Source organism: Pelobates fuscus, chromosome 7, assembly GCF_036172605.1.
Source record: "Pelobates fuscus isolate aPelFus1 chromosome 7, aPelFus1.pri, whole genome shotgun sequence".
NCBI classification, from domain to species: domain Eukaryota; kingdom Metazoa; phylum Chordata; class Amphibia; order Anura; family Pelobatidae; genus Pelobates; species Pelobates fuscus.
In genome coordinates, this window is record NC_086323.1 from 140,540,552 (window position 1) to 140,664,996 (window position 124,445).

Consider the following 124,445-nt stretch of genomic DNA (forward strand, 5'->3'; position numbering starts at 1 on the left):
CCATCCATGCCCACCTTTTTCTGGTTTTATAACGGATATTGATGTTATGCTAATCAGTAGCTCTATGCCATACCCGCTCCTTCACGGCTCTGACTTTCAATGTTGTCAGAGCACAGGCTGAGAATCTCTGAGCCTGTGCTCTGACTCACTAACTGAGCGCCGGAACCACGAGGGAGAGGATATGATCTGACTGCACCTACTGCTGGTGCGCACCAGTGGACCACCAGCGAATCGTTTAAATTAAATATGCTGGTGTACCCAACTTGTGAGCTGTGTTGGCCGCCGGGCGCCTCTGTTGTCATGGCACCCTGCGTGACCGCACAGCTTGCCCACCCCAACGGCTGGCCCTGCTGACACACACTGTGTTAATACTTAGACATCCCTCAATATTAATACAGAGATGAGAGTAAACACCAATAAACTGTGGAAACAGAGCTGATCCCCCCCAAATTTATAAAGGTTTGCTTAGAGGATTTATTCAAGATTAAATCATGCCTCCTCCTCTCTCCCCCATGCGCTGCTCTGTAGGCTGGGAGGAAGTGAAGAGTAATCACAGTCTCCCAGCACAACGCCACCTGTGGCTGCATGGGGAACAGCTGTTTAATGTAATGCTTGCAGGACGGTCAGCTGCCGCAGAACCTCTTTGTTTCCGTCTCTGCAAAGGGCTCCAGGCACTGCTTGTTGTGAGTGTGAGCCACTGCAAATTAGGGGCAGAGGGCACTTGCACTGCGGTCAAGACGGGTCTGGGCAGGAGGAGAGTGCAGTGCAATCAGTGCACTACCCTCCTGTGGGTCACCAGTAGACTGGTGCACCTGCCCAGGATCAGAGCCGGTGCAAGGATTTTTGCCGCCCTAGACAAAATATAAATTTGCCGCCCCCCCCCCATGTGACATCACAATGCCCCTGCCATATGAACTAACGCCAGTGCTGCACACAGTGTGTGTTTACATTAAAAAGCCTGCAGGGACCAGCTATAGACACCAGAACCACTTCATTAAGCTATAGTGTCCCTTTAATGTGAGGTAAATTATAGATTAGTGTCACTAATAATATACTAGATTGCCTACTTACAATTAGATGAGGATGATGATGGGCTGCAGTTTGGCTCCACTGGTCTGGTGTAGAACAGGACCTCTGGAGGCTGTTTGCAACTGTGGTCACAAAATTCAACGTTCTGGGAGAATTGGAAGCAGCTCCATTTTTTGGGGGCCTCTTACACAGCTCAAGGTCTGGGCCCCAGTGCCTGACGGTGAGTATGCCCATAAGGCCCACTCATAAGTCCACTTATATGTTCCACCCACCCATGAGCTCGCTCACAGGGAGTGGAGTGTGTAGGGGATGTGTTATGTGTTATCTAATATGTGTGCTTATGGTATGTAGTGTATAGGGATACCAGTTTGTGCAGGTGATGCAGTGTGTTTGTGTGTAGCTGAAGCAGTGTGTATTTGTGTATAAGGGATATATTATGTGTTTCTGGTTGTGTGTGAGGGATGCATTGTGTGAATCTGTGTTTGTATGCATAAGGGATGCAAGGTGTGTGTCTGTATGTGTGTGCATTGAGTGTAAGAGATGCATTGTGTTTCTGTGTGTATGTAAGAAAAACAGTGTGTGTGTTTGCATGTGTGTGTAAGGGTTTGCATTGTATTTTTCTGTGTATGTGTGCAAATGATGCATTGTCTTTGTGTGTAAGGGTTGCATTGTGTGTGTGTGTGATGGATGCATTGTGTGTTTCTCTGTGTGTAAGGGAAGCATGTTCTGTTTCTGTGTATGTATAGGGATTCATTGTGTGTTTCTGTGTATGTATAGGGATGCATTGTGTGTGTGTGTGTGTGCACGTAGTGTTAAAGAGCTCCCTGTCTTGCCCCCTGTCCTATAGAGCTGTCCCTTCTGTCCCTTAGAGCTCTCCCCTGCCCCTTAGTGGTCTCTCCTCTCCCCCACCCTCCCCTAGCGGTCTCTTCTCACACTCACCCACCCTCCCTGTGCTCTTCTCATCCCCCCTCCACCCTCCCTGTGTTCTTCTCACTCCTCCCTCTGTGTGTTCTTACCCCCCTGTGTTCTTCTTACCCCCCCTCCTCCCTGTGTTCTTCTTACTCCCCCCTTGTTCTTCTTACCCCCTTCTTCGTATTACTCCCCCTTCTTCTTACCCCCTTCTTCTTCTTAACCCTCCTACTTCTTCTTACCCCCTCTTCTTCTTCTTACCCCTCCTTCTTCTTCTTGCCCCTTCCTTCTTCTTCTTACCCCATTCTTCTTCTTACCCCCCTTCTTCTTCTTACCCCCCTTCTTCTTCTTACCCCCCCTTCTTCTTCTTACCCCCTTCTTCTTCTTACTCCCCCCTCTTCTTCTTACCCCCCTCTTCTAATTACTCCCCACTCTTGTTCTTACTCCCCCCTTCTTCTTCTTAACCCCTCTTATTATCCCCCTCCCCTCTTCTTACTCCCTCTCTTCCCTCTTCTTACTCCCTCTCTTCCCTCTTCTTACTCCCCCCTCCCCTCTTACTCCCCCCTCTTCTTACTCCCCCCTCCCCTCTTCTTACTCCCCCCTCCCCTCTTCTTACTCCCCCCTCCTTCTTACTCTCCCCCTCCCCTCTTCTTACTCTCCCCCCTTCCCTCTTCTTACTCTCCCCCCTCCCCTCTTCTTACTCTCCCCCCTCCCCTCTTCTTACTCTCTCCCCCCTCCCCTCTTCTTACTCTCTCCCCCCTCCCCTCTTCTTACTCTCTCCCCCCTCCCCTCTTCTTACTCTCCCCCCTCCCCTCTTCTTACTCTACCCTTCCCCTCTTCTTACTCTACCCCCTCCCCGCTTCTTACTCTACCCCCTCCCCTCTTCTTACTCTCCCCCCTCCCCTCTTCTTACTCTCCCCCTCCCCCCTCCCCTCTTCTTACTCTCCCCCCCTCCCCTCTTCTTACTCTCCCCCCTCCCCTCTTCTTACTCTCCCCCCTCTTCTTACTCTCTCCCCCTCCCCTCTTCTTACTCTCCCCCCTCTTCTTACTCTCCCCCCCTCTTCTTACTCTCTCCCCCCTCCCCTCTTCTTACTCTCCCCCCTCCCCTCTTCTTACTCTCTCCCCCCTCCCCTCTTCTTACTCTCCCCCCTCCCCTCTTCTTACTCTCTCCCCCCTCCCCTCTTCTTACTCTCCCCCTCCCCTCTTCTTACTCTCTCCCCCCTCCCCTCTTCTTACTCTCTCCCCCCTCTCCTCTTCTTACTCTCTTCCCCCTCCCCTCTTCTTACTCTCTCCCCCCTCCCCTCTTCTTACTCTCCCCCCCTTCCCTCTTCTTACTCTACCCCCTTCCCCTCTTCTTACTCTACCCCCCTTCCCTCTTCTTACTCTACCCCCTTCCCCTCTTCTTACTCTACCCCCTCCCCGCTTCTTACTCTCCCCCCTCCCCGCTTCTTACTCTACCCCCTTCCCCTCTTCTTACTCTACCCCCTCCCCGCTTCTTACTCTACCCCCTCCCCTCTTCTTACTCTCCCCCCTCCCCTCTTCTTACTCTCCCCCCTCCCCTCTTCTTACTCTCCCCCCCTCCCCTCTTCTTACTCTCCCCCCTCTTCTTACTCTCCCCCCTCTTCTTACTCTCTCCCCCCTCCCCTCTTCTTACTCTCCCCCCTCTTCTTACTCTCCCCCCCTCTTCTTACTCTCTCCCCTCTCCTCTCTTCTTACTCTCCCCCCTCCCCTCTTCTTACTCTCTCCCCCCTCCCCTCTTCTTACTCTCCCCCCCTCCCCTCTTCTTACTCTCTCCCCCTCCCCTCTTCTTACTCTCCCCCCTCCCCTCTTCTTACTCTCCCCTCTTCTTACTCTCCCCCTCCCCTCTTCTTACTCTCTCCCCCCTCCCCTCTTCTTACTCTCCCCCCTCCCCTCTTCTTACTCTCCCCCCCTCCACTCTTCTTACTCTCTCCCCCCTCCCCTCTTCTTACTCTCTTCCCCCTCCCCTCTTCTTACTCTCTCCCCCCTCCCCTCTTCTTACTCTCCCCCCTCCCCTCTTCTTACTCTACCCCCTTCCCCTCTTCTTACTCTCCCCCCTCCCCTCTTCTTACTCTCCCCCCTCCCCTCTTCTTACTCTCTCCCCCCTCCCCTCTTCTTACTCTCTTCCCCCTCCCCTCTTCTTACTCTCTCCCCCCTCCCCTCTTCTTACTCTCCCCCCTCCCCTCTTCTTACTCTACCCCCTTCCCCTCTTCTTACTCTCCCCCCTCCCCTCTTCTTACTCTCCCCCCTCCCCTCTTCTTACTCTCTCCCCCCTCCCCTCTTCTTACTCTCTCCCCCCTCCCCTCTTCTTACTCTCTCCCCCTCCCCTCTTCTTACTCTCCCCCCTCCCCTCTTCTTACTCTCCCCTCTTCTTACTCTCCCCCCTCCCCTCTTCTTACTCTCTCCCCCCTCCCCTCTTCTTACTCTCCCCCCTCCCCTCTTCTTACTCTCCCCCCTCCCCTCTTCTTACTCTCTCCCCCTCCCCTCTTCTTACTCCCCCCTCCCCTCTTCTTACTCTACCCCCTCCCCGCTTCTTACTCTCCCCCCTCCCCGCTTCTTACTCTACCCCCTTCCCCTCTTCTTACTCTACCCCCTCCCCGCTTCTTACTCTACCCCCTCCCCTCTTCTTACTCTCCCCCCTCCCATCTTCTTACTCTCCCCCCTCCCCTCTTCTTACTCTCCCCCCTCCCCTCTTCTTACTCTCCCCCCTCTTCTTACTCTCCCCCCCTCTTCTTACTCTCTCCCCCCTCCCCTCTTCTTACTCTCCCCCCTCTTCTTACTCTCCCCCCTCTTCTTACTCTCTCCCCCTCCCCTCTTCTTACTCTCCCCCCCTCTTCTTACTCTCTCCCCCCTCCCCTCTTCTTACTCTCCCCCCCTCCCCTCTTCTTACTCTCTCCCCCTCCCCTCTTCTTACTCTCCCCCCTCCCCTCTTCTTACTCTCCCCTCTTCTTACTCTCCCCCCTCCCCTCTTCTTACTCTCTCCCCCCTCCCCTCTTCTTACTCTCCCCCCTCCCCTCTTCTTACTCTCCCCCCTCCCCTCTTCTTACTCTCTCCCCCCTCCCCTCTTCTTACTCTCTTCCCCTCTTCTTACTCTCTCCCCCCTCCCCTCTTCTTACTCTCCCCCCTCCCCTCTTCTTACTCTCTCCCCCCTCCCCTCTTCTTACTCTCCCCCCTCCCCTCTTCTTACTCTCTCCCCCTCCCCTCTTCTTACTCTCCCCCCTCCCCTCTTCTTACTCTCTCCCCCCTCCCCTCTTCTTACTCTCCCCCCCTCCCCTCTTCTTACTTACTCTCCCCCCTCCCCTCTTCTTACTCTCTCCCCCCTCCCCTCTTCTTACTCCCCCCCTCCCCTCTTCTTACTCACCCCCCCTCCCCTCTTCTTACTCACCCCCCCTCCCCTCTTCTTACTCACCCCCCCCCTCTTCTTACTCACCCCCCCCTCCCCTCTTCTTACTCACCCCCCCTTCTTACCCCCTCCCCTGTAGGTGGCCGAGCTGCACTCCATCCGCGGTGCCCGGCCGGAGTGATAGGAAGGTGCTCAGTGTGCACCTTCCTGTCAGTCCGGCCGGGTACAGGAAACAGAAACTCCTGTTCCGCGTGGAACAGGAGTTTCTGTTTCCTGTACCCGGCCGGACTGACAGGAAGTGCACACTCAGTGTGCACCTTCCTATCACTCCGGCCGGGCACCGCGGACGGAGTGCAGCTCGGCCACCTACAGGGGAGGGGAGGGAGGGAAAAGCTGCTGCAGCCGTCTGAGCGCTCTTTACAGAGCGCTCGGCGGCTGCAGCATTTAAAGGGCCGGCCCGCCGCGGCCGGTCCTAAAGGAATTTCGGGCGGCCTTGGGGGCAATTGCCTCCCTGCCCCCCGGCCCAGCCCGCCCCTGATAGGAGCCATATCCATGGGTCGTGTCGTATGTTAGTGTGGAGGATCTGTGAAACCATTGTTTCTATTTGGTTCCATATTGTGTGGTGTGGGTACATTCCCACCACATGTGTATGTAAGTGCCTCTGTGTCCACAGCCTTTCCAGCATAGGTCATTATCTGACCTGCCCATCTGTTTAAGTTTTAGAGAGGTGACGTACCATCTCATTAGCGTCTTGTATGCTTGTTCCTTGTGATTCACGCATATGGATATGGAGGCCGTGGCTTCCCATATATCGGCCCAGTCTGATGGGTCCTCGGCCGGCCCTATATCCCTCTCCCAAGCCGACACGTATGTAAGTGCACCATCCTTAACATTTTGAATTATGTGGGTGTATAGCTTTGAGATTTGTCCTTTGTGTGTCGGGTTTTGTAAGCAGTGTTTTTCGAAGGGTGTGAGTGTTTTTGTGCCGGCCTGTTTAATTGTTGGTGTTTCGAGGAAGCTTCTAAGTTGTAGGTGGCGAAACATGTCAAAGGTGTGGTTTGCGGAAGATCTGCGAATGGTATCGGTTGTTGGTTTCTGTAGAAGTGGTGTAGTCGTGTGAGGTCGTTTTCCTCGAAGCGGGCGAAGTCTTTTGGTGTCATGCCAGGTGGGAAGTGTGTGTTGCGGAGTATTGGTGTTAGTGGTGAGGGTTGCGATGTCAAGCCGCTTTTTTGGGTTATTTTGTCCCATATGTTGATTGTGTTGAGGATTGCAGGGGATGTTCGGGGTAGGGGGGGTCTCGCTGCTCTGGGGAGCCATATGTACAGTGAGGGAAAGTCTCTACCAAAGATATCATGCTCTAGGTCTACCCATCGCTTGGTACCGCAGGGGGTGTGCCAGTTTTGTGCTTGCGTTAGCTGAGCTGCCTGGTAATAATGGGTGAGATGTGGGAGGCCTAGACCCCCTGCTTTATTGGAAACATATAGGGTCTGTCTTTTGATCCTGGTGCGTCTGTTAGCCCAGATGAATTTATCGATGGTAGTTTGTAGTAGTTTGAAATCTGCGTTTTTGATCGGGATTGGTAGGGTTTGGAATAAGTATAAAAGTCTGGGTAGGACATTCATCTTAATTGATGTTAGTCTGCCCAGCCATGATATCGGCATGTTTTGCCATTTGTCTATATCTTGTTTGATTTTTTGGATCGTGGGGGTGTAGTTTAGTTCATAGCTGCGAGAGAGGTCTGCTGGTATGGCTATACCTAGGTATTTGATATATGTGGGTGTGAAGTCAAAGGGGTAAATTTGGCGTGTGGCTGTTTTAGTGGGGGTGTCTATGTGGATGGCGAGGACTTCAGTCTTGTCGATGTTTAGTTTGTATCCGGATACTTTGGCGTAGGTTTCTAGGGCTTGGAGGAGTGGCGGGAGGGATGTTATTGGTTCTGTTATTGTGATGAGCAAGTCATCCGCGTATGCAGCCGTTTTATATTCCTCTTCGCGGATTCTCAGGCCTTGTATGTTTTCATTTGTTCTGAGTGTTTGCAGGAGCGGCTCTAGGGAGAGCGCAAAGAGGAGTGGGGACAAAGGACATCCCTGGCGTGTGCCGTTATATATTGTGAAGGAGGGGGGGTGTGTTAAAGGTAGTAGGAGATGGGCTTGAGGGGTGGCGTATAGTACTTGTAGAGCGGTTATGAATGTTTGTGGGAATCCGAATTTGAGTAGGGTGGAGAATAGGAAGGGCCATAACAGTCTGTCAAAGGCTTTTTCTGCGTCAAGTGATAGGAAAAGGGTTGGTATGCGTCTAGTTTGTGCCGTCCAGATGAGGTCGTATGTCCGTCTTGTGTTGTCGCTGGCCTGTCGCGCCGGTATGAAGCCTACTTGGTCTGGATGTATTAATTTGGGTATGAGGGGATTTAGTCGATCAGCGAGGATTTTGGTGAACAGTTTTATGTCTACGTTGAGGAGGGAGATCGGTCGGTAATGTCCTGGTTCTAGATGAGATTTATTAGGTTTTGGGAGGAGGCATATGTTTGCTTGTAGCATGTCTTTCGGTAGAGGGTCGCCTTGTAGTATGGCGTTGTACAGGTTGCATAGGTGTGGGATCAAGGTGGGGGCGTACGTTTTGTAGTAGAACCCGGTGAATCCGTCTGGGCCCGGGCTCTTGTTGGGTTTCAGGGCTTTTATGGCCCCTGCAATTTCTACTGTCGATATGGGGTTAGCCAATGATTGTGCTGTTTCTCCATTAAGGGTAGGTAATGTTACGTGGTTGAGATAGTGTTCTGTGAGTGTTTTGATAGGTGTTGGGTTGTGGCGTGCTTCTGGTGTGTGGTCGTATAAAGCCTCGTAGTATTTTTGAAAGACGCTAGCAATTTCGTTTGGGGCCTCTGTGACTGATCCGTCCGGGGTGCGTATCTTGTGTATCTGTTTGTTTTCGGTTCTCTGTTTGAGTTTTCGTGCGAGTAACGTATCGGCTTTGTTGGCTTTATCGTAAAAGAGTTGCTTTGACCAGAGTAGGGCTTTTGTTGAGTCTTTTGCCATATGTGTTTTGATATCTGTTTGGCATTTTTTAATTTGTTCGGTTAGCTCCTGCGTTGGGTCAGTTTTGTGCTTTGCTTCGAGGGTTCGGAGGGTTTTGAGTGTGTGTTCTAGGTGTGCTACCTGTTGTTTTTTGTGGATTGTTGCCTGGTTTATTAGGACTCCCCGGATTACTGCCTTGTGGGCTGCCCATAGGGTCCCTTCCGAAGTGTCCGCGTCTTTGTTCAATTGTAAGTATTCTCTGAGGGCTCTATCTACCTCTTGTCTGATTCGTGGGTTATGAAGCAGGTGGGGGTTTAGTCTCCAAGACCATGGTCTGACGGTGCACGGCAGGTTGATTGTGAGCGTTATTTCTGCGTGGTCGGACCATGTAATGGGGCCTATGGATGTGGCATTGACCATCGGTGCCAGTGCTGGGGAGATGAGAAAAAGGTTGATGCGGGAGTATGAGTGGTGTGGGTGCGAGAAGAAGGTGTAGTCCAGAGATGTTGGGTGTTGTGATCTCCATGCGTCTAGTAGGTGGGTGCGTGAGATGAATGAGGAGAGCAGTTTGTCGGCTTTGGCCGTTGGTTGTCTATGTTGGGTGTGTGTGCGTGTGCGGAGTCTGTCGACTAAGGGCGATGGGGTGGCGTTGAAATCTCCGCCGAGTATGGAGTGGTGGGAAGGAAAAAGGGCTAGGTGTGCTTGTAACGTTTGCCAGAACGTACTAGAGGGTATATTTGGGGCGTATATGGAGGTGAAGGCGTACGAGTGCGTGCCTATTTTGCCTGTGACTGTGAGGTATCGGCCTTGTGGGTCTGCTATTGTACGCTGGATGGCGAGTGGGCACGATTTTCATATGATGATAGCTACTCCGTTGTGTTTGTCGTGAGGGGAGCTGGCGAAATTATTGATTCGGTAGTGTTGGCTCAGGAGAGGGAATTGTTTAGCTTCGGTGTAGTGTGTCTCCTGGAGGAGAAGGACATCCGCCTTAGATCTGTTTGCCCATCTCATTAGTTGATGTCGTTTGGCCGGATTGTTTAGTCCTTTGCAGTTTATTGATAGGCAGGTCAGTATGGCTGGCATGCTGGGAGTCGCTGTGTTGTGTCTGTTGTGTGTGTTGTCTTGTTTCTTTTGTTTGTGTTATGGGGACGTGCGGGGTTGTCGGTTAGCGGGGGGGGTGAGAATTATTGTAGCTAAACGGTCGAGTGGTTCTGGTGTTATACGGTTGGTTGGAGTTTCGAGGATGGAGGTGGGTCGGTGCTTTGCCTCTCCCTCTCTGTCCCCGGGTTTTTTTGTGTTGGTTCCGAGGGTGCATCTCGGGTAAGATGGTATAAGTGAAGGTTTCAATTGTGTTATTGTTTTGCCTCGCGTCGTGCGAGTGTGGGTGTGTTGGGGGTTCAGTTGTTTGGTTATTGTGTTGGGAGGTAGCGAGTTGTGGATGCGAGTCTTGTGAGTTGTAGAGTTATGAGGGTGTTGTTCGCAGCTATGGTGTGCGTGGTTCTTTTCCTAGCTGGGTGTGTGAGTGGTTCCTAGGTTGCGCATGCTTTTCGCGGTGTCTTTGGTGGGTGATGCAGGTGTTGGTGTTGGTTTGGTGGTGTTGTGACTGTGGTTCATGGGTCTGTATTGCTGGCCTGTATATGTGTAAATTTCAGTGGGTGCAGGGTAGGTGTCTGTTTGCTTGTCGTTGAGTAGGTAGTCGTGGCTGCCCAGGTGAGGCATGCAGTCTGTCCTCCATGGTCCAAGTGTCGGGGTTAGTTTTGCTGGAGGGCAAAGGTGTGTGTGGAGGCAGAGCGGTCGGTTTTAGTTATATGTCTCTAGTCGTTTGCTTGTCTGGGTGAGGTGTAGCTTCTTGGGAGTTATGTCCGGGGCCTAGTGGGTCTTATTATAGGTTGTGGGTCCGTATGGGTTTGTTGGGTTGTCTGTTGACCTCAGGGGGTTTCTGTTCTCTCGGGGTCGTGTGGACTCAGTGGGGTGGTTATGTAGGTTAATGGTCCCTTGAGGGAATCAGATCCGGTGTGTCAGATTGCGTCCTGTTCTCAGGGCACTAGGGGGTGGTGGTCGGTGTCCTTCCCCATTCACCCTATGTCATTCTTTGGTGGGTTTTGCAGTTGTGCGTCGTTGTTGTAGTGTTATTGTGCGGAGGTGGTACTAATAAAGTTAGTGAATTTTTTATGTCGGGTGTTGGGGCACATTCTAGGAGATGTATAAACATAAGCAGAGCGGCGCTATGTTGTCTAAGGGATAATGGGTAGTTTACCATCCAGTGGGACGCTATATATAGCCATTTAGCTGCGCCTCCAGGTGAGAAATAACTCAAAACATTCCTATAGATGCAATACAAAAAAGAAAAAGTAAGATGCGTTGTACTTTTGCAAACATAAATATATACATAAGTAGTGCTTCAGGGTGAGACATATTCTGCAATACAGTCATAGCACTTTTTAGTGTGGATTCCGAGTGTGAAATCCTGCAATCCCCCCTAGGTGCACTTTGGCTGTGTCGGGCCGATTCGATCCGATTGTGGAGCCCTGTGAATTCTGTGGACCTCTACGGTGTATACCTTCCCTCCCCCGTCCCCCCTCCCTCCCCCCCAACCATTTAGGGCAAGAGGGAGATAAAGGAAGAAGGGTAGTAAGTCATTAGTAATAGGGGTGGGGGAGAGAGACTGTCCACTGGCTCCGGTTTTTGGCCTTAGTGTGACTCGTCTCTCAATGTACTGGGTTGAATTGCGCAGGTATTGGGCTGAGGTAATTGGTCTTATGGGGACCGGGGAGGCCCTCTGCTTTGCCTCGCAGCCTGTTATGACCCGGGGTGGTCGATTTGTGTGGTTGAGAAGCGGTTATACCGCTTCCTGGCCCGGTTGGGGTCCAGGGTTTGGGGGATTTGTGTGTTGCCCCCCGCGCTCGTAAGTTATTGCTATATGCTTGGGGCTGGGGCTTAGCGGGCCTAGGCCTTATGTGGAGCGGGTATGGTGCCCTGAGGTGCCAAGGTCTGGCGATTAACTATAACATTTGTGAGGAACCATCATAATAACCATAAACATTAACTGGGGTGTAACATGTTGTAGTTCATACTACCAGAGTAACAGTGTCCTTGGACCATGTTCGCGGAGTGGATCTTTCCGCTTTGAGTGGGTCCGCCAGGGTAGTACTGGCAGCTGCTTGTGGTGCCGTTCAAGTGTCCGTTTGGGTTGATTCCTGTGAGGCTGATGTCGGATTCCTCTTGGACTGCGTGCGGGTCGCGTTGACGCGGGATCTGTCTTTTCGGCTGTTGTCTCCGGGAGTGGAGCGGTTGGAGTCTGCCGGTGGATATCGCAGAGGGATTCCCAAATGTGCTGCGAAGTCTTGCATGTCCGTGACCTGATGGAGGGTGAAGGTTTGTTCTCCCTTTTTCACTGTCAGTTTGAAGGGGTGCCCCCACATGTAGCGCCACCCGGTTTCAAGTAGTGCGGTGGTGAGGGGTTTTAGCTCACGGCATTTCCTCAATGTAGTGGGCGCCAGGTGATAGAAGTGTAGCTGTTGCCCTTGGTATAGTGGCGGATGATTTCTGGCCGCATTCATTAATCTTTCTTTTATCGGGAAGTGTAGGAGCTTCACGATTATATCCCTAGGGGTGTTGGGGCTGAACGTCGGCGGCCTCAGCGCCCGGTGTGCTCTCTCTATGTATATGTCTTGCTCTGGGGTGTCCGGTAAGAGGGAGTGGAACACTGCAGTAATGGTTGGCAGTATTGCGTCCGGTAAGACTGTTTCCGGTAGGCCCCGTATGCGGATATTTTGCCTGCGGGATCTATTGTTTAAATCCTCTAGGCCATCTTCCAGAAAGTGTACCCTGTCTGTCAGATTCTCTATTTCTTTGCCTTGGGAAGCTGTTTGCGTTTGGGTTTCTTTTATGAGGCGTTCCGTGGCGCCCGTGCGAGAGGCCAGAGCCTCCATGTCTTCTTTGAGGCCTGATATTTGTTTTTCAAGCGCTGCGCTGATGTTTCTCGGAGCATTCTCCGGAGGTCATCTTTGGTAAGTGGAGATGTGTCGGTGGTTTCCTGGCCGCTCTCATCGGAGTCTGAGCCTGTGTCTGCCTGACTCTGGGCCCAAGATGGCGGTTTGTCTTCTTTGGCGCGGAACATTGTGGCCACTGACGGCGTGGATTCTTTTCTTTTTTTAGTTCCCCCCATCTGATTGTGTAGTGGTGGGGTTGCTGTGCTTCTGCGGTCGGTTTTGGGGGTGAGATGCACCTTTGTGGAGGCTGATGGATGCAGATTGTATGCCCGGGGTAAGAGAGCTAGGAGAGCACACGTCTTACTCCATTGAAGGTTAGGCTCCTCCCCCCTTATAAGGTGTATTTTTAATAGTAATGTTTGCGAGGGGCTGGAATCAAGTATACCCCATCAAAAAATTGTTATTTTCTATATTTTGGATAAGCAGCATGATTAACAAGTACACTGCACATAGTCAGATAGATGATAACAGTCTGGCAATGTGCAGGTCATCAGCATATGATTGACTACAGAATGTTATGTCTCCTAGACTCATGGTTTGCCCCAACACATAGTGTCATTCAGAGGCGTAACTAGAAACCATGGGGCCCCAGTACGAAAAATTGCCCTGGGCCCCCCCTGTATGTCTAGCCCCCTGCCACCCTCCCCATACGTCTACCGTCCCCCTCCCATACGTTTCCTTCCCCCACACATGCAAACAGATACACATGCAGGCACACGTAGACACACACACATAGACAAACATACACATACATACAGACATACACACATACATACAGACAGACATACATACACACAGACAGACATACATACACACAGACAGACATTGACAGACATACACACTCACACATACAGACAGACGCACACACATACAGACAGACATACACACACATACAGACAGACATACACACAGACTGACATACATACACACACATACATACAGAGATTCATACAGACACATACATTTCCCTTTGGTCCAGTGGCTCACCCTGATGGGCGTCAGAGTTCCCACTCTGACTCCCTCCTCTCCTTCTTCCCGCGCGGCTCCTGGTGGTTGCTGGGAACAGTGACTGATGCAATCACTTCCTCCCAGCGCAGTCTGACATCATCAGAGAGGGCCCGGTCGTGCTGTTAAAGTGCTGACCAGGCCCCCTGAAAATACATGGCATTGGGTGGCCCTAACAGTATTGGCCACTCGATGGGCCCCTTCAATGCGGCTGGGGTCGCATTACTTAGCCGGCGGGACCCGAGGTCGTAGGGGTCCGCATGGTGGCCGGGCCCTCTAGACTGGTGGGCCCGGTAGCAGCTGCGACCCCTGCAACCGCGGTAGTTCCGCCACTGGTGTCATTTACCAGCCATTCTAAATAGTATCAGGACATACTGGATTGTAAATAAACCACAATGATTTTGAAACAAAATTCAATCTGACAACTTTTATTACGGTTTTATCAGACAAGCAGACGCAAACTGTTATACAAATATAATAATAAATGATTTTTTTTTTCTTTTTAGAATTAATACTGGACAAAATGACAGTGTAACATATTGACTTGTGATGGATAAAGAAAATATACTTTACTGAATACGACTAAGGCTTAGTTATCTTTTGCAAAAACAATTATAATAATCGTTATATTATTTGCAATCTGCCACTGCTATCCTTAGCACCGGTTGCATTTCAAAAATGTCTTTGAAAATACAAATTTGTTAAGTCTGCAGGCATCACAAAAATCGGTGAGGATCAAAACATTCCCTTTTTTGTACGAGTGAACAAATAAAGATATTTAAAAAAAGAAGTGGAGAATAGAGTCCTAATTTTGATATTTCATTGAGTGAAAGACATGTGCACCTACAAAAAGGTTACATTGAAACTATTGAATGAGCAGAAAGCAAAAAAATATTCTCTGGTGCATGAATGAAAACATAATTTTGCTTTGAATACATACCGTATTTCACCGTATAATAGTCACCACCGTATAATAGTCGCACCCTGGTTTTCAGACCAAAAATTGGTTCAAACCCAATTCATTACATAATAGTCGCATAATTGACCATTGAAAACTAATTGCGAACATCCTACTGATCTTATACTGAAGAAAGGGTTTATTACCTATCAGTTTATTGTATTTTAGTGCTTTTTATCAATGTAATGCATTAAAAAATGACAGGAGGAGAAAGATCACAGAGTTTATGTGATGCATTAGAAAATATGCTGTGTTATGTTATTAACAACTATAATGTTATCAGCAACTGTTACAAAAAAAACCCAAAGCTTTGTATATATAACATGGCAAAAAATAAACCTTCGCATAATGGTCGCACCCCCATTTTTAAGGATTTAAGAATTATGTGGTGAAATACAGTAATTTTAATGGTAGTAAGAAGGGTTTCTAAAATAAACCTGACTTTGCCTCTGACTATAAAATGGTACTCTCACCAAATGGTTCCCAACCCAGTTCTAGGATGGGGAACATTACCCTAGACCAGGGTGGGCAATCTGCAGCCCTCCAGATGTTTTGGACTACATCTCCCTTGATGATTTGCTAGCAATATGGCCCTAAGAGCATTATGGGAGATGTAGTCCAAAACATCCGAAGGGCCGCAGATTGCCCACCCCTGCCCTAGACTATACAACAGGTTCCCAAACCTTGGATACATATAGGTTCAGTGCTAACACATGCAAACAGATACACATGCAGACACATGTAGACACACACACACACATACAGACACACAGACAAACATACACATACATACAGACAGACATTCACACAGACATACACACACATACAGACACATACAGACACACAGACAAACATACACATACATACAGACATACATACACACAGACAGACACACTCACACAGACAGACAGACAGACATACACAAACAGACATACATACACACAGACAGACATACACACATACAGACACACACACACATAATCATTGAAATCTCATATTTACTGAACTGGTGATGTCAGAAAAAGCAGAACAGTGACCACGCGGAAAGTATTGCTAGGCAAATGTTGCTCACACTTCAAAATCCTTAATCAGTGAGTTAAATCATAATTTGCTTCAGATTTTTGTTTCTGCTGTCCCTAAGAAATAAAAAAAAACACCAACTATACAATATGTGTGTGTTTGTCGAGCACGTTGCTTGGTGCATAAAATAGCGTATTCAAGTGCCAATGCTTCTCCCTTACCCACTTTAACCAACTATGAATAGCTTGAGTGCATTATCTTGATTTTTTTTTTCTCCCCTCCATCATCGCTGCTGCTCTCTACTCTCCACCCACGGCTTATCTTTGTAAGGTTGTGAACATTTCAATGGTCCCTAGTATTAAAGAAACACTCCACTGTCAAAATACTAAATTTTATAAAACAAAATCTAAACTAAAAAAATCACTGCATATATTTCATTATACATATTTACATTGGGAGGTTATATAAAACAGCTTGCTAGTTACTGCAAGCCCTCCCAGACCTTCTGTGGCTGTCCAATCACAGACATTCCAGTGCAGCTTGATGAGAAGTCTTTGCAAGGCAGGTGCTCAAGTCAATTGTCTGTCTCTCGAGTTTTGATCCGCCAAGTTAAAAAAACAGGAAGTAACAGTACCTGTTGTCTGATTAACAGCCAGGAGGTGTAACAAGGTTAATTTATAAAAGTGCCAATTTCTATTTGTACTTTTTTGTAAAATAAAAAAAAAAAAGAGGTCACTCTTCACACACATGAAGTACTTCAGCAAACTGGAGTCTAAAGTCTTTAAGCGTGAGAACTGAGAAGCTCTCTCCTCCTTCCTGTTTTTACTTGCTCTATAGTCGTGTAAGGAAGGAGAAATATGTGACACCCTGCAGTGAAACTAGGGGTGGTTGTAGGTGCATGTGCCCCAGATGAAGTGGCATTGACAAGGGCCAGGTGGACTCCTGTCTGAGCCTGGAACTCTGGCACTGATAGCGCCCCCCTCCCATACTGAGTTGGCAGGGAGATCAAGAGAGCTTCCTGCATGGTCATTTAGAAATCTTTCTTTGATGGTCTGTGATTTCTCAAGGTCACGGCACTCTATGACGGAGTCAAAGTGCAGGTACTGCGTTTCCCAGGCCTGCTGCTGCACCGTGAGCCTACTGATCCACCAGTGAATCCACCGGACCACCAGGCAATGTATTTCCCCCCTTTCTACCCAGGAGGTAAGCAGGAGGAGGAAAATGATTTATTATATAAAGGTATTACTGTGTGTGAGACTGTGTTCAACACAGCCTCCCTACGTACTGTCACTTCCCTACACACACTCTATTTACCCCTCACTTACCCTGCTCAGTCACTCACCACCACTCACCCTGTTACAGTCACTCCCTCATACTTTGTCACACTCACCATCTCACTCTGTCACACCTATCCCCAAACCCTGTCACACTCACCCCTAATCCCTGTCACACTAACTCCCCCTCACCCTTCTAAACTCATGCCCCTTTACCCTGCCATGCTCAAGCTCCTCACCTTGTGACACTTAGACACACATACCCTGCCAGTCAGCCCCTACACTCCCTGAAAATATTCATTGTCATACATATAACTCCCACACACAAAACACAGCCTCACCATAAACACAGCACACAAAGACCACAAACAGCCAACCTTACACACAACACAATTAATTTAGAAGTAGTGGTGGCTGCAGAGAGAGACAGTGGGTGGGTGCATGCTGAATACACTGGCTGGCTGCACTTGATAGGAGAAATAAGGGGCGTCTAAATGAGTCTTTGCCTCCGGTGAAAGAATGTCTAGCTTCACCACTGGTGGCACCCAGTCATAGATTTTCTGCTCAACATTGAATACCAGGTTAGATGGATTACAAGAGTGCATAGCTCTCAACCACCTAAATCTCGGATTCCCACGGGCAGCTACACCCACTGTAACCCCTATTTACCAGTGCTTTACAACTAATGTAGACTTTACTGATCCATACCTATAGCAATCACTTGTTGGGAAAGGGATGGACATAATCTCCAATCCAGAGTTAACAGGATAATTCATCAAAGTACGACTTAAGTGACAATAAAGTGAATTTAACATTTTAGACCAAACTAGTGAATCTGGAAACATACCTGATCTAGAGCATTTTTCTAATCTGATATTCTTGCTTGAAATGTAAAATTAACTTTGAATTCTCACTATAGTGAATAACAATGTAAGTTTTACATTTGGAGCATACGGGAGGTCCAGTATTGGTGAAAGAACAGCAGGGATCTTTGCTACTCGTTCGTTATTATCCACATGGCTGAGAAGGAAATCAGTGAATCGATCACCAAAGGAATTAATTAAGTCACATATTGATTAATTAGTCATGTATTTCCTGCTATACACTTGCATTTGAGCTCCTCTTTATCCTAAACCGAGTACATTTCTGATACATTTTGAAGACTAATTTATTTGATGTTCTATAATATTATTCTTCATTTTTTGTTTATATTATTTTATTTGTTGTTCTTTCATTTTTTTCTTTCCTGTGAAAATACGTGTTAGAATGGCCATAGACCTGTATAAAACATTATCAATGCATAAGGCATGCAAATAGATTAAATAGAGAAGGATGCTAAAAGCAGAAAATATGTGGATATAGTGAAAATAATGGATTTACTTTAAAAATCTCGACTTTAAAAAAAATTCCTATTACCAATACTGTCTGGGTGATAGCAATGATAGTTACACTCTATAATACCTTAAAGGCAGGTTGTCTGTAATTGTAAGGTCCCTCTTGGCCCTAAGTCTCTCCTTAATCCTTTACCCTTGGAACAAAAAATAGACCCAAATCCTAACCCTATATCACACCATTTCCTACTCGAAAAAGAGTACCTTAACCCCAACCGTCTCCAACCCTAAACGGCTACCCTTACCCTAAATAGGCCAATTCTGAATATATAGCTGTCATTTTTAGTGGTGATATGAAAACAGCGTCATTACAATATCTCCCTATTTAACATAATCACGTTTTAAGTCCAAAACTTTGAAATGCATGCAAAAAAGCAATAGTAACTAAACAAAATTGAGAGTTAAATAAAAAATCCTTTGTTTTATTTTTTTTCAGGATTCACAGCTTTTGAGCAGGGTGGCTTCTCCCTGTATCATTTAGCAGATGGTGAAGTTCATAACTAGAAGAACCTTTGTTTTGTTACTCACTCTCTAACGTATGTACCTGTTCATAAAAAGAAATGTAAAAACAGCACCCTGGATTATTCCATAAAATTTGGTTAGTGAACACTAATTCATATAAGTTGTGCAACAAACGCAGTGCTTCTTATAGATAGATATTCTTTATTGGTATGTTTATTAAGATTAAAGGTCTATGAGCAGGTATTATAGATCTGAATTTGTTGGTTGATTGCACTGAGAATTTCTTTCATCTTGTCTTCGAGGCCATCAAGCTGTTTTGCTTTCTCTTGCAGAAGAATCTCGTTTTTCTCATATGCAACTTCGAGGTCTATAAATGAAAGATTTAGGTGACATGTCAAAAAAACAAGTTTGAACGTAAACTTAAAATTTGTAAACATGTGAATTATCAACAGTTATGAAGACTAACTAAGATGTGAATATATTGTAGCAATTTAAAGATCTCTGAATTATGCACTAAATTGTGAATTGTCAGATTTTGAATGTGAATTAAAGTGAATTTCAAATATTAAGCCAGAAAAGTCAAATTCTCCAACAGAGCTATGGTTTGATTTTGGCTGTTTTAATATAAAATTTCACACTCACTTAGAATTCTCAACAATTCACACTTTAATTAATTCACATTTTATTTGGTCGGCATCTTGAACCTTGCTTGTCACTAAATATTGAATTGAAAAAGAAGTGAATTGAAAATTGCAAAACGGGGGCCAAAAAGCTCTTATTTGGAAAAGCTCTGCAACAAAGGTAACGTCACGGCTTAGCTGTTTCTGCCTAGTTCTTGCAATTTAGTATTCAATGTCCTACAGGTCGGTCTGTGGATACAACCATTAGTTTATTTTGAGAAAGTGGCATTTTGTTAATCAAAAATAAACTACCGGTAACATTATAAACTTTTTAATCAAGGCAGCGATTGATTATGATGATTATGAAATATACATATTACAGAACTAAATAAAACTCCTGACACTCTTTATAATGTATTATCATTTTAAAAAGAATCAAAAGGACAAGAACAGACATATGCAGAGACCGACCGACACAGGCAAAAAGAGACAATGACAGAAAGGCATGCACGGGTAGGCACAGACACATAGATAGGAATTGTCCATCGTCCAAGATTGCTGCGTCTTTTGTGCATTTAGGATCTGGACTGCCTATGTTAGAATTAGTGTAGGACTCACCGATATTGGGGTACTGTGAAGTAGTGGTGGGCTTAACACAATATGACTGTATGGTGTAACTGAATCCCTATATTTGTTTGCTCAGATAGGTAATTTTGAGTAGCTGTATAAAATATATAACTATTTTTATGTGTGCCCTGTTCCTTAGTATGTATTATTTATAAATTGTGGTCTCTATGGTAGCAGCATTCCTGTAAAATGCATGTTCCAGGTGTGCCCTAATTTGTCTTTACATAGACAGGACTTGTCCATCGTATCTCTTGTGCATTTACGATCTGGACTGCCCTTGTGGGCAGGATCAGTCTGATGTGCAAATGGTATAGGTTCACTCTGTAATGGCAATGCAAAAACTAGTTTGATACCTGAACATGGATTTACCAAATTATTTTGTTTCTATACGTTTTTGCACGTTCTCATATTCTCTGTTTATGTTGCGATGCATTGACTTAGACTCTCCCTAAATGAAAAGGTCAATAGAGATGTGGACAACCTGCTCACTGTGCCTAGAGGGGTATCCGCTACAGCTCACTGACGGTCTGCAACTGAAGTCATCTCCAGTGCCTCCTCTCATCCCCTCACACAAAGCGTTGAGCCAGGAGGGGTGTAGAAGAGACCTGCTTTCAGGTCTCAACAACAGTGGGGGGGAATGTAGGTGTGGAATATATTTCTAAAAAAACAATGCCGGCTTGTTGGAGATATCCTGGCTGAACCACATGACTGATGTGTCCAAGTGCTCAGTCTGCCCCATAGAGAAGTAATTTGGTATAAAGGGCCCCACAATCGAGCCCCCGAGTGACACACCAGGTTTCTACCCCAAAATTTACACTTAAGACCACCATACATTATATTAAAGACCAACCATACATTTAAGGAAATGTTTTGATGGGTCTAAAGCAAATAGGTTCTAGATTTTAATACAATTCATTATAAATTAGTTGATGAACTTAATTATACCTTGCAATGTTCTCAGTTTGTTCTGAGCATTGTCTAATAATGTCTTGGCTTCATTTCTTAGCCGATCTGCTTTGTTTTTGGCGTCTTTTATGGTTTTTGCTTTCCTTTCAACAAGATTCTGCACTGTTGTATATTTGTCTTCAAGTTGCCCATCCAGTACCTTAAAAATAAATATGGGAAGATTCATATTAATGGTCAGAACAACATTATTTTAGTTTTTGCAAAAAAATAGGGCAGTAGGGGCTAACTTTGGGCACTCTATTTATTGTGACTACATTTCCATGGATGCACAACACCTAGAAAACACAATCACAACTGTATAGTACCAAAAGTTATCCATCAACAATTTAGGTCAATAGCCTCTTGGTTGGGATACAAAACTGGGTTTCCATGCCGTTATTAGTCAATTCTTCAGATGTTGGGAAAGTTGCACCATATTTAATAGGCCTAGGACTGTTGACCACTGTACATTTTCCAATGCAACGGACAATAAAAGTGTTCGGCAGAATTTATTTTGCTAAGATGATGTGTTTTTCATGTTTAGACTGTCCCATTAAATTGATATGATTTATCAATGTTCGTCTTATTAAACACGTATAGTGTGTGAAACAGAAAGACCAAAGCTTCATTTAAACCTGGCAATCACAATGACTATCAGTCTAACCTTTTTGGCATCATTGGCTTTATCAAGAGCTGCACTAGCGGCATCTTCTGCGCGAGTGGCTGCCAAACTATTGCTGGCCCGCTTCACTTTGAGTGCATCGATTTGTTTATCCAATTGTCCGACTCGATCCATGGCATCGTTGAGGCTATTCTCAGCATTTGATGTTGCTGACTGGATCTATGAAGAGTGAACACAAATGAGAGAGATTGGGGACACAAAATTTGTTATTTTTAGTGTAGTGTAAAATGTGTGATTAAGCCACTTTACTGATCACTGGAGAGATTTTATTAGGAAGTATGTCAAAAAGATGTCTATTACCTGTCTATTTTAGCAGAATCAAACACAGGGGAAACCTCTACATGTACATTAATTGATTAAGGAAAATATAGACAGTTATTCACAAGACATGTTCCATAGTCTTACTGCTGTTAACTTCACTTCTGTTTCTTTGATGTCATCAGTGGCACTACGGATGGCTCCTTCAGCAACACTCTGTGCTCTCTTGGCATTATCTAAGGCTTTTTTCACATTCTCAGCTGTGTTTTTTACATTCTCGGCTCGGCTCCTAGAAAATTAAAAGGACATTTTTTTAAAATATATTATATATTTTGAAAAATACATTTTAAAATTGTATTGAAAAAATTAAATCATTTGAAAAACCTATCCAAAAATATTAATTATTGGCGTAATTCCCTGGCTCCAACATTAAAAGCCACACTAGATCAGGTGTAGTCCACTCTGTACAGTGAAAATTGACACCTTGTTACATACTCTAAAACAAGAATTACACAATGATCTTAATAACAATAGGAACATTTATAAAACCGTTAAACCGTTTTAAAAAAGGCACCATGGAAACAAAAGAAAAAATAGGAAAATTCATCAGGTTCCATAAACATTACTACAGTTTTGCTCCCGTTTTCCTTCTGACAACCCTTTTGCAAATTACATGCAATGTACCAGCTTATTTAGAAGCAGAAAGTGAGAGAATTAAATGTCGACTTTTCATTAATTTTAAATATTACTCTACAGATTAAAAATCATCAACATTTTCAGTTTAACCTCTATGCTCTCACAAGCATGCTACTGAATGTATTTGCACTGTGCAAGGCCTTTGCAGGACACTGCATCACTGACCGGATTCATCTCTGACCCTGCCCCATCTTTTGGCAATTTCATACCTCCCACATTTGAGAGATATGGGATGTGATATATTAAGTACACTCACGTAAAAAGCAAGTGCATGTATCTTTGGGGAAGGTACCAGTGCAAACTATGCTTAAAAATAAAATTCGTAGCCAAGTTCTAAAAGAGAAGCTGTCACCACGAACATTAGTGCATTGTTCCTGTAGACTAATCCATGTTTAACACTTTCACTAGAACTCCTCTTTATACGTAACCGCCAATTTCACCCCTTGCTTCTGCCTCCAAACTATGCACTAGGCCACACAATTTTGGGACCTCTGTGGTTTTCCCTGGTATGACTGACATGAGCTTTAAGCTAATGACACTCACTTAGCTCTTTTCGCATCATTTAACAGCTGCTCAGCCTTCTGTACATCAGCAGCTGTCTGATCCAATATGGAGTCTACATTGGAAAGAGTTTTGACTCGATCTTTGATCTCTTCAGCTAGACGTTGTATCTCCTGTGGATTGGCAGGGATGGAGAGGTCCAGAACACTGTTGGCCACCATCTCTATGCTGTCTGGGTCTGCACCTTCCTCTATTATACACAAGGAACAACAATCCTTAGAAAACAAAATGGATACAGTGCTTTGACACAATAAGATTGGATGTGGCACAATGCCAGCTTCATTATAACTTAAAGGGACACTATAGTCACCAAAACATCTTTGGCTTAATGAAGCAGTTTTGGTGTATAGATCATGCACCTGCCAGCTCACTGCTCAATTCTCTTCCATTTATAAGTTTAATCACTTTTTTTATACAGCCCTATTCACACCTCCCTGCATGTGACTTATATAGCCTCCTCAAACACTCCTGTAATTATCTAATATTTAGACTGACAGCCACTAGAGGTGGAGTTAACTCTGCAAGGTAATTATTGCAGTGTATAAACAACTGCAATAATTACACTTGCAGGGTTAAGAGTAGTGGGAGTTGGCACCCAGACCACTCCAATGGGCAGAAGTGGTCTGGGTGCCTGGAGTGTCCCTTTAAAGTTTGTTTGATTTAGAATTTATTATCTCCTGCACTGATAATAGCCTGCTAAACCTTCCTAAGTATCCTGTGTGTGAATAAAGTTTAATTCACAGAACAGGAGATAAAAACTTCTAAATTTAACATTTGATTAAAAATGAAACCATTTTGTTTTCATGCAGGCTGTGTCAGTCACAACCAGACGAGGTGTGGCTAGGGCCGCATAAAAAGAAACAAAAGTGATTTAACTTGTAAATAGCAGAGAACTGCGCAGTGAAACTGCAGGGGCATGATCTATACACCAAAACAGGTTCATTAAGTTAAAGTTGTTTTGGTGACTATAGTGTCCCTTTAATCATTGGAATGTCACTGAAAGCATCACTAAAGTCTAAATAGATTTTGCTCTCAAATACATTTAGAGTTAAAAAAAAAAAGTTTTATTTTAAAATGCATACTTTATTGACTAGCCACTGAAATGTGATGAATTGAAAAAAAGAAATGCAAAATTTAGGTCAAAAGAGCAGAACAGGAAAAAATGAATGCCTTTTTCAATTTGGTTATTTCAGTCTGGATTAGCAATTTGCTTTCCAAATTACCTAAATTCACTCTGGCCATGATTTCATATTTTGGATAAGTGTTTCTAATGATCACAATCTGTAAGAAATACCTTTCAAATGACCCGTCTACAAAAATCTTATCTCAAGTCTATTGCATCCAACCTTTATCCCCAACTACTTAGCTCTAATCCATAACTATAATCACTATCGAAACCTCCAACTCTTACTTTGAAAATGTACCCTAATTTGCCACCAATGTTGGTGTTGTTGCAATTAATTGGAATTATCATGTAAGTTAAACATCATTTCTCTAACCCTCATGATTAATCGCCAAACCATTACCCTGCACCATTTTATTTTATTTCTTAATTCTTTATTTTCATAGTGCAAAGGATAACATACAGGCTTGTGATGCCACAATAGCATTGACAAGCATATTGGAAGCATACATGTAGATACAGCGCCATGGCATGAGAAAACAAGTTGCACATTTTTTATGGTTTTAAGAAACAGGCTGAACTATAGGTCTAATCAGATGATTAGAGAGAGTACAGGCTCAGAAAAATGAATACTAGCAGTAGATTAATTGAGTCAGTGTGTTAGAGTGTGTAGAAAATGTGTATGTAGGAGCCGAGCCATGTTAAGCATGTGAAGTATATCACTAGATAGATATGAGAGTTGCAACGGTAATACCCCATGGAGGCCCCCATGTCAGTGCCATTACAAGAGGGGGAAAAAATTTAAATAGTAAACATTAGAAAAGGCCGAACAGAGAGGAAAGGGACAATATACCACAAAATAGCACAGTGCCCCATTTTGAGTATGCTCAACTGGCTCAAATAAACCTTGCAGTTCCCCCACAAAATGTAGCAAAGCAAGAGTATGGGGAGCAGCAGGGTCTCTTGAGAACTCCCCTGTTCAACCTATGTCTTCCACAGGCACCGAACATTCTTGCGCTGGGGGGATATGCCATTTTTAATTCCTCTAACTCCTAACCTTAACAATTAACTCAAATGTTGTTGCCTTAATTCACAGCTCCCACCTATCGGATCAAGGAGTAGAAGTAATATGGATTACATTTACTTTTCTGTTATCGCTTTTTATTTGCTTCCTGTTGATCAGTAGATCATGTACTTACGGCTCAGGAAGTCTTTAATTTGCTGGATGAGTTCCCGAAGCTCTTTATTGGAGCGTTCCACTCGTGCCTTTGTTTCATCAGCTCTGTCTAGAGTCGCCTGGGCCCTCAGTTTCGCTCTGTCTGCTTTTGTCTTTGCTTCTGCCACCTGCAAAATTAACAGATTGTTGAAATAAAAATAAATGCCAGTAGTTTCTAATAAAATGGCTTTATATATGCTCAAAATCGACATAAATAATACCTGATTTATTTATTGTGCTATATCTGTAAGGTTTATGGTCTACCTTTTGGAATAAGACTTCAACATCTCCCAATGCTTTCTGAAGCTCTTCCTCTGCATGGCGTGCTCGATCAAGTGCATTGTCAGCAGTCGCCACAGCTCCATTGCAGTTTAAACCACCACAATGTCTTTTGCCCTCATCATCCCGACATCCAGCTCCTCCACAGGGACTGTCAGAGCAGGGGAGATCTCCAGGAGCCCCACACACCTAGGTACAAAGCACATTCTCTGTTTGATGACTTACAGGATAAGAGTTGAAGGGTCAGCAAGTAACTGTAACAGTCATGCAAATAAGAAAAACACGTGTTCTATATATTGTTCTAGCCAAATCGTTAACATATATAGCAAAAAAAAATTATTCATTTAAAATCTTTTTTGACCTTTCATTCATTAGATATGGTGCTGGAGACCGTATCTTCAGAAGGATATTGATACCTTAGAGAGGGTTCAGAGAAGGGCTACTAAACTGGATCATGGATTGCAGGATAAAACTTACCAGGAAAGATTAAAGTATCTTAACATGTATAGCTTGGAGGAAAGACGAGACAGGGGGGATATGATAGAAACATTTAAATACATAAAGGGAATCAACACAGTCAGGGCCGGACTGGGAACTAAAATCATCCCTGGAAAAAAATTCTATACCAGCCCAATAATGCGTCGCGCCAGCATAGTGTGCTGATATAGAGAGTGAAAAAATAACTTGAAATGGAAAACTCTTACTCCAACGAAGGAACGCATATAGGGCTTCAAAATAAACAAAAGAGCGCCTTTATTTTAAGTAGACGTACATTTGCATGTAATCAATGTTTCAGTACAACTACTTTGGCCTATTAAGGACTGCTAAATGTCTGCAGTTGCACAACTAAAAAAATAAAGTGATCTGGTTAATTTTGAAGTTCTATGGGTGCGCTCTTCACTTTGAATATGTTATTGTGCATGAGTATGCAACTAGCAACAAGACTGGGCCAATACATGCTCATTACATGCATATATATATATATATATATATATATTAATGACATTTATGTGTGTATTATGCATATATAAATGTATATTATTATATGTGTAAATATTATTGGCATAATTATATGTTACTAATACACGCATCAATATACATGCATATATATAAATGTGTGTATTACTGTCAGGATCACATCAATTTACGTCTATTACCTTTACCTCGTTTAGTGTATCTTGTCTCCAATTGTCTCCTTTTTTTTCTCTTACCCTTGTGCATCTTTTACTTCATCCCAGTCCCTGTGTGTTTCTTTTTACCGTTCTCCAGCCTCTGTATTTCTCTTTCCCCCAGCCCCTTTTGTGTTGTTCTTAGCCCCAGCCACTTTGTCTCTTTCTCCCCTTCCAAATCTCATCTGTGTGTCTCTTTCTAACTCCAGACTCTGTGTGCCTCTTTCTCTTCTCCCAGCCACTCTCTGTCTCTTTTTCCCCAGCCCAGCGTTGCCTCCCACAAATCTTATGTCACTTTGTTCCCCTTCCCTACTGTATGTCCCCCCAACAAACTTTCTGTGTGTCTCTCTTCCCCATCTCCTCCCTGTGTCTCTCTTCCCCATCTCCTCCCTGTGTCTCTCTCTTACCCCTCTGTCTCTTTGTACCCCATCCCCTGTGTCTCTCTATGACCCCATCTGTCTCTGTGTCCCCCTTCTCCTGTGTCTCTCTATTACCCCTCTCTTTGTTCCCCCAACCCCTATGTCTCTCTATTACCCAATCTGTCTATGTGTCCCCCCTTCCCCTATGTCTCTCTATTACCCCTCTGTCTCTTTGTGTCCTCCCCCAACCTGGTGTCTTTCTATTACCCCTCAGTCTCTGTGTCCCCCCTTCCCCTGTGTTTATATTACCCCTCTATTTGTCTCCCCCTTCCGCTCTATTTGCCCCCCCTTCCCCTCTATTTGTCTCCCCCCCTTCCCCTTCTGTGTCCCTTCTGACCTTTTTACAGGAGGACTGAGGGAGGGGGCGGACCTAACTACCATGCTCCCTCGCGGTTCCCATAATTCCCATCATGGACACATCATAGTATCAGTGAGCGTGCCACCGGATCGCTTAGGCGGCCGCAAGGTGAGTAAGGTGAGTAACCGGTGGCCGCAATATTATTAAGAAGATATAGGGAGCAGGGCTCCCTCTCTATCTCCAGACCCCCAGGTGCCGCGGCCCACCGGGAAATTTCCCGGTATCCCGGTGGGCCAGTCCGGCCCTGAACACAGTAAAGGAGGAGACTATATTTAAAAGAAGAAAAACTACCACAACAAGAGGACATAGTCTTAAATTAGAGGGACAAAGGTTTAAAAATAATATCAGGAAGTATTACTTTACTGAGAGGGTAGTGGATGCATGGAATAGCCTTCCAGCTGAAGTGGTAGAGGTTAACACAGTAAAGGAGTTTAAGCATGCATGGGATAGGCATAAGGCTATCCTAACTACAAGATAAGGCCATGGACTAATGAAAGTATCTAGAAAATTGGGCAGACTAGATGGGCCGAATGGTTCTTATCTGCCGTCACATTCTATGTTTCTATGTTTCTATGTAAAAACCAGTAGATAACTTCAGGCAGCTTATATATATATATATATATATATATATATATATATATATATATATATATATATATATATATATATATACATAATGTATCTTATATATACTATATATTTTGTGATTTTGGGAATGCAAACGTATACATTAAATAGATGCATATCTCAAGGTGGATTTATCATTAAAATGTTTTGTGGATGACAGGGTCACTTAAAATTAATTTAAGGAGCATACAGATGCTACTAATGTAACTTGCCCTTGGTCACACAAAAAAGACAAACATTATTTAATAGTTATTGACCAAATACAAAAAAAATTTTCATTGTGTTATGGGGTTTTGCAAAAGCTGCATATGTCCTTTCTAGAGACTTTGCAAGCCCTCCCATTCTAATCCCACCCAGACTTTCTGTAGCTGTCCAATCACAGACGTCCTGAAGCAGCTCTGAGCAATTGCTGCCTCTTGAGTTTAGCTCCACTGAGCTAAACAAAACAGGAAATAACAGGACAGGCTATCTGATTTAGAGCCACGGGGTGTACCGAGGTTGGGCAATTTGTATTGAAAGCTGCACTTATTGTAACATGAAAATAAGTAAAGCTTTAAATCCAGCTCAAATGGTCTGGAATGTCCCTTTAATGTTTCATAGATCTCACTTGATCTAGTCAATATGCCGACAGTTCTTTTGCCCAGAAATCTTCCCTGTGAGGAAATAGGTCCTAACATATCCAGTTGGGGTCATCAATATAGTGTATATCTTGTATTTTCAATTTGGGGATGGGTAGTGGGAGTTATAGCCTCTCTCCTGCCTGGAGCAAAGCCGTTAAAGATTGTATTATAATACAGAATGCCAGACATAATTTAAAAACAAACCTTTTCATTAATCTTTTTTACATCAAGAGTGTCTGTCTTAGCTGCCAGATCATTTAAAGCCCGTCGGTTAGCTGCATTCTTACGGTTGAAGTCATCTCGCTTTTGTGCTATTAATAGCTCGGTTTTCCCTCGAGCTTTGGCAGAATCACTTACAGGGCTGGGTACACTAATGGCAGATGCATTGGCTAAGCGATCTGCTTCCTTTGACTGGGTGTAGGACTGGTGGATGCTGTCATACGCACCTGCATCAAAATACATATACATACATGTGAATGCGTTTTTTTTTTTGGTCTGAAATAAGTATTGACATAAGGTTCCAACATGAGACATAACAAAAGCAGTAATAAAATTCAGCCACATAAGTCATTTTATGTAGCCTGACCAATAAAGTTGAGCACTGTGTAAGTGCAATCTGTGCAGGGGTTTTACTTACCCCACAAAATCGTAGTATGGTGTACGCCAAATATATAAACAATAAAAGAGATAACAAAATAGTGCAGATGGTACTAAAAAACACAATTCAAAATAAAATAAAACCAAATCACTCACATGTAATGGAGTGTATAAAAATTGGCTCCGTAGGATGGGCTTTTATGCTCTTAGGGCAGCATCACACCACTCCTTCTTTAAAACGTTTCTTCCAAAGGGAATATAGAAAGAGAGACAACCAATTTGTAGTAAAAATGCTTAAAACCTTTAAAAAGTCAAAAAGATATCAAGCTCACGGTCACCTTATACCTAATTCACGTTTTCAATTTTTAAGCATATATACTACACATTGGTTGTCTTTCTTTCTATATTCCCTTTGGAGGAAATGTTTTAAAGAGAAAGTGGTGTGATGCTGCCCTAAGAGCATAAAAGCCCATCCTATGGAGCCAATTTTTATAGGCTCTGTTACATGTGAGTGGTTTGGTTTTATTTTATTTTGAAATGTGTTTTTAATTACTATCTGCACCTCTTTTTTTTCTCCTTTATCTTTTATATATTTGCCGCACACCATACTACGATTTTGTGAGGTAGCTAAAACCCTGCACAGATTGCACTTATGCAGCGCTCCACTTAAAGTACTAAGTACATCTTATACCAGGATTTTGTTTGTTTGAGTTTATTGTGGGAGAGAGGGTATTCCACACATAGTGTAGAGCTTCTTTTTTTTACTTAGGCACTTTTTTAGGCACACTGCCTCCTAATTGAGGTAGACCAAAAAAAGTTAGATTATGATGAAAATGTCTAGTAAGAGACACTTAATTCCTTTTTCATTTAAGGGTTCTTGGGTTGTAGATCCCTGGTCTTATCCTGTTCTTTTACCACTTAGAGCATCATATTTAATTGTTAAAGCGCTTTACTTTTGCAGGAATATTATGATGGTGTTTCAGAAAAGATAAACAATTATAATCCAATTCTTTACCGAGGAAGTTTGAATTCTTTAGGACATCCAGCTGGTGAGAACGCTCCTTGGCAGTCGCGTTCAGACTTCTAGCATCCCTTTCTAGTTCTGCAAGATCATGATTGGCATCAAAGTTTTCATCTTGTATGTTGGTCAGCTCTCCTTCGAGCTGCGTCAGGCTCTCCGTTGATTCATTGATTTGATTCCTGATTGAAAAATGTATGCAGCAGTAGGTGGTTAGATGTTAACTAAGTTCACAGAGCAAAGTAACTAAAGTAAACCTGTGGTTTATTATTAAACATGTAAGGATGAATGAGTGTTTTAGGTTAGTGGTGATTGTTGATTTTTTTTTTATTATAGGGTTACTTCAGCATGATGACCATTTTAGTGATTTGAGAAACACTGCACATACAGAGTTAAAGCACTTTGTCTGCCGGAGGTGTAAGTCCTCCTTCGCCAGTGTCATTAGTCAGCTAAGAGCAAGAGTTTCAGACTGGCTTATGTCAATTCTGTGCATATTGGATGTCTGTCCCAAGTTCTACTCTCAGATGGTCCATCAGGACGTCCCTCCCTCAAGCGAGTGGGAGTGACATCACTGGAGGAGGATCGGGCTGCAGGGATAACTTGTCTTTGGTGTGGATTTGCAGTTGTGTTTATTAATGACTTATTTACGTATTGCAGGAGGACCATACCGATAAAACACTCTTTTTGGTTGGAGTAACCCTTTAAAGTTTTTTTTGTGTGATTTTTTTTTATTTTTTTTATTAATATGATCAGAATTCTTTTTATTTTTTTATTTTTTTAATTCTTTGTTTTATTGAGGTAAGAGTAACAAGTTACATAGAATGCAGAGAATGGTTGAGCAGTACAATAGATACATCAACAGGTTTGTGATAAGACATTCATTTACGACATACCTAATTTTCATATATTTTTTTTTATATCTATATTTTTTAGTTTGCTCAGAGTCCAAAATATCTATATAGCAGCAAAAATTTACTTTTTGTGACACATTTTTTTTTAAATATTGGCACTGGTGGGAAAATCAACACCAATGAAGGTGGTCCACCATTTAAGATCTGTCTTGATTCAATGGGCTCATAAGGACCCATGTGATCTCTGCCCCACTGTTATCCTATAACAAATAACTCTAAAAATGTAAATCTGACTTATAATGACAGTAGAATGACTCTGCATTCAAAAGAGAGCAGCAACACCATTCTGTAAGTCTGTGTCTCTAGATCTTGGAAACTAGAATTCCTTTTGCTCTCAGCCAGCGTTTGCCTGGCATAGAATAATAGGAGTTGTCATCAAGATCTTGAATACAGGTATCACCTAAAATTCTCACCTAACTCTAAGACTCCATATCTTTAAAATGGCAGTGTTGGGGTGCTACACTCTTGTGAACACATACCACAATAAAGAAAGCGTTACAGAAGTTAATAAATGACAGTTAATTATATACACTGACCTCAGATCATCCATAATCTTAATTAGGTTTGTCACTGCCTCCACAGAGGTATTGCGGGCCTTCACAATCTTCCGAGCATTTGCAAGCTTGAATTCTATGTCATGGAAATTCTTCTTGTAGCTTCCTGCTACACCAGTTTGCTGGATGTCTTTTCCACGTTGAACTAGTCCTCGTGTGCGAGTCGCCAGGTCTTGAACAATGCGATCCCAGTCTCCAAAGCACTGGTGACAGGGCTGACAATCTGGGAATTGGCCAGAGAACCCACGGGCACACTGATCGCAGCGCACACCTGATACTCCCTGGCGACAAGTGCAGTGGCCCGTTCCTCTGTTACACTGTGGAGTCTCGATACCTCGATGGTCACAATCGCAAACTGCCAATCAAAAAGTTATAGGTGATCAGAATGAATACAGCAATGGAATGCAACTGAGATTAACAAGGTTTCTTTCTGGAAGAATGTACTTGTAATATTTTCAGTGTACACCGATCATAAATGTATATGTAAGTATAAAACTTTTTATCTCACTTTAATGGGCACTTGTCATTATCAACATGACTTTATGGCCCCACTTTAAAATTTAAAAGTATATTATTACATTATATTGATAACCTTAATTATTCATTATATTTATTAATTATTATTAATCATATGATTTAATATTTGTAAATGCATTTTTAAAATATTTTTTTCAAAATGTTAGAAATATATCATAAATTAATATATCAAAAATCTTAAAATATTTTTTAAAAAATATTAAATAATTTGAAAAGTGTATCCAAAAATATTAGGTCATTTGAAAAATGTATCCAAAAATATTAAATCAAGGTCTTTATAAGGAAAGACACTTTCTGAATGCATTGTGCTGACAAATGTGTGAAAAGTAGGTCTCTGCATACACATTTTTAAACATTGATTTTTTTTTTTGATTTTTTTTTATGAACATAAGCCAATTTGAATTTAGATACTTGACAAAAGAGGAGAATCATAACAATTTTTAAAAGTAAGGAAGCATTTTGACAATAGCTACCTCTGCATTGAACATTAGGGTTTCCCCAATAATTCTCCTGGCAGTCCGTACACATAGGTCCACCAAATCCAGGTCGGCACTGACATTTCCCTGTAAACTAAAAAAACAACAACAACAAAAAAGTGAAAACAGAACTGCAAACTTTTGTTTACATGCCCTGAACATGCATGTCTCCTAACTCCAGCAATCTGAGAAGTGGGACACCGGTTGGAGGGAGGTATAGGGGCGGGCCTTTGAAGGGATCACATTACTGTCTCTGCCAAAATGCCAGGTGTTAATAAATGCCAGCCTGCCTGTGAATCATCTAAAACCAGCACACTGAAGGCAGACCATGCAAGGAGCACAGTTTTAGGGCTCTTTGCAGGGTTCTTGTTCCCTGAACATTGCGCGAGTGCCTCTAACGATGCACTTGCTCTATCCTTATTGGGAATAGTTCCCTGGTAGTCAGGATAGGACCCACAAATTACGACTGTCTCATTGAAATCATGTCAGTTCAGGGGGCCTACAAATGGCCATATAAGGTTCCGTTAAAAATGTATTATTATTGTTGGCGTTTTTTATAGTACCAATATTTTCACAGTATTTTACAATTTTAATGTGGGGATATAACAGCAAATAAAAGAGAAACTATTAACAGGACTAGGAGGGCCCCTGCCCAATCTAGCATACAAATTCTATAGTTTTGTACCTAATAAACAAGTATCCTTTAGCTTTTTAAGATACAGACATGCATTGTGGGAGGTGGATGATATAGCATTTAAAGGGGGTATACCAGGCTTGTCCTGCCATACATGATAACAGCTAGCTCTGAATTCTGCATGCACAGTGCTGTACATTTGTGCATGTGAATGCTCTAGAGCAGGCATATCGCTCTCTGCCCCTACATGTTGGTGAACTACAACTACCCCATGATTCTTTGGACATCTGTTGCATTCAGAGAATTCTGAGAGTTGAAGGCCACTAATCTGAGAGGTCAGAGTTACATATCCCTACTCTAGGCCATACACACAATCAACCATTTAGACCATGTTGTCCAGGAGAAGGAGGACAGCCTTGGCCCAATATTGTGTATATCCAGCCAGGCACTGGCATGATAAGATGAATGCTATTGAGTAAACAAGGCAGAGGTATGTGGCTTACCTCATTACAAGCAAGACTGAAGGAGTTGTTGGGGTCACAGTTGCAGGGGGCACAACCTTTACCACTGGCCAAGTTCCAATAGTTAGGACTGCAGCGGTCACAGCTTTGACCCTTGACATTAGGTAAGCACTGGCACTGACCATTGTTCCTGTTACACACACAGTCATCTTGAGTCGGACACTGACTCTGATCTGTTCCCAAGGAGTTACAAGTACATTCTGAAATGCAAAGCAGTGATTGGGTGTGATTATTTCTATCTCAACAGCAGAATTATATAGCACACCTGAAAATAACTTGAAGTTGAAAGAATTGGGATATGTTGTGTAGGAATAAAGAATCCCTTGGTTATTTCAGAATTGTTTCCTTGCAGTTCGACCTTGTCTTGGATTGCCACCTGCCCTGAGATTTGAACTGGTTAGTTCAGAGCTAACTACTGGAAGCATGTTCTCTTTACGGAATTAAAAATAAATAAAAATGTATTTATTTATTTAAGCATGCCGGCAGTTAGCGACCAAAATACAAGGAGGGTCACAAAGAATACAGCACAGACACATAGTCATTTAGTGCAATTACAAGTGACCCCAACGTGTGCCAGAAGTTCTTCAACAAGGCAGTATGCACAATAAACCGACTGTCTGCAATTTCTGTTTTTGTATATTAAATAAAATAACAATAAAATAACAATTTAAACAAAAACGTGAGGGGTAAAAATAGCCAAATGTGATTCTCTTTCTCTTTACTGATTTTGATTCTGAACTGCACGTCCTTATCTCCCCCATGTGACCTCTAATGCTGTTTAATCCTTGTGTATTGTCTCACTTTGGACTCAAGAAATAATCTATATGCCCATTAGCTAAACAAGTGAAGAAATGTGGGTGTCAAAGTGAAAGCCATAATTCAACAGTGGGTATTACTTTGATGTCCACTGTGATACAGACATGTGGTGGATCTGCAACAGACAGCATCAGAGGCCGAGAAAGCTGTACACCGAATAGTATTTATATATGAAAGCTGGCAATCTCCAAAAAACTGTATTAAAAATTAAATCACGCTGTTAAAAAACTGTGAGCAGGGTAAATCAAATGTCTATAAAAATGTAAACGTTATTTTAACTATGAATTAGAGATGGCACATCATATCTTAGTAAAATACAGTCTGACTAGCTAAACACTAAAACAAATTTAAAAAAGAGATGATGAAATATATCTGTGCTGTGCCCATCCTTGGGAGCATTTTAGCCCAGCACTTTCAGTGTATCATTGCAGTCTATGCTGGATGGAATTGACTTTGGTAATATGCGAGTGTACATTTCACATTATCAAGTCTGCTGAACATGGACTACTTCTAGATGCCGGCCCGGTAATAATCCAGATTTATGTAAGCTTCTCCCATATGGGTTGGCAAAAACGTTGGAATGCTGCTAGTAGATTCTCAACTGCATAATAACTAAACTGAGCTGTAGTGGCTATAATGTGCACACAGCCCCTTTAAGAAAATATCATGTTAATCTAATATCTCAGGGGTTCCAGAATATTATTCTTTTGACCCCACAAACTAATAACAGTTATCATTATCATTAAAGGGATTCTATAGTGCCAGGAAAACAAACTCGTTTTCCTGGCACTATTGATTTCCCCTCTGTCAAGGCCCCCTCCAGCAGTCACTTACCTCGGTCAAGCGCCGATGTCCCTCTGCGCTGGCTCAGCTCCACCCACCCTCCTCCCCTGCTGACATCCGCCGGCGGGGGAGACCAAATGCGCTTGTGCGGCAATGCCCGCGCTCGCATTAGGATCTCTTCATAGGAAAGCATTATTCAATGCTCTCCTATGGGGGAAAATCTGACGCTGGAAGTCCTCATGCAGAGCGTGTCTAGCGTCAGATAATGGACCAAAAGTCTGTTTCAATTACATAAGTTTATAAAAAACTGCAATAATTACCACTGCAGGGTTTAGAGTGATGAAGTGGTCTGGGTGCAAACTCCCAACGAGCTGAAGTGGTCTGGGTGCCAACAGTGTCCCTTTAAAATATATATATATTTTTTTTTTGTTGATGTAATATTTGGGCTTTGTATAAGCTTTGAAAATTTGCTAATGGGAGACACTTCTAAGTATTCTTTTCATTTTTGTTTTGTGAAAAGAGAATGCAAATCCTCATATCTCTGGGTTCCCATTTGTTTTTTCTAATCTGTAATAATTTTTTTTTAAAAAATACTTTTTGCTTGTAAATTTTTAGTTGAGTGAATACACCAATTTGTGGTGGATCCTCCCCTATACATGTTTGCATATACAGGGGAAGTTGTACTGTGCGTACTGAGGTATGGTTGGTGGTTGTATGTAATCAATGCTCACTCAATCAAGCTTTTGATATACCTCAGATATCCTCCACAAGTTTGCCCAAGTAGTGAGGCAGATGTGCCACCACCATTCTTTTTATGCAAAGTCCTCGTCAGCTTCTGGCACTTCATCTGCCAGGAGGCAATATCAATGATGTACTCTCACGCATGCCTGAAAGTACAACACTGTTGTCCATGGAGGATCTAAGACAATGTGAGATCCTACATAGAAACAGCATTTTTACCTTTAGTCATCACTAGTGGTATTAGCAAGTAGCTCTGCTTTTTATGAAGCGAAGGAAAAATGCATTTAAAAAAATAGTCCCTTTGTGATAACAAAGCCGCGTTTCAGTCGTAAAAAGTATATAAATGTTGTGTTCCTGATTTTAACTGTGTTCGAGATATAGGGTTATGTCACTTACTTCTGCAATTGCGTTTTGATGCGTCTCCATAGTAGCCACTCCGGCAATGCTCACAAAATGTTCCTTCTGTGTGATACTTGCACTTGAGACATTTTCCAGAGCGGCGGTCACAAGAACTAGCATCCGTCATATCAATGTTGTTGTTACACTGGCAAGGAAGACATCGACCACCAATCTGGAATGGATTCCCATAGAACCCTGGAGCACACTCATCACAGCGAGATCCTGGAGAACAGAGTCTAGTGTTACTTGCTACTCATTCACAATGGTCTCCAGTGGCCAGGGACTACAACAATATGAGAAGAGAACATAGTTCTGTGTTCTTCCTTTAACCACTTAAGGACACATGACATGTGTGACATGTAATGATTCCCTTTTATTCCAGAAGTTTGGTCCTTAAGGGGTTAAGAATAGTAAGATGTTCTTGGGTTTTGCAGTTCTTTGCAAGCAGTGATTGCTATCAGGACCACTTCCTAAAATGGGGAGTAATGAGGACTGTATGGCTCTAACAGGAAAACTGCATCACAAATATGCATCCTAACTAATGGTTTCACACTGTCCCTTTATCAAAATCAATATATGAACCTAATTTGAAGAGCTGTCTTTAGAAACTGAGGATGTATGGGGGCTTTTTAAATATATATTTATAGATTTATTTAAAAAAAAAAATTACTTACAAAGGTATTTGGAATGATTACACCTTCCATGATCTTGGTGGTTTTTTTTCAAACTAGTTAACTATATTACTATGTTAAAGGGATACTCCAAGCTCCATAACCACTGAAGTGGTCATGGTGCTTGGAGTCTATATGTGCAGTGTTTCATTAAATGTGCAATGTTTCACTATGAAATGTGGCACATCCAGATATATTTAATCATGCTGCTGGAGGTGTAACCCGAGCAAGAATATAGGAATGACTAATATCAAGAGTCATTCATTGGTTAAGAGTGCCCCACTGACGCTCTCAGCCATTGAATTAAAGACAAGAAAGGATGTCATTCAGTAGACATGTTAGGAGGCTCGGCGTCTGGAGGGGACCCAGGTAAGAGTGCAAACATGTGCAAAACCTGGCTGTTGTGGTTACAATGTTTGAGTAACTTTATTAACTAAACCAGGAATTCTGTGCTATTGACATGGAATTTGCAAATTGTAACCCACAATATGCAAGTCAAAAGTCTCCAAACGTACCCATTTTTCCATCTCAGCTATTTGGCCCTAAAATTTGCAATTCTTTTGTAATGTGTTTACAATTTCTATTCTGAATAGACAATTGAAAATAAAGAATTGTGGAGTATTTCATGAGATGCTCTGACTCCTCACCAATCTAAACTAAAACCACACAAGGCAACAGGCCCACTGTCAGGGCCCCAGTGTTCTAACATCCCATGCAATATTCCAGTTTTTTACTGACTCAGAATATGCAGAATATATTTATTCTACTGCCTTCTGGTATTACTCACCCGTTATCTCTAAATACTCTGATTGACAGTCACTCCTACCTTGTGTTACACATCCACACAACATGACCTCTTCTTCCATTTACAAATTGGGTTACTCCCTTCCTGTCTTATCTCCAGGATGCTTAAACTCTCACATCAAAATTCAAACCTCCTCACAGAGCCTTCAAAAACTACTGAAAACCAATTTCTTCACAGAAATCTTTTTAACACTCCGTTTCTATCTCTTAAATGCCTTTCTAAAGCCAAGACCGAGTCTTCAATGTACACATTAAAGGAGCACTATAGTGCCAGGAAAATAAACCCATTTTCCTGGCACTATAGGGTCATTTGGTTGTCTTTAGGAAATGTATGAGTGCTGCCAGCATTGCTGCAGAGGTTGAAGGGGTGGGGGGTCAGCCTGTCAGTGCTCAGACCATACACCACACACTGCATCAAATTGGTCTGCATGGCTGAAATCCCAGAAGGAAGCCTCTTCTAAAGATGATGCACCAGAAAGCCCGCAAACAGTTTGCTGAAGACAAGCAGGCTAAGGACATGGATTACTAGAACCATGTCCTGTGGTACGATGAGACCAATATAAACTTATTTGGTTCAGATGGTGTCAAGTATGTGTGGCTGCAACCAGGTGAGGAGTACAAAGACAAGTGTGTCTTGCCTACAGTCAAGCATGGTGGTGGGAGTGTCATGGTCTGCATGAGTGCTGCCGGCACTGGAAAGCTACAGTTCATTGAGGGAGCCATGAATGCCAACATGTACTGTGACATATTGAAGCAGAGCATGATCCCCTCCCTTCGAAGACTGGGCCGCAGGGCAGTATTCCAACATGATAACGACCCCAAACACACCTCCAAGATGACCACTGCCTTGCTAAAGAAACTGAAGGTAAAGGTGATGGACTGGCCAAGCATGTCTCCAGACTTAAACCCTACTGAGCATCTGTGGGGCATCCTCATATCGTCATGGAGGAGAGGAAGAGGACTCCAGTGGACACCTGTGAAGCTCTAGTGAACTCCATGCCCATGAGGGTTAAGGAGGGCTGGAAAATAATGGTGACCATGCAAAATATTGACACTTTGGGCCCAATTCGGACATTTCCACTTAGGGTGTACTCACTTGTGTTGCCAACTGTTTAGACATTAATGGGTGTGTGTTGAGTTATTTTGAGGGGACTGAAAATTTAGAACTGTTATACAGGCCATACACTTACTACTTTACATTGTAGCAGAGTGTCATTTCTTCAGTGTTGTCACATGAAAAGATATAAAATAAAATTTACAAAAATGTGAGATACTGTATACACCATAGTTTGTCTCCTGCTAATATTTTATGTACCATGCATGAATTTCATAGCATGGCAGCCCACACTGGTCTAAATGTTTAAAAAAATTTGGTACCACCAGCACACATGCAATCACAAAATTTATTTTTTTGTTCAGATAAGTGGTTGTGACACATCAGAGCCCTTGCAAGAAGACTAGATAGATAGAATATCCTGTAGTAGCTGAAGATACCAGGGCAGTATATCCTGCATTGCCGGTGGATAAAGAGACTCAAAGCTCGAGTAATGCAAGTACGTACAGACAATATTAAGCCTGAACTGTTGCGCCTTCAGTAACAGAGACGCCAGGGCCGTATCGACACATTGGTCCTTTGTGTGAAATAAAATCAAGAACTGGCACAAATACATTTGAGTTTATTAACCCATTTCTCACTAACCAATGTACGTGTTATCGATTTTTTCGATGATACACTCCATCAACATCCATCGGATCAACTTCTTAATATCAGTACCAATAATTTGCTTTTCATGTGCTCGAATTCTCTTAAATGAAACACCCTTAGTATAATAATTAGCCCAGCATTACTGCACACCACACTGTGAGCTTCCGTGAGGAACACAATGATGCATAGTGAAGTGAGGAAATTACCAAGCTCTCAATTTACATTAGTAACAGTTGCATGAACATAAAATGCAGCCACAATTTTAAGTCAATGGTCTAATGGTCTTTCCGAGCTTTGATTCATGTTGCTAACCCTACATTTTTAAATATACCAACCTGTTACATTGCTGACCCATAAAAGTAAAAATAAGAGCAATATAAGTGTGTATGTAAATGGACAACTGAATTAGAACAAGAAGAATATTGAAGAGACAAGTCTGAAGATGTTAGACTCCAGGCCACTTTTCGGTTCTTATATACATCTGGCAGGGAGGCAAAATTTGAATCCAATCATAATTCTTTTGGCCAAACATACAACCACTTACTCAAGAACCTATTGGCTGCTTAGATACATGACATTTTAGGAGTGGGGTGAAGCCATGCATGGGGTGGTACAGAGGTCTAGAAACCATTTACTCACGCCGAACCCCTGGTGACCTCTTTACCAATCCTGAGAAAACAAATTATAAAAGAAACTGCACAGCACATCCAGAGCATTATCAAAAAAACATGTCAAACAGGTCCAACAATCTTCAGATGTTATGGGTTGTTACATTCAATCTGATAACATCATCAGTGGATAAAGTGTAATGGAACACAGTGTCGTGTATGATGATGCTGTGAGTATTTGTAAAGCAGGAGCAGCTGAAAGGTAGCCTTCATAAAACTGGGAATGAGATGGCCCGGTGCTGCAATGATGGCGCCATATAACTGGATATTTTGATTCATATATCTGATCCTAAATTTAAGGATACATCTTCATGGATGCTAATCTGTTTAGAGTAGGGTTCGAGTTACAGCATTAATGATGTAAAGGTTAGGTTGAGTGCTTAGCTGACACCTAATTGCTTTAAGGGATTTATTTTCAAGCTATATTTGTTTTTGACTGTACAGTTAGGGTTTAGGGTTATAGTTATAATTTTGGAACTAAGATTAAATGGGAGTTGTCACTTGCAAATTTTTTAATAGTAGTTAAATACAATTATACTCAGTGCACTATAACCACTTCGTGTCAAATAAGTGGTTATGGTGCCTAGAGTCCCCCGCAAAATTCTTACCTTTTGGTTAAATGTTTAACATTAAAGGGGAGTTCCCCAGGTTCCAATCCAACTTGCTCACTGGAACTGCCCTGCAAACATTTGTTCGAGCAGCAGTCAAAGTTTTTGAGCATAGGCTAACACTTTCAGCATATCACTGGCCATCCATCATGGGTTCTACTTCAAAATCAGATATACATTTTTGAAGCATTACTCTAGTAGGAGACAGTGTCAGCTTGCAATTAATGATTCTCAGTCCATCTCTGCTCAGTTCAGAAGGGAGAAGGGACAGGTGCTTGGGGAGCAACTTATTTGTTAAACCATTCAAAAAACAGTTCAACACCTTACTAAGAGAGTCCCTTTAAAGAATTTTGCAATGTCAATGCACTCTAACTGGTCACATGTCTTCTGCTGTACTACTTATATTATTTTGTACTGAAAACTCCTAAGTAAAGCAAATTAAAATATGAATGGAAACATTTAGACCAAGCTAGATTGTGCAGAAAGATTAATCCAACCAGCTATAGTTACAGCTCGACTATTTTAGTCTTAATTTTGCCATGCTGATTTTAAATTACTACAATTTGGAATTTAGTGAATAAAACCCCACGTGTCAAAACTTAGAAACGTGATAGATGGTTCACATTGGATTTCCTCTGGTACATCCAGAGATATATAATTCTGTAAAAGTCTGAAAATCTGCAAAATATGTGAACCCATTCTTCAATTCTAACGTAATGTATAACAAAATCATTTCTGTAAAATGCATTCATTAGACTCTTTTCTGTCATAATTAGCATTAATTTTCCGGAATATATGCATGTGGGAGTTATCTCTATTGCATTGATAGCATAATATCTTAAATGCCTAGCACAGCCTTACCTGTGTAGCCTTGGTTACAGTTGCAAATCACCTGTCTTGAACGAGGATCTTGGTGGCAGGAAACTGCAAAATGCCTTCCAGTGTTGGGTCCCTCAGGGCAAGGGCAAGGCCGACAGTGATCTCCAGAACCAAGGAGGGGATTTCCAAAAAACCCAGCAATACACCTAGACAAAGTGTGGAATGTTTAAACTTAAACCTTGATAAATCATCTGATGACATATGATGTGATAAGTCTTTTCTAGGCATTTAATATTGACTGCACTCTCCTAGAAAGAAGAATACATTTTGTTTAATAAATACAATTTATGTGATTTATCTTTAATATAGGGAATCAAATGTTACTATTTGTATACATGACTTACAGGTCAAATTAAAAGTGATATAAGCAATAAGTGTAAAATGTCTGCCCACCATTTTAAAGGGTATTTCTGGTGGAGGCGTGGACTCCTTCACCCTTTTGCACAATGATGCCCTGTTTCGGTCATTAGTGGACTGGTCTGAAACTGAGATGGGTAGATAGGAGGGAGGCTGAAGAAACACCCCTAGCGGAGAGGCGTGCTCAGCAATGCAATCTGACCAAGTTTTATAAGCACATTACTTTTCAAAGTTTTTATTGCTTTATTTTGGTTTGCATATTACTATTAAAGTGTTTGCTTGCTGGTGTAAGTTTGCTTGCTGGTTTAACCCCTTAAGGACACATGACATGTGCGACATGTCATGATTCCCTTTTATTCCAGAAGTTTGGTCCTTAAGGGGTTAAAAAAAAATGAAAAATGTCAAGTGATGCATGTCAATCACAATACCCTCACTTTTCCTTTACAATTTTATGGGGAACTAATCGTAGAAAACTAGCCAATTGAAGTTTGTGGCCTCTTACTAGAAACAATGATAACGTCATTGCTCAGAAATGTTTATCCGTGAACACTTTTGGTTGAGAAAGTAACAGTCCCCAAAAATACCTTTCACATCTATCTCCAGCGGAGTGATCACGACAGTTTAGACATGTCCCTGTCCTCTGATCGCACTCTTCAGAATGGCCGTTGCACTGACACTGACGGCAGTTTGGGAAGCCCCAGTGTCCAGGTTGACAGCGGTCACATCGGGGTCCAAAAGCTCCAGGGCGGCAAGGGCACTGTCCATTGTACTGATCACAGAAATTGTGTGTGGAGCCTTCTGCGCTGCATTCACAGGCTGAAGCAAGGTAATCAAGATCACATAAGTTCTCATTGATGGGTCAGTGGAAATTAATTGTATTTAAAAGTTCATTAGAGTGTCTTTGTAGAAAAACAAGGCATGAAAGGTGTAAAAGATAGGATGGGGGATGATAGGCAATAGAACTACCAGGAAGAAGCAATTTGGAGTAAGATGAAACTGAAACACCAGGCAGAAGAGACAGACAGAACCTTCTCTTGGTAGGGTGATAGAATAAAGAATTTTCAGGTCGGAGAAGTGGGGTATAAGAACATATATCTCAAACAGACCCAAGAGATGGGGATAGCAATGGAAAGAGACTGATCTGCCAGACAGGAGAAATATTGGAATACAAATTGATGACAACTTTTTTTTTTTTAATGAGTTCATGAAATAAATAAAACACTATGAATTTTTCCCCTGACCTCGTTACCACATTGACTACCTTTGCATCCAGCTGGCCCAAAGCCGTAGGTTCCAGGTGCACATTTGTCACAGTGTTGTCCAATAACATTAGCTTTACACTGACACTGTCCACCATTAGGGTCACATTCTGAGCTCAACGATCCTTGAGGGTCACAGCTACAAGCTAGAGACAAGTGGGATTAGTATATAAACTGCATTTTATATATATATTTATATAAATATAAAATATTATAAGTACATACATTTTCAATCAGTTTTAAGTGAGACATTTCATAAAAGACACAATTAATACACATACACATACATATTTTTAAGCATATCATCTGCAGCTTAAAAACATTTTACTTCTAATTGTATTTTTTTTTTGCACATGTGACAATTCCTGTTTTTTTCATACAATATGAACTAGTACTAACAGTGGTAGCTCGCCCATGTTAACACTAGATGGCACTGTATGCATTTTTGTACACTGTGCAGCCTTGGGAAAGAACAAAAAAGACCAATATCAACACATAAATATCATTCTTTCTTATCTGTCCGTAACTCGGAGCACTATTAGAATTGTTAACTTGATGGCACCAAACATTTAATTTATTCAATTAAGTAAACAAAAAGTGCAAAAATGTCAAAACCGCAGAAATAGTAGAATGGAACAATCAACCAACAGCGAAGTAGTACATTATGGAAGATGAGGTTTGCACCACATCAAATTCTTACTCGTCAGCAATGCTAGAACAGTGCTGTCTTAATTACGTAAAAGGAGATTCTACTATTAAGGATACTGCAGGCAGCTGAATAAGAGGAAGTGCAATAAAATATGTTTTTTTTTATTGGATCATGGCATTGTTTCAATTGACAATTTAGATACATTTGCTTAATTGATCAATTTATCTCGAAAATGGTTTTAAGTAACTAACTATGGTTTCTCATGTACCTAATTTATCTATTGCTATACTAACCAATGATCAACTTGGGAGTCGTATCTGCGGGGTTAAAGGGCTACTCCAACCTCCATGACCTCTTCTGCTTCTAGAAGTGGTAGTGAAGCAAGCAATCTCTATGTGCAGCTTTTTTAGCTTTATGCCTACAAAGAGAAATCTGCAGTTTTTTTGCTGGGGTCTAGTTGCACCTCCAGCACTTGTGACTGTGCAAAAAGTACACCCTTCGTAGGCACATGTTGTGCGATGGCGCTGGACGTAATCAGCTTCACATGCAGGCAGTGCTGTGAGTGTGCCTGAAAGTGTGTGTGTGAGTGAGTGTGCCTGAAAGTAGAAGCTTATAGGACTATGTGTGCTTGTGTCTATGTGTTACAAGTAAAAGCCTAAATTCTAATTTTTCCCCTCCCTCTCTAATGCCAGCCCTCAAAACCCTCATAGTACTTAATAAGTGTACCCACTACTGTTATCCCTCTCCTACTCCACACCCCTTTCTAGTCCCTTTGGTCAGCCCACATTCTCTCCCTTCTTCCCCTCCTCTGCACTTGCATCCATGGTTTATCAATGTATTCCTATGAGAAGCATTTGATTGGACTGTGACTTGGATGACGATGACATTGCATTGATGACAGAGAAGGAGTGGAAACTGTTGGAGAGAACTTGACCTGCCACTGGATTCCATGTAAATTTATGGCATTTTGAAAGGTTATTTGGGTACAAAATGAGGAGGTGGTACCTAGAGAAATATACACTAAGAGATTTACAGGTAGAATAGCGGAAGTAGAAAATCAAAGTGGAGTAACCTTTTAGGGTTCTACCTTACCATCTCTCTCCATCAGTTTAATACAATTGCAGACAGTCATTTAAATGTCCTTCTTATTCTTCACTTTATCCAGCTGCATGCAATCTCTGGGACTGTAGAACCTTGTCTACACAAACCAAGACAACATGATTCGAGCATTGCTTATGAGTAAGCACTAGGTGTGGCGTGAAATGCGTCAAGCAAAATGTAATGCTTTGCTGTTGGTTGCTTTCCTCATTTTACTGTAGTTGCAGTTTTGAGATTTTGCACTTTTTTACTCTTTTCTATTGATTGTATAAAGAATACAGAACCTTTTAATCCTTACCTGCCTTACCCGAGCATCCATCTGTTCATCTATCTTTGTGTATCAAGATGTTAAAAGGTCCTGCAGTATTGCCCATACATTGCATTTTATTTAATTTGAATATGGGGATCTGGTGTATTAAAGTGGGATACTTTGATGGAGAGAAATCTCTGTAGTTCCCATTTTATTCTGTCCAAAAATTTAATTTATTAAAATATAAGGAAATTAACATACAGGCTTAAAGGGACACTATAGTCACCAGAACAACTACATCTTAATGTAGTTGTTCTGCTGAGTATAATCATTGCCTTCAGGCATTTTCATGCAAACACTGCCTTTTCAGAGAAGAGGCAGTGTTTACATTGCCCCTAGGGACAGATCACTCCTCAGATGGCCACTGGAGGTGCTTCCTGGCTCATTGCTGAACAGTAGGCAGCACTGCCACTCAGTGTCTCTACGCTCTGCATGGGTACTCTGAATTTTCCTCATAGAGATGCATTGATTCAATGCATCTGTATGAGGAGGTGCTGATTGGCCAAAACTGTGTTTGGCCCCGCCCCCTTGCCGGTTTTTAGCAACTCCAATGCTTTCCCCATGGAAAGCATTGGATTGGCTACAAATCAGCAATTCTGATAATGTCACCAAGGGGGCGGAGCTAGCGCCAGCAGACCTGCGCGGCGCTGAAAATAAAGTGAGTTTTATTAACTTTTAAGGGGGCTGAGGGAGGGGGCAAGCCACCTAAATGGTGGGTTAAAGGACCACTATAGTCACCCAGACCACTTTAGCTCAATGAAGTGGTCTGGGTGGCAGGTCCCTCAGGTTTTAACCCTTTACATGTAAACAGAGCTGTTTCAGATAAACTGCTATGTTTACATTGCATGGTAATCCAGCCTTTAATGGCTGTCTTCCTGAACACCGCCAGAGGCGCTTCTGCGACGCTGAATGCGAAAGTCGCATTCAGCGTGCATAACGTCCATAGGAAAGCATTGAGAAATGTGCATTCGGCTCCACTCGGGAGCTGACGTCGGAGTGGAAGGAGAGGTCACCAGCGCAGAGGGAACCCTTGCGCTGGATTAAAGTAAGTAGCTGAAGGGGTTTTAAACCCTTCAGCCCAGCGGGAGGGGGCCCTGAGGATAGTGGGGACCTAAGGGTTATATAGTGTCAGGAAAACGAGTTTGTTTTCCTGACACTATAGTGATCCTTCAAACACTACACGGTCAGGAATACATGTTTGTGTTCCTGGCCCTGTAGTGTTCCTTTAATACTTTAGTCTAGTTAATACTCAGTGATAACCCATTTCCATGCGAATTAGTATACAAGACATACTTGGTCTAATATAAAAAACAAAAACAAAAAAAATTGAAATAGCATAAATACTTTTCATTTGCCCATGACTTACAAAGTGCTCCATCATGAATGATAGCTGACATGCTTGTGATCAAGCTTGAGCACACTTCAGTGGTAGGGGATTTCAAAACACTGACACTGTTGCTATGGCAATGATAGCGCTCAAAGGTTTCTTTGCGATGAATAGATGCAGGATCTCCCCCTATGAACATTTCCAAGGAGGAGTAGCGGGGAATCAACACTATCTGTGAGGAGACAAACCGAATATTACAGGAAATATACCATTTGGTCAATAATATGCGTTAAACTTTCCAACTCACCCACTCTCAGCTAAGTGCCCCAGAATGTTCTATTCAATGTAAGCATTCCACTTACTGAATAGCAATGTTTCCATAAATTCCTATCCAGTAAGCAGAGTAATTATTACCACAGGATCTGTTTTGATGGCTTCTCAGTGCTATCAGTGGCTGCTAAAAAGTTTGACTATGGTATGACCAACACAGAGATTCATATCAGTTACAGTCAATGTAAGGACCGGGGAAAATCCTTGTAAGGACTAAGAGCTTCCAGGACTGAGTGCCGTCCCTACTTGGGAGCACATAGAGCCAAGTCCCCTAACCATGTAAGAGTTCCTGATCGGCTGAAGGAAGGGAAGTAGCGGTCTGGTTACCTAGGGATCGTTCCTGTAAGTTTTCTTGTAATTGTCCTATTTATAGGAAAATCCCCCCTCTCATAATATTGTAAAGCGCTACGGAATCTGTTGGCACTATATAAATGGCAATAATAATAATAGTAATAAATATTAATAATAATATGTACATACACATTTTAGACTAGTACAATAGAAACTGATTTCTCACCGAATCAATAAGTATACTGGCTCCCAATATCTGCTCTCGAAAACTATATCTGGTGAAGTCCAAGCGGATGGTGTAACTGACTCCACGTTCCAAGCAGATTGGTTGAACCATGGCCACGTGCCTGTAAGAAATATACACACATGTGATGAAGCAAACCGTGATTGATTGCATTTTTTTTTCACATATTCATTACAATCTTTTTATAACAATACAGAATATCTAGGCACATCACAGACAGAAGACAATTTCCCACCTTGAACCAGGAGGCAGGGATGCAGTCATCAGATCATCAGATGGGATGGTGTTACCACAAGGACTACTGGATGGAATCGGCCCTGGTCTAATCACAGATATCTTCACCTGTTCCCACCTGTTGGGAAGCTGTCAAAACCAAAATAGCTGTTATGTTCCTGTTCCATTTCAGAAATGTACTAGTTATTTCTAATTTTCTTTTTTCCATAAATGTTCCCTCCCTTTGCTGCATGTAAAGGGTTACTCCAAGCATTATGACTACTTCAGTAACTTGAGGAAGTCATGGTGCCTGAAGTTTCACTATGAAACATTACACATACTGAGTTTAACCTCTCTGCTGCTGGACGTGTAACTCCATTTCCGGCAGCATGACTAACCAGCTGAGAACAATTCTGTGCATTTTGGAATCTGAGGTCACCACATGCAACATGCTGGTGACAGGCATACAATGGTGGCACAGCCCCCTCCCTCCCCCTACGTGCACCTCATGTTCTTCCATCAGCCTGTCCTCTCCTGACATCCATTTGAGGAGGATTAGGCTCATGGGAGAACTTCAGCTCAGCGCTGAAATTAAAGTAAGTTTTTTTTTGTTTTTTTTTTAAGTTTCCATTTTTGTTTGGAGTAACCCATCAATTTTCAATATGTCAACAGAACTGTGATCTCACATTCCTTGATTTGTTACCCTTTTTCTTGTATTCTCTTTATTTACCTTGGGTTCATAACGTATCAACAAGTCATATTCCATAGAATAGGGGACATTGCTGATTTGGAATTCTAGAACCCCTCCTTCAGGAACAAGAGCGAAACCAGGACCAGTCCAGGTGGCAGGACGGCCAAGAGGACGTTCCCTTTCTGATACAGAGCATCCCTGTGCAATAAAAACAATGGAAAGAGAATTTAAACTCGGACTTATAAGCAGGAAGGTGGAATCAAAAGTTACCCAAGTCATTCTTACATTGCAGAATTTTAGCTTGTTTTTCCAGTAGATGTGGAAGTCCTCCATCAAGGAGTGTAAAGTCAATTGTGATGACATGATATTACAACATAATTAATAACAATAACCATTTGAATATTTAGCATTAGTACAAAAGTCACTACATCCAGATAAACCTTCTTGACTGGTTTTGAATTTAATAAGCTTTCTATTTGACTGCTTCTAGCATCCTATGTGCAATAGTTTAATGAACGTTAATATTGTTCTCACCTGCCTGTGCAAAGCCAGCTCCGCTTCGTAGGTATAATGATCCAAGTTGATGCGGTAATAGCCAGATTTCACCAGATTACATTGTCTTCCGGCCATATGACTTCGGCAACGGCACTGCCCAGTCTCACTAGCACAGCTGATGGATGGACAAATGGTCATAGATAACGTAATTTTTTTTCTTTTTATTTGGCATTTTATCTGTCCTCTTTTGACCTCACTATATAATATCAAATGTGTATTTGTAACTCCGCTGCAATGTGTATTGGCTACTATTGTGGAAGCTCTTCCATTATGTGTCTTGAGTCTTGGATTCCTTGATGATGTTAATCAATCAGGTTATATAGTACAGTAGCGATATCCATTGAACATGTTCAGTGCTATCAGGAAGGGGAGTCAATAATTTTAACTAGCTATAAATTTAATCAACAATAACTTGAATAAAAGACATGTTAAGAAAAAATAACCACATGTAGACAAAATAATGAGAGAAATTTTATGATGCAATTACAACTAAGCGAGACGAATCCACTTTACATACACTGAACAAAATTTTAAACGCAACACTTCCCTCACCATTTTTTATGAGCTGAACTCAACGATCTAAGACTTTTTCTTTGTACACAAAAGGCCTATTTTTCTCAAATATTGTTCACAAATCTGTCTAAATCTGTGTTAGTGAGCACTTCTCCTTTGCCGAGATAATCCATCCACCTCACAGGTGTGGCAGATCAAGATGCTGATTAGACAGCATGATTATTACACAGCTGTGCCTTAGGCTGACCACAATAAAAGGCCACTCTAAGATGTGCAGTTTTACTGTATTGGAGGGATCCAGGGTGTACGAAAACCACACAATGCAACACATCTTCTTCGTATACAGTTGATCAGGCTGTTGATTGTGGCCTGTGGAACGTTGGTCCACTCCTCTTCAATGGCTGTGCGAAGTTGCTGGATATTGGCAGGACCTGGAACACGTTGTCATATCCATAGCCTCTCAAACATGCTCAATGGGTGACATGTCAGTTGAGTATGAACTGGGATGTTTTCAGTTTCCAGGAATTGTGTACAGATCCTTGCAACATTGGGCTGTGCATTATAATGCTGCAACATGAGGTGATGGTCGTGGATGAATGGCACAACAATGGGCCTCCAGATCTCATCACAGTATCTCTGTGCATTCAATATGCCATCAATAAAATGCACCCATGCTCGTTGTCCATAACATACGCCTGCCCTTACCATAACCCCACCATGGGCTACACGATCCACAACGTTGACATCAGCAAACTGCTCACCAACACAACGCCATACACGCTGTGTGCCATCTGCCCTGTACAGTAAAACCAGGATTCATCCGTGAAGAGAACACCTCTCCAAAGTGCCAGATGCCATAGAATGTTAACATTTGCCTGCTCAAGTCGGTTACGGCGACAAACTGCAGTCAGGTCAAGACTCTGATGAGGACGAAAGCATACAGATGAGCTTCCCTGAGACGGTTTCTGACAGTTTGTGCGGAAATTCTTTAGTTATGCAAACCGATTGTTGCAGCAGCTGTCTGGGTGGCTGGTCTCAGACGATCTTGGAGGTGAAAATGCTGGATGTGGAGGTCATGGGCTGGTGTAGTTACACGTGGTCTGCAGTTGTGAGGCCAGTTGGATGTACTGCCAAATTCTCTGAAACGCCTCTGGAGAAGGCTTATGGTAGAGAGATTAACATTCAATTTACAGGCAACAGCTCTGGTGGGCATTCCTCTAGTCAGCATGCCAATTGCATGTTCCCTCAAAACTTGCGACATCTGTGACATTGTGCTGTGTGATAAAACTGCACATTTTAAAGTGGCCTTTTATTGTGGCCAGCCTAAGGCACACCTGTGCAATAATGATGTTGTCTTATCAGCATCTTGATATGCCACACCTGTGAGGTGGATGGATTATCTCGGCAAAGGAGAAGTGCTCACTAACACAGATTTAGACAGATTTGTGACCAATATTTGAGAGAAATAGGCCTTTTGTGTACATAGAAAAAGTCTTAGACCTTTGAGTTCAGCTCATGAAAAATAGGGGGCAAAAGTGTTGCGTCTATAATTTTGTTCAGTGGAACTCACATTTATATTATGTTTCGTTTTCCTTTTTACACACTTGGTTCTGTTTGTTGGTGGTAATGTCTTTATCCATGGATACAGACCAAATTTTTTTTTTTGCATTACTTTTATACATGATATGTCTGATCCAATAGAAATAATCTGTTTTCTTACTTACTGGTTATCCCATGCTCCCCCAATATCACAGTCACAGGCCCGGCATCCATGGAGGTCATTGCTGAGAGCCCAGTATTCTGGCTAAAAAATAGAAAAGAATAGCTTATACGCAGGGGCAATGATAGAGTTAAAAATTGTCACAGTTTGCACCACAAACATAGATATACATGAATGCAGTTACAGACACATACACATGCACACAGACATAAACTAACAAATACACACAAAAATATTTACTAATTTATTATCCGCTACAAAGGCATTTGGTGTTTTGGCCAGTGGATGTGATCTACTTGGATTTGGCCAAGACATTTGATACTGTTACTCACAATAGGTTAGTCTTCAAACTAAAAGAAATCGGTCTAGATGAATATTCTTGTTTTTGGGTAGAACATTGGCTTAAGGATAGAGTAGAACATTTGTCATTAATAGTAAATTTTCAAGCTGGGCAAAAGTGATAAGTGGTGTCCCTCTGGGTTTTGTTTTGGGACCGCATCTATTTAACATATTAATGATCATATTAATGATCTTGAAATAGGCATTGAAAGCCACATTTTAGTGTTTGCAGTTGACACAAAACTTTGAAAAGTAATAAAATGTGAGCAGGATATTGCTTTGCTGCAGAGGGATTTAGATAGATTGGGGGGCTGGGCGCTAAAATGGCAGATGAAATTTAATGTTATGCACTTCTGGGTCAAGAATGCACAAGCAACGTACACCCTAGGTGGTAGTGAATTAGGGGTAACCAAACACACACATGAGAATGATTTGGAAATTGCTGTAGACAACAAATTAGGCAGCAATATGCAATGTCAATCTGCAGTTGCAAAGGCCAGTAAGGTTTTGTCATGTATAAATAGGGGCATAATTTCTCGGGATGAAAATATAATTTTGCCTCTTTATAAATCGCAGGTAAGACCACACCTTGATATGCTGTGCAATTTTGGGCACCTATTCTAAAGAAGGATATCATGGCACTAGAAAAAGTGCAGAGACGAGCTACAAAATTGATAAAAAAGAATGGAGCATTTTAGTTACGAAGAAAGGTTAAAAAAATTTAAATCTCTTTAGTTTGGAAAAACAGCGCCTCAGAGGGGATATGATAACATTATACAAATATATTCGGGGCCAGTATAGACCTTTATCTGGAAATCTATTCATAAACAGGGCTATACATAGGACAGGAGGTCACGCATTTAGGCTAGAAGAAAAGAGATTTCATCTAAGGCAAAGAAAAGTTTTTTTTTTACAGTAAGAACTATAGGGATATGGAAAAATATGTGCATGAAGAGGTGGTTTTATCAGAGTCCATACAGATGTTTAAACAGGGGCCAGTACAAACCTTTATCTGGAAATCTTCATAAACAGGGCTATACATAGGACACAAGGTCATGCATTTAGGCTGAAAGAGATTTCATTTAAGGCAAAGAAAGGGTTTTTTTTACAGTAAGAGCAATAAGGATATGGAATTCTCTGCCTGAAAAGGTGGTTTTGTCAGAGTCTATACAGATGTTTAAACAGCAATTGGATAAATACTTCCAAAAACATAACATACAGGGATATCATTTCTAATCAGTGTGGTTATTAGTAATAGCTGCTTGAGCCAAGGAGATATCTGACTGCCATTTTGGGGTCAAGAAGGATTTTTTTGCTAGTTTGTTGCAAACTTGGAAGTGCTTCAGACTGGGTTTTTTGCCTTCTTTTGGATCAACAGCAAAAATATATATGTGAGGAAGGCTGAACTTGATGGACGCAAGTCTCTTTTCAGCCTCTGTAACTATATGTAACCATTTTTCTCCTTCCCAAACAATGTGCATATGCTTAGAAGGTAATATTTCACAATAAACAAAGACACAGTATGGATGTTAAACTGCAGAAAATATTATCATAAGAAACATTCCGTACATTTCTAAACAGTCATACGTTTTCAAAAAAAATATATTGTTCAGTTGAGAAGAGAAATAAAAAAAAGGAAAAATAATTGTGGGGATAAAACACAGTGTTTTATCTCCTAAATGACAGTGAATTGAACAGTGAAACTTCAGAGGCATAGACAATGATCTATGATCCATACACAAAAACCGCCTAATTAAGCTAAAGTGGCTTTGCTGACTGTAGTGTCCCTACGCTGAATCTGTGCATGATAACATTTAGCGTTAATCCATCTGAGATTGGTGGGAGATACTCCTGAGTGTGTGGCTGCTGTCCTTAATTCATCCCATTTTAATTAAGTAATATGCTTGAAGATCTATCGGAGATCGAATACTGGTATCACAAGAGGGACTGAATTCTTGGTGACAGCTGTAAATAGCTGCCTGGATGTGTAACTCCCACTAATCTCAGGCAGTACAGGATTTGAAAGGGAAAGAGGAAGAAATAACCACCAGAGGACAATAGGAAGAATAAAAAGAAGGATAAATGCAAAGAGAAGAAGATGGAGCCATGGAGGTTAAAAGATGGAGAGCAACAATTATCTAAGTATTATCAGTGAACAATTAAATGTAGATTCCAAAATTAAATGGACTTCTATAAACAAAATCTGTTGTTCAGGGCACGTGTGAGAGAAATGTAAAGACTTATCATACATCTCTGTGCATGGTTATTTAGTTTCTTGCCGAATCAGATTGGTGATACATTTTCCTCTTTGGCACCAAACCCTATCATTTCAAAATTATTGTCCATCTATTTCTCAGTTTGCCTAGACCACACACTTAGCTTAATCTTGAAATTACAAGCACAGCAATCTGAAATTTGGGGAGGGGGGAATTTGCTTGATGTTAGCTGCTTGCCATCAGCAAAATTCCCTACATTTGCATAGCAAGTGCAGTTACAGTTACCAGCAGCTGCTGTCTGGAATGCACGGGAGGATATGCGCCTTAGACACTGGGAAATGGCATTTCCTGTGACAGCTCGCAAGGTGCATGTATACACAGAACGAAACCGGGCTGTTGGCTACAGGACTTGATAATTAAAGTAAACAGGGATCAATGGTTACACTGACCCTATCATGCCCTCTTTGAGGACATTTAATTTGGATAGGTGCCATTTTTCCACTCCCATAATGTTTATCAGATAGCAAGAAAAAGATTTCATAACACCACACACCTCTCTCTCCCTCTCCGTCTCTCTGTATAATAAAATATACTGTAGTGGAAAATTGGACGTCTGGTTGCACATTACACGTTCAGGGCTTCTCTATGCTCCATACTCACAAGGCATTGGTTGCAACTTCGTCCAGTTACAAAGCGTTTGCAGAAACAGTCTCCACTGATTGGATCACACTGGGAACCATCAGACACAGTCCCTCTGCGGTCACACAGACATCCTGGTTTAAATGGAATAATCAGAACCCAGTATCTTCATGGTCATGAATGTTATAAAACCAACACAAATAACTCAAATAACCGTAACGTTAAAAACGAATAGCACTGTTAGCAGCTATTACACCTGCTGCAACATCTTCCAAATTTACAGTAACAGTCCTTAGTTTTTACATTCCACCCAAAAATTATTTTGTCCCAATGTCAGTCCCTGATGTTAAATCTTGCTCTTCATAATGCAGGATATGTTTACTAATCTCCAGTATTGCTGGAGTATCTTACTGAATTCTTAAGCAGATTTTACATTTTACATTGTTCTTGATTTACATAGAATCACTTCTAGATTGTTTACATAGAATCAGCTTGGTAAAATTAGAGCAAAGTAAAAATATGGGGCTAGGTGACACAGCAGTATAAAAAACATCATGAGAAAAATCCCTTTTGCTTTTCAAATCCAGATGCAAATGCAGAGGATGGCTTTCTTCATTTTATTTTGATACATGTTATTACAAGAGACTTACTTTGACATCCTTGGAAGTTGTCTGCACTCAGTCCAAAGAATCCTGCCTTGCACCTGTCACACCTTGGCCCTTCCACAAAATCTTTGCACCGGCATTGGCCAGCAATAAGACCCAAAACTGGATCATCTTGGGTGTCACATAGACCTCCGTCTAGGGAACCATCTGGGTCACAGTCGCAGGCTGCAGGAAAAATATTTCACATAAGAGTCAGGTCTCTATATCACTATATTGATATCACTATATTTTAACTGGAAACACCTCAAAACTCTATCAAGAGTAAGAAAGATTTTAACCCTTGTAAAACATGTTGTTTATTCATGTACTAGATCATTTAAGATGAAGGGGGGGAAAAAAATACAACGGGGCTGTTGAAACTAGCCTTTAAAGAGCACCACTGATCTGGGACTAAGAAATTACCCAATTGTGTTTTAAAGAGGATATTACTATAACCTGGACCACTGATGGTTCCTGAAGACATGATGCAGAAATCTGTCCAATAGGTCTTGCAGGAATCCCTTAATATCCTTGGCAACCCTATGCATAGATACTATAGTAAAGGTGAAAAGTTAAAGTCCAAAGGATGAGGCAATGATAGTGAATGAAAGAAAAAGGAAGAAAGCATTAATGAAATGTGGTGGGACATGGGTGGTCACTTACAATGCAACCTTAGTATAAATGGTAACTGTTATAGTTGAACATATTTAGTAGTGAGTGAAAATGCCATCATGTGCATACAATGTATTTACTACGCACCTCTGCAAACAGTACTGTCTCGGATGTCCTTGGTTGGATCTTTATAAAAGAATGGTTTGCACTGCTCACAGTTCCGACCCATCGTATTGTGTTGGCAATCATCACATACTCCACCACTCACGTTTCTGGTGGACAGGTATACGGCCATGTCAAAGTGACATTTTCGGGAATGATTGTTACAGTTGCATTCTAAAAAACACAGGGTTGGTAACACTTAATAATTAGACACAAAAAGGCTGGGAGAAAAAAAAACGTGTGGGACACAATGCAATTCTAAATGGGAAACTCAGATTCATCCTTACAGTTTAAAAATGTCCATTTGCCATAGTTACACCAGTATCGTGTATGTGGGACCCTGCATTGAATTTTCCACTTTTTTAGTACAGTCATCACATAACAACTTAACATAACTAAAAAAATAAAGTGTTACTTACTAAATGCCAATAAGAGCAATCCAGTTCATTTAGTTCAGCTGAGATTTACCATATTTATCAAAAGTAGAAATGAAGATAAATAAAAAACATACTGGCCATAATAAATAATAAATGATAGTAGTGCGTCCTGATAGCCAAAAAGTATGTCTATCAAAGACTGAGTAAGAGGGAATAGGACAATGCGTGAATAGATAAAAGCTCAGAGACTGGAAAAAGTGGGGTTCCACCAAATCCCAAGGTAATAGACAAATATAGAGGCCTCTGATGAAAATAGGGCTGCACCCTATGACAACGCGTAAGGCTGTAACCTACACGAAGAGAACTGTTGGAGAAAGTAGGACTCGACATTCTACAACTGTTGCCTGACGTCACTCTGGTCATTCACCCCTCGATGTGAGGTCGGAGGTGATCTACCAAAGAACGCGGACGCCGTCCTCACCGGCTGCTGCAATACTGATTTGGAAGGAAAATACCATCATTCACAACCATCCAGAGGGACTGTACAGGTTATATGGTCCTTTTACTTTCTCCTACCTTGGAACAGTTCGATAGTATATTTTTGATGCATTATTTTGTTGATTTTATTATTAATACAGACTTTTCACAATAAAGCAATTTTTATTTTCAAAGCCATCATTATCTACAAGTCATCCTTTTGTTACACGGATTCAATTCTAAAGTATCTATATGATTCACAATTTTTATTTGTATATCAATTTTTATTTTTATTTTCGATACTACAGTTGCAGTTTTTTGACAGCCAGCTCAGATCTCTCAGACTGAAAGACTGTTTATTAGGCTGTCAGTTCTTCATACTAACCAGCCTAGATCTTTTATGTTACTCTGGTTGTATTTCTATTTTTCTTTTTATATGTATCTTTCCTCCCTTTTTATATGAAAGTAGAATAATTCATAAACACCTCAGTTGATTCTGCTGTTGATCTTCCAGCAGATCATAGGTGTTTTATGAGACATATCATTTACTCTCTGTGCAATATTTATCTGCTTATATGCCTGGACTGATTTATTTATTATCTGGACTTCACATCTAGATTTCCATACAGTGCTGCTACACAGGATTGAGGCTAGATAATTTTAGTATTCTAGTTATCTTGCAAGAATTTTTTCAGACGTTATTCTGTATTTTGTATTGATATTTTTATTGATCTATTTTACAGTATCTGTTCGATAATGTATTACTGTACTATTTATTTATTTTTAACATTCTACTTTTAAGCTCCTGGATTACCTTTATTTTTATATTATACTAAATAATAAAGCCTAGAATCTCAGAAACAAAAAATTGCAAAACTAAAGGGACATGCCAAGCCTGACCTAAAAGTCAAGAAGGACTAGATGGGTAATATGGACATACCGCAAGAAAAGCCACGATATAAAAAAAAAAAACTGATAACAAAAACGTGTGACTGTTATTTTTGTTATCACTATTATTTTTGGTTCACCGTGTGTTAATTGTCTGATGTTGTATATTAATAAAGAGTAAATACTCATGGCTTTAGTAATTATATTGAGTTTTAAACTCTCTATGTGGGTAATTCTTCTTGTTTTTGAGAGTTAACCCCTTAAGGACACATGACGGAAATATTCCGTCATGATTCCCTTTTATTCCAGAAGTTGTGTCCTTAAGGGTTAATATCCCATGTGGTTTTCGCCACTGGGCTGTTCTCTTTCAGAAACTGCTCTAGTTATTTCTATTACTGAATCTCAGAAACAGATAAGTAATTAATTCCCAAGCAATTTCCAAACCAACCTATGCTTTGTCTGGATGAGAAAGAATAATCAGAGTTACAGTTGTTTAGCTACCCCCTCACCGGAAACCTTAATACCCCATAACCCTTAGTCCTGTGTATCCTTTAACCCTATGCACTCCTAACACAACTCAGAAAGGAACCACTATGAATTGGAAACTTTAATGATCCAAGTGCAACATTAATATTCTGCTAAGTAACATTCTGATGTAAGGAGACAGTTAATCTCATAGTGTTCCAATATTCAGAGATTCAGCCTCTCTCCTATTTATTTGTTCAGTAACTTTTGAGTAGTAAACATGGATATCAACAATACTTCTACAGAAACACAAGAAATGCAGACTCCAGCCTTACTATGTTTGATCTATGGATGACTGAAAAACACCCACGGACTCTTTGAGGGAGACCTTGGATATTGCACATAGGAAACAATAGAACACATGTTGCTGGCTAATTGAGAATGATGGGAATTTCACAATACTATAGGCTTAAAAGAAAAAAAGCTCACGTGTGTCAAGTTCAACCCTTCACACGTTACTTTTGCTGAAGTTGATCCAAAAAGGAGGCGATAAACTCAATTTAAATTGGTTTCCAAAGGTGCAAAAAAAAAAGGGAAATATTCGTAACTCCAAAGTGGCAATCAGATTTCTCCTTGGATCAAGCGTTTATAGCCATGAATATCCGGCTCCCGCCCCAAACAAAGTTGCAAATCATTCAATTTCTTTATCGGCCTTACTGTACAGCGCTACAGAATTTGCTGCCGCTATATAAATAATAATATAATAAAAAATAATAACTGAAGTAAATCCTTTCCTGCAGTAAGTGAACTCCAGGCATCTGTACTTTTCTGTTAATAAACAGGTCACCAACGTTCTCTCATGGGACATTTGAAACACCCATTTGTAATATAATTTTGCAATATAAATGCTTCTTTTCAAGCCTTTCTTAATTTTTGCATTTATCTGTACTGAAATGTACCTGCAACATTTAGTTCAGCTATGAGCAAGAGATAAAGAGGCTTGTGGTCACCAACTGGAATCGGATAAGGTTGAAAGTGGTTAAAATGGGACATAGGATAAAGTATCAAGTGACGCCAAGATACCAGACAATTTTACTGGATTTTCCACAGTTTCTTTTTTTTTTTTTTAAACTCACTTTTACATGCGTTTGTGCTACGTCCTTCTGCCGGTCTCCAGGGAAGATCATTAAAGAAGTTGTCACACTTTTCACAGTTCAGTCCATTTGTGTTATGTTTGCAGACACATCTCCCATGTACCTATACAACGAGAACACATATATACGTTTATTATAACACAATGTATTTTATCTAGCAGTTGTTTAAATTGTGGCTCTCCACCCATAAATTGATAAACAACTGTGGAGAAGAAAAAAACTGTAAAGAAAAAAAATGAAAGTTGCTTTTGTAGATTACACTTGAATTCAAGTCATGTTCTACCCTCAGCACAATGGATCCACACGTAGATGGTACTTTTACACCAGTGACAGTGGATGTTGACAGTAATATTGCAAGACTCCAGGGCTGATGTCTAGTGGATTTACTAAACTAGTAAGAAAGTAGGACGGTAAGTGGTACTGCCATGGCTAGACTAGCCATAAGGTGGCTGCATGCGGTTTAGGGTTAGACCAGGGCCCAAAATCCATATATATATACATGTACACTTTTGGCCTCCTTTACCAACCCCAAAATACAAGTGAACAGTGACCATAAACTAGTAACCTACCTAGGATCCTTGTGATCTTAATCCTCTGATCTCTGCACTATAATCCTCATTTAATGGCTGCAAAACACTGTGCTGCACCAATCCCCTTTGCAAAATTCAGACCAACACTGGTCAATACAACAATATGGTGGAGATCAGACATAGAGAGTAATGCATTATGAGTTGATTACCATGCCCTCTGTATCTGTGGAGACTCCTTGAATGGGAGCACATTCGGATGCGTGACCGTAGCAGAAGCAGTTCCCGCGTATCACAAGCTCATACAGGGCATAGTAGTATTTCTCCTTAATCTCCACGCGGGAATCGAGCAGGTTGTCCCCCAGTGTGTGCAGTTTGGTAAAGTTAATCCTGAGGTTGGTAATTTTCAGGAGGTCTAAAAGACAATATCCAAATGAGAGGAACATAACATAGGATCAATGGGACCAAATGTATTGTATATGTCGAGTCAAAAGTCATAAATCATCAATAATCTATTAGATACTTAATGTTTTCATTATTAGCTAGCATTAAAAGGGAACTCAAGGAGCTAAAACATCTTCATCTCATTGAAGTGGTTATGGTGCCAGTGATCCCCTGACGCCATCATTCCATTCAGTATTAAACCATTTTTTTTTTTTTTTAACAATTTAACATGCCCACAGCCTGTACTGCTTGGGCTAACACAGGGAGGGCCTGTACTGCTTGGGCTAACACTTAGCTCAAGCAGCAAGAGCTGGCAGTGATTGGCAGAGATTGTCAGCTGATTGTCATTCTCAACCTATCAGAGCCACGCATCACTGGTATGAATTGTTTTATTAAGTCAAAGTGAAATACGCCCATAACCATACCTCCAGCGCGGGCCAGTTGTCGGATACTGTAGACTTTTGTTTAGTGTTAAATTGTTCAAAAACTGTTTAACGCTGAATGAAGGGATGATGCCAGGGGGCTCCAGGCACTATAACTACTTCAACGAGATGAAATGGTTTAGCGTGCCTAGAGCGTTCCTTTAAACATCTTATTTTTTTTTTAAACATCTTAATTTTTACTGACTTTTGACACACACAGAACATTATTGAGAAGTACAATATTAAGCAAATAAACCGGAAAGTTGCATTTCTCGTTATGTAAAACAACACTTCTATCACAATCTCTTTTTTTTTCTACAATATACATATTGCATCCTAAAATATACCAATCTCATACATTACTTACATTTTGTCACTTATATACTGCATTGCGGTTTTAAAAAAAGGCAGTAAAAACTCGTACAATAGAAAAAAAAACATTACTTCTAATAGTGAATGTTTTAAGTGCATTATTGAGATACAGTTTGATTGAACTATTTTTGTTTTTGTTTAATTTCCCTCATTCTATCAACTTTTTTTGATAGCAGGTAGATAACACCCCAGTATCCAGTAACCAGCTGAGACATGTCTAAAAGTTTGAAGCAATCTGCTTTTACAAACTCCATATAGAGCTGGTGTATTGACTGGATACAAGCCAAGAGTAACACTTACTATCATCATTTAAAAAGGGAGCTGCCCTTGTATGGCAATAAAGAACAGCGCTCAGTAAAAACACAGAGCTAAATCAGTAACAGGCAATGAGATCTTTATGATGCTGTCATTCTGCTCACAAATAACCGTCTCTTCATTTAGAAAGGAATCAGTCCTCTCTTAAGCTTCCAGGAGCCAAAGCAAGAATGGCAGAGACTAATGAAAAGGTCTACTTAGCTAATGGGTCAGACACGTCTTTGGTAAAGAGAGAATCTAGACTAAAAGTCCCCAACTTTGACAATAAATTGCAATTTCGTCAATCAGTAAAGTCACATTTAGCAATATATCATGAATGTCCTAAATCTCATTATAGGAATTTGATGTCTGCCAAAAATTGACATACAAGGTTTTGTAATCCCATGCAAAATAAGGGAAATTGGATATTTTTCAAGCACAACATTGTATTACAAAAATATGTAAATCTGGCTATTCTGTGGATCATTTTGGAGATTTCACTTTGCCTGCATTCTGTATGCAAATGTAAGAACAAGGCCCAGAGGAGGCGGGCTGAAAGCTAGCCGGATAGGAGGCATGTGTGGGTGTGGTGGGTGTGGGTGTAAAATGGGTGTGGCATTTAGGTTAAGGGTTTGGGTGGGGTTGTATAAATAACGGACATTTTGTCCCCTTCACCTCAGCCATCTTAAAATAACGGCAAGGTGACAATCTCTTTCCTATTATTGTGTTGCTTTGCTTACCCCACGGCCAGAAGCATGGATATTGACGGAATCCTTGCTGCTCTTCGGGCTGAGGCCCTCCAGGACGGTGGCCGGCACCTGCAGGCTCAGCTGGTAAGGCTGCAGGGTGCCTCCCTGGTAGCTGCTCCCTCGGTCGGCAGCCAGGGTACTCCGCGCCGCCGGGCGCGTCCTCCTACCCGTTATAGCCCCTCGCGGGAGGGTCGGGTGAGGGGTAGGAGCAGGAGCCCCGTTGCCGGCCCGCGCGCCAGGTCCCCCGCGGCCGCGGGCGGCAACGTGTCTGTGCAGCCTGTCGCCTCCTCCCCGAGGCGGTCTAGAGCTACCCGTGCGGCTGCCGCTTCTCGGGGAGGTGATGGCCATCCCGCGCCGGTTCCTGCTCCTGTGATCTCGCGGGCCTCCAGGAGGTCGTCCGCGAGATCACTCTCCAGCTCAACAATGGCGACAACCCGAGCACCTGACAGGCGCTCGGCTCATGGTGGATCCCAGGCGGAGCGCGAGCAAGTGAGGTCGGCGGCCGGCTCTTCTTCAGGAGTGGTGAGTAGGCCGCGAGGCGGCAGGGCAACCAGTAGGGGGTTGGGGGGTTCGGGGGGTCGGGGTATGGAGCCAGGTCCGGCTACTCGTGGGCACAGCCCCCCCCCTTATCATCCTCCCCGCTCTGTCTCCCCTGGCCCGGCCACTACCACACTCCCATCAGCCTCATCCATTCAACAGGCACTTCCATCAGCTTCATCCGGCCAGCATGCACTCCCATTATCCTCATCCGGCCAGCATGCACTCCCATCATCCTCATCCGGCCAGCATGCACTCCCATCATCCTCAGCCGGACAGCATGCACTCCCATCAACCTCATCCGTTCATCTTGCATTCTCATCATCCTCAGCCGCCCATCAAGCTCTTCCAACACTATCTCCTGCCCATCCTACCCCCCATGGCCCCCTCCCTATGGGTGTGATGCCCTCTGCATCTGCCCCGCCATTACCCATGGTCCATGCTGCCCCCTCTGGGGCTCCTTCTGCCATGCCAGTTTTACACACAGTCTTTGCCACTTCTGCGGGTCCCCAGTTACCTGGGTTGGGTGGGCAGGGTTCTTTTTCACCTGTCCTGATTTCACAGGTCACCCCTGGTCGGCTGACAAGTCGGTCCCCCGATGCTGTGACTGGTGCAGTGCTTCCTGCGGTCGCAGTTCCCTTGGGGCCGTTGCAGCCTGGTGGGCATGTTGAAGTCCCGCTACTACCTGCCAATTCAGCTCCTGCAGGTGAGTACTCTGGTATAACGGGGTCGGGTTTTGGGGGCGCTGGCGCAGGGGAGGTGCAAGAATTGGGTTCTGTACTCCAGGCGATGAAGCAGGTTTTGCTAACCCTTGAGCGGGGTTATCGCCCCGGGGCTTCCCCCCCGGTGTCGTTAGATAACCAACTTCGGGCGGGTTGGGCAGGTTCCGCAGGGTCTGATCCTTCTGCAGTCGCGGCGCCAATGCCCGCTAATATAACACAGGCCCCCATCCCCTCAACCTCGGCGTTACTGCCGGTGACGCCGGAATCTGCAGTGGGCACGGCCGGGGACGCCGCTGCTCTCTCGGGTTTGGGGGTTTCTCCGGCTGCGCACGGTGCGGCGTACATGTGCTGGTCAGGCCCTTTGGGCCTCCATCTCACGCCGGAATTGCGCGCCAAAATAGACAAGGGGGAATTTGTTGAAATTTTTTCTCTCCTCCCTATGGAAGATCTTCCCCGGGTTGACGCTGACGCTAAAGAGTCCGAAAAGGACAAAGAAAAGTTTCGGTACCGGAAGATTCCGAAAACTTTCGGAAACTGGATCCGAGCCTTTTCGATCTTAGCCAGCGTAATAGGTGAGAAGACTCCCGCCAAATGTTCTTCCCTATTCTGCTACCAGGACGTCATATGGACCGCTTGTCGGGTGTACGGCGGTTTAGGTTGGTGGCGGTATGATGAGCAGTTCCGCCAACGTTTAGCGGTTCGGCCTTCCATGGGCTGGGATCAAATGGACATTGGCTTGTGGTTAGCTATCATGACCCGCCCAGCCTCACATCAAGGGGGCCTGTCGTCCTTTCTCGGGGGGGCCGGCGCGGGTTCTTCAACCGCAGCGTCGGCCGGGCAACGAAAAACAGGCTGTTGTTGGCAATATAACGATGGCCAATGCAAATTTGGGTCTAGTTGCCGCTTCAAGCATGAGTGTTCGGGGTGCGGTGGGTCTCACCCCGCTTCAAAATGCTTCAAACGAGCCAAAACTGGCGACAAAGGGGACTCCGTGGGCGCTAAGGGCGAAGACGCCGGTGGACGTCGACGCGATGCGCCCATGGCTAAATCGTTATAGGAATAGGAAGGCGGCTGCCTTATTGCTAGAGGGATTTGGGCAGGGGTTTTGGATCCCTCACCGGCCTCGGCAGGTCTCCGGTTTTTGCAGAAACCTGAGATCTGTTTCTGAATATCCAGGGGTGGTCAGGGAAAAACTGGCGAAGGAAGTGGCGCTGGGCCGAATGGCGGGCCCATTTCGGGATTCGCCACTCCCCGATCTAAGGGTGTCACCGTTGGGCGTGGTGCCCAAACGGGAACCGGGAAAGTTCCGGCTGATTCATCACCTGTCGCACCCTCATGGGTGCTCGGTAAACGATGACATTGCAGCTGAATTATGCCGCGTTTCCTATGCGTCCTTTGATGCTGCTGTGGGCATAGTCAGGGCCGCTGGCCCCGGGGCTCTTATGGCAAAAACTGATATCGAGTCTGCCTTTCGCCTCCTACCAGTTCACCCAGAGTGTCATCATCTCTTGGGATGTGCATTTGAAGGTCATTATTATGTGGATATGTGTCTCCCCATGGGTTGTGCTATATCCTGTTTTTATTTTGAATGCTTCAGCTCTTTTCTAGAATGGGTAGTGAGAATGGAGTCCGGTTACGATTCCCTGCTTCACTACTTAGATGACTTTCTGTGTGTGGGCCCCGCGCATTCCCCGATATGCTCCCAGATCTTACAAGCAGTGTCGGATGTGGCCTGTATGTTCGGCGTGCCGCTGGCACCTGACAAGACAATTGGCCCTTCCACGTGCTTGAGCTTCCTCGGGATCGAGATTGATTCGGTCATCGGGGAATGTCGGCTTCCGTTGGACAAGTTGGCTGATCTACGTGGGGTGGTCCAGGAGGCGAGCTCCTTGCGGAAGATCACGCTGCAACGACTTCAGTCCTTGTTGGGCAAATTAAACTTTGCCTGCCGGATTATGCCCATGGGTAGAGTATTTAACCGACGCCTGGCGGCTGCCACGTCAGGGATACTGAAGCCGTTCCACTTCGTCCGCCTGACCAAACCGCTCAGGGAGGATTTAGCGGTTTGGGCGGTTTTTCTGGAAGAGTACAATGGTAGGTCTTACTGGCAGCAGCCCGAGGTAGCAAACTCAGTGCTGCACCTGTTTACGGATGCCGCGGGTTCGTCGGGTTTTGGGGCTATCATGGGAAAACAATGGTGCGCAGAACCTTGGCCAAGATCGTGGTTCGACTCGGGCCTGACCAGGAACATGGCGTTCTTGGAGCTTTTTCCCATTGTGGTGGCTCTCCATCTTTGGGGACCGGAGATCAAGAACAGGCGTGTCGTGTTCCACTGTGACAATTTGGGCGTTGTCCAGGCCATCAATCGGTTGACAGCCTCCTCTCCTCCGGTGGTCAGGCTCCTGCGGAGCTTGGTACTGCGTTGCCTGTCTTTGAACGTTACATGTCGCGCTGTGCATATTCCCGGTGTAGAGAATACCACGGCTGACGCCCTTTCTCGTTTCCAATGGCAGGTGTTTCGTCAGATCGCGCCCGAAGCAGATACGATGGGCCTTCCCTGTCCCAGAGAGCTATGGTCCCTTGGCCTGAGCGAATAAGGGAATGGATTCGGTCTTCAGTGTCGGATGCTACTTGGGCCCGGTACGGTAAGGCATGGGGTGACTGGGTCGCTCTAGAGCAGGACCAAGGTGGGTTTTCTTCATCTGCGGAGAGGGTTCAGGGGGTTTTACGGTTGCTCTGGTTTTGGGAGGCTAGTGGTTGTTCCCCAGCCACGGTATCAGGGAAGCTATCAGGTCTGAGCTTCTGGTTCAACCTGACTCGCGTGCCGGATGTGACCAAAGATTTCATGGTCCGGCTCGCTATGCGTGGCTGGCGTAGAGGTCCGCAGCCTCGGGATTCCAGGAGACCGGTTTCTGGCGCACTGCTACTTGGTATTGCGTCGGTCTTATCCAGGGTCTGTTTGTCCGATTTCGAAGCGCGGTTGTTTCGGGTGGCTTTCTCTTTCGCCTTCTTTGGTGCTCTGCGGATTGGGGAACTTGTGAGCCCTAGCAAGCGGATTCCAGGCGGCTTGTTGTTCCATGATGTGTCGGTCGTGGATGATACGGTGCGTTTTCTGGTGCGAAAGTCGAAAACTGACATTTTTGGTAGGGGGGCATGGGTGTCCCTTCGCGCCATTCCCGGCTCGGCTGTCTGTCCCGTCGCAGCTTTTCAATCTTACCTTCTGTGTCGCCCGGATGTTGTAGGCCCATTGTTAATCCATGGGGATGGGTCTTTTCTTTCCCGCTTCCAATTTCTCCGGGTTTTCCGTCTGGCACTCGAACATCTGGGTATTTCGAGCACAGACTTTGGGGGTCACTCTTTTCGGATTGGGGCCGCTACGGAAGCCTCTCGTTTAGGTTTCTCGGACCAGGCCATTCAAAGGATCGGTAGATGGGAATCGGGGAGGTTTCGGTCCTATGTTCGGCCCACTCGGCTGATCGGTATTCCCCTTGTGTTTTCTCCACAGGGCCCGGCCGACGGATCTGGATAATCGGTCATTCCTACATCTACTGGGCCCACCTGCGGGCTGGGGTTCGCCCGGGTGGGACAAGGCTCGGAATACCTCGGGAGCTGGCGGAGGTCCGGTGGTTCGGGTTCCGGGGCATGAAATGGGGTCAGCTGTTGCCTGAGGTCGTGCAGTTATCCACGTTATTAGGAATCCCGGATATCTTGGTGGTGCATCTGGGAGGGAACGATTTAGGTTCGCTGCCCGCGTGGGGCTTAGGGGAGCTGATCAGGCGAGACTTGGCGCGCTTGCGGGTACTTTTTCCAAAAATTTGCTTAATATGGTCAGGAATAGTTTCCAGGAACTATTGGAGGTGCGCACGCGATCAGGGTGCTATGGAGCGCTGTCGCATAAAGATTAATAAACGGGTTTCCAAGTTTGTGCTAGGTATCGGGGGCTTGGCAGTTCGACACCGTACTTTTGAGCGGGAGGCGGCTATCTTTTTCCGCCCGGATGGGGTCCATCTCACTGATGTCGGTTTGGACTTGTTTAACCTAGAGCTGCAGGATGCGTTGGAACAGGCCATGGCGTTGCTTGGGGGTCGCGCCCGCTGATTTAGGCGTAAATGCAGCGGGGCTAGTGGCGGGTATGGTCCTTGCCGAACCAATTGGGAAGAGGAGTACAAGAAAAAGAAGGATGCTGGGTCGGGTCCCCTCCCCTAACCTCGGGAAAGGTTTGGGTATTTGCGCGTGCCCTCTGTGCCAGGAATGGTGGCCAGGGGTTGGCATGTGGTATTGGAAGGCCAAGGTGAAGGCCAGGTATCATGGACGAGGGGGGAGGGCTGATGCCTCGGTAGGGCGTGTACCCTAGAGGGTTGGTGGTACGGTTGGCAAGGACTAGTTCAAGTTAAATAATGTTTATACCTTGTTTTATTTATGGTTGGTTTTATAAATATGTTTGATAAATTATAAACGAAATATAAATAAAAGCTGTGGCCTTTTTATACCACACATATATGTTTCCTGGTTTTGATTGGGTTAAGGGTTGAATGGGGGTGATGTATTGTGTCGCACCACACGTAACCGCTACCTACACACAAGGCCCAGAGGAGGCGGGCTGAAAGCTAGCCGGATAGGAGGCATGTGTGGGTGTGGTGGGTGTGGGTGTAAAATGGGTGTGGCATTTAGGTTAAGGGTTTGGGTGGGGTTGTATAAATAACGGACATTTTGTCCCCTTCACCTCAGCCATCTTAAAATAACGGCAAGGTGACAATCTCCCTCCCTCCCTCCCCTTTTTGCTGTTTTTGTTTCCTTCCTCTGTAGGTGTTCAATATCTTGTCACAGCTGGCGGGTATGGTCCTTGCCGAACCAATTGGGAAGAGGAGTACAAGAAAAAGAAGGATGCTGGGTCGGGTCCCCTCCCCTAACCTCGGGAAAGGTTTGGGTATTTGCGCGTGCCCTCTGTGCCAGGAATGGTGGCCAGGGGTTGGCATGTGGTATTGGAAGGCCAAGGTGAAGGCCAGGTATCATGGACGAGGGGGGAGGGCTGATGCCTCGGTAGGGCGTGTACCCTAGAGGGTTGGTGGTACGGTTGGCAAGGACTAGTTCAAGTTAAATAATGTTTATACCTTGTTTTATTTATGGTTGGTTTTATAAATATGTTTGATAAATTATAAACGAAATATAAATAAAAGCTGTGGCCTTTTTATACCACACATATATGTTTCCTGGTTTTGATTGGGTTAAGGGTTGAATGGGGGTGATGTATTGTGTCGCACCACACGTAACCGCTACCTACACACATGTGATAGTCTGCAGTGAACAAAGGCACAAAGTTAAAATAAGCCAATATATAAAAATAAACTAGTCACATGTTTTCCCTATTAACAAGGGTGTATTCAGCATAATGGCTCCATAATTACTCAAAGCATGGGCAATGAATGTATGAATAAATAAAGTATTTGCTGGGCACCAATTTAGAGGCAGTGTAAGCACCATAACCATAACATGTAATTGTAGAGGTTATAGTTCCAGTAGTGTCATCCCCCAGCTCTGAGTTAAACAGTTTTTGAGTGATTTGACCAAAATCAGGGATCCCAAGGCACCTGTGGTCCAACCCCCTCACTCCATATTCCTTGTGTGAAGTTTCACTTCCACATTAGCAATATCGATTTCATCCATATTTAGATGGTAGTAATAGACTGAGCCTATCAGCTGACATGCTTAACCTACCAATGCCATCCACATTATAGCAGCGTGGTCTACAATTCACACAGAGAAAAATAATTAAAAGCAATTTTAAATGGACACTATAGTCACCAGAACAACTACAATTTAATGTAGTTGTTCTGCTGAGTATAATATTTAAATGCAGGCATTTTTATGCAAACACTGCCTTTTCAGAAAAAAAAGGCAGTGTTTACATTGCCCCTAGGGACACCTCCAAGTGGCCACTGCTCAGATGGCCACTGGAGGCGCTTCCTGGGGCAGTGCTGCACATTAGGCAGCACAGCCGTTCAGCGTTTCCACGCACTACATGGGGAAGCTGATTTTTCCTCATAGAGATGTGTAGAATCAATGCATCTCTATGAGGAGGTGCTGATTGGCCAAAACTACGTTTGGCCCCGCCCCTTGTCGATTTTATCCAATCCAATGCTTTCCCCATGTGAATTATGATGATGTCACCTAGTAGGGGGCGGACCTAGCGCCAGCGGTGCTGGAAATAAGATGAGTTTTAATTCCTTTTATGGGGGTTAAGGGGGGGGGGGGGCAAGCCACCTAAATGGTAGGATTACCATTATTATAGTCTGATTACCAATGGTAGGATAACATGGTTGTGTTCCTGACCCTATAGTGTTCCTTTAAGGTTTCAGTTGGAATCCTTAGAACTTTATTATAAATCACTGTATACGACTGGAATGTAAAGTAAGTATCAACATTGTTTAGTGTGCATTAACACATGATTTAAAACTTTCTGACCATTGACATATATAAAGTTTGTGAGCTACTAATTTGCAGTCCAAAAAAAAAAAAAAATATGGCACAGAATATGTTCCAAGGCTAAGCAGAAAGAAAAATGAACTATCGTTTAATTTGTAGCTAATGTAAAACTCCAAATATCATTAGTGTTCTTCACTAAAGTGAGGATTACTGGTAATTTTAAGTGAATTCCAAACAAAGTTCAAATTTAAGGCCATAGTAGCTGAACTGCAAGTATAGCTGATTTGGAGATTGTTTTCCAGTTCCATTTTGGGCTTACATTTGAAATTCAATTAGAATTTGCATTAAATTCCTGACAAATCTCACTTAATGAATAACACTGCGAGATGCGATGCCAACCTGAAGCTTTGCAAAGCATCGCAGGAGTTAGAATTATACAACAGCTGGTGTCACATTGTCTATTTCCTGGTCATTCTGATAGTAAGCTCCCACTGACATTTTTGTGCGGTCACTGCCGAATATTCCATTCTAAATATATGGAATCAAATAGGATTTTCTCCATGTTCCTTTTCTCTATGGAATAGTACTTTTTAGATCTTTTTACTGGTTTGCCCTGTATATACATAGAACGTGTGAAGCCTATTGATGAGTTGATTCCTGGGCCTATAAATTTAATTGGCTTGGAGAAAAGCCAGTTTGCCTCTGGAGAACTTTTACAAATAACTGCTTTATTATAGTCTGAAAACGTACTTTGTATATTAGGGCTGTATGGGTCTCGGATGTGAATAGCTGGATCCAGAACTCTGTAAATAACCTTAAAAAACAAAAAACACACAGAAAAATATTGCTGTGGTTATTACAAAAAAATTCAAATAATTCACACAAAAAATCCACACAAATTTGGCTAGCTAAACAGTCTAATATCCATCTTGACTTGCACTATAAGTCATATTCGCCAGCATGCGGCAGAGAGTTATGATAGTTGTGCTCCACCAGCAGCACCTGTGGATCCACAGGTTTTGTCACTGTAAGGGTCATAGGATTCCACAAAGGAATATATATATATACATTGGATTAGCTATATTAGTCCAGTAGACAAGATGCCAAAATACTAGAGTATTGCAGTATGCAATGATACCTTTTTTATTGGACTAACATAATACTTAAAGGACAAGCTTTGAGAGTTTTCCTCCCGTTCTTAGATCTGAAGTAGGTGTCAAGTATCACTTCAGACCTGAGGTAGAGAGGAAAACGTTCTTAAGCTAAAAAAAGATATCTGTGGTATTTGGTATATTTTTATGTATTTAATTTCTACATGCAGTACTACAATAGAAAAGACACACAGACGATTAGAAAGACAGGTAGGTAGACAGACAGATTAATAAGCAGGCATGCATGCACATTAGATAAACAGATTAGACATACAGACAGGATAGATAGATAGACAGACAGGCTTAAAAATAGGTTGGCAAATAGACGGGCAGGCAAATTAGCCAGATTAGACAGACAGACAGGTTAGACATATTTAACAGATTTGATAAACAGACAGACGTATTTTACAGATTAGATGGACAGACAGAAAGATGGATGTTTGAAGGATAAACTTTGCATGTTTATCACAGGGCTAGTTTATGAGAAGTCAACCCCCATGTTTTCTCCCATTAGCTACCTGTTTCTGAATTGTCCATTTATGCTCAACCTCACCTCTCCTTCAGTAGACGGCTCAATGTCAGAGTAACGAGACTCACAAATAACGTCATCAACCTTCCTCTGGGTATTTCGAGACACGTTCGGAAAGGCAGTCGCGCAGTCTTGTGCAAAGTAACGGTAGACATTCCAGGTACGACCAAAGTCTGCTGAGCGCTCAACAAGCATGGATGCAGGTCTAAATGTCTGAAAAATGAAGAACAAATTCGTTATAAGTCAAATCTTTACACCCAAAGAAGAAAATAATAGACTTTTTGTTTATAATGTAGATTAGCTTTTTTTCTGAACAACCAATTCTATTATCCTAAGTCAGATATATGTAATAGAGAATCAAGATATGTAGCCTTCCAACACCCTAAAAGATAAAAATCTTTGTTATGAAACTAGTATGCATTAATCTTTTTAAATAACTTTTTTCTCCAAGAGACAAAAACAAACAAAACACTTTAAATGAGCACTCTGTTCAAATCAGCAGCTAATTAACTCATACTAGAAAGGACAAAATACTAAATTGACACTGCCAGGAATGGAACTTATGATGACCTTGCAGTTTGAACAGGTACTACAATTTCTGAGTAAGTGCCTGAGCTATCCTGCAAGCATGCTATAGTGATTGTTGGCAAGTATTTAAAAATAACTGCTTGTAAACAAATGTAAAGGATTTAGAAATTCCACAAATATTGCAATAATTACATAATTATAGAAGAGCAAAAATAGATTTTTAGGTTCAAAATTGTTTCCAGGTAAATATATATATATATATTGTATATATATATATTTATTGTTGTTTGAAACATATATGTTAATCTTTGCACTGCCAGAGGGCTCTTTAAAGAATGCCAAATGTAACATGGTGCCAGCAAGCAATTAAAATACTTAATACTGTGAACAGGCTATTATTTGAGACGTACCTATTTAAAGTAGGTTGCACATACCCCATGTAATACAGCTCCAAATGCTTTGCATGGTTCTCCCCTTAGTCACCTCTCCAAAAGAATCTTCATTCACAATTTGATCTTCCTCTCCCAAGCAGTTCTGTTACTTTCTGTCTCTATAACCCCAATCTATATATTTGTGTCTAGGTTACATAGTTACATAGCTGAAAAGAGACATGTGTCCATCTAGTTCAGCATTTCTCACACCTGTTTTTTGCTTTTGATCCATAAGAAAGAAAGAAAAAAATCCCAGTTTGAAGCACTTCCAATTTTGCAACAAACTAGGAAAAAAATCCTTCTTGACTCAAGAATGGCAGTCAAATATCTCCTTGGAACAAAAAGCTATTACCCGACAAATTTAAAATTATATCCATGAATATTGTGCTTTTGCAAGTATGCATCCAGTTGCTGTTTACACATCTGTACAGATATCTTCAGGCAGATAATTCCACATCCTTTTTGTTCTTACTGTAAAAAACTTTTCCTTTGCCTTAGACTAAATCTCTTTTCTTCCTGTCTAAATGCGTGAACTTGTGTCGTATGTATAGTCCTGTTTATGAATAGATTTCCAGACAATGGTCTGTATTGGCCTCAAATATATTTGTATAATGCTATCATATCCCCTCTGAGGCGCCGTTTTTCCAAACTAAATAGGTCTAAATGTCATATTCTATTGACCAGGAGTTGTGGAGTATTGCATATGTTTGGCTAACATAGCCAAATTGGGGGGGGGGGATGTTCTGCTCACTGCTTTTTCTTAATTACAAGAGCGGGCTTATTAATATTTTGCTCATTAGTCTGGACACATCTTTATAATCCTGATCTATGACTGGCACTTAGCAGTGAATAGAAGAATGTTTACATACATTGACGTTGCTTTATGTGTCATTTGGCATGAACAAACGTCTGTCTAAATAAGCCCCAATGCTAATTTTACCTTGAAGGTCATGATGAGATGCGTGAAATGAAATTCAGCCTCCAGATCCAACTGTATCGTGACTTCAGGAACACCTATACAATTGAAAGAAAATCAGTAATTGTTATACGTATACATACACACATACATATATGAGATTTCAGCTGACTTCTACTGATGTAAAATAGAGGAAATTAGTATCATGTGGTAACTTTTTTATTGGATAAACAGAATTTTGGAATGACAAGCTTTCGTGAGATTCCCTCTTTCTCAAGTCTGAGATCTCCCAAAAGGTCAGCTCCATAAAAAATCACCGCATTTAAAGGGACACTCTAACTGGGTTATTCACTCAGGTGAGGATTCAAAGTGAATTTTGAAATCTCAGAACAAAATAACTGAAAAGAATGACCTAATTCAGCTATGCTTCCAGTTTGGCTACTTTTCAATTCACTTTAAATGCTCGCCTTAGTGCATAACCCTGCAATCACTAATAGAAGTGGTTTTGTGTTATATATCATGCGCCCGCAGTCTCACTGTTCAATTCTCCGCCAGGGGAGATGTGTTTTAGCACTGCATAAACAAAGTGATTTAACTCCTGGATGGCTGAGAATTAAGCAGTGACACTTCACTGGAATGAACTATTCACCAACAAAAACGTGTTTTAATGCTTACAATATCCCTTTAACATAGGATATGAGAACTGGCTAAAAATTCTGGCACTAGACAAAAATGTTCTGCATTTTCCTTTAAAATGTCAGGTGCAACATGAACAAGTGTTTCTCCTAAATCCTAAATAAATCAGCTGTGGATACTGGTATGTCCAAACCAGCTAATGCCCTGGCAATCAACAATACTCAGTCTATGGAGAGATGACTGTAGATTTACTGGAGAGGCTGCACCTGCTTTCTCAACACATGAAATAACAAGATTCTTTATGGCTGAACTTTGTAGCTTGGGTTCAGGCCAAACAGAAGTGTTATCTCCACAAATACATACAATATGCATCTTCAAGTAGGCTCAGAACACCGAGTGCTCCTGGAATTTTATGGAAGAGTCTGATCATTAAAGTATTTAAGGAGGATAGAAATTACCCAGTTGGACACATTCCTCTGAATGTAGTAATCATTTAACATGTGTTTGTAGATTTGCAATACAATTTAAGTAATCCTGTCACTTGTTTATAGGCGTCCTGTATGGAGATGGCCTATATATATATATATATATTCATGGGCCCTAGACATACTGTACAACAAAATGCCACATATTATACAAGGACTAGTCAAGAGGGACTGAAAATGATTTAAGACTATTTTGATTATAACAATAGAATGTTTCTCACAGTTGGCGATAAGCAGGAAGTGAGTCAGTATTTCCTAGTTGGAAAATCTGGGCAATGTTTTGTTTTTACAATTATCGTTTTCCCTTCAATTTCACTCTGGGGAACTAAACTGTTCAGTGGGAGTGACATTAGAATTAATATGACTCAAGACACAATTATTTTGTGGATGTACTCCTTTTTTCTGTTTTTTTTTCATTTGCACTAGCAGCTCGAGATGGTAACATACATCTGTTTGTCATTTCTTAAAGTGGCACTGTCATCCCTCAGCCCCCCTTTCCAAAATGAATATTTCATAAAGATAGATTAGTTATGAAATACTCATATTAACTGTGTTGGAATTTCACAGAAAATTCCAACCCAGTCAAAAGATATACTACATTGTCTCAGTAATTTTTCTCTGTCTGACAAAGCTTGACATTATGGGGAGCTACTGTCCTCAAGCCTTTTCATTTGCCCCGGCCATCACACCTGTCAGCTGTAGGAAAATTAGCTCTTTCTATGGAGTATCCTGCAGTCTTGCAGGATCCCTCATGGATCAGAATGCAGTACTCTAGCACATGGTACAGCACTGAGGTGGGCTCCTGGTGCTTCAGTTGCAGAAGAGGAGTGCAAGAAGAAAATGGCCCGCTAGGGACAAGTTCAGGTAAGTTAGTCTCACTTCCCCCCCCCCCCTCCTCGGGCAAAATCTATACACCAAATCTTAATATAGGGGGAACACCCTATAAATAACGCTCCTTCAGCAAGTGTTTTTGAGTCCGGCCCTAGGCCTTGGTAGCCTAATAGGTAATCCTCTTCTAGGATACACCGGCTGCAACTACCAGAAGGTCAATATTTTGATATCCCTGACTTACACTGAACAAACTAGTGAAACCCCTCTGAGAACATGCATTGCCAATACATACCATTTTCAGACTGCCACCATGCTTTCTTGCGATGGGCAGTGAAGGCCGTAATGACATTCTCTATTCGGTGGCTGATAGGATTATACAAGCGGTTATAAGGTCGCCGGGAGTCACAAACAAAACATTTCTTTTCATCCTGTTGGATACAAGAGAACCCATGGTGATAATTTGTTACTTGGTGCTTACTAGTATGGAGTACTGGCATCTGTTTTCAATTCATGACTGTATGTTACTTACTGTAGGAGAGTACTGAAAACATATTGTCAATCTTAAAATAATACACTGAAAAATCATTATTGTTTCTAAATGTTATAAACTGAGCCACACAGTAGACATGTTCGATATGTGATACATACAATTTCTGTTTTTAGTGTTATGGGTATTTATTATATGACTTGTAAAGCATTTGAGGGCTCATTATCTTGCGCTTCAAAAAGATGGTGCCTCATGTTCAAATCCCACATAACAGGGATGCATACCTGCCACTATTTAAAATGGACAAAGAGCCACTTGAAATTCAGGGGTGTGAATGGCTTCAAGCCAAGGATGGGATTGTTCTGAGAAATTTAAAAGGAACCTTCCGGCACCGTTACAACTTGAATTTAAAGTTGCAACGTTGCAACAAAATGAAGTTGCTATGGTCCCAGGAAGTCCCTGGCACTGGCTCACCTTAAGGGGTTAAACCGTTTGAGAAAAATCTGTGTGTCAGCAATTAATCTCCCTGCCTCTTTGTCCTTACGTTTTCCAAAAATCTCTAAACTGGAAGGCTATTGCAGAATCAAAAAGCTGACACTCTCAGCCAATCAGTGAATCCCCATTCATAAAACTGGCTTTAAAAAATGTTTCTTATTGTAATGGGTGGCAATCTACTATGTTGTTTTTTTGTTTTGTTTACTACTACAGTGAGGGGGGGAAAGTATTAGATCCCCTGCTGATTTTGAATGTTTGCCCACTGACAAAGAAATGATCAGTTTGTAATTTTAATGGTAGGTGTATTTTAACAGTAAGAGACCAAAAAACAAACAAACAATGCAGAAAAAAAAAACCCAGAAAAAGCAAGTCAAAAAAGTTATAAATTGATTTGCATGACAATGAGTGAAATAAGTATTTGACCCCTTCGGCAAAACCCTTGCTGGCAATCACAGAGGTCAGACGTTTCTTGTAGTTGGCCACCAGGTTTGCACCCATCTTAGGAGGGATTTTGTCCCACTCCTCTTTGCAGATCCTCTTCAAGTCATTAGGTTTCGAGGCTGATGTTTGGCAACCTTCAGCTCCCTCCACAGATTTTCTATGGGATTAAGGTCTGGAGACTGGCTAGGTCACTCCAGGACCTTAATGTGCATCTTCTTGAGCCACTCCTTCCCTTAGCAGAAAAACACCCCCAAAGCAATGTTTCCACCTCCATGTTTGACAGTGGGATGGTGTTCTTGGGGTTATAGACAATATTCCTCCTCCTTCAAATACGGCGAGTTGAGTTCATGCCAAAGAGCTCGATTTTGGTCTCATCTGACCACAACACTTTAACGCAGTTATCCTCTATCATTAAGATGTTCATTTGCAAACTTCAGACGGGCCTGTTCATGTGCTTTCTTGAGCAGGGGTGATCTTGCGGGCGCTGCAGGATTTCAGTCCTTCACGGCGTAGTGTGTTACCAATTGTTTTCTTGGTGACTATGGTCCCAGCTGCCTTGAGATCATTAACAAGATTGTCCCGTGTAGTTCAGGGCTGATTCCTCACCGTTCTCATGATCATTGAAACTCCACGAGGTGAGATCTTGCTTGGAGCACCAGACCGACAGTTATTTTGTGTTTATTCCATTTGCGAATAATCGCACCAACGGTTGTCACCTTCTCACCAAGCTGCTTGGCGATGGTCTTGTAGCCCATTCCAGCCTTGTGTAGGTCTACCATCTTGTCCCTGACATCCTTGGACAGCTCTTTGGTCTTGGTCATGGTGGAGAGTTTGGAATCTGATTGATTGCTTCTGTGGACAGGTGTCTTTTAAACAGATAACAAGCTGAGATTAGGAGCACTCACTTTAAGAGAGTGCTCCTTATCTTAGTTTGTTACCTGTATAAAAGACACCTGGGTGCAAACGAGCTGGTCCCGCCTGGACCCAGCGACGATCCAGGAATTCACAACCGAACACCGAGACCCTCCCAACCAACCTAGAGGGGCCAGGAGACCTATGGGGATAACCAGCCACAGTCAGAGATTTACTCTCAAATTCCACCGAACAGTTTATCCATTGCTATAAATGTTATGGTTATTTTTTTTTCTTCTTTCTTTTCTTGTTTATCACTACGGCACCCTAACCTCTCGGTAGCTCACCCTGTTATACCTCTATACCTAACACAACCTGAGGGCTCTGGGGCTACCTCTGAAGTTTCAATTTCGCCCAGGCTCTGACCATTCACCTGCTCAAGTGGGCGTTCAACCTATTTGGCTCACGGCCGAGATAAAATTACACTACTAGCAACACTACATTAATTCCCCACCACCTACCCTTTATAAAAGACCTTGCGAAGCTTACATCATAGGGGGCCTCCCCCCCCCCCCACCCGGGAGGTCCACTCACGCTAAGGCAACACCTTCATGCGCCCTCAAGCTTCAACCCAGGGGGCTCACATACGAAATGTATACACTACAACACCTCTCCTCATATTACCCCTACAAAAAAAAACAAAAAAACACTCACCCCATCTCTTTCTCCATAAATAGCACACACGCTACTCTTTGTTGTACAGGAGCACAATACTACTGCGATGACATTGTCGTTTATATGTTTCTCTTTTGTGTTATTAAATGTGCTGTTATGTCAACTGTGAACCTGATGTCCCCCCACATGGAGTGATACAAAATAAAGAATAAAAAAAAAAAAAAGACACCTGGGAGCCAGAAATCTTGCTGATTGATAGGGGATCAAATACTTATTTCATTCATTGACATGCAAATCAATTTATAACTTTTCTGACATGCATTTTTCTGCATTGTTTGTTTGTTCTTTGGTCTCTTACTGTTAAAATACACCTACCATTAAAATTACAGACTGATTATTTCTTTGTCAGTGGGCAAACTTTAAAAATCAGCAGGGGATCAAATACTTTTTCCCTCACTGTAGCTTCCTCTGTATAATCTCTAATTATTATTACACCTAGGGTAAAAAAAAAAAAAAAAAATCATTTTCTTATTAAATTATACACTGCCACTTCCCAGTTTTTTGTTTTTTTTTAACAAATCCACTCTATCCCGCAACTGATTGCCTTGCCTCCATCTTTGCTCTTTATCATCATTTATATGAGTTCTGTCTTTTTACTGAAAATAGTACGTGGCGGATTAACTGGATAGTGACGTCAACTGTTAAGTCATTAAATCAGATTTAAAAAGAAAATCACGTAAAAAAAAATGGTTTACTAAAAGTTATAGGTGATTTTTAATGACTTATTTAAAAACAATTACCGGTATATAATTTCCAGAGAAATAATGGTTCCCTTTGAATCACCCACTTTTACTTACCTGAAGGTGACTGACAATACAGTAAGGCTGCGCTCTGTGAAGACCACACGTTGATGAGGCTTTGAGTTTATCTTCTCGGCCTACAAGCAAGTCCCCTGTAGCTGGATAGCAGCTGCCTTGAGAACAGCCATGTTGTTGATCGGGTTGCTGGGAAATAACCAATGCGACCAACCCTGCAGGAAAATGAACGTGTGTCAGGGGTCTGTGTGGAGCTGTGTATTGCTATTGGCATCATATGTTATTAGTTATCGCTGCTTTGAACCCCTACTGCTTTACTGACAAGAGCTCACACCACGGCAAACAATGATCCCACCAGATTGCTCTTGTAACCCAATATAAAATATTTCATGCATGCAGTAATCAGGATTTAATTCCCAGCTCTCCTTTGTGCCGTTTCTCACTCTCCACTTGTAAACCATGGGAAAAGGACAGAGTTATGTTTACGCTTGTTGGTTTTATATAAAAGTAATTAAATGAGTATCTCTGGGTTTTTCGCCAATGGGAAAATAAGCCAGATTGAAAGTGCACACAGGGCCTGAATTTGTACACAGTCAAGGATGAAGCAATGTTCCCTACTGCTTTACTACAGAATTATTTACAAATTATTTACATATATTATATTATTTCTCATTTGGTGAAATCTAGTTATTATGTAAATTGTTATTATGTACATTTTTACTACAATGTATATTTGTATCCACAATTTATTTTTCTATTTCTATTCTATAACACCTAGGAGAAAATAACAGAGGAACAGAAGGGTCAGTGCTATCCAGAGCAGTATTAATATAATAACAGCTGTGAATGTATACTTACACACGTGTATATTTTATTTATCAGTCGAAAATAAAACATATAATGATGATCTATTTTTCAGCTTTCCTTTTATCTTGGTAACAACCCAAGAGTATACATACTAGAGCACACAGTCAGAATAGGAGGTAAATGTAGTGTGCCTCAACCTTGACCACAGCGCTCCTTAAAATTCCTTTTTTAATAAATCAAGTTTAAAGTTCTGCCGAATAGCAAAAGGGAGGAAGGGTTACAAGCTAGACTCCCCCTCCCCCCCTTACCCCTCCCCCCTCCCCCCCCCCCCCCCAGGTGTTATTCTGCCTTTGGAATTTTTAATTTGATTTAATAAAGAAGATATTCTACAATTAATTCTGTGTTTGAAGTTGGTATGATAAGGTTTTTAAATATTTAGATGTGTACACACATATAAGTACACACACACATATATATATACACACATACACATATATATATATATATATATATAGAGAGAGAGAGAGATACACACACACACACACACTGATGTTTCATCAGGATTACTCTGGGAAAGTAGCACATATTTTCCCCATGTCTTATAATAAATAAATGCATAAAAAAAAAAAAAAGAAGAAAATAGCCAAACACCCCAGACAAATAATTTTTTTTTTTTTTTTTTTTATTCTCATCCAGTCGTTTCAGGAAAAATAATATTTCTGGCAATTCTATCTATCTCATTGTCCAGAGCATTCCTGTATAATTAGAGTCTATTATCGTGAGTGTTTTTTACATTTTATTGTGGCAGGTGCAGAAGTCCAAAGAGGAATAATGTTTCAATTGACAATAACTTCATAATGTCGTCCTTCGTACACCTGCTTCTTTTTGTCAGAAAAGTAACCATGCCAAGTCTAAGAATACACTGAAAAAATGTTCCCCAATGCAATGTATAAAAAAAAAAGAAAGAAAGAAAATCTGGTCTCTCCATAAATAAATCTACAGAGCAGGGATTTGTGTCTCATTTTAGAAGTGACTCTAGTACAAACTTTAAACAGATTTTGGGAGCATAATTCCAGGACTATGTATCAGCAATATAATATGAATGTTTCTGGGGTTTCACCACTTCTACAGGACCCATACTAGTGCTCAGCGGAGAAGCCACTTCTGCAATTATATTTATATGTGGTCCTGGTCACATGATTGTATATTATGTACAGAGCATACATAAACTTGACTTATTGCTAAAGCGGCTGATGTTTGCCCTGGCCACCACAGGGGACATACCCATTTTATATATTAATGTAAAGAAATTATGAAGAGGAAGGGCTGGGTGGAAAACCAAAACAACTGACCACTGCAAGTTACTAACTAAAGTGGTAGGTTTAATAGGGCCACCGCTCCCACAAATTCCTACAGATGAGGCACTTTACAAAGTAAACTAAGAACATTAATATCCTTTGGGATGCTCACAGCTTTGGACAAGATAACAAGTTGACTTTGCTGCAATTCCAGTTGAAAGATGCTCATTTTTTTTTTTTGTAAATCATATTTTATTGATTTTTTTGTGTTTATTACAGAGATACAACAGAAATAGAAACGAGGAACCTCGCAGGCCTCTAGATATAAAACGATAATGGAAATGTGGAAGGCAGTAAAGGCAGATGGTTTAACAATGTGTATAAATATTACATTTAACAAGCAGAACCTGAGACATAACTCTAGGTTATTAACTGTGTGGTGCCCTGAGAAGCAACAAAGCACTTTCTGGTCATCAGACTACGAAAGTCAAAGTTCTGAGCTGCATTGGAGGCATTCCCTGCCCTGGGTAGAATCAGTAGCAGTTGAGGAAACCTTAAGACCAGTAGCGCCCAATGTCAACAGAGAAGGCATCATTGTGAAGATCTACCTTCCATTAAGCAGGGTTATTACAGTAGCACTGCCACCTCCCCCAACATACAGGTTAATGTGTGTTATGATCGCTACTTTATGATACATTTTCAGATACAAAGATGCGAATCTCCATAAGAGTGAAGGGTGATCTATGCGTAGTGAATTTGCCACCAGAGAGCAGAGAAGAGTCAGAATTGGGAAGGTGGAGGTGCGGAAAGAGGGGGTAGGGAGAGAGAAATTTTTTTTGGCGGGGGGGGGGGGGGGGGGGTAGCAAGGGTTCAGAAGAACAGACTTTTAAATGTGGTGAATTATAAGATGCTCATTTTTTGTCTATCTAACTCAACACCCAATACTTGGATTGGGTTTCTGGTCCTCATAGTGAGCCATGCCTATGAAGTGAGCACATCTGTACATCTACACTATTGGAAACAATGGTGGGTGGAGGCAAACAGTTCTTCCCTCTCCCTGATGAGTAAATTGTTTTCTTGTTGCTAAGGACCCATGTCCATCTGTGAAGCTAAGATAAGTTTTCTAACCTAAAGTAATGAGAAGTGCATACAAAATAAAATAAAACTGTGAACATAAATATTAACATTACACAACATTGCCAGAGTAAAGCTGTGCCCTAAGGTATGGCATGCCCAAGTCCCTGGATCAGAGGCACGGTTCCTTCCCATGATGAAAGTGACTATATTGGAGGGGTCCTAATTCATGATGTTGTGACCTCGGGGCCCCAAGGCATCGGAGTAAGTACCAGTGTCCCTAAAAGTAATGGAGCCTCGTGATAAGAGGATATTTTTAGGGCAGTTCCGTTATGTGTAACAAATAAGAATCTCAGCGCTATCCAGCGCTAAGGTATACCAGCCTTCTGGAGTTGTCTTGTTATTGTGTGCATGGATCTCCGCCATTGTAGGGTAGCTCTAGTGAGGTCTTGAAATATGGTGATTTGTGCAGATTCAAGGGCATATGGTCTTGCCTTGTAAAGCTGCCATAATGTCTCTTGTCTTGAGCGGAGAAGCATCTGGCTATGACATCTCTAGAAGCCGGTGCCTGTGGAGATTTGTTGATGCGGTATACGCCATCAAAGATGGCCTTCTTGGTTTGAGTTGGTGGTAGAAGGGAGGAAACCAGACAACGCAGGTAATGCAGCAGTTCTTCAGCTGGAACAGTGTCAGGGATACCCCTTTATTTGATATTGCAGCGTCTGCTTTTGTCTTCCAACGTAGCCATGAGTACGCTTAGAGTATTGTAGGAGGAGCGCAGGTGTTGGAGGGAGTCCCTTAGGGAAGACGCCTTCCCTTATATCCTGTTCTATAATGTCTTCTTCTGGGACTCTGACCCTGTCTGTAACTGCCTGGATATCGGTTTTAACAACTGCGATGTCTGCAGCAAATAGATTGTGTATTTTTTAAAATAGGTTCCCAATGTCCTGTTTAGTAGAGAGGACAGAGTTTCCAGTAGCCCCGTAGTGTATCCAGGATTTTTAAATATATTTTGTTGATAGCAAAGGTTTACTCATTCATAAAGTACATTTATGTTTATCTACCAAATAAAACATTTGATCTTCACCTTCAATCTGAAAATAAATCATCTAATATAAATTGACCAATACAGCTTAAAGTGCTTGTTGACACTCCCTTATTTAAGGCCCTTTTTAATCCATATGCATTTTTATTATTTAAAAGGTTAGTAAGAGTACCATAACCACTTCAGTCATTTGAAGTGGCCATGATGCCATGAGTCTCTATGTGCAGGATTTCGCTATGAAACAACAAACATACAGGGTTTAACCATTCTGCTGCAGTAAGTGTAACTCCCCCTCAGGCAGTGTCATTGGGGTCATTGTCAACTAGAGCTGGGCTGGCTAATGTCAATTGTGTACATCTTTCATTGGAAAGAACGTGAGTCATTGTCTGAGAGTGGTCAGCTCCTGGCCGTGGCTTCTGCAGCTCTGCACTAGCTAAAAACGCACCACTGGGCAAAACAGGGAACCTTGGACCCGGGCAGGGACCTAGGTAAGAGGGAAGGCAGTTGCTAAATGGTTTGCCACATTAGCAGAGAACCAATTCCAATTCAGTTATTCAAGTTTTTTTTCCATTAGTAATAATGCTGTGTTATTCATCGAGAAACTGAGCACTGTTGGAGAATTGCAAAAGGATTGAAAATTTAGGCCAAAATAGTTGAACTGGAGAATTTCCCTCACATTTTTTTTTTTTTGCCAATACCTGGTCCACAGGAAGAGACTGGTTATGGCTGTGCCTGTTCACTCCAGGAACACCTGTTAAGAAAACTCTGGACCTCCAGATGTTAAAGGCCTACAATTCCCAGAATTCTTTGAATACAATAGATGACCAAGTAAACATGGCAGTTGTAGTTTGGCAGCATACGAAGGCTGGAGTTTGAGATGCCTGCTTCTGGTGGGAAAAAAATGTTCCTGGCAGAGACCCTAAGTATGCACTCGAAGCACAGGTTTCTTCTATTAGTGTATAACATTTCTGAATGCCAAAGGCATAAACAGCACATTCCTTCTCAATATGTTGCTCACCCCTCTTGCAGAGATGGAGTAAGGGTTTTCTCCTGCCATTTCCCTGTAAAAAAAAAAAAAAGAATCCCTGGCAAACAATTTGCTTCTTGTTACTTCCCATCTAATCATTTCAGGAAAGAATGTTGATCCTGAAGTTATTGTTCTGCCAGCAGCAGTCATTCTCACATCCCAGCTCAGGTTTTGCCTGCTGTAGCTTACGCTCCTTGCACTGTGCACAGTCACTGACATGGCTTCAATGTCTTTCTCTGTGCAATAGGTCAGAGGCGGTTGTACAGAAAATATACAATAAAATGCACGTCTATTTTGTGTCACTATTTAGTAGTAAATAGATATCAGTAAGTCACAAAGTCACCTAAAATGCCCCAATAGGATGAGGAGACCACAACACTAGAGAGGGAACCACAAAGTTGGGATATATTGACACACAAAGCTAGGTGAAATAGATACTTAGAACTAGGGGGCATGGAAAGACACACTGAACTGGGAGGCGGGGGTGAAAGTGAGAGACACAAAACCTCGGAAAGGTGAGATGGCAAAATGCACACAACTGATGGAGGAACACAGGACACACACACAAATGAAGGAGGAAGATGGGGGACGCACAAAACTGGAGGAAGTAGACACAAAACTTAAAAATCCAGATTATGGCAACTATCAACCAATTGATAGTCGTACTTGTAAATCAACCACGCTTTAACCACATCCCTATCTGGGATAAAAGGGGCAGACTGTTGGTTGCAGTCATTTTTACAAACCAGCATAGTTATAAGCAACTGTGTCCAGGGAGACATTGACCTAATCCTTCCACCATACCTTTGCACTAAGGATACATTGTTATCGTCACTGAATTATCCCTTGGCCTTGGTGTTCAAGTCATTCCTGTTAAATCCAGCTGTAAAGATGTTGATATATTCCTTTTAAAAGCCTGGCTTCCTCCAACAGTAGCCTTGGCAACTTTCCCAGTTCTATGAATTTTCTTTTGACAGAGTCATAGTAAAAATTCTGCATACTCCAGAATCTATCATGTCTCTCTGACGAGGCTTCTGAGAGGACAAAATGATTTTTCAGGGCGCTATCGTGCAAAGTGGATGTGCCTGGAATTTTGGTTCTAACCAATATCGATGGGGTCAATCCTAAATGCAAATGGCATATGTTCCTTTGAGAATGGCACAACAGAGATGAAACGTACCATTTCCCAACATGGAATCAATATACATTATTTAACATATACAGTCAGGTGCATAAATATTGGGACATCAACACAATTCTAATCTTTTTGGCTGTATACACCAACACAGTGGGTTTGAAATGAAACAAACAATACGTGCTTTAACTGCAGACTTTCAGCTTTAATTTGAGGGTATTCACATCCAAATCAGGTGAACAATGTAGGAATTACAACAGTTTGTATATTTTATGGGACCAAAAGTAATGGGACAGATTAACAGTCATAAATCAAACTTTCACTTTTTAATACATGGTTGCAAATCCTTTGCAGTCAATTACAGCCTGAAGTCTGGAACGCATAGACATCACCAGATGCTGAGTTTCATCCCTGGTGATGCTCTGCCAGGCCTCTAGTGCAACTGTCTTCAGCTCCTGCTTGTTCTTGGGGCATTTTCCCTTCAGTTTTGTCTTCATCAAGTGAAATGCATACTCAATCGGATTCAGGTCAGGTGATTGACTTGGCCATTGCATTACATTCCACTCAGGGCCGGCCTTAGGGGTGTGCGAGCTGTGCGGCCGCACAGGGCGCCATGGTGCAGGGGGCGCCCTGCGGCCGCATAGCTCACACGGCATGTCTGTTAGCCGCAATGCTAACAAGACATTTGCCTTGGGCGGCATTTTCCAGGGGGCGGCAAAAAAAGCCGCCCCCAAATGCCCAAGGCAAATGTCTTGTTAGCCTTGCGGCTAACAGACATGCCTGGCTGCTGGGCGGTCGGGCGGCGCTGGCGGGCGGCTGGCGAGGGAGCACTTCCTCTGAGCTGTATGCTCAGCTCCCTCGCGCGCCGCAGAGTGAGGCTGGGAGCCGGAATATGATGTCATATTCCGGCTCCCAGCCTCACTCTGCAGCGCGCGAGGGAGCTGAGCATACAGCTCAGAGGAAGTGCTCCCTCGCCAGCCGCCGCCAACGCCGCCCGCCCAGCCCAGCAGCCACTGGACCACCAGGGAGGAAGAGACCCCCCCAGCATTCCCAAAGGTAAGGAGGCTGGGGGGGGTCTAAATAAATGTTAAAAAATGTGTTAATGTGGGTGAGTGTGTGTGTATGTTAGTGTGTGTGTATGTCAGTGTGTGTCTGTTAGTGTGTATGTTAGTGTGTGTCTGTTAGTGTGTGTGTGTATGTTAGTGTGTGTCTGTGTGTATGTTAGTGTGTGTCTGTTAGTGTGTGTGTATGTTAGTGTGTGTCTGTGTATGTTAGTGTGTGTCTGTGTCTGTTAGTGTGTGTCTGTGAGTGTGTTTGTCTGTTAGTGAGTGTGTGTGTCTGACTGTGTGTGTGTGTGTGAGACTGTCTGCGCGTGTGTGACTGTCTGCGCGTGTGTGACTGTCTGCGTGTGTGACTGTCTGCGTGTGTGTGTGTGTGACAGGGTGTGTGGGAAGGGGTAAGGAGTGGGGGAGAGGGGGATGGGAAGGGGGGGCGCTGTGAAGATTTTTTGCACAGGGCGCCCAAATGCCTAAGGCCGGCCCTGATTCCACTTCTTTGGTTGCTTTTGCAGTATGCTTCGGGTCATTGTCCATCTGCATTGTGAAGCGCCGTCCAATGAGTTCTGAAGCATTTGGCTGAATATGAGCAGATAATTTTGCCCGAAACACTTCAGAATTCATCCTGCTGCTTTTGTCAGCAGTCACATCATCAATAAATACAAGAGAACCAGTTCCATTGGCAGCCAGACATGCCCACGCCATGACACTACCACCACCATGCTTCACTGATGAGGAGGTATGCTTTGGATCATGAGCAGTTCCTTTCCTTCTCCATACTCTTCTCTTCCCATCACTCTGGTACAAGTTGATCTTGGTCTCATCTGTCCATAGGATGTTGTTCTAGAACTGTGAAGGCTTTTTTAGATGTTGTTTGGCAAACTCTAATCTGGCCTTCCTGTTTTTGAGGCTCACCAATGGTTTACATCTTGTGGTGAACCCTCTGTATTCACTCTGGTGAAGTCTTCTCTTGATTGTTGACTTTGACACACATACACCTACCTCCTGAGAGTGTTCTTGATCTGGCCAACTGTTGTGAAGGGTGTTTTCTTCACCAGGGAAAGAATTCTTCGGTCATCCACCACAGTTGTTTTCCGTGGTCTTCCGGGTCTTTTGGTGTTGCTGAGCTCATTTCTTTCTTTTTAAGCGTTCTTTCTTTTTAAGGATGGTCCAAAGAGTTGATATGGCCACATCTAATGTTTTTGCTATCTCTCTGATGGGTTTGTTTTGTTTTTTTTAGCCTAATGATGGCTTGCTTCACTGATAGTGACAGCTCTTTGGATCTCATATTGAGAGTTGAGAGCAACAGATTCCAAATGCAAATAGCACGCTTGAAATGAACTCTGGACCTTTTATCTGCTCCTTGTAAATGGGATAATGAGGGAATAACACACACCTGGCCATGGAACAGCTGAGCAGCCAATTGTCCCATTACTTTTGGTCCCTTGAAAAGTGGGAGATACATATACATACTGTTGTAATTCCTACACCGTTTACCTGATTTGGATGTAAATACCCTCAAATTAAAGCTGAAAGTCTGCAGTTAAAGCACATCTTGTTCATTTCATTTCAAATCCATTGTGGTGGTGTATAGATCCACAAAGATTAGAATTGTGTCGATGTCCCAATATTTATGGACCTGACTGTATATCAAGTTTCATTAAATGTAATAGAATGTCAAAAAATGAGTGGTGAAATTTTGATGACCGTTGTCCTTTTAAAGTCTCCATTGAACACGGTTTAGTGAATACGCACAAAACTCTACACGGTTAAAAAGTGTCACCTTGTTTGCTTTGTTAATATGAGTGTAGTACTCCCAGCTGTCTAGGGGTTAGCAAAATGCCTGTTGAAAACATGGCTTTGTCCAACAGTAGCACTGGCATCTTTCCCAGGTTCTTGAGTTTACATTTGACAGATTGATAGTAAACACAAAAAAATAGAGAACACCCATCTTCCTTATTTTATCAGTGATGGATTCTTGCTTTGTTTTGTGTTCTAAATAAAGCAGCATTTGATAAGGGTTTTTCCTGATGCCTTTCATTGCTTTAAAAATAAGTCGAGAGACTTCAGCCGCAGGGTTAAAGAGCACAGCCAGGTTAAACAGCCGATATGATTCTTTGGCAATTTAGATCATTGGATTGTTATTTTGAAATTGTATTTTTATTTTGTATTTTAAACCTTTAACTCTATACAGTTTGTATGCTATGCATGCATCTAGGTGCTCCCAGAATGCACAGCATGCTATCCCATAATGAGGTGGGAGTGACTGCCCTTGGCATAGTAGAAACTCATGGAGGAGGCTGTAGCGGATAAGAGAGACATGTAATTGAAACTGTATTTTATTAGCACAACATACATAATCAATTTTAATGTCCTGACTGTGTCATAAATACATATGTGGATAACAAACACACGTTAAAGGAACACTATACAAATATGTTTTCCTAACACTCTAGTGCTGGAGAACCTGTTTAGGTCCCCGACCTCCCTCAGAGTAGAGTGAAAAGGTATTTAAACTTACTTTTTCTCCATCAACACACTGGCCTCACGGCTGCTTGCTCCGCCATCATGGCTGAGTTCATCAATCTTGATTAGCTCAGCCAATCTAATGCTTTCCCATAGCAAAGCATTGAGAGGCTATTGTACATGCAGTGGCATACTAAGGGGGGGCGGTCCGCCCCAGGGGCCATCAGGCAGGGGGGTGCCACCAGGGCTGGCCTGGCTTGGGAGTCTGTGAGCTGTGTGGCTGCACCGGGTGCCATAGCAGGAGGGGCGCCGGGCAGCCAACACAGCTCACACGCAGGGGCTGGGACTGGGAGCAAGCAGGAGACCTGGCTGCACGGAGATTTTGAGGCGGAGCCAGATCGTCCATGAGGGCGTAGCCAAGCCGGATGCAGGGGCGGAGCTACATGCACAGAGGGGAAGCAGGAAGGAGTCCCTGCTACCCCAACTACAGCACAGGAGGGACTGAATCCACGCCTCCTCCAGCCCAAGCTTACTGTAAGTGAGAGAGTGTGTAACTGTGATTGTGACTGTCTTTGACTGTGTGTGTGTGACTGTGTTAGTGACTGCCTGTGGTTGTCTGTGTGTGTGTGTGTGTGTGTGTGTGAGATTGTCTGTGTGACTCTGTGTGTGTGTGTGTGTGACTGTCTGTTTGTGACTGTGTGTGTGTGTGTGTGACTGTCTGTCTGTGACAGTGTGTGTGACTGTCTGTCTGTGACTGTGCGTGTGTGTGTGTGTGTGTGACTGTCTGTCTGTGACAGTGTGTGTGTATGTGTGACTGTCTGCCTGTAATTGTGTGTGTGTAACTGTCTGCCTGTGATTGTGTGTATGTGTGGCTGTGTGACTGCCTGCCTATGATTGTGTTTGTGTATATCTGGGATTATGTGAGTGATTGTGTGTATCTCTGTGTATGTGTTTAGTAGATAGCTCCCTTATTTGGTGACTGTCTGTAACTGTGTGAGAGACCGTCGACCTGTGATGGTGTGTGTGTGTGTGTGTGACTGTCTGTCTGTGACTGTGTGTGTATGTGTGACTGTCTTCCTGTGTGTGTGTGTGTGTGTGTGACTGTCTGCCTGCCTGGGATTGTGTGTGTGTGTGTATGTGTGACTGTTTGCCTGTGTGACTATCTGCCTGTGATTGCGTGCGTGCGTGTGTATGTGTGTAACTGTCTGTGACTGTGTGTGTGTATGTGTGACTGTCTGCATACATCTCAAAAACTCGCCAACACTACATACAAACCCCACCATTATATATAACCACATCACTGCATTCAAATACCACACAACACACAAATACATGCTTGCATTCAAACACCAACACTACATACAAACACACCCCTACATTCACTCACACATACTCCATTCAAAAACATGCATACATTCACACACAAACACTGCTCAGTGCTAAATACATTTAAAACAAATTTGGTTGTTTTTTACATTTAAAGTTGAGGCGGGGGGGAGAGGTGGGTGCCAAAAATAGGACCCGCCCCGGGTGCCAAATGTTTTAGGTACGCCCCTATGTACATGCACAGCAGAACTCTGTGCTGTGCCAATTAGCATCTCATCATAGAGATGCATTGAATCAATGTAGCTCTATGAGAAATGGTCAGGGTCTCCATGCAGATCATGCATGTTTTAAGCAAGAGATTCCAGCTCAGGTAGAAGAGTTGGGGAGCGGTACCCAGCAGACCCCAGGTAAGTAGTTAGTTCTTACAATGGGTGGGAGGGGGGCAGGGCACTCTTGGCATCATAACCACTATAGTGATTTGTAGCGGTTATGGTGCTTGGAGTGTTCCTTTTATATACTCATATAATGAGGCTCATAAAAAGAAATATTTTCGCTCGATGCCCCTGAAGCCCTTAATCCGGCCCTGTTTTACCAACAAGTAACTGTCTGCTACTACATGCCCAGTCATAGCTATGATATCCTTAATTTGGTGGTTAGCGTAGCGTATTACAGAATGCTGCTTTTTTATTGCTCACTGCAATACATTCACATTTGTGAATAGGCCTCTCAATGTTCTGTTGTGCTTGTAATGGTAAATAATTAATGGTAATAATAATATATCATTAAAGAGATAAGAAATGAAAGGTTTGTAAATATCCTCTGGTTTTATTGAGAGCTGTTGAATAAAAGCAGGCGAGTGCTATTGAGAGTTGTTTACTGAGAGTATATTAAAATACATATTAAGTGCAGTTTAAACAGACCCACATTTGTTGATCCAGAAAAATGACACTCCTTCCAAAATTTGAAATTTGAATGGGATGAAAATACCATTTAAAATTCTGAGACAACTAAATTTTTCAGAGGGTCAGCATAACTTCACTTTATAAAGCATAACAAATGGCACTGGTGCTGGATTTAACACACACATTTAACACATTTAGAAATGAGTTATTCATTAAATCAGGAATAGGGAAAATTGACCAGAAAATGGCATGTTTTAGGTCAAAATAGTTGTCCAGGAAAATTGGCTGATTTTGAGATTTATTTTCCAAATTGGCTACTTTGGTCAAAACACTACTATTCCATTATCAGTTCTGTGCAATTCCCATTTAGTGAGTAATCCTGACAGTGTTTACTTAAGATACATATTGTTTTTGTGAAGATTCTCAGATCATTGTTCTTATTGGATGTCAATGGAAACAATTATACACAGCTGTGTGAACCTGGACGAAAAAACGGCTATAAATTTCTATTCTTGGGAAACGACTTTAGCCTTGATGTAATATTTTTGGATAAGCATTTAAAATGGTTTAATATTTTTGGATAAACTTTTAAAATAATTTTTCAAATAATATAAAAAAATATATCATATATTAAAAAATAATGCAATCCAGCCAGGTCTCTTAAAAGGAAGCCATTCCTTGTTGCCTGCAGGGTTCTGGGTGTACCATGACAACAATATAGCATAATTTTCAGTGATGGTGGCAGTCTATAGCTCTGTTACAACCCACAGGGCTCTTGTTTTTCCAGAATCTCGAACTCATGTGTAGCGGAACAGCGTTCCCTTACAAGCACCAGCCACAAAGTACCCTGGAGGTGGAAACAGGGTATTGGTGTGTCTGTGATGGGTCCTTTATTAGGAGCATAAATCCAAAAAGGGGTGAGGCAGAGAAGTAGAATCAAACACTGGTAACCAGGAGCAAACACTATAGACACAACGTTTCATTAGGAAACGGAGACTAGGCTACAGAACAATAACTGGAGGGGGTGAGCGGAATAAAGGGCAGATATGTCACAAGATTCATGCAGGGAAAGCAAGCAAATAAACTAAATGAAATTTAAGCAGATTTTTTTTTTTCCAGGAGCTCCTTCCCTTTAAGCTGAGCAACTAGAAGGTATTTTGACATCTTTAGCATTGCAAATCAATGGGACAAACCAGATGGTCCTACAGTGCAGATAATTCCATGTGTAAAGCTTAGAGTAATATCAAGGAAATTATGTTACAATGCAAGTATGTATCCTGGCTGATTAACAGTACAGCTGCAATGGACACAGAGGAAGATTACAATTGTTCATGGCAGTGATATGATGGGAATCCAATGCGTTTTGGTATACAGTGCCAGCACAATCTGCAACCGCTTCTCCCCATCTGAATCTGCTGTTAAGAACATTTGATTTGTAGGGGACTTTTTAACATACTCCATACACATTTATATTTGTAAGTGTTCTAAGTTGAAAATAAACAGATTCTTGTAAAATGAGAATATTTACAACATATCCCTGTCATTATTTAGGGGGGATAGTCAATCTTTTGGGCCAAAACCCCCTTTTCCATAGTCTCTATCCAAATCTCACATTTCTATTTGCTCCAAACTTTGGGGCATATGAGTATATACTTGGGGATTCACATATGCCTTAATATAATATCTTGAAATTTGCCTTCATTTTGGTACAGCAAAGGGGGATCATACGCTGTGTTCCTTTATATTGATCTTTTAAGTGACAGTGTTGGCATTTATTGGGTCAAGAATGTCAGTGATACTATTTTCCAGGTACCAGAAATATTTTAGCAAAGATTAGACTAAGCGAAAGCGCTAACCAGTGAAACAAATGAAAAACGGAAAGGAAGAACATGTTTATTTTACGACAATAAGACTCACAGTACTTTATCTTTAAACTGCAATACATGTATTGAGAAATGAGTGTGTCTACACACAAATGTGGACTTGGTTCTATCCAGGTCTACAATGTTTGCATAGCACTTGTCACCATATTCAGTCCTACCCTGAATGTTATATATTTCATCTTTTCAAGGTGAAAACACAAAGAGAATTAAAGATGATTAACGAATGTCCTAAGGTACCCTTTGTATCTTTCCACTACTCAGCTTGTATGTCATGGATGGACCTCTGGGATTCACTATAATAATATGGACATTAAATTGTGGATTTCCAAATTGAAATCATCAATAATGATACAACTTTGAAAAAAGAACTATGCAACTACATGTATATCGCCTTTTATAATGGCACATCTCAGCAGTTTAGATGCTGCACAGAATTCCACTGTAAAAATGTACAAAGTTTCTCTGGGAGGACTGGCAAAAGGAAGGGGGTAATAGCATACAGCTGTTTGTTCCCTGGTGTCCCAGTGTTCTCTGTTGCATGGGCTGAATGCCCTAAGTTAATTTTGCACAGCATGGTGTTGTTACCGGAATTGGGGCATGCCAATGAAGCAATTGCATCACTAATGACTTGTCTGGCTGTATCATGTTGGCACATATATGTACCCAGATGACAGGCAACCCCGTAAAGTGGCCATTCAGGGCTGTAGCCATTCAGGGCTGTCCATACAGAGAGCACTGCTAAAACTCTTGCCCCTGTAATGCTTGCCTAGTGCACCAAGACAGCATTTAAACACCCTCTTGCACAGCACATTTCTGTGACATACATATCTCTGTCCACCTGACACTGACTGACAGTGGGAAAAATATTAACCACAATTATTTATATTTACTAACAAGGAACCTTAATTATCACAACAGAACAACCAGGGCCAGATCAACATAGGAGCTATTGGAGTGGAAGCTCCAGGCCCATGCTTTGAAATAAACCTAAAACAGCCAATGTATAAACATTCAGGTTTTTTTTTCATTTATTTATTATGCAATAGATTTTTGTCACAGTGGCACTGCCATCAAATTATATATTTTTTTTAATTCTAATTGATTGATAGTATTCAGCTTGTACTTTGCACGGAGGGTGAGTTTCATATTGTGTGTGATATTGTCTGGATTATCACACACATATTGTGCCAACATGATACAGCCATAACATATTGTGTGTGATAATCCAGAGGTCACATGGACCATCTATATGTCACATGTAGTCCATACTTACTATGACAATGGAAATTAAAATGTATCTACTCTCATTAGGCTTACCAATTTTTTTAGTTCCATGCCCATCATGACCTAAATCCAGCGCTGAGTAGATCAAGTTCCCAAGGACTTGATATTAGAGAAACTGGTAAGCCTCACTTATGCTTACACCATTTCCGGACGCAGTATGATATATGTGTCTAATGAGTTGTCCAGGTGCCTTTTAAATCTCGAGATCCCTTTTTATAGCAAATTGACACAAGCCAAAATCTGCAGTAAGGTCCTGGCATACCACAGCTATTATCTGTCCTGGACAGGTCGTTTTTTTTTTAGCATTTTAATACACTATTACATCTTGTTATTTACCAAATCATATTTTTTTTATTCACATGGCATTTGTTTACTTTGATCTTGCTTCATAATGTTTGGTTTGGTTTTTTGTTTGTTTGTTTTTAAATCTGGTAAAGGACACCTATCACAAATGTATTAATATGCATAAAATAGTGAAGCTTTGTGCGACAAATCAAGACTGAGGAGGTTTAGTTAACTCTGTCCGGATATAATTAAAAAAAAAAAACTTCAAATATTCAAAAGTCAAAAACCAAGTTGGTGAGTTTAAGGAGAATTGGATTCAATTTGTCAATTCTGCAGAAATTCAACCTTTGAATAAAGCATATTGAAAAAAACAACAACAACACGTTTAAGTTGTGTTAACCTTTAATATTTATCAGCTGATGCCACAATTCAGTAAAGTCCAGGCACAGCCATGGAACATATTTTATTGGAGGAGAAACAGAAACATTAGGGGAGTTTTATCATGTGTTGAGTTCTGAAATGCGTTGTCAAGTACTCTAAATTACCATTACCATGGGAACAATCTGATTCCTTACTGACCGCTGGCCTGAGGGAGCCCTACACATGGTCTGCACCCACCAGATGTCCAAATAATCAGCCCACTGGACCACCAGGGATCAGGTGTCTTTCACCCCACCCTGGCCAAGGTGAGCAAAACACTAAAGCATCTATATCAACACTAAAGCATCTATATCCCCCGCAATACTGTCTTATCCCTGACTACAGCACCTCTATTATTTTTAAATATTTTTTTAGCATGCCTTATATTAGAGCATCTACCCCTCTACATACCAACACTACAGCCTATGTCTCACTCTACTCTAAAACCTCTATCCACCCATAATAAAGCTACTATCCCCCTATGCTACAGCCTTTATCCTCCTCTATACTACAATCTTTATCCCACTATAAACTACAGTTCCATCCTCTCACACTAGATCCCCTAACCCATCATTAACACACACACTACAACCCCTATCATGTATCAACACACACTACAGCCCCTATGCTGTCATATGCCCACACACACACACACACTACAGCCCCTACCATGTCATATGCCCACACAGAGACTACAGCCTCTATCCTATCATATGCCCCCCCCACACACACTGACTACAGCCCCTATCCTGTCATATGCCCACACACAGACTACAACCTCTATCCTGTCATATGCCCCCACACACACTACAGCACCTGTTCTGTCACAATGGCACACACTAAAGCCTCTATCCTGTCTCATACACACACTACAGTCCATTTTCTGTCTCATGCACACACACTAGAGCCTCTATCCTGTCTCATGCACACACACAAGTGCCTCTATCCTGTTTAATGCACACACACACACACACACACACACACACACTACAGCCCCTATCCTGTCTTATCAACACACACTACAGCCCATATCCTGCCATATGCACACATACACTACATAGGGCCGGGCTGGGAATACAAAGCAGCCCTGGAAAATAAGTCTATGCCAGCCCCATAGGTCAGGGATAGGCAACCTTCGGCTCTCCAGATGTTTTGGACTACACCTCCCATGATGCTTTGCCAGCATTATGTGTGTAAGAGCATTATGGGGGATGTAGTCCACAACATCTGGAGAGCCGAAGGTTGCCTATCCCTGCCATAGGTCATTGTGCCATGTAATGTGTATAATATATATATATATATATATATATATATATTGGGGTGGAAAGACAAAGCCATTCATATTATTGGTATATTTATTTTTCTAATTCAAAATATTGATCCTTTCAGGGTAATTAAAATAAACAGTTATCATACTCAAATGCAGACACAGAGAATTTCACGCTCATTGACACACAGGTTCACAGACAGACAATCTCATTGATATACATAAGCTCATTGACATAAAAATACAAGCTCACTGATGCACACAGAGAAGCTTACTGGTACACACAAACAAATTTAGTACAGACAAACTCTGACAGACACACAAGCTTACTACAGACAAGCTTACTACAGACAAGCGCCCTGTCACACACACACATGCTCCCTACAGAAGATCTCACTGACACACACATGCTCAATACAGACAAGCTCACTGACACAGGCAAGCTTACTGGTACACACAGACGAAAGCTCACTCACTAGCAGACACACAGACAAGCTTACTCACTAGCAGACACACACACACATAAGCTCACTCACTAGCAGACACATACACACACAATCTCACTCAATAGCAGACACATACACACACAATCTCACTCAATAGCAGACACACACACACACAAGCTCACTGTCTAGCAGACACAAACAAGCTCTCTCACTAGCAGGCACATACACACACAAGCTCACTCACTAGAAGACACACACACACACACATACACACACACACACACACACACAAGCTCACTCTCTAGCAGACACACACACACACACAACACACAAGCTCTCTCACTAGCAGGCACAAACAAGCTCACTCACTAGCAGACACACACACACACAAGCTCACTAGCAGAGACACACAAGCTCACTCACTAGCAGACACACACACACACAAGCTCACTCATTAGGTGATTTTTTTCATTCTCTGGCCTCTTCCTTCCAGGGAGGTCAGTAGCTTGCCTGTTGGGGCACAGCTTACTCGCAGGACACGGGACAGCCCCCAGGTGCCCTGTAATTTCCTGGTATCCTGGTGGGCCAGTCCGGCCCTGACACTACAGCGCCTATTTTGTCACATGCGCGCACACACACTACAGACCCTATCCTGTCACATGCGAACACACTCTACAGCCCCTATCCTGTAACATGCAAACACACTACAGGGCCTATTCTGCCACATGCGCACACACTACAACCTAAATCCTGTCACATGCAAACACAATCTACAGCCCCTATCCTGTCACATGCGAAAACACTCTACAGCCGATATCCTGTCACATGTGCACACACTACAGACCCTATTACCCCTTTCACACAATACAGCCCCCATTTCCCATACACAATATTACAGCACTCATCCACACACAGACTACATGCACTACTCCTGGGATGATACATGATTGTAGGTAGAAGAGAATACAAGGGGACAGTACAGACATAGGAATGGGGAATGTGACTGATGGGTGTGCACTGACTGATATGGAGGTTTGTTTGATACAGTGACTGCTAATGGATAGATGGTAGTTAAGTGATGGAAAGAGCACAATACGGGGAGTAGGAAAATGGCAGGCGGTAAGGATAATATGGATTAGGGATTTATTGCAAATATATTTACAAAATATGTTTTAGGGGAGTATGGCTGGCGACTATAGTAGATTTCCTATTACCTCACATTAAAGGGACACTTTGCGTGAGGACGTCGAGAAAAAAAAAAAAAACATAGAATGATGGAAATGCTAGAATCAGGCAAGTGTTTAAAGAGTTATTAACCCTTTATTTGACATGGGGGAGGGGTGCGGGCAGAGAGACACTATGGTATTAGGAATACAAATTTGTATTCTTTACACTATAGAGTCCCTTTAAACTATATATTTAGAAATCAGTCTGTTAAATAAGATACATTGTCCTTGCTCTAAATTACATTTTAGTTGCATAAATTGTTATTATTAAGTCATCTTGAATTTCTCAGAACAGCCCTGCCCCCCTTGGGTACACACCCCTAAAATTAAAAAGTGCCCCTCTTTGTCCATTTAAAATGTTAGGAGGTATGCAAGCTTCAGTCATAATCCTGCAATTACTGTACTACACAGACATCTAGTCAGGCATGCCTGAGGAATACAGTGTATATATACTTCCACAAACATTCAGTACAAAAGTCTAGTTGTTGTTGTGAGTCGGCAGTGGAGAAAGTGAGACTTGTCTGTTATGTTTATTCTGTCTGTTATGTTTATTCTAAGATGGGGGATACCATGTGCCTCACAGAAACACCGTTTACACATCTAGAGTCCATGTGGATGAATGGGAAACTCTCTATTATAATACAATATGGCCTTTTTACTTTATATTTTAGAATTGCACATCTTTTGAAACACTTCCTGTTGTGAACAATTAACTCCTTCCTGACCAAGTTCATGTGAGGTAAATGTAATTTGTATGCATTTTGTTTACTGACACATTTATTTTCTGCCTTGAATAGCTAGGGAATTTATGCCATGCAAAACAGTCACTTTACCCGTAGGGTAAAAAAGTGAATACCACAGAAAACGTACAGGCAGTAGATAAACTGTTATAAGAGTGGTCTGTAAGCGTTATACATTAAATAAATGGTCAGGAATGTGCAAATTGCTTTGGAAAAACACTTGTTAAAAAAAAAAAAAAAAAGATGTCTGAACATTCAGACATTTACCAAACACTTAAATTGTTACTCTAAGAACTATAACAACTTCACATTATGATAAAGGCTATGGTGCAAAGTGTACCCCATGCTGTTTCAGAATTGTGATTTGTAAAAATATATATTTTTAAATATCTGCAGTAGACAAGATATTTATACCCCAAAAAAATGAATAGGTGTGGAACCAAAAAGGTCCCAAATTGGGAGAGTTATAATAAGAAATGAGTCCCTACCTTTAATAGTCCTAGGGATATAAGGGGATAAAAATAGTCAGGAAGAAAAGACAGGGCACAAGGAATAGATGTGTAAGTGCACATGCAAATCCAAACAACTACTAAACAGGGAGATTGCCAGACCCAATGTGGTTGGTTCAAATACCTCCAAACTGTAAGGTTGTAAAAGTATAGGTAGATAGAGGAAAGAGTAGAGGGTTAGGGGGGAGGGACACCTCCAAGGGTGGAAGATAGAACAAAATCCCCCATAAAAAAACCCAATCCCAGAAAAGAACCTACTCCCTAAGAGAGGGTCCTAAAACTATTTTACCTCGGCACAGTGAAATTCACAAGTGCCTACCTATTACCCTTCCGTCTTCCTGGCTAAGTAGCTAAAAATACAAATTAACTTAACAAAACTAATCCATAAGTGCTACCTAGTGAATTTATATTTATTATTATTTTTATTTATTTTGTTCAGTTTGTTCACTTAGGTAGCACTTATGGATTAGTTTTGTTAAGTTAATTTGTATTTTTAGCTACTTAGCCAGGAAGACGGAAGGGTAATAGGTAGGCACTTGTGAATTTCACTGTGCCGAGGTAAAATAGTTTTAGGACCCTCTCTTAGGGAGTAGGTTCTTTTCTGGGATTGGGTTTTTTTATGGGGGATTTTGTTCTATCTTCCACCCTTGGAGGTGTCCCTCCCCCCTAACCCTCTACTCTTTCCTCTATCTACCTATACTTTTACAACCTTACAGTTTGGAGGTATTTGAACCAACCACATTGGGTCTGGCAATCTCCCTGTTTAGTAGTTGTTTGGATTTGCACGTGCACTTACACATCTATTCCTTGTGCCCTGTCTTTTCTTCCTGACTATTTTTATCCCCTTATATCCCTAGGACTATTAAAGGTAGGGACTCCTTTCTTATTATAACTCTCCCAATTTGGGACCTTTTTGGTTCCACACCTATTCATTTTAGTTGTTTATAATTGTGGGTTATTCCCCAGTAGGGAGGAGTTAGTAGGGCTTTCTCACTTTTTTCGTAAGATATTTATACCACCTTCTGCCATGAATAATGAGGTTTTCAATAATTGATATAAATGTTTTATTTATTTATTTTAAGGCAAGGAAGAGCACCTGTTATACAGTGACACATTCAAGTTTTGAATCCAGAAACAGATGAGTTCAATTGACGTTTGTTTATCTTTTTTCCCAATCATTTATAACCATTTAAAACGCACTAGTTTATTTTTCAAGAACATTATTTTGGCACAATAAAAAAAAAACCTCACAAATACATTCACATGCACTGCTCTCACTGAAATCAAGTCTGTTTAACCCCTTAAGGATCAAACTTCTGGAATAAAAGGGAATCATGACATGTCACACATGTCATGTGTCCTTAAGGGGTTAAAATACTTCAGGCTGCAAGAAAAATCCCTGAATTACCAGAGATTCCACTGCAGCTGGCGGCCAAAATCACATTGGGACATGGGGTGACCTGTCATTCAGTCTTTAAAATTCACAACAGAGATCGACATCTCTAATTACAAACAGCACTGTTGAAAATTAATGCTTAAAGGGCTATTCCAAGCACCATGACCACTTCAGTAAATTGAAGTGGTTATGGTGCCTTGAGATTGTATGTGCAGTGTTTTGCTAAGAAACACTGCACATACAGAATGTAAGCTCTTTGCTGCCCAAAGGTGTAACTCATTGGGTTGTAATTCGTCAGCCTGAAGCAATAATTCCAGATTGGCAAATGACAATTCTGTGCATATTTCCCTGCAGAGTATGTCATTCATTGGCTAAAAGCAATCAACGGAGTTTGACAAATCCCAGAAGCTGCACAATTTTTTTTACTATGATACCATGCCTCCCAACATTCCTGATTTCAAGGTCCAGTCCCTTTATCCCAACTGTCCCCAAAAAGCGTAGCACAAGTGCTTCATTAGATGCTCAGTACTCCAGGTGTTAGGACCCTGCTGACAACACTGAAACAGTGCTTAATGCATAGTCTGCCCCTCGGTGAGCTGGCCTGCTTGACAATTCTCCGCGCAGAACACCCCTTTCCAGACAGGCCTATCGCCTTTGGGCTGTGCCAGTGACGCATCACTGGCCCACCCATTTTAGCAGGACAATGTTGGTCAGTATGACACCCAGTTGTCCTGCTAAGAGTGTTTTACTACATGTGGCCCAGCACTGTTTCTGTTTGTATTGAGTAATTAATAGATAGGTTACATTTCTTAACTGGTTTTGTGCTGAGATGTGCACAAAAATGGTTGTAAAGGGAGCAATGCAGCTATTTTACATAGATGTCTAGGGAGCAGTTTCATGTTGGTTCTAAAATAATGAAGTTGGCACCTAAAATAAACAGAATTCTGCCACGTCTGATGATGTCTGGATACCAAGCAATGCTCTTAAGGTCTAGTACAGAAATAGATTATAGCGCCGATCTTTATCTGACTTATTTTTTCTACTCTAGAAAGTTAGAAACAGACAAAATGCAACCCTCAGGATATTGTCATGAGTCGTGGCAAAAGGTGGGTACAGCCCTAGTTTTTGGAGCAAAAAGAAAAATGCAGTGTGGAAAGAAAAGAAAAAAGGCGGGGGGCGGAGCTGAGCAAGCGAACCGACAGGACGCACTCAACATGAGCTCCAGCGATAAGGGCCAATTAGGCCACTTACTCGGGCCACAGAGAGGCGACAAACCCGCAACAAAGCCCATGAGAAGGAAGAAGCTTCTGTGCACCCACTGATACCACACTCGATACACAGCCTGTCTGGGAACCGCAATGGCCGACTTGGACCTACCAAAGACGGTGAGGGGGAAGGACGGCCGCCTTCCCGCCCGACTCAGCGACCCACAAGCAAACGCTCTCCCCCCCCTTTGGACCGGTGCGGGACATCCCGGTCTCGGTCAGCGGGGGGACCCCGCACGCCACACCAATCGACAGCTCCCGCAGTCCTCCCAAGCAACGTGGTGGCGGGGGCCGCCAAGATGGCGTTGCTGAATGACTCAGCTACACGAGACAGACGAGAGCCCCAATACACCCCAAACGCCAACGAACGTGCTAAAGACCCAATAGATGAACTCTTTGACCGTTTCTGGGCCAAATGGTTGCAGCAATTACAACCAGCGCCAATTCGCCCCTCGCCGCCCGCACGGAAAAAGGGTAACAGCGTGAGGAGAACCGAGACCCCACCTGAGGGCGCAAAGCAAACCCACACTACGAACCCCCACGATACGGGCCCTCCCGGGCTGGGAGCAACAGGGGATGCACCCCATGGGTGTCAGCCACACAGGCGGAGAACAGCGAGACAACTAATCACTCAGGCCAGCAAAGTTTGCTGCACTGTCCCGAAAGGGACGACCCTGGGCCACACCTGCACCCAGGCTCGCGGCAAGAGGGCACAGGCTCCACTTCAAGCCCGGGGCAGAGGAGACTTCCCGCTCTCACAATGCCAAGAAACCCCTCTAACACAGCAGAAGTCCGGCGAGAGGCACCAGCCCGAAAAGAAAACGGCCTCCAGCGGTCACCTGGAACATACCAACATGTCACAGAGCCCACAGCAAAAGAGGAGCAAGATTGCCGCCATACACTGCCCTAAAAAGTCCACCCACCTTCAGGGACTGTCTCCGAGCAGAAACCAGGAGCATCGTATAACGGCACTACAGGAAATAAAGGTTCCCACGATGGGAGTCGGCTGACTGCTACATGCAAACATGAAAGACCCCTATAGCTATGGATGTACAGCAGCGAACCATGCACAACATAGGGGGCGTGTAATGGACAGACCGCAGGCCAGTACTTAAAAACCTGTTGGGGATCCTTGTTAGGTGGTACAGTGGACTTTCCGCATTCACTTATAGTTTATCTATGTTTGTTAGTGTGTTATTAGTTGCTCTCCTCACTCACGCTGCATCTGAGATTATATGTACTAATTATCATAATAGGTACTTCCTTGTATTTGCAGTTGAGGTTTAAATGTTTTTGCTACGTAAAGCATAACCGCGATAACGCAACCTTACCCATAGTTAGCTAAGACTACAAGCCACGAAACGTAATGTACACAGCCTCTGTCTTGATCGATAGATACTAGACTAGACAGCATTGCTTAAAGAATGACCCGTTTAACTAAGCATACCAATAATATAAAATTGTGCCTGTATTTTATTTGTCCCGCATGTTCAGCAAGGAAAACGCCTGAGGACTGCTCTCGGGGCACCTCAGACCTGCTTGTAAACTTTAAGTGCACTGCAAAAAAATAAAATAAAAATAATAAAAAGGCTGAACTTATTGAGCAAAACTCATTCCTTATGAAATATTTTTTTTTAAAAAAAAGAACAAAATTGATTTAAAGGTTAAATTGTTTAGGCGCATCCTGTTTTGTTTGCGCAGAAGTCCTGCAAGAATAAATATACAGATAAGTCAATGTTTTCCACTCTTGCAGAATCAAAGTGTAACTCATTCAAAGAATGCATTGCTTCCATGCCAGTTCTGGAAAAGAAAACACCCTTTCCTTCCTAAAGCACTGCCCGTTTTATAAAAACGAATGGCCCGTTAACTAAGCAACGATCTACAGTGACTTGGCAACCAACATCAAGATCTTGGCTAGTTTAGTTGAGTTGGACAAAATTCCGATTCAAACAACTGTGGGATTTACCAGGCCTCCAAAAAGTGCTGATTTTGGGGTCCTGTTCGGTTGTAGCAATTTAGTTCCCTGGTGTCCCACATTTTGAGACACCAGGGAACTCTCTTTGGGAGTGCATCATTACACGAATGCATCATTACACGTTCTTGTGCTGTGACAAGGCAATAGGAACATGCAGAGAATGTATCAGCGTTCAGAACCCGAAATCATTTGCTAACATAGGAATAGAGGGGTTATGTATAAGAAATGTTGTGTTCTGGTACAAACGTGAAAAATTGGAGACAGGTCCACCCACTGAAGACACGTGACAGCCTGTCTGGTTGGCCCCTTACCGACAGGACTGTTATGCTCTGCATGGTCTTAGTGCATGCTGCAAAGTGAGAGCGCATTTTAATGATGCTCTCACAATGTGCTGCCCCAAAGACTATTCCCCAGATTCAGAACACCCTGATATCTGGACGATCCTGCCGAAAGCGGGACTGTTGGAAGGCTTGTAACCATGACAACTGTTAAGTAACATTCAACAGAGAGACATCGCATCTACAATATTCCGTTATTCCAGACTTTATCCCTGCAGGGTTGCAGGCCTGGGCTGGTGGATCTGAGGACCCTAGACGTCTCCTGAGTTTTTAAAGAAGGTATTTTAAAGTTCTAATTCAAGTTCAAACACCTGTGCTAGCTCCCATCAAAGGCTGGAATGCAGTGATCCTTGATTCTCTTCCATAGCCTCAGGGTGTAGTAGAGAAAGACTTTGGCTGATTATAACATTGAAGCCCTTGTTTAACGTTTCATGGAGCTGTTGAATTTGTGAAAACATCCTGCTGTCAGATTAGTCTTCTTTTCTTGAGAGACACTGAATGGGAAAATAACCAGCCCGCAGCTTCGATATGGTACTTTATCATAGCCATATGAGAAACGAGGCTCATACTAAAAAGGACACACATTTTGGTCGTTCTAGTTTTTTTGTTGAGAAAAAGTCCTAAACCAAAAAAAATTGACGTTTATGAACATATGTCATTGAGTCACCATAGTGTTAGGAATAAAAACATGTATTCCTAACATTCTTTTTTTCTTTTTTTTTTCCAATTCTTTATTTATCATTTTTGGTGCGAGATATTTTAGTTTCACAGACAGGTGTGCACGTGAGTGCTCCAAAAACATTTTGATAGAATATCGTTTAAGTTTTGCACCAAATTTTGGGTCAAGCAATAATGTAGTCAGAAATAACATCAACATATGAAACTGTATATGAGGCGCTATCTAGATGTGTCCGTATGTTTTGCATACCCTCGTGAGTAGGGTGGAGCTGAATGTTTGGTATCAGCACATGCGGATTGTGGGTCTGCTGGAATTGGCGCTCTGTGTGGGCGGTGGTGAGTTAGTGCGGTTATGGTGTGCCTGTGTTGAGCTTAAACCGTGTTCGTAAGTCTAGCTCTTTATGTGGAGCTGAGTGAGGGAGTCTGTCGCAGGCGGTGCTTTAGCATCGATTGAGTACCCCTAACCAAGGGGGCAGCGGGGGGGGGGGGGGGGGGGAGGTTTGGATGCGTGGACGCCAAGTGTGTGGGCACAGGTTGTGCTGAATCTTGTGGTGCTAACCGTTTTGTGGCCCTCTGGTAGAAGGTTAGTAAGTCTTGGACCTGTGGTGGTGAAGCCTAAATATAACTAAAGCGTTAGTAGGGAGTGTAAGATAAAAAACAAAAAACAATATCAAACGAAATGAACATTAATGTCCGAACATGGAAGGTATGCCACTGTTGTGTTGGAAAGGCTGGTGGTGTCAATTCACATTGTTCAATTCAATTGTTGTGATCCGCTGTGTCCCGGCTCAAACGGGACGGTATTCTCCGGGTCCCCGGCTAGTGTCTGAGGTCTGTGTCGTGTAGCGTTCGTGGAGCTAGGCAGTCCCAGGGTGTCCAGGAGGGGTGTTGCTCTCTCCACTGAGGTCAGAACATGAGTGGTTCCATTATGTGTTATCTCCAAAGTTCCGTTAGCGCCCCACCTGTAGGCTATATTCGCTGAACGTAGCTGTGTGGTGAGCGGTCCATAGGATTTGCGCCACAAGAGGGTAGCTTTTGACAGGTCCTGGAAGAATGTCAATGAGGAATTCTCAAATAGCAGTGGTGTCTTGCCTTTCAGCCCCGTCATTATGTGTAGTTTGTCTTGTACAGAGACACATTTGAGGATGACATCTCTGGCCGGTGGAGTTTTTATGTGTGGGGCGCTAGGTAAGTGGTATACTCCATCGATTATGATTTTCTTTACGAGTGAGTGTGGTAACACAGTATTCAAGAGGTGCCTGACATAGTGCGGCAGCTCGTCGGCAGAAATCGCCATGGGTATGCCCCGGATTTTAATGTGGGAACGGCGTTGTCGGTCTTCTAAGGTCGATATTTTAATCGCCAGGTAGGTGTGTTGTTGCTGGAGTTGTCTGATGGTGTCGTCCATTTGATTCATGTGAGTGTGAACTGACACTACTTCTTCCTCCGTGGCTCTCACCCTTTCTGCGACTGTGTGTAGTTCAGTCTTGAGGATGGCTGAGTCAGCTGCCAGGAGTTTGTGGATCTCTGCTAGGAGAATTTTGAGGTCTCGTTTGGTGGTTGGAGCTGAGTCATCTGTGGACTCCAGTGGACGTGCCTGTGGCTCTTGTGAAGGCCCTGGGGAGTCAGGTCTGTGCAATATTGTAGTGTGTGCACTTATCTGCTGCAGAGCCTGGGGGTGCTCCTGAAAATCAGAGCCCAGGCTTTCCCGGATTTGCGGCCTTACAGGTGGTGGTGCCTGGAGAGGCTCAGGGGAGGCAGGATCAAGCTGTCTCATGCTGGGTGCCTTGTCCGGATGTCTATTCTGTGACAAGCCAGATGGATTGGGGCTCTGGTGGGCTGTGTTGGGTGCCCGGGCGAAGTCCGGCCTGTCTGGCATGGCAGCTGGCTTAGAGGTAGAGGGCCGTTGTAACATGGCCCCTATATCCCTGTCCCCAGGCGTACCTTGTGGTTTTTGGGAACGGCGCCCCATGGCTGGTGTGTGAGCAGGTATGATGGGTAGTTCCCACGGGTAGTTGGAATCCCCGAGTTCCGCCGGGTGTCCGCACAGGATATCCGCGAGGCCGGGGCTCGACGGCGTTTGGTAGGCCCCGTTTTTACGTCTCCTTTTCTGTAGCCGTTGCGGCTGGAAAAAAAGGCATCGGGTGGTACAGTGAGCTGTGCTTGTGCCCGTGCGGTAAGTGGCAAGGCTGGATGGGCGCTGGAAATATTGATATTGTTAGGATTAGGCTGTGAGAGTTGGGAGCTAAGTGAAATGGTGTCCGTTCGGGTCTGGTAGCAGGCTCCGCCCCTCGTATTCCTAACATTATAATGTTCTAGTCACTATTTACCCGGAGATTACTGGGCCACTTCATGTGCCTTATAAAAAACAAACAAAAAACTATTTGTTAACAAAACTGGGATTTTCTCTGATGTTTTATTTATTGTGCTAAATAATACTTGTTTTTTCAATAAGCAACTCTGTTGAATAGAATACACGTTTAACTTCTTCAGCCCACTGGAGTGTTAAACAATTACAAATGTATTCACTAACGTATGAATTATGGTACATTTTTAATTATATCATCCATTGCCCTGCCTCCGTGGCTGAGGTCATCAATCTTGCCACAGTGCTGTGCCAATTGATCAAATGCATCTCTGGGGGAAGCGTTCAACATCTCCTTGTAGAATGTAGAGACACTGGATGTCAGTCATGCAATCTTGCAGGACCAGGCCCAGGATATCACTCTAGTGACTATCCAAGTGACAGCCAATAGAGGAGGACTTATACAGGAATGTGTAAAATTCATGGCAAAACGCTAAAGTACAGACTGATCAAGAAGATATAAAAATCTAACTCTGGAGCTTTTGCCAATAAACAATGCGTGGAGGTCTGTTTACAAGACTCTCGTAAAATTTAGCCCAAAATAGCCGAGTTTACAAAAAAAAAATTTCAACAGTTTATTCTAAAAATACATTTGTAGCAAATCAATTACCAAACTCCCGGTAACTCACAGCTTAGTCTTAGTGAATACATTTTAAATCATATATTTTAGGCTGAAATGGTTAAAATTGGAAAAAAAAAAACCCATTGATTTCCCTGTTTTTCTAATTAGTCTATTTTGGACTAAACTTTTACATTTTCCAGTCTATTTGGACATTTCCCAGTTTAGTTAATAATCCTGCCGTGTGGGTGACTGCAGTCATAGCATAATAGCATAGCATGTTTTATTTTGTAGTTCATTATATAAATCACATTGCAAGAGCCTCTTCCTTCCTCTAGTGTTTCGCTTTGGGAAACAAAACTGGGACTTCCTCTGATGTTTTATCCATTGCCCTAAATAATACTTGTTTTTTTTTACTTAGCAACCCTGTTAAACAGAATACACCACGTTTAACCTCTTCAGCCCACTAGAGTGTTAAACAATGACAAACGTATTCATTAAAGTATAAATGATGGTGAGTTTTAAGGGGAACCGTCAAATGCCAGAATTTTTAATATTATGTTTCCTTTTTCCTATGTTTGACAAATATGTAATAGTGAGATTTGTAATGTAAAATTAAATGTAGAAATATTTATCTTGCAAATGGGCAAATTCATATTAGCTCCCTTTCAGTTATTGTCATAAGCTCTGTCGGTGGTAGTCAACATAGAGAAAGCATTCATAGAAGAGGAAAAATAAAAAATAAAAAATAAAAAAAACCCTATCAGGGATTATTCACTAAAGTGAGAATTCAAAATGAATTTCAAATTTGAATCCAGAGTAGCTAAACCGAAGCATAACTGACTTAGAGAGTTTTTCCAGTTGGGCTAATTTAAATTTCACGCTGAATTCTCAATTTAGTACATAGCCCTACAAGTTTCAATTTCTCATCTTCATGTACAGTGTTGCCCTGGCTTTGCCTTGTCTGAATTGGATTATGATTTGCTAAATCTATAAAAAGAAATTTAAAAGAAAATTAAGCATCGCAAGAAGAAAGGTTAAAGAGTTACGCCAACCTCCATGACTACTTCTCCATTTTGATGTGGTCATCTAGGAAGAAATCTAGAGGTGCAGTGTTTCTGCTTGCACAACCATAGTTATTTGCACTTGTGTTTTGGGGGTTAGTGGCACATCCAGCACACGTGACCTATGCAGCCCAGAACTCTGGGCTCCCATAATGTCAATTCTGTGCATATTTTACATCTGTCGTCAGCACGCATCCTGCCTCCCAATCCCATTACATAGTTACATAGCTAAAAAGAGACTTGTGTCCATTAAGTTCAGCCTTCCTCACATATGTTTTTGCTGTTAATCCAATAGAAGGCAAAAAAAACCTAGTCTGAAGCGCTTCCAATTTTGCAACAAACTAGGAAAAAATTCCTTCTTGACCCCAAAATTGCAGTCAGATATCTCCTTTGATCAAGCCGCTATTTCCCCACTAATTAGAAATTATATCCCTGTATGTTATGTTTTTGCAAGTATTTATCCAATTGCTGTTTAAACATCTGTATGGACTCTGATAAAACCACCTATTCAGGCAGAGAATTCCATATCCTTATTGCTCTTACTGTAAAAAAATGTTTAATTTTTTTTCCTGATTCCCTCCATCCCCACTCCCTTTTCCCCTCCCTTTGCTGGCTCAGAGCATGCGCAAGCAATCTGAGATAGTTAAATGGTCCAATCAAAGGCTTCTCTATGAGGTGTAACGTCAGGAGGGGGCGTAAAAAAACTATTTTAGTGCTTTTTATTAATAGCGTCTGGGGGACCTAAAGACTAATGCCCAATAGGGCAGTATTCATTTAAAAAACAATTGTATAAGAGTAGAGTTGAAGTAAGCCTTTAACACAAGCTGTAGGTGATTTTTAATGTTTTAATCAATGGTAGAAATTTCATACAAGTGACAGTTCTTCTATAATTAAAATTTGGAGTGGATATGACAATTTAGACCAAAAAAACATACGTGTAGAATTTTTTAAGTTAGGTTATTTATTTTTTAAGTACCATAACAACTACAGTGTGCTTTAGTGGTTCTGGTTCAAGGAAGACCCACACACTATCTAAGGTTGGGCTGTAAAAATGTTGGTTTGACACTTGCCTATGTAACTTTGTAAAGCGGAAGTTTGTAAATCACATTAGCATACCAATACAGGTTTGTCCATTATTCATTGGCTGAGAGCATCAACTGGCATCAGCATGTCAGTGTAGACTGCAGGCCAACCCACAGTCCCGATTTCAATGCCACAGTCCCAATTTCTTGGCACCATAACCACTACCTACAGCACACTGTGTGCATTTAATTTATAATCTTTCAGATTTTTGTAATCAATACTATATTTTCTGAATGAACCCACTTGATCTGAGCCTTCCATCAGTCTGCAATATTTCCATTTCTAATTCTGTTGCAATAATACCGCAGTGCATGATGTTAAACATTGTGGCGTTTATTCTCTAAACAGTGAATCGCAGTGAATGGAAAACTGAATTGCAAAATGTAGGCAGCTTCACCAAGCTGTTACTTTTGCTGAGTTGCAGCGTTTGTTGTCATTTGATTTTTTTCAGTTCAGTAAAATTGTATTATAGTGAATAAACCCTACAGCTGTATCTGAGATGCTGCACAGCAGAAGTGTTGTAAAGTAGAACAAAAAAATTAATTTGGTTAAGAAAATAAAAATGAAAATTAACCCATAAATGAGCTATTTGTGCCCTGCTATCATGTTTTTTCTTTATAAAATGTCTACTTGTGGACTGTACCGTTTTCATTAAAAAACTACAATGATTACAAATCCACAATTGCTATGCATACTCATATAGGCTGCCACTCTCAGAGTAAAGTATTGGAGTACAGTAATTGACTCAGGCACTACAAACTACAGTTACTTGTAACTAAAACAGGTATGGGCAACATCAGCTTGGGGTGACTCTTTAGAGTGAAACCCCACAGCCCAAACACAAAAAAAATTAAAATCACTCTTAAGTATATATAGTTCCAATAAAAGCATGCATGCATTAAAGGAACACTATAGGATCAAGAACACAAACATGTATTCCTGACCCTATAGTGTTAAAATCACTATGCTACTTCCACTACAACCTTCAGCAAGCCAGAAGCTCTCTCTGAGCTAATCTTGGAGGTACCAGGCTTAGCTCATTGACTGAGAGCAATCAACTGATGGTCTATGCCAATGAGTTGGTCCTAGACTGCAGGGCTATGCTCAGTAGAAGTAATGGAAGCCACTACGCAGGAGCTTCTAGCTCTACTGGCTGCAGAAAGGAGATGGGAACCAGTACCCAGTGGACTCCAGCTAAGAAGTCAAACAATTCTAAAACAGTTTCACTAGTTACATTGGGAGTGGTGCTAGGACATTCCTTGCGTCATAACCACTACAACGCCTGTAGTAGTTATTATGCTTAGTGTTCTCATTTAATGAACAAAACTGGGATTTACATCTCAGCCCCCAAAGATAACCGACCAAGATCACAGGGATATGGAAAGATTCTACCCAAATCACATAACCAGGCCCAGACTGGCCATCGGGCAAACCGGGCAAATGCAAACTAAAGCCCCCTATACATGCATACAGACCAACCCCTGTACATACAAACTGAAGGCCAAATACAAACACACACTACTGTGTGCACACAAACTACAGCCCGTATCTATTAACATGCACACTACAGCCCTTATACACACTACATTCCATAGACAAATGCATACACGTGCTCTCTCTTTACAACCCCTAGAAAGACAGACACAATCGCTACTGCGCCTAGACACACATACTATAAAGCCACTGGAAACATAGACACACTATAGTCGCTAACCACACATAGTATACTACTGTCAGGATCGGGTCAGGGATCCAACACGCAGAGTACAAAGAGTAGCTGATACGTATACCGGTCCTTAGAATGGCCGGACTAACGTAGAACTACAATAGAATGGTCAGAGACAAGCCGAGGTCGAGGATAACAGAAGACAGGTAAGCGAGAGACAAGCCGGGTCAAGTATAACAGAAAGGCAGGAGAGTAAATAACAAAGCCGGGTCAGAACCAAAAGACAAGAGAATCACAAAGCACTGTCTGACTAGGCGGACTAGAACCACGACAGGGCAATGAGTGAATGAGAGAACCCCCGTTAAGTATCCTGGCTAGGGAGAGGAGACACGCCTCCGGCGAGTCCTGATTCGTCTCCCGAGATTTGAGTGGCAGGATGTTTCGGGTTAGCGTCATGACGTCTACCTCCGGTCCTTCTGTTATAAAAGGAAGTGACTCCCTCGCGGCCGGCGTTAGCAAGGCCGAGTGAACCGCGGGAGACCGAGGAGACATGGCGTCCGGACGGATAACCTTCTAAGTCTCTACCTCTCTCAACGGTAGAGACTCCAGGTACCCTGACAGTACCCCCCCCCTCAGATACGCCCACCGGGCGGAAGGAGCCGGGGCGAGATGGAAAGCGGGAGTGAAATGCCCTGCGAAGACGAGGAGCATGAACATCCTCTTGTGGTACCCAACTCCTCTCCTCAGGACCATATCCCCTCCAGTCAACTAAATATTGTACTCGTCCCCGGGAGATACGAGAATCAATAATGGAGTTAACCTCATACTCCTCCTGACCCTCCACCTGAACAGGGCGCGGAGGGGCGATTGTGGAGGAGAATCTGTTACAGATTAGAGGTTTCAACAATGACACGTGAAAGGAGTTCGGGATGCGTAAAGTAGCTGGAAGAGCTAGACGATATGCCACTGGGTTAATTCGAGTCAAGATCCTGTAAGGACCAATATAACGAGGAGCGAACTTCATGGAAGGAACTTTAAGACGAATATTCCTAGTGCTCAACCACACTCTATCGCCTGGAACAAAATTCGGAGCCGCCCTTCTACGTTTGTCAGCATGTTTCTTTACCAGTACAGAATTGTGTAGAAGAATCTGTCGAGTCTGATCCCACAACTTCCTCAAGTTGGCCACATGGACATCAACCGACGGTACTCCTTGGGAAGGAGAAACCGGGGGAAGAATAGATGGATGAAAGCCATAGTTCATGAAGAAGGGACTTGAATGCGTGGAGTCACAAACAAGATTGTTGTGCGCAAACTCTGCCCAAGGAATCAAACCGACCCAATCGTCCTGGTGTTCGGAAACAAAACAACGTAAGTATTGCTCAATCTTCTGGTTAGTTCGTTCAGCCGCTCCGTTAGACTGAGGGTGATAGGCGGACGAAAAATTCAATTTGATGCCTAATTGAGAACAGAACGACCTCCAAAAACGTGAAACAAATTGGGAGCCTCTATCAGAAGTGATCTCAGAAGGAATCCCATGTAAACGAAAAATCTCTTTAGCAAAGACCTCTGCCAATTCAGGAGAAGTCGGGAGTTTAGGCAAAGGTACGAAATGTGCCATCTTGGTAAACCTATCGACTACGGTGAGGATAACAGTGTGTTTTTTAGAAACCGGCAGATCCACAATAAAGTCCATAGCCACACAGGACCAAGGTTTGTCAGGAATCTCCAGCGGTTGTAGAAGGCCACAAGGAAGCGAATGCGGTAGTTTGGTTTTAGTACAGACCACACAAACCCCGATAAAATCCTTAATATCCTTCCGTAACGACGGCCACCAGAAATCCTTGGAGATCAAAGAATACGTCTTGCGGACACCCGGATGACCAGCCACCTTACTCTCGTGAAGACACTGTAAGAGCTCCAATTGAAGTTCAGGGGGAACGAAAAGTCTGGAAACCGGAGTCAGTCTAGGTGCCAGATGCTGCAAGTTCCTTATCTGATCAAGTAGCGGGGAATGAACTTTGAGAGTAGTGTTAGCGATAATGTTACACTTGGGTACTATAGAGGACAAAACCGGCTCAGATACGGCAGCAGGTTCATATTGGCGAGATAAGGCGTCGGCTTTAGAATTCTTAGAACCTGGCCTATATGTGAGTACGTAGTTGAAGTGAGTGAGGAATATGGACCAACGAACCTGTCTAGATGATAGTCGTTTAGCCTCCCCAATATAGGATAAGTTCTTATGATCCGTCAAAATAGTAACAGGATGCAAGGTACCCTCCAATAAATGTCTCCACTCCTTCAAGGCCATTATAACCGCTAGTAGTTCCCTGTCACCAATGTCATATCTGCTTTCAGTACCGGACAATTTTTTGGAAAAGTATCCACAAGGATGTAGTGGTTTATCTACACCCAACCTTTGGGACAGAACAGCACCTATACCTGTCTCAGAAGCGTCTACTTCGAGTAGGAAAGGTAGAGTAGTATCAGGGTGAACTAAAATTGGTGCGGAAGCAAACAGCTCTTTGAGTGTCTCAAAAGCCCGAAGAGCTTCAGTAGACCAATTCTTAGTCTCAGCCCCTTGTTTGGTCATGTTAGTGATGGGAGCAATGATAGAGGAGTATCCCTTAATGAAACGTCTGTAGTAATTAGAGAAACCAATGAATCTCTGGATAGCCTTGAGACCCTGAGGTAAAGGCCAGTCTAGTATGGATTGGAGCTTCTCCGGATCCATTTCAAACCCTTCCCCAGAAATCACATAACCAAGAAATGTAGTTTGGGATTGGTCAAAGCTGCATTTCTCTAGTTTGCAGTATAAGCCATGCTGAAGAAGTTTGTGTAAAACCCTCCTGACTTGCCTGTGGTGAGTCTCAATATCCCTGGAATGTATAAGAATATCATCAAGGTATACAATTACACAGTCATCTTGAAACTCCCTAAGAACCTCATTAATAAGGTCCTGAAATACTGCCGGAGCATTGCAGAGACCAAAAGGCATTACCGTATACTCATAGTGCCCATATCGAGTATTGAATGCAGTTTTCCACTCGTCACCGTCGTGGATTCTCACTAAATTATAAGCACCTCTAAGGTCTAACTTAGTGAAAATTTTAGAACTTTTTAATCGGTCAAAAAGCTCGGTGATCAAGGGAATCGGATAAACATTTCTGATGGTTATCTTGTTAAGGCCTCGGTAGTCAATGCAAGGTCTTAAAGAGCCATCCTTCTTTTTAACAAAAAAAAATCCAGCCCCAGCAGGGGAGGAGGATCTTCTAATGAACCCCTTGTCTAGGTTTTCACGAATATACTCCTCTAGAACTAAGTTCTCATTCGTGGACAAAGGATATACATGACCCCTGGGGGGCATGGTACCAGAAAGTAAATTAATTTTGCAATCAAAAGGCCTATGTGGTGGTAAGGTATCAGCCTTTCTTTTGTCAAATACTGCCTTTAAATCTTGATACAAGGACGGTATCTGTACTTTGGTAGAGTCAGTAGCGTTATTAATTGGGTTGACACTACAAAGAGGTGACACTTTCTTTAAACAACTCTCTTGACAATTCTGGCCCCAAGAAACTATTTCCCCTGATCTCCAATCTATAACGGGGTTATGTTTCTTAAGCCAGGAATATCCCAGGACTATGGGAACAGAAGGGGATGAAATGAGTAGTAGGGATATTTCCTCCTTGTGTAGAATACCAATAGTTAAGTAAAGAGGTGTGGTCTCCCGGGAAATCACAGGCTCAACTAAAGGTCTACCATCAATGGCTTCAACAGCCAAGGGTGTCTTCCTTAACTGGGATGGGATAGTGTGTTTAGTGAGAAACTTTTGGTCGATAAAACTCTCAGCAGCGCCGGAGTCTATCAATGCCATAGTTTCTAAAGTTCCCTTCTCCCAAGTTAACGAGACCGGTAAAAGGAGTCTATGTTCTTTGTAGTTATGAGTAGAGGACAAAATCGAAACACCCAAGGTCTGTCCTCTAGAGAAACTTAGGTGCGAGCGTTTCCCGGACGGCTGGGACAGCTCAAACGTACATGACCTCTGAACCCACAATACATACATAGTCCCTCTCTTCTCCTGTACTGTCTCTCCTCCTCTGAGAGACGAGTAAGGCCTAACTGCATAGGTTCTGAAACCTGTGGATCTTTGGTTTCAGCAACTTGAAATGATGGTACTAGTCTAGAGAAAGATTTAGCGGTTCTATCTCGAGTATTCTGTCTCTCCCTTAGGCGTTCGTCAATACGGGAGACAAAGGAAATTAAGTCCTCCAGATTCTCGGGAAGTTCTCTAGTAGCTACCTCATCAAGTATTACATCAGATAATCCATTTAAGAATACGTCTATATAGGCCTGTTCATTCCATTTTACCTCTGCCGCCAAAGACCTGAACTCTAGTGCATAATCCACAAGGGTTTGGTTGTCTTGTCTAAGGCGCAACAGTAATCTGGCTGCATTGGCCTTCCTGCCAGGAGGGTCAAAAGTTCTTTTAAAAGCAGCTACAAAGGAATTATAGTTATAGACTAATGGATTATCATTCTCCCACAACGGATTCGCCCATCTCAGAGCTCTCTCAATGAGTAAGGTAATAATAAATCCCACCTTTGCCCTATCAGTAGGGTATGAACGGGGCTGTAGCTCGAAGTGAATACTGATCTGGTTCAAAAAGCCACGACACCTCTCAGGGGAACCAGCATAACGTACAGGTGGGGTAACTCGGGAAGAAGCACCTACAGTAGCTACCTCTAACCCTGAACCCACAGAAGAAGCAGAAGTGTTACGCCTCTCCTCAGGTGGATTAATAGGGCGAGACAGCAGCGCCTGTAGTGCCAGAGCCATCTGATCCATCCTATGATCCATGGCGTCAAACCTAGGATCAGGAGAACCAAGCTGACAATTTGTACCTGCAGGATCCATGGCCCTGTCGTAATGTCAGGATCGGGTCAGGGATCCAACACGCAGAGTACAAAGAGTAGCTGATACGTATACCGGTCCTTAGAATGGCCGGACTAACGTAGAACTACAATAGAATGGTCAGAGACAAGCCGAGGTCGAGGATAACAGAAGACAGGTAAGCGAGAGACAAGCCGGGTCAAGTATAACAGAAAGGCAGGAGAGTAAATAACAAAGCCGGGTCAGAACCAAAAGACAAGAGAATCACAAAGCACTGTGTGACTAGGCGGACTAGAACCACGACAGGGCAATGAGTGAATGAGAGAACCCCCGTTAAGTATCCTGGCTAGGGAGAGGAGACACGCCTCCGGCGAGTCCTGATTCGTCTCCCGAGATTTGAGTGGCAGGATGTTTCGGGTTAGCGTCATGACGTCTACCTCCGGTCCTTCTGTTATAAAAGGAAGTGACTCCCTCGCGGCCGGCGTTAGCAAGGCCGAGTGAACCGCGGGAGACCGAGGAGACATGGCGTCCGGACGGATAACCTTCTAAGTCTCTACCTCTCTCAACGGTAGAGACTCCAGGTACCCTGACAACTACAAACAGACTGCTTTACACACAGTACACCACAGACAATCAACTGAATGCACACACGTCACTGCAATAGTGGGATTCAATTTGCTTGTGCTGTGTAAAACACAGGGCATTGTTTCCATGCAAGTGCTCTACAGCATGAGATGCCCAGGAGGGTCAGCATACTAAAATGTTCACGGCCTCTCTGTCCCCACCCCTCCTACTGGGCTGCTCTGCCTCTAAATGCCCAGGATGAATTTTTTCCCAGTCCGGCCCTGCACATCACCCTAAAATATTTGTATAAAAAAAATGTGTGAACCAAAAAGAAAAACTATTTCACAAGTACAAAAAAAGAACCCAGTGATTGTTATAGTACCTGTGATTACTACTCCAAGGACCTGTAGTATCTGCATGGTCCTCTCTCTCTTTTCCGTATGTCTTGTGATGTCTCTTACAGCAGATCTCTTTTAAAGGAATATTTTCTTGAACCGCAATCCCTTATATGTGGCAATCCTGCAAAGAAGATAGAATTAATAGTTGGTTTTGGCATTATATATCAGAGTTAATTGCAGAACAAACTTTAACCCTCCGATCAGCCATTGGATGCAAACCTGGAACAAAATGTGCTTCATTTTTTGGAAACATCCCCCAATGCTTTTGTTTTGTGTATTTTTTTCCTCTGTGGGTTCAAACCAAATTAACCGTTACTTTACCAGAGCTGTAAGTAATTATTATAGGAAATGCTGAAATACCAGTTACTTAGTCTCGCTATTTAGCCTCATGTATTTCATTTAGTTTACTAATGAATGAAACCTGCTCTAAGTGCGTGGGTATCCTGTACAAAAACATGTACACCATCTAAGTGATCACCTTTTTTTGTTATTATCCTTGCCATGAGTCTCAATGTACTGTTTCCTGAATCTGATCAGAGCTATCAATCAGGGAGCAGAGGGAGCAAATTGATATTCTAAACAGGAAGAGAAGTCCATAATTTAAACAAATCCCTATATTTACACAACAAAAACTTAGAACAGAAAAAAAACAGGATAATCATTTTATTTAAAGTGAATAATTAAATAAATCTGCCAGATCCACTTTAATTATGTGTTGTTTGGATGCCTAGTGAAGATGAAGAAGACATAGTAAGATGTTTATTTTGAAAAAAAAAAACTACTTTTCTTTATCACCTAGCATCCACACTGTATACAAGATTATACTTGTTACTCCTATCTTTTCTTACTCTTTCTACCTTTTAATCTGGATATTATTTAGGCACTAGGAACTGAAGGACATGTGCCAAAACTAGTATATTTATCAGATGTAGCAAATTAAAGTTTCATCTCTGAACAATTTAAAAACAAAATCATGCATGTGAAGTAATATTTAGGGTGACTTTATTCAAAAGACGTGGAAGCAAAAAACGTCTGAAAAAAAAAGTCAAATGAAAGTTAACATAGATGTCAAGAAAATTTGTAAGTTTATGTATGGAAAAGTTCTAAAACTGGAGCAATCACCATGGAAACCATAGAACGTTCCTGCTGTCTGCTCAACTTTGAGAACATTGTCCTAGAATTACTCTAACTATACACTACCTTCCATTTAAATGACAAACCACACACACATATAAAGATGGATAGCAGTCACTAGTCAGAATGCATTGCATACATTATACATATAGAAAGCCATTTTAATACTCAGCACTTGGCAGGATGCATTGCATACATTAAACATATAGAAAGACATATTAATACTCAGCACTTGTCAGAGTGCATTGCATACATTAAACATATAGAAAGCCATTTTAATACTCAGCACTTGGCAGGATGCATTGCATACATTAAACATATAGAAAGCCATTTTAATACTCAGCACTTGGCAGGATGCATTGCATACATTAAACATATAGAAAGACATATTAATACTCAGCACTTGTCAGAGTGCATTGCATACATTAAACATATAGAAAGACATATTAATACTCAGCACTTGTCAGAGTGCATTGCATACATTAAACATATAGAAAGCTATTTTAATATTACGCTTTTGGTGGATATTACTTGAAAGACGGTGTATATTAACTCCAGTGAACTATTTGCAGGTGGTGAATATAAATAAATACCAATTCAGAGCAATCTCTGATGGGAAAACTTGAGTAAGAAACGAACCAGTGACAGTAATCCCTACTTTTTCATCCTTGACCTCCTCTACCTGGTCATCGTGCAAAGGGGGTACTTACCAAACAATGAGTTGTGCAGGCTGCTGTGCCCAGCTCTAAAGTGCCAGTTCCCCCACTCTGTCCGCTCTGGGAGACCAGCCTCATCTGAGCTCGCTGTGAAGTTATTTCAAGTCCAAATCTTATGTCAGGGGGGAAAACAGGCTCAGCGCTGAGGTGGGAGGGAATGTCTGTGCTGAGAGAATTTCCACTGACGGCAGACAGAGCCAGGCAACTGTAAATACAATCCCCAGCCCCTGCCTGACGCCTCTGCCAAACGCTGGCTAATGGGAGACTGCTAATGTAAGCCACAAGCCCACTCATGTTTCACTGTTCCAATTATACCCACAGACAGTTACTATCTATTGTTTGACATTGAAAGTATAGCTGCAGAGTTTAGCGCCGTGATGGTTAACTTTGGTATCCCAGGCTATTCTGGACTACAGCCCCCATCATGCCCAGCCAGCCTTTTGACAGACTGAGTGCCGTGGGGGTGGGAAATGTAGCCCAGAAACAGTCAGGATGTTGGTTAGTCATCGTTTGTTTGCCTCTATCAAGGTTCCTGTTTTAGATGTGTTAGCCTCGATGTGTGTCTGTTGTATTATTATTTACTGCCAACTTAAAGATGGCAAAGCATCATGGGATATGTAGTTGAGCAACCAAGCATGTCATGGTTAGCCTTCACTAGTTTAACCACTCCAGGGCTCCAATACTAGATGTATAAGCCTTGCTTGTTTATATATCTTTATTATTTTATTTATGCTAACTGTATCTTTGACTGGCTGAAAATCATGGGGAATTAATTTCAGAAACACCTGGAGAGTCAATGGTTTCACTCAGGGGTCAAGTCCTGGGGAATAAAGTGTGGGAACTAACCCAAGATCCCCCCCCCCCCCCCCCAAAAAAAAAATAATAATAATATACACTCTTGTATATATACACAAACACACACTGACAGGTGCACATACTCAGACACACATACACAGATACACATATGTATGTCAGTATGTGTACACATATGTACAGGGCTGCCATCAGAAATTTTGGGGCCCCTGACAAAGCACAAGGTCTGCCCCCCCCCACCCCTCCCTCCCGGGCCCGCCCACGCCCTACCTAGTCTGCTGACAATGATGCGGGACTGAACGTGGTGTGCATAGTGGAAGTAAATTAGAATGTGTGTAATGGATGTAGTGTTTGTGTGTATTAGATACTGTTTGTGCAGTGAATGCAGAGTGTGTTAGTGTAGCGGATGCAGTGTGTATAGTGAACGCAGAGTGTGTTTGAGTAGTGGATGTAGTGTGTGTACAGTGATGTAGTGTGTGTTTGTGTAGTGGATGTAGTGTTTGTATGTACTAGATGAAATGTGTTTAGTGGATGCAGTGTCTGTAGTTGATGTAGTGTGTGTATTAGACGCAGTGTCTGTGTATAGTGAATGCAGAGTGTTTCAATTTGTGGTGGATGTAGTGTGTGTACTGTGAATACAGGATGTTTGTGTAGTGGATGCTGTGTGTACAGTTAATGCAGAGTGTGTGTCAGTATAGTGAATCCAGAGTGTGTGCATAGTTTAGTGAATGCAGAGTGTGTGTTAGTGTGTAATGAATGCAGAGTGTGTGTTAGTGTGTAGTGAATGCAGAGTGTGTCAGTGTAATGAATGTAGTGTGTGTGTTAGTGCAGTGAATGCAGAGTGTTTGTAAATGTGTAGTGAATGCAGAGTGTGTGTTAATGTGTAGTGAATGCAGAGGGTGTGTTAGTGTGTAGCGGATGCAGAGTGTGTGTTAGTGTAGTGAATGCAGAGTGTGTGTTAGTGTAGTGAATGCAGAGTGTGGTAATGTGTAGCGAATGCAGAGTGTGTGTCAGTATAGTGGATGCAGTGAGTGTGTTAGTGTGTAGTGTATGCAGAGTGCATGTTGTATTAGTGTATGCACTGTGTGTGTTAGTGTATGCAGTGTGTGTTGTATTAGTGTATGCAGTGTGTGTGTTTGTTTATGCAGTGTGTGTTGTATTAGTGTATGTGTGTGTGTTGTGTCAGTGTATGCAGTGTGTGTTGTGTCAGTGTATGTAGTGTGTGTGTGTTGTGTCAGTGTATGCAGTGTGTGTGTGTGTGTGTTGTGTCAGTGTATGTAGTGTGTGTGTGTGTGTGTTTTGTGTCAGTGTATGCAGTGTGTGTGTTTTGTCAGTGTATGTAGTGTGTGTGTGTGTTGTGTCAGTGTATGTAGTGTGTGTGTGTGTGTGTGTTTTGTGTCAGTGTATGCCGTGTGTGTGTTTTGTCAGTGTATGTAGTGTGTGTGTGTGTGTGTTGTGTCAGTGTATGTAGTGTGTGTGTGTGTAAATGTCCAATGAGGAGGGGGAGGGGGCGGCATTTTAACATTATTAAAAATTTTTTTTTTAATTAATTAAATTGTTTCTCCCCCCTCCCTGCTTACCTGTGTCTAGAGAGGGGGGAGATTCCATCCCTGGTGGTCCGGTGGCATGGTGGGGCCCCCCGGCTTCCTGTTACCGCAGAGGGGGCCCAGGCAGCACACTGCTTCTCCTCTTCTCTCCTCCAATAACTCTCGCGAGACCCGCGGAGCGTTGCCATGGCAACCGGGTCTCGCGAGAGTTATTAGCAGGGAGGAGAAGAGAAGAGGCAGTGTGCTGGGCCCCCTCTGCGGTAACAGGGAGCTGGGGGGCCCGCGGCTGCACACATAGATAGCGATATTCGCTATCTATGTGTGCAGGGAGGGAAAGTGGGGCCCAGGACTGCCAGAGCAGTCCGGGCCCCCCAGGGCCGCCGGGCCCGTGACAACTGTCACGGTTGTCACCCCCTGATGGCGGCCCTGCATATGTATGTCAGTATGCATGTGTGTGTGTATGTGTGTGTGTATGTCAGTATGCATGTGTGTGTGTATGTCAGTATGTATATATGTCTGTGTGTATGTATATATATATATCAGTATGTATGTATGTATGTATGTCAGTATGCACGTATGTATGTATGTCTGTATGTATATATTTATCTGTATGTCTGTATGCCATTATGTATGTCAGTATGTATTTATGTGTATGTATGTATCTGTATGTCTGTATGTCAGTTTGTGTGTGTGTCAGTATGTGAGTTTGTGTGTACGTTAGTGTGTGTGTCTGTATGTCAGTATGTGTGTGTGTCAGTATCTCCTTGTGTATGTGTCTTAAGATGTGTGTATGTCTGTTTCAGTATTTGTGTCTGTTAGTATGTGTGTATCTTTCTGTGTGTGTATCTGTGTCCTTTTGTGTCTGTGTGTGTGTATTCCTGTGGGGGGGGATTTGTAGGCGGGGCTTGGAGGCGGCACCCGGGGCCCAGACCTTGTGCTGTGTTAGGGGCCCCACAATTTCTGATGGCGGCCCTGTAGCTGCTTAATATTTTTGCCCCGTAAAAAAACTTGACAAAAGCCAGAGCTAACACTGTCAAGTTTTGTCAATTCCCCAAGTGAGGGAGGCTATTGCAGGATCCTCCATAGACATCAGTGTTGAACTCTCATGCATGCACACAAGAGTGCAGCATAGATGATGGCTATGGATATGTAGCACCATGATCTGAATAGGATCCCTCAGATGGAGATGGAGGTGTTTGTGGTGGTCAGCTTCAGGTAGGTAAAGTCTACCTTCCCCTGCACCCCCAGAGGAAAACACAATTAGTAGCAATGTCACCATTGGCGGACTTTGAAAATTATGCAAAGACCCCAGAAGATGGCAGAGTCGCTTTGAGGTCACCAGACCTGGAGATGGGGCAAATCGCCAATGAGGTAAGTAGGAGGCTGCAAGGTCTTAGGAGGCTGCCTAAGTCACCTAATTAGAAGTGACAGACTGCACCAACTGAAAAAGGGAGAAATGGCTGCCTGGTTGTGGCGAAACCGACCTCGCCACGTGTCCTTGGAGGGGGCTGCTTGCCCGCCTCTTGCCTTTGGACTATGGCCCTGGGAGATTGGGCCCTTTTACAAAACGTATTCGGCCCTATCAGAGTGCATGTCACTCATTCTGGCCCTTTAAACACAGTGGGGCCATTCGGTACTTGCCCTGTGTGAGCAGTGATACCCCCAGATAGCTATGCCATGGAGCCTATTCATATAATGAAAGACTATGGGAAAGACTTTGTCTCCATGGCAATTAAACTGTATTTGTGTGGTCTGCGTGCCATTCCCCTAATAATGTGCACGCAGACCTGAGCTATCTGGGGATATGTTACATGTCTGTGTTTAATGTATAAAAAGTAACTTTATATATTTTAAAACATAATCCTCTATTTAGGTCCCCACATGTGTAATGGAGTTTTGTCTTTGACCTGGGAGATAATTGGATTAATTCTCCAATTATCTCCAGGGCAGAAGGGAGGAAGCCAGGATGCATTGTGGGGATGTTTTACTTTTACTGTTTGAGACAGATTAAAATACTGCCAGCCAGGGGGAACAAAAGATACTTTTACTAACTTTTGAACCCCTGGTCTGATTCATGCCATTTTTTTAATATGTTGTTCCCATGAATGTATTGATTGTGGATATGTATTTTTATGTGAATGTGATGTATGGTTTTAAAGTTACAGAGTATGTGTGGGTTGTACTGTTACTTGATTGGTTATTTTATGCCTCCCCCTGGGTGTGTCCTGTATGTGCACAACCGTAATAAAAACCAGGCTGGGTGTGCCAGGACCTCAGATTCTGCTTGACCCTAAAACCGATGTGTCGTCTCGTTTTTGGGGGAATTGGATTGTATGCTGACTGCCAGGAGTGTAAGCGGATTGTATGCTTTTCCTGTTCGGCTGATTCCAGGGTTCGTGTGTTTCCAGTTCGGGAGTTTCGAGAATTCGTACAGTTTGCAGTTCGGGAGATTGGTGATTGCTGTAGCTGCTGGTCTATGGAAAAGGGGGATATCGCCTAAACTGGGTTTTATCCTCTTGTAAGTGAAACGGTCCGTTACAATTGGTGGCAGCGGCAGGATCGTTCCTACAACC

At 42.5% G+C, this 124,445-nt stretch overlaps 1 protein-coding gene across 1 annotated transcript; it reads right to left on the reverse strand.

Moving 5' to 3' along the window:
- Positions 1-18,593: 18,593 nt before the first annotated feature.
- LAMB2 (laminin subunit beta 2) lies at positions 18,594-119,686 on the reverse strand. Its single transcript, XM_063426712.1, has 34 exons — positions 119,507-119,686; positions 117,647-117,783; positions 79,269-79,441; positions 75,754-75,889; positions 73,534-73,607; positions 71,659-71,847; positions 70,705-70,768; positions 60,204-60,406; positions 59,447-59,567; positions 56,089-56,277; positions 55,336-55,515; positions 54,707-54,819; positions 51,496-51,575; positions 49,238-49,373; positions 48,743-48,901; positions 48,035-48,162; positions 47,782-47,902; positions 46,974-47,166; positions 43,553-43,696; positions 42,876-43,107; positions 41,917-42,080; positions 36,597-36,821; positions 33,843-34,060; positions 32,703-32,799; positions 31,675-32,047; positions 30,225-30,409; positions 28,817-29,058; positions 25,405-25,608; positions 25,124-25,268; positions 22,784-22,991; positions 21,692-21,833; positions 21,269-21,445; positions 20,605-20,764; positions 18,594-18,779 (listed from the first exon to the last, which is right to left on the reverse strand). The coding sequence occupies exons 2-34, from the start codon at positions 117,681-117,683 to the stop codon at positions 18,643-18,645; spliced, it is 5,349 nt and encodes a 1,782-aa protein (XP_063282782.1). The 5' UTR covers positions 117,684-117,783; positions 119,507-119,686; the 3' UTR covers positions 18,594-18,642.
- Between the last annotated feature and the right edge of the window lie 4,759 nt (positions 119,687-124,445).

Bases quoted from the DNA above. Each gene is read 5' to 3' on its own strand.
- LAMB2 (XM_063426712.1), bottom strand. From the start codon at position 117,683: ATGCAGATACTACAGGTCCTTGGAGTAGTAATCACAG. The intron at 54,820-55,335 runs GTAAGTCTCTTG...CATTTAAACCAG, and splicing joins CAACTTCCAAGGATGTCAAA to GATGTCTGTGTGACCGCAGA. The intron at 20,765-21,268 runs GTTAGACTGATA...TTTATTTTTAAG, and splicing joins AAGCCAATGATGCCAAAAAG to GTACTGGATGGGCAACTTGA.